At 43.5% G+C, this 140,000-nt stretch overlaps 8 protein-coding genes, 1 long non-coding RNA gene and 1 pseudogene across 19 annotated transcripts in view; 6 read left to right on the forward strand and 4 right to left on the reverse strand.

Moving 5' to 3' along the window:
• LOC109864437 (uncharacterized) overlaps positions 1 to 574 on the reverse strand; it is a 3,408-nt gene extending 2,834 nt beyond the window's left edge. The window contains exons 1-2 of the long non-coding RNA XR_002251449.2: positions 413 to 574; positions 191 to 217 (exon numbers count right to left, since the gene is read on the reverse strand). This is a non-coding gene — a long non-coding RNA (uncharacterized LOC109864437). The remainder of the gene's footprint in view (positions 1 to 190; positions 218 to 412) is intronic.
• Positions 575 to 12,137: 11,563 nt separating this feature from the next.
• LOC109903883 (UBX domain-containing protein 11-like) lies at positions 12,138 to 22,807 on the forward strand (annotated as a pseudogene).
• Positions 22,808 to 22,859: 52 nt separating this feature from the next.
• On the reverse strand, positions 22,860 to 40,095 carry cep85 (centrosomal protein 85). Of its 2 annotated transcripts, XM_020509357.2 has the most exons (13): positions 39,915 to 40,095; positions 37,914 to 38,045; positions 32,323 to 33,125; positions 29,304 to 29,437; positions 28,763 to 28,880; positions 28,437 to 28,622; positions 28,086 to 28,238; positions 27,706 to 27,860; positions 27,397 to 27,514; positions 27,209 to 27,259; positions 25,344 to 25,451; positions 24,804 to 25,047; positions 22,860 to 24,376 (listed from the first exon to the last, which is right to left on the reverse strand). In XM_020509357.2, the coding sequence occupies exons 2-13, from the start codon at positions 38,029 to 38,031 to the stop codon at positions 24,213 to 24,215; spliced, it is 2,352 nt and encodes a 783-aa protein (XP_020364946.1). In that variant the 5' UTR covers positions 38,032 to 38,045; positions 39,915 to 40,095; the 3' UTR covers positions 22,860 to 24,212. The 2 variants fall into 2 exon arrangements, with proteins under 2 accessions (XP_020364946.1, XP_020364952.1); XM_020509363.2 differs by lacking the exons at positions 37,914 to 38,045; positions 39,915 to 40,095 and adding an exon at positions 35,719 to 35,959 and having other exon boundaries at positions 22,862 to 24,376.
• A 251-nt stretch (positions 40,096 to 40,346) lies between these two features.
• LOC109864371 (uncharacterized) lies at positions 40,347 to 42,065 on the reverse strand. 6 transcript variants are annotated; one of them, XM_031791945.1, is made up of 5 exons: positions 41,940 to 42,064; positions 41,427 to 41,550; positions 41,291 to 41,345; positions 40,980 to 41,082; positions 40,347 to 40,892 (listed from the first exon to the last, which is right to left on the reverse strand). In XM_031791945.1, the coding sequence occupies exons 2-5, from the start codon at positions 41,540 to 41,542 to the stop codon at positions 40,516 to 40,518; spliced, it is 651 nt and encodes a 216-aa protein (XP_031647805.1). In that variant the 5' UTR covers positions 41,543 to 41,550; positions 41,940 to 42,064; the 3' UTR covers positions 40,347 to 40,515. The 6 variants fall into 6 exon arrangements, with proteins under 6 accessions (XP_031647805.1, XP_020307705.1, XP_031647809.1 ...); XM_020452116.2 differs by having other exon boundaries at positions 41,427 to 41,553; XM_031791949.1 differs by having other exon boundaries at positions 41,291 to 41,553; positions 41,940 to 42,065.
• Positions 40,714 to 55,671, forward strand: LOC109864429 (WD and tetratricopeptide repeats protein 1). Of its 3 annotated transcripts, none has more exons than XM_031791924.1 (16): positions 40,714 to 40,826; positions 44,169 to 44,304; positions 44,531 to 44,614; positions 44,712 to 44,758; positions 44,860 to 44,971; positions 45,080 to 45,267; positions 46,045 to 46,227; positions 46,559 to 46,653; positions 46,896 to 47,011; positions 47,227 to 47,299; positions 47,695 to 47,788; positions 47,961 to 48,131; positions 48,381 to 48,616; positions 48,883 to 49,051; positions 52,904 to 53,096; positions 53,553 to 55,671. In XM_031791924.1, exons 2-16 carry the CDS (start codon positions 44,239 to 44,241, stop codon positions 53,754 to 53,756), a joined length of 2,031 nt encoding a protein of 676 aa, XP_031647784.1. In that variant the 5' UTR covers positions 40,714 to 40,826; positions 44,169 to 44,238; the 3' UTR covers positions 53,757 to 55,671. The 3 variants fall into 3 exon arrangements, with proteins under 3 accessions (XP_031647784.1, XP_031647788.1, XP_031647779.1); XM_031791928.1 differs by lacking the exon at positions 40,714 to 40,826 and adding an exon at positions 43,274 to 43,692; XM_031791919.1 differs by lacking the exon at positions 40,714 to 40,826 and adding an exon at positions 43,356 to 43,426.
• A 1,164-nt stretch (positions 55,672 to 56,835) lies between these two features.
• On the forward strand, positions 56,836 to 59,658 carry LOC109864413 (transmembrane protein 222-like). Its single transcript, XM_020452194.2, has 6 exons — positions 56,836 to 56,997; positions 57,263 to 57,347; positions 57,468 to 57,499; positions 57,620 to 57,716; positions 57,952 to 58,082; positions 59,465 to 59,658. Exons 1-6 carry the CDS (start codon positions 56,885 to 56,887, stop codon positions 59,550 to 59,552), a joined length of 546 nt encoding a protein of 181 aa, XP_020307783.1. The 5' UTR covers positions 56,836 to 56,884; the 3' UTR covers positions 59,553 to 59,658.
• An 860-nt stretch (positions 59,659 to 60,518) lies between these two features.
• Positions 60,519 to 64,460, forward strand: LOC109903891 (trophoblast glycoprotein). The gene is made up of 2 exons (XM_020500903.2): positions 60,519 to 61,618; positions 62,366 to 64,460. The coding sequence occupies exons 1-2, from the start codon at positions 61,359 to 61,361 to the stop codon at positions 63,378 to 63,380; spliced, it is 1,275 nt and encodes a 424-aa protein (XP_020356492.1). The 5' UTR covers positions 60,519 to 61,358; the 3' UTR covers positions 63,381 to 64,460.
• Positions 64,461 to 76,943: 12,483 nt separating this feature from the next.
• Positions 76,944 to 83,080, forward strand: LOC109910355 (keratinocyte differentiation factor 1-like). Of its 2 annotated transcripts, XM_020509543.2 has the most exons (5): positions 76,944 to 77,255; positions 77,772 to 78,886; positions 79,229 to 79,306; positions 82,044 to 82,083; positions 82,213 to 83,080. In XM_020509543.2, the coding sequence occupies exons 2-4, from the start codon at positions 77,791 to 77,793 to the stop codon at positions 82,046 to 82,048; spliced, it is 1,179 nt and encodes a 392-aa protein (XP_020365132.1). In that variant the 5' UTR covers positions 76,944 to 77,255; positions 77,772 to 77,790; the 3' UTR covers positions 82,049 to 82,083; positions 82,213 to 83,080. The 2 variants fall into 2 exon arrangements, with proteins under 2 accessions (XP_020365132.1, XP_020365123.1); XM_020509534.2 differs by lacking the exon at positions 82,044 to 82,083 and having other exon boundaries at positions 76,947 to 77,255.
• A 6,424-nt stretch (positions 83,081 to 89,504) lies between these two features.
• On the reverse strand, positions 89,505 to 92,047 carry LOC109864325 (nuclear receptor subfamily 0 group B member 2-like). The gene is made up of 2 exons (XM_020452045.2): positions 91,393 to 92,047; positions 89,505 to 91,180 (listed from the first exon to the last, which is right to left on the reverse strand). The coding sequence occupies exons 1-2, from the start codon at positions 91,922 to 91,924 to the stop codon at positions 90,939 to 90,941; spliced, it is 774 nt and encodes a 257-aa protein (XP_020307634.1). The 5' UTR covers positions 91,925 to 92,047; the 3' UTR covers positions 89,505 to 90,938.
• Positions 92,048 to 101,050: 9,003 nt separating this feature from the next.
• Positions 101,051 to 140,000, forward strand: part of LOC109903910 (zinc finger protein 407-like) — a 199,022-nt gene continuing 160,072 nt past the window's right edge. The window contains exons 1-3 of one of the 2 annotated variants that reach the window (XM_031791980.1): positions 101,051 to 101,143; positions 103,914 to 107,715; positions 112,812 to 112,926. In XM_031791980.1, coding sequence (XP_031647840.1) covers positions 103,995 to 107,715; positions 112,812 to 112,926 — 3,836 coding nt within the window. In that variant the 5' untranslated portion in view covers positions 101,051 to 101,143; positions 103,914 to 103,994. The remainder of the gene's footprint in view (positions 101,144 to 103,913; positions 107,716 to 112,811; positions 112,927 to 140,000) is intronic. The other variant, XM_031791983.1, reaches the window with a different exon arrangement.

Below are 140,000 nucleotides of genomic sequence, written 5' to 3' on the forward strand. Positions count from 1 at the left end.
CATTTAATTAAAAAAAATAGAGAAAAATTAAGTTCCTTTTTTTCTCCAAAATGCCACCCCCCAAATACCACCGCAATTCAAGAACAACCCTTATGGTGAGTAGGCCTATAGACACTTTCTTAGTTTACAATTCCCCTCTCTATCTCCAATTCACCGATTAGCTCAGTCAATTTGTAAAAAATGGGAATACCTTGCCTGTGGCGCTGGTTGCATTCACCTGAAAGATGAAAGACAGGACCATTTTAGACATCTCACAACACTTTAGGCTGTTATCTATATGTTAACACAATACCTGGAAACTAATCACCACAAGTTAGTGCTATTGATGATATGTATACAATTGCTGAACTCTACAATTAATATGTTTAATCTCTACTTAATAGTTTACTAATACTGATATTTTGGTTCTTACCTTGCCATTTGGGTTTATAGGATTCCCCTCCATGGCCTCTGTGAACACAGAAAGCACCAGCAAGATGAAGACAGCACAGACCAGAGCTTTGTTCATGTTGAAGAGGGTTGAGTCTCTGAACAGCAAAAATGTATCTGTGTCTATTTCAGCTAGAAGAGGATGGGTCTGAAAGGGGTGTGTGCACCATGACTGCATGTGCACAAGAACAGACGTTTGTTTTACAGTCATGAGCAGTGTAAATTAACTTTAATAAGGGCCTACAAATTATTTGGCACGAATGAAACAGATGGGTATTTTTCTATTCTTCTATTTTTCCATATAGGTCGATAGCCTATTTATTGTATTGTGTTGCATTGCATTGTAGGTTATTGTATTGTATTGTTATGTTTTGTATAGCATGCCTAGTATGTGTTCTGATCTAGGGCTAGGTGTGTGACAACTTTTGAAATAAAAGTAGACTGGTGTTTGGATACATCGTTCATTTTATGTCAAGGTTTGTCGATGGCTGATTACAATGTCATACTGTCACGCCCTGACCTGAGTATTCTTTGTTTTCTTTATATATTTTGGTTAGGTCAGGGTGTGACGAGGGTGGTATGTGTGTTTTTGTCTCACCTAGGGTGTTTGTACTGTCTAGGGGTTTTGTAGATTTATGGGGTTGTTTCCATCTAGGTGTTTATGTAGGTCTATGGTTGCCTAGATTGGTTCTCAATTAGAGGCAGGTGTTTATCGTTGTCTCTGATTGGGAACCATATTTAGGCAGCCATCTTCTTTGGGTATTTCGTGGGTTATTGTCTATGTTATGTTGCACGTTAGCACATTGTTTATAAAGCGGTCAATTGTTGTTTTTGTTTAAGTGTTCTTCGTGTTCTTCATTAATAAAGAAAAATGTATTCTAACCACGCTGCGCTTAGGTCTACTCCTTACGACGATCGTGACACATACTTTGAATTACAATGTATCACTTTGAATTACAACGTATCCCTTTGGCGGGTTCTTCACGGTGGGAAAGAGGGTATATTGAATTCTGGAACCAGCAACGAGCCACTGAAATATCACGATCCACGTTACCAATCGCAATGAACTCCAAACAATAATTTTGTAATAGTATTCCAACCTACAGAATCTAGTGCCAGTCACTTGTAAGTCATTTCTAAATTCATTGCATGGCAAATAAAAGTTACTTTCGTTTATTGAATCTAATTTCTGAACCAAGTCTAGACTTTTCAGGACATTTATTTAGCGTTTTTAGCTGCTATGTGCTTGCATGTCAACCATGTCAATGTCAGCCAGGTGCTCATAACTATTGTGTTTTTTTACATTCATTGTTGAATCACAAAATGACCTCTGTAAACTAGTCTGCTAGCCAATTTGTGCATCCCATCGAACCCTAGTGTTTAATGAATGTGAGGAGATGAGCTCACCACTTTCAATGTTGGGGAAAAACCGACAGCTTCCTCTTCCTGGGCCCATGAATGGGTATGTTCGAGAGAAAACAAAGTGGATCTTTTCCAAGACAAAAAATATTGCAATTAGATGGATGTCCGTGTTTATTTGCGTTACTGATGATTGCTAATTTTGCTCAAATAAGAGATGAGTGCCTTTCAAGGAGAATCCATTTGCAGCTATGGAATTAAGGTATTTAAAAGCAGATTATTTTCTTCCTGTTAGGGTGGCGCTCGGCGGTCGTCGTCACCGGCCTACTAGCTGCCACTGATCCTTTCCCCCCTTTCTGTTGATTGGTTTCACCTGTTTTGTGTTTAGGCTGATTAGTCGGGCTATAATTACCAGGAGGTCCGCCTGCTCTTTGTGCGGGATTGTTTTGTGTGACTTGTGTGCATGAATGAGGTTTACGTGTTTCTCATTTCTTGGGGTTTTGCTGGACTGTTTAAGTCACCGTGTTTGGGGCATTTGGTTTGTGTGCGTCCTGTGTTTCGTGGGGTGGCTTATGTTCGCCGTTAGTGCATTAAATAGCACTCCCCTGAACTCTCTGCTTCCTGCGCCTGACTTCGCACCCACTACACCCAGATCGTTACAGAATCCCGCACCTTTTAATGGAGTCAGCAGGAGCAACTGCCAACCCCCTTCAATCGATGGAGGAACGTGTCCTCCATCATACCACCGTCCTCCATCGGATAGGATCGGCGATGGATCAGATGATGGAGAGAATGGACCGATGGGAGAGGAGTGGTCTCCTCTCTGCACCTCCGGTTCCTCCGACGAGTCCACCTTCTCCTCCCTCCGCATCCGGCTCCGGCGCACTTCGTCTTGCGCTCCCGAGGGAGTATGATGGAGCGGCGGCTGGGTGCCAGGGGGTTTTGCTCCAACTCGAACTGTACCTGGCTACCATGAGACCAACTCCCTCGGGGGAGGAAAGTGTGTGTGACCTCGTCTCCTACCTGACGGGTCGTGCTCTGGAGTGGGCCAACGCGGTCTGGAATGGTCCAGACTCGAAGGAAGCACTACCCAGAATTCACCCGCAGCTTTCGTGCCGTATTTGACCACCCTCCAGAGGGCCGAGAGGCGGATGAGCGACTATTCCATCTTAGGCAGGAGAAGAGGAGCGTGCAGGATTTCGCGCTGGAGTTCCGGACCTTGGCCGCTGGGGCTGGGTGGAACAACAGGGCCCTGATAGACCACTACCGGTGTCGTCTCCGGGAGGACGTCCACAGGGAGCTAGCATGTCCGCATGCCACTCTCTCCCTCAACGGACTAATAGACATGTCTATCCAGCTGGACAATCTGTTGGCTTCCCGCGGGCATTCGGAGAGGGTCCTGTCTGTTCCACCACCTAGCACTCCCGCTCCCCTTCCTATGGAGTAAGGGGGTCCATGCCGAGGGGTACCGGAGGAGGAGGCTCCTCCTGCACCAGCTGTGGTCAGAGAGAACACACGGCCGACCGGTGCTGGGGGAGCCCGTCTGGGAATCGAGAGGGCAGGTGGAACACTTCTCGGTCACCCCAGGTGAGTCTGCACCAAACTCACCCAGAATGAGGTCAGGGAGGCTACAGTTCCACTGGACATGGTAACGCAGGGGAATCATAAGGAGCGGATTAGTCTCTTCATTATCTATTCACCTGCGTTTCCAGTGGTGCTGGGGGTTCCCTGGCTGGCTAGTCACAATTCTAGGATATCGTGGAGACATGGGGTTCTCCAGGGGTGGTCAGAGGAGTGTTCATAGAGTTTCCATCGGTGCCACGTCGGTGGAGAGTCCAGACCAGGTTTCCACTGTGCGCATTCCCCCTGAATATGCCGATTTGGCTATCGCTTTCTGTAAGAAGAGGGCGACTAAATTACCACCTCATCGACAGGGGGATTGTGCGATAAATCTCCAGGTAAACTCTGTGTTTCCCAGGAGTCACGTGTACCCATTGTCACAGGAGGAGACGTTGGCTATGGAGACATACGTCATGAAATCTCTGGGACAGGGGTACATTCGGTCCTCCATTTCACCCGTATCCTCGAGTTGATTTTTTGTGAAGAAAAAGGAGGGAGGTCTGCGTCTGTGCATTGATTATAGAGGTCTAAATGCCATCACGGTAGGGTTTAGTTACCCGCTACAGCGGTGGAATCATTTCACGTAGCACAGTTTTTCACAAAACTGGACCTCAGGAGCATGTATAATCTGGTGTGTATCCGGGATAGAGACGAGTGGAAAATCGCGTTTAGTACCACATCGGGCCATTATGAGTACCTCGTCATGCCGTATGGGTTAAAGAATTCTCCAGCCGTCTTTCAATCCTTTGTAGACAAGATTCTCAGGGACCTGCACGGGCAGGGCGTGTTTGTCTATATCAATGATATTCTGATCTATTCCGCCACCCGCGCCGCGCATGTGTCTCTGGTGCGCAAGGTGCTTGGTAGACTGCTGGAGCATGACCTATACGTCAAGGCTGAGAAGTGTGTGTTCTCCAAACGAGCCGTTATCTTGTTTCCACCTCGGGGGTGGTGATGGAGTATGACCGCGTTAAGGCTGTGCGTAATTGGCCGACTCCAACCACGGTGAAGGAAGTGCAGAGGTTCTTAGGGTTTGCCAATTACTACCGGAGGTTTATCCGGGGTTTTGGCCAGGTAGCGGTCCCCATTACCTCACTGTTGAAGGGGGGACTGGTGCGTTTGAGGTGGTCGGCAGAGGCTGACAGAGCCTTCAATAGGTTGAAGGCGCTGTTCACAGATGCCCCCGTGTTTTGGAGCACCCGGACCACTCTTTAGCATTCATAGTGGAGGTGGACACGTCCGAGGCTGGGGTGGGTGCCGTGCTACCACAGCGCTCGGGTACACCACCGAAACTCCGCCCCTGCGCTTTCTTTTCGAGGAAGCTCAGTCCGGCGGAGCATAACTATGATGTGGGGGACCGGGAGTTGTTAGAGGTGGTAAAGGCCCTGAGGGTGTGGAGACACTGGCTTGAGGGGGCTAGGCACCCTTTTCTCATCTGGACCAACCACCAGAATCTGGAGTGTATCCGGGCAGCTAGGAGACTGAATCCGTGTCAGGCAAGGTGGGCCATGTTCTTCACCCGATTCAGGTTCACCCTGTCTTATAGACCAGGCTGCTTGAACACGAAGGCCGACGCACTGTCTCGTCTCCATGACATGGAGGATCGGCCCACCGATCTTACTTCCATCCTTCCAGCCTCAAGGCTGATGGCATCAGTGGTATGGGAGGTGGACTCGGACATCGAGCGGGCGTTACGGGTGGAACCTGCGTCCGACTGGTCGCAAGTACGTGCCGCTTGGTGTCCGTGATCAACTGATTCGGTGGGCTCACACCCTACCCTCTTCAGGTCATCCTGGTGTGGCGAGGACAGTGCGGGGTCTCAGGGGGAAGTATTGGTGGCCCACCTTGGCTAGGGACGTTAGGTTCTATGTCTCTTCCTGTTCGGTGTGCACCCAGAGTAAGGCTCCTAGGCACCTTCCTAGAGGGAAGTTACAGCCCCTCCCTGTTCCACAAAGGCCATGGTCTCACTTGTCAGTGGATTTCCTGACCGATCTTCCCCCGTCTCAGGGAAACACTACGGTCCTGGTTGTTGTGGATCGGTTTTCTATGTCCTGCTGTCTCCTCCCATTGCCCGGTCTCCCTACAGCCCTACAGACTGCGGAGGCGCTATTTACCCACGTCTTCCGGCATTACGGGGTGCCGGAGGACTTCGTCTCTGATCGAGGTTCCCAGTTCACGTCCCGGGTATGGAGGGCATTTATGGAGCGTCTGGGGGTCTCGGTCAGCCTGACCTCCGGTTATCACCCGAGAGTAATGGGCAGGTGGAGAGAGTGAACCAGGAGGTGGGTAGGTTTCTGCAGTCATATTGCTAGGACCGGCCAGAGGAGTGGTCTAGGTACGTCACATGGGCGGAGTTGGCCAAGAACTCACTCCGTCACTCCGTCACTCTTCTACGAACCTATCACCATTTCAGTGTGTGTTGGGCTACCAGCCGGCCCTGGCACCTGGTCCCCTGCAGGAAGGTGAGGTGTCGGAGGTCCCTCCACCCCCTCTGGACATTGAGGGGTCCCCGGCGTACACGATACGTGCCATTCTGGACTCGAGACGCCGGGTGAGGGGCCTGCAGTACCTCGTGGACCCGTCACTGTTGAGGGATGTCCATCGCCTCCACCCGGAGCGCCCTGCGCCTCGCCCCCCGGGACGCCCTCGAAGCCAGTGTCGGCGAGCTGCTGGAGCCGCTTGTTAGAGGGGGGGGGGGGGGTACTGTCATGACTACTACCCTCCCCTTCCTGTTCTGGTGGCGCACAGCTGTCGTCGTCACCGGCCTACTAGCTGCCGCTGATCCTTTCCCCCCTTTCTGTTGATTGGTTTCACCTGTTTTGTGTTTAGGCTGATTAGTCGGGCTATAATTACCAGGAGGCCCGCCTGCTCTTTGTGCGGGATTGTTTTGTGTGACTCTTGTGCACAAATGAGGTTTACGTGTTTCCCATTTCTTGGGGTTTTGCTGGACTGTTTAAGTCACCGTGTTTGGGGCATTTGGTTTGTGTGCGCCCTGTGTTTCGTGGGGTGGCTTATGTTCGCCGTTAGTGCATTAAATAGCACTCCCCTGAACTCTCTGCTTCCTGCGCCTGACTTCGCACCCACTACAACCAGATCGTTACAATTGACCACAAGAACATATACTATTTTACTAATCATAATCATTTCAAACCGTGCTTACATTTGTATACGATCACTATGGTGCGTGGGAATACTTTGGAATAGATTTCCAAAATGAAAATCACTTGGAGCTGATTTGCTGATGTTTTTAGACGTTTATGACCAACAACAAAAAATTTTAAAAACATTTTAGTATTATTTATTGCTCATAAAACTTGGATGGCCAGATAAAATCACCCACGGGCCGAATTCAGTTGGGGAATCCTGCTGTAGTCTAACTATGAGATATCCAATGATTTGAAACCTATGCTGCCACTGATTATAGTTCTTTAAAAACCTGGTGTTACAAATCCCTTTTGGCCCGACAGTCTAGGGGGGATGGTAATGAGACCCGTAACATAACTCATGCAATTTATAATAGTGACAAAGTAAAAGTGAGAACGAAATAACCACGGCAACTGAAATCTTACCGGCAAACAAAGGAAAAGCAACTCCTTTTGTATGTTTCTTTGATGTCCTTGCAACTTGCCCTGTGCCGAAATATTCACAACCACAACCAACGTCACATCCGTCATGTTCAAAATAAGTGCAGTGAGCACATACAATTGAGATAACACTGGAAATCTCATGCGTGGTTGTTAGATTAGTATGTTGTGTGCATGGACAGCACAAAAAAAAAGTGTCTCGTTTTCCTACTACAGCGCTATGGTCACATGTGGGTTTTAAAAAAAAAGCCAGCTTGAGTTTCTGATAATGTACAGTAACATTGAATCAGAGTGTTCTCAGAATCAGTAACAATGTATGCATCACTGTACCTAAAAAAAAACATCTGCCGAGTGTCGTACAGTAGCCTTTGTTATACAGGTATTACGCTGCCTGATCTGGTGAATTCTGACTGAACCCTCCAGGTGCACCCCTTAGTGATTTTGAGCTAATGCCCTCCATGATACAGAGGCTGACCCTGCTGGAGACCAAGGTGAAGACCCAAGCCCTGGACGTTGACCACAAGGGGAGCCAAGTACGACACACCTTCAGACATAGAAATGACATTGTACATTACATTTGAGTCATTTAGCACACGCTTAATGGGAAAACGATGGGAAAACCTGTAACAACTCTGCATCCAGCTTCTGTGAACACCTCCAGCAAGACGAGGGTTTTGGTTAGATCTGAAATCGACCTCAACCACATCGACCTCTGTTATCCTCCGCAACACCCAATGAAAAGCATGCATTTTAAAGGAAATCTCAACCACAGACTGCTGATGAAGTTGTACATACAGGATGCCTGTCATACAAGTGTTAAGTCTACACATATTCCTGCTACAGTATGTGTGAGCAGTAGCTAAATGGTGCCGGTAAATGTTTTCTACACAAAATCTACCAAATGTGTGAATGTGTGGATGGTGCATCGGTATTCCATAGTTGACCTTTGTTCCTTATAGTTTGCTTGACAAGAGACTCCTTATACTATAGTTTGTATAAGAGACTTCTCATATTTTGAATGACAAGATATTTATTATAGTTTGTATGATGAGGTAATAAGAGACCTCCTCAAACAGCAACATATTTTCCAAAGTTGTGCTGTCGAGTTGAAAACAGACCGTGTTTGGGAGTAGTTCCACTATGTCATTGAAATAGTCATGTACCTACATTTTGCAGTAGCTTGATGGCAGTTTACCGAAAATCAAATCTTCGTAGTCTTTTCAGTAGTTAATGACTTTTTTGCCATGTAGCAGTGTAAGTACCTACTGCAACTACCCATTAAATGTTTCGCCAAAAGAATATACGGTATACAGCGCATTCAGAAAGTATTCAGACCCCTTGACTTTTTCCACATTTTGTTACGTTACAGCCTTATTCTAAAATTGATTAAATTGTTGTTTTTTTGTCATCAATCTACACACAATACCCCATAAAGACAAAGCAAAAACAGGTTTTTCGAAATGTTTGTAGAAAATACTTTATTTACGTAAGTATTCAGACCATTTGCTATGAGACTCGAAGTTGAGCTCAGGTGCATCCAGTTTCCATTGATTATCCTTGAGATGTTTCTACAACTTGATTGGAGTCCACCTGTGGTGAATTCAATTGATTGGACATGATTTGGAAAGGCACACACCTGTCTATATAAGCTCCCACAGTTGACAGTGCATGTCAGAGCAAAACCTAAGTCATGAGGTTGAAGGAATTGTCCGTAGAGCTCCGAGACAGGATTGTGTCGAGGCACAGATCTGGGGAGGGGTATCAAAAAATGTCTGCAGCATTGGAGGTCCCCAAGAACACAGTGGCCTCCATCATTCTTAAATGGAAGAAGTTTGGAACCACCAAGACTCTTCCTAGAGCTGGCTGCCCGGCCAAACGTTGGAGAAGGGCCTTGGTCAGGGAGGTGCCAAGAACCCGATAATCACTCTTGAACTCTTTGGCCTGAAAGTCTAGCATCACGTATGGAGGAAACCTGGCACCATCCCTACGGTGAAGCATGGTGGTGGCAGCATCATACTGTGGGGATGTTTTCAGTGGCAGGGACTGGGAGACTAGTCAGAATCGAGGGAAAGATTAATGGAGCAGAGAGATCCTTGATGAAAACCTGCACCAGAGCGCTCAGGACCTCAGACTGGGGTGAGTGTTCACCTTCCAACAGGACAACAACCCTAAGCACACAGCCAAGACAATGCAGGAGTGGCTTCGGGACAAGTCTCTGAATGTCCTTGAGTGGCCCAGCCAGAGCCCGGACTTAAACCCGATCGAACGTCTCTGGAGAGACCTGAAAACATCTGTGCAGTGACGCTCCCCATCCAACCTGACAGAGCTTCAGAGGATCTGCGGAGAAGAATGGGAGAAACTCCCCAAATACAGGTGTGCCAAGCTTGTAGCGTCATACCCAAGAAGACTCGAGGCTGTAATCGCTGCCAATGGTGCTTCAATAAAGTACTGAGTAAAGGGTCTGAATACTTATGTAAATGTGATATATTTTTTTATACATTTTCTACAATTTCTAAAAACCTGTTTTTGCTTTGTAATTATGCAGTTTTGTGTGTAGATTGATGAGGGGAGAAAAAAAGCCATTTCATCTATTTTAGATTAAGGCTGTAACATAACAAAACGCATATCTCATACAGTTCTAGAACCACAGAGCTCCAGTCACAGCACACGTAGGTCTAGTATTCGTATATTTATAGAATGTAGGCCGATACAGTGTTCTCATCGCCATGGTGATACAACAGAGCAATGTTTTTGTTGCAATGTTTTTTTTCCGGTCCTCAGCTAACAGTTTGGTACATTGCACAGACATGGATGGGCCTCACTGTATTGAAAGCCGTGGAAGTGTGCTTGTCCAATTTAGACTTTAAGTTTTCTACATACAGTATAACATAGTTATATGTTGAGTTGTGGTGGTTGACTCATCTTTAAGTCTGTTCTAAATAGTTTAGTTCACCTCTTTAACCGATGTCACTGAAAAGTTTTTTTTTTTTAACTCACAGTGGGTTTTTTAACCACCCAGTGGTTTCTGAATGACTACGGCATGATCTGTCTCAGCCTCCTGTCTCAGCCTCCAGTATTTATGCTGCAGTAGTTTATGTGTCAGGGGGCTAGGGTCAGTTTGTTATATCTGGAGTACTTCTCCTGTCCTATTCGGTGTCCTATGTGAATCTAAGTGTGCGTTCTCTAATTCTCTCCTTCTCTCTCTCGGAGGACCTGAGCCCTAGGACCATGCCCCAGGATTACCTGACATGATGACTCCTTGCTGTCCCCAGTCCACCTGGCCGTGCTGCTGCTCCAGTTTCAACTGTTCTGCCTTCTTATTATTTGAACATGCTGATCATTTATGAACATTTGAACATCTTGGCCATGTTCTGTTTTAATCTCCACCCGGCACAGCCAGAAGAGGACTGGCCACCCCACATATGCTCTCTCTAATTCTCTTTTTTTTCTCTCTCTCTCGGAGGACCTGAGCCCTAGGACCATGCCCCAGGATTACCTGACATGATGACTCCTTGCTGTCCCCAGTCCACCTGGCCGTGCTGCTGCTCCAGTTTCAACTGTTCTGCCTTCTTATTATTCGAACATGCTGATCATTTATGAACATTTGAACATCTTGGCCATGTTCTGTTATAATCTCCACCCGGCACAGCCAGAAGAGGACTGGCCACCCCACATAGCCTGGTTCCTCTCTAGGTTTCTTCCTAGGTTTTGGCCTTTCAAGGGAGTTTTTCCTAGCCACCGTGCTTCTACACCTGCATTGCTTGCTGTTTGGGGTTTTAGGCTGGGTTTCTGTACAGCACTTTGAGATATCAGCTGATGTACGAAGGGCTATATAAATACATTTGATTTGATTTGATTTGATCTGGGTGGGGTGCGGAGAGGAGCTCAACACAACAGGAAGTAAAGGAAGCTGAGCAGACCCAGAGCTCTGAGGGAGGGGTGTGGCAGCCAGGTAAAGAAACCAGGGCGGTATTAAGTGCTGAACCTTATGGTGCAGATAGAAATTGAACCAGGAAAAGCCCATTGAGACCCAGAGTCTCTTTTTCAAGGGAGACCTGGCCAAGAAGGCAGCAACAATCAATACATTACAGAATTAAAACTTACAACAATACAGTACAACATGATCCAGGCAACCAAAAAAAAAGCATTTACACTCCTCCGTAACAGAGTCTCCCGTCAATATTTGAAATTCATTCAGTGGCACTAACATATCTAGATGAAGCATGGATTGTAGATTAATCCATCCGTCTGGTGCACAAGAAGAGAAGGTAGTCTTGCCTAATACTGTGAGTGTCCTGGGGACTTTAAGTAGCAACCACCTAGCAGACCGGGTATGGTAACTGCTGGTGGAGAAGGAGACCAGACTACAGAGGTAAAGAGGGAGTTCACCCAAAAGGGCTTTGTAGATGAACACATACAGTACACATGTATCTTTCTGCGCATATAAAGTGAGGTTCAACCTACCATTTGGTACAATGTGCAATGAGTGAGTGACTTGGCATTTGTAATAAAGCGCAAGGATGCATGATAAACAGAGTCCAGTCTCTGTAAGACAGAGGAGGCTGTGTGCATATACAACAAGTCACCATAATCAATTACAGAGAGAAAAGTGGCCTGAACAAGCTTCTTTCTAGCCATAAGCGGGAAGCAAGCCTTATTACAAAAATAAAAACCCCATTTCAAAGTAAACTTTGCCACAAGATTATCCACATGATCTTTAAAGGACAACTTGTCATCCAACCAAATACCTAGGTATTTGTAGGATTACACTTTTTCAATGGATAAGCCACCAGATGTGACAACGCTAACATTCTCTGGCAGAGTTCTAGCTCTGGTAAAGGTCATGAATTGAGTTTTTTGTACATTCAAGACCACTTTGAGACCATAAAGGGAAGCCTGCAGTGACTGAAAAGCAGTTAATAGAGCTGCTAAGATTTCCCTATTCTGACAATCATATTCTTTCTACATGATACATTTCTATCTTAACACGCTGCAACAGTACACCCTCCTTAACAGGCAGCCCCCAGTACTCAGTAACCCACTAATCCTCAACTTAGGCCTGACTTTCAATATACACGTGAAGTGAAACCTAATCAAATCACATCTTCAAACTGTCATTTCCAACCGTACGAAGCAGTTGCCAAACAACCCCCGAAGAGTGGTTTCTGTCACGACTTTGATGTTCTTTCAATGCAGCAGTAAAGTTTCACAGAGCTGTGCTCGTGTGATGCCTGGATGGTTTTCAAACAGAACGTCTTCAAGTATACATTCACTTATTATGGTGGCCTGTGTTTTGCAGAGACCTCTGTGGCCAGGAGAAACGTCCAGATGAACTTTGACCTGGTGCTCCAGAACATCCAGCAGGAGAACATACTGGCTGGGGAGGGAGAGTCCTTCGTCAGGGTCACGTCCAGAGGGGCACAGCTGGCCCAGCAGCACCTCCTTCCACTAAGGCTCTACAGCAATGGCATCCTCATGTTCAATGGGCCCTTCCGTTCTTACCAGGAAGCCAGCACACAGGTACAGACAGAGACTGTATAGGGAATGCTCTTTACACTCTAACTGGCTAGTCAGTACATAGTCTCAGCACCCAGAACCAAATCAGCTACTGTTAAGGCTATTACGAGAGAGTACAACATACCTAGACCAGGCACGGAAGCAGACAAGATATTTGAACCAGGCATGGCTTTAGATACATTTTCACTGAAGATTCTTTGATTTAAATGTTTCCATATATTGACTCTCTCTCAGATTGTAGAGGACAGAATAACTAAGTACAGGAAGCTCCGTTTGTATCTCAGTCCAATGTGTCTGACACCCTGCCGCACATGACTTTACAGCAGTGCATGCAAGACGTGATGCACGGATACTTCCCTTCTGACCTACAGGACAGGTTTGCAGATGGGGTGCCGTTTCGGGTGTGTGTGTGTGTGTGCGTGGATTTGAAATGTGCTTACGGTAGGAAAACGGACTACATGGACAATGTATTTCCTGTTTGTTATGTGGTGAGTAGTGGCACGTCGTCTTTTGGTGTACACAGGTTCATGACAGGTGAGAGGAGGAGTTCCAAGAGAGGCGACCGTGGGCGGAGTTCCCTGGGATGGGGCAGGCTGTTGTTGGATGCACAGAGGGGGAGAAATCAACAGACAGACTAGAACACGCGTACTATGCCGTCTCCCAGATACCCGGTTGGTCCCCTCTGTATCGCTTCAATTTGTTCCTGAAAACATGTGCTACACTTTACACTCTAGTTGAACCAACTGCAGGGGTGGAATCTCAATTGTGTTTTTTGGATTCCTCGACTCCTCTCTCCTTGTCGTCTCCTGAAGATGCATGAGATGGGAAGAAACCTTGGATCTTCTTTGAGGAGGCGAGGGGAGGAGACGCAAGGAATCAGTGAAATAATTGAATGTCATACTTGAAGTTGGTTCAACTATATGCATGTCACTTGAGATTCACCCCAAGACTATTTTGCTCTGACTTGAACACTGAATTAGCTACAGGCAGAACACTGACAATGGACCAATTGCAGAACAGGCTGCCCAAAGTGTTGGTGAAGGCTGGTAGAGTGATTGACATCATCAGGGACTCAGTGAAAGCCAGTCTACAGGTGAGACTGAGATCTGTTGCATGTTTCTGCTGATACCTGTAGATGATGAATGTGAGTATACTATACGTTAGTACATGCCTGTGTCTTGTGTTTAGGGCTCTTCTGATGCTCCAAACAGCCATGCGGTGACCCTCATAGACACACCAGTGCTACAGGCCTTGAAAGAGAGGTATGCAGGTGTCTAGAATTATGCACAATACTTTCACTTCCACCACTAGGGGGCCTTGTGGGACCGTGTGACAGAGGAGACCCTGGAAGAGGGACACACATTTGCTAATGTGGGTTATGAACCTGTTGTCTCCTACTCTAACTTAGGTTGGAGTTGCATGAGACTGATCCCCCCCCCAAACTCGGCCCGTGATGTCACCACACTGAGGGTAAAGTCAGAGGATGGCGAGCACACTTACATCATGAAGATGCACTTCTCAGAGACCATAGGTCACCTGCACCAGTATCTGGACAAGCACAGGTGGGTTGGGAGCCATTACCACAAAATGCTGTACCCAGTATTTTGCCCAGGAAGTCCATCGGGTTTACAGTACTTCATCTTAGTCACAGTGACTTTTGGGTCATGTTAATCTCGGACACCCAGAACTAAAATCTTGCATACCGCAAAAATGGAAGAGGCAAATGGAAGGGGGAGAAGGTAAGGAACTTGTCTGTCGACCCTGCATTAACAACCAAAATAGGTTCAAGAAAATTGTGATATATAAAAAGTATACCAGTTTCATTTAAGGACCAAAAAATTGACAGCTGTGCCATACAGATTGCAAAATAGTTGCAAAGAGATTTTCAATGTACCAGGCACATGGTTTATGAACTGATACACAAAACGACACCAGATTCAAAACGTAATAGTTTTTCAATTTAAATTATACAAAATTATTGCAACCAATATAATGTTATATACATGCCTTCTGAAAGTATTCAGACCCCTCGACTTTTCCACATTTTGTTACATTACAGCCTTATTCTAAAATGGAATAATAAATAAAAAATGTACACACAATACCCCATAATGACAAAGTAAAAATAGTTTTTTCTAAAGTTTTGCAAATGTATTAAAAATATAAGTATTCAGACCCTTTGCAAAATAAGACTCAAAGTTGAGCTGAGGTTCATCCTGTTTTAATTGATCGCCGTTGAGATGTTACTACAACTTGATTGGACATGATTTGGAAAGGCACACACCTGTCTATATAAGGTCCCACAGTTGACAGTGCATGTCAGAGCAAAAACCAAGCCATGAGGTGGAAGGAATTGTCCGTAGAGCTCAGAGAAAGGATTGTGTCGATGCACAGATCTGGGGAAGGGCGCCAAAACATTTCTGCAGCATTGAAGGTCCCCAAGAACACAGTGGCCTCCATTCTTAAATGGAAGAAGTTTGGAACCACCAAGACTCTTCCTAGATCTGGCCACTTGGCCAAACTGAGCAATTGTGGGAGAAGGGTCTTGGTCAGGTAGGTGACCAAGAACCCGATGGTCACTGAAGGAGCTCTAGATATCCTCTGTGGAGTTGGGAGAATCTTCCATAAGGACAACCATCTCTGCAGCATTCCATCTATCAGGCATTTATGGTAGAGTGGCCAGGCAGAAGCCACTCCTCAGTAGAATGCACATGACAGCCCGCTTGGAGTTTGCCAAAAGGCACCTAAAGACTACATGAGAAACAAGATCCTTTGGTCTGATGAAACCAAGATTCAACTCTTTGGCATGAATGCCAAGCATCACGTCTGGATGAAACCTGGCACCATCCAAGCATGCTGATGGCAGCATCATTCTGTGGGGGTGTTTTTCAGTGGCGGGGACTGGGAGACTAGTCAGGATCGAGGGAAAGACGAACAATGCAAACTACAGAGAGATCCTTGATGAAAACCTGCTCCAGAGAGCTCAGGACCTCAGACTGGGGCGAAAGTTCACCTTCCAACAGGAAAACGACACTAAGAACACAACCAAGACAATGCAGGAGTGGCTTCGGGACAAATCTCTGAATGTCCTTGAGTGCCCAGCCAGAGCCCGGATTTAAACCTGATCGAACATCCCTGGAGAGACCTGAAAATAGCTGTGCAGCAAGGCTCCCCATCCAGACTGACAGAGTTTGAGAGGATCTGCAGAGAAGAATAGGAGAAACTCCCCAAATACAGGTCATACCCAAGAAGACTCAAGAATGTAATTGCTGCCAAAGCTGCTTCAACAAAGTACTGAGTAAAGGGTCTGAATACTTATGTAAATGTGACATGTTTCTTTTTCATAAATTAGCAAACATTTCGAAACCAGTTTTTGCTTTGTCATTATGGGGTATTGTGTTTGATGAGGGGAAAAAAAACAATTGAATCAATTTTAGAATAAGGCTGTAACGTAATACAATGTGGATAAAGGTCTAGGGGTCCGAAGCCACTGTATATGATGGTTGTATCAACCATCCCAGCTCGTCAGATTTTGCTGCGAAGAGACATAATCATTACATCATTTGTTTTGGTACTGTCCATATGTAGCTTGTTTTTGGTCACAGGTTCAGGAATTTACAGTCGTATGAAAAAGTTTGGGCACCCCTGACAATTTCCATTTATAAATAATTGGGTGTTTGGATCAGCAATTTCATTTTGATCTATCAAATAACTGATGGACACAGTAATATTTCAGTAGTGAAATTGGGTTTATTGGATTAAGAGAAAATGTGCAATATGCATCAAAACAAAATTAGACAGGTGCATAAATGTGGGCACCCCAATAGAAAAATCACATCAATATTTAGTAGAGCCTCCTTTTGCTAAAATAACAGCCTCTAGACACTTCCCATAGCCTCTAATGAGTGTCTGGATTCTGGATGAAGGTATTTTGGACCATTCCTCCTTCCAAACATCTCCAGTTCAGTTAGGTTTGATGGTTGCCGAGCATGGACAGCCCGCTTCAAATCATCCCACAGATTCTCAATGATATTCAGGTCTGGGGACTGGGATGGCCATTCCAGAACATTGTACTTGTTCCTCTGCATAAATGCCTGGGTAGATTTTGAGAAGTGTTTTGGGTCGTTGTCTTGTTGAAATATCCAGCCCTGGTGTAACTTCAACTTCGTGACTGATTCTTCAACATTATTCCCAAGAATCTGCTGATATTGAGTGGAATCCATGCAACCCTCAACTTTAACAAGATTCCCAGTACCGGCACTGGCCACACAACCCCACAGCATGATGGAACCCCCACCATATTTTACTGTGGGTAGCAAGTGTTTTTCTTGGAACGCTGTGGTCTTTTGCATTAACGTTCCTTATGACCAAATAATTCAATCTTTGTTTCATCAGTCCACAGCACCTTATTCCAAAATGAAGCTGGCTTGTCCAAATGTGCGTTTGCATACCTGTTTGTGGCGTGTGTGCAGAAAATGCTTCTTCCGCATCACTCTCCTATACAGCTTCTCCTTCTGCAAAGTGTGCTGAATTGTTGAACGATGCAGTGACACCATCGGCAGCAAGATGATGTTGTAGGTCTTTGGAGGTGGTCTGTGGGCTGTTTTTGACCGTTCTCACCATCCTTCACCTCTCTGAGATTTTACTTGGCCTGCCACTTCTGGCCTTAACAAGAACTGTGCCTGTGGTCTTCCATTTCCTCACCATGTTCCTCACAGTGGACACTGACAATTGTTTACTCCATGTGTAACTCTGTGTTGTCTGTTCGCACTGCTATGCTTGATCTTGGCCAGGTCGCAGTTGCAAATGAGAACTTGTTCTCAACTAGCCTACCTGGTTAAATAAAGGTGAAATAAAAAAATAAAATAAAATAAATAAATCTCTGCGATAGCTTTTTGTAGCCTTCCTCTAATTCATAATGTTAAACAATCTTTGTTTTCAGGTCATTTGAGAGTTGTTTTGAGGCCCCCATGTTGCCACTTTTCAGAGGAGAGTAAAAGAGAACAACTTGCAATTGGCCACCTTAAATACCCTTTCTCATGATTGGATGCACTAGTCTATGAAGTTTAAGGCTTAATGAGCTCACCAAACCAATTGTGTATTCCAATTAATCAGTGCTAAGTAGTTACAGGTATTCAAATCAACAGAATGACAAGGGTGCCCACATTTTTGCAAAGCCTATTTTTCACATCTGATTTAATTTCATACAACTTAATATTGCTACACTAAAAATCTTTGTCTGGACAATACCCCAGTACTCAGCTTTTATTAGAAAATGAATGGCATGCCACGGTGATCATTTTCTGTGACGACAGAGTAAATTATTATGCAGCCTCAGAGGGGTGCCCGAAATGTTCACACGACTGTACCTGGTGTGAACTCTGCAAATAGCACTACTGGGTGATCTGAAAAGTCATTGACAATCGATCATTGTATAAAATAATACTCTTAGCAAAAATGTTTCTCTTTGATTTACAATCTGTAGAAACTATGAGAATAGAAAGGTTCTGAACTTTTTTGAAACGTCACAGCACAGTTGAAAAATATATGGCAAATAGAAATCAAAACTAGATGGTGTTCAAATATTTATATTGGGAGGGGTTGAGGGTAGCTGAATGGTGGGACTAAAAATAACACCAAAAAAACAAGAAAACTAATGTAAAATATACTGTGTCCGTAAAATGTATATAGGTTCAGAATTTTTGTGAAACATAACAGCACAGTTGAAAATATACAGTACCAGTCAAAAGTTTGGACACACCTACAGTTGAAGTCGGAAGTTTACGTACACCTCATCTAAATAGTTTTAAATTCAGTTTTCACAATTCCTGACATTTAATCCTAGTAAAAATCCCCTGTTTTAGGTCAGTTAGGTCAGTTAAGAATGCGAAATGTCAGAATAATAGTAGAGAATGATTTTTTTCAGCTTTTATTTATTTCATCACATTCCAAGTGGGTCAGAAGTTTACATATACTCAATTAGTGTTTGGTAGCATGGCCTTTATATTGTTTAACTTGGGTCAAACGGTTCAGGTAGCCTTCCACAAGCTTCCCACAATAAGTTGGGTGAATTTTGGCCCATTCCTCCTGACAGAGCTGGTGTAACTGAGTCAGGTTTGTAGGCCTCCTTGCTCGCACAAGCTTTTTCAGTTCTGCCCACAAATTTTCTATAGGATTAAGGTCAGTGCTTTGTGATGGCCACTCCAATACCTTGACTTTGTTGTCTTTAAGCCATTTTGCCACAACTTTGGAAGTATGTTAGAGGAATTCTAAATTCCTATATGTTTTATAGCCAAAATCAAATTCGCACTCTCTCTATTTCATTAATGAGTTGTAAATTAATTAATTATGCATGAAATAGATCGAGACCAGTCTTAAAAGTCAGGTAACAGCGTTTATTACAAGAGAGTACTGCCACATACACATTTTTCCACAAGTTATAAACTGAAAATGACGTCAGCGTTTTCTAAATGTTCTATCTCTTAGAGGCCCTATAGTTTCTCGAGCTTTCGCTCCACGCCTGAAGTCAAGGTCAGTCAGTATAAATCAACATTCTAGACAGTCTGGAGATAGTCCGTTCCTGCCACCTGGAGATTGTACAAATGAATGAACTAAGGAACAGACCTTCATTGTTACTAATCTCCTGACTACATTATATACAATTGGGAATGGGAGCAAGAGAGAAAATTCATATATGTACAGTACATTATAGCATTTGGACTAGTTCTGTCAGTTCTGATTGGAATGTATACATAATTAGTCATTTCAACCATAATTTCCTCCAACAAAGTATGCTTGGGGTCATTGTCCATTTGGAAGACCTATTTGCGACCGAGCTTTAACTTCCTGACTGATGTCTTGAGATTTTCGTCAATATATCCACATAATCTTCCTCCCTCATAATGCCATCTATTTTGTGAAGTGCACCAGTCCCTCCTGCAGCAAAGCACCCCCACGACATGTTGCTGCCACGCCTGTGCTTCACGGTTGGGATGGTGTTCTTCGGCTTGCAAGCCTCTCCCCTTTTCCTCCAAACATAACAATTGTCATTATGGCCAAACAATTCTATTTTTGTTTCATCAGACCAGAGGACATTTCTCCTAAAGGTACGATATGTGCAGTTGCAAATCGTAGTCTGGCTTTTTTATGGCGGTTTTGGAGCAGTGGCTTCTTCCTTGCTGAGTGGCCTTTCAGGTTATGTTGATATAGGACTCGTTTTTACTGTGGATATAGATATAATTGTACCTGTTTCTTCCAGCATCTTCACAAGGTCCTTTGCTTTTGTTCTGGGATTGATTTGCACTTTTCACACCAAAGTACGTTCATCTCTAGGAGACAGAACGCGTCTCCTTCCTGAGCGGTAGGACGGCTGCGTAGCCCCATGGTGTTCATACTCGCGTACTATTGTTTGTAGAGATGAATGTGGTACCTTCAGGCATTTGGAAATTGCTCCCAAGGATGAACCAGACTTGTCTACAATTTGTTTTCTGAGGTCTGGGCTGATTTATTTTGATTTTCCCATGATGTCAAGCAAAGAGGCACTGAGTTTGAAGGTAGGCCTTGAAATACAACCACAGGTACACCTCCAATTGACTCAAATTATGTCAATTAGAAGCTCAGAAGCTTCTAAAGCCATGACATCCTTTACTGAAATTTTCCAAGCTTTTTAAAGGCACAGTCAACTTAGTGTATGTAAATGTATGACCCACTTGAATTGTGATACAGTGAATTATGAGTGAAATAATCTATCTGTAAACAATTGTTGGTAAAATTACTTGTGCCATGCACAAAGTAGATGTACTAACCGACTTGCCAAAACTACAGTTTGTTAACAAGAAATGTTGAAAAGCGAGTTTTAAATTACTCCAACTTAAGTGTATGTAAACTTCCAACTTCAACTGCATGTATATATATATATATTTATTATATATATATATATATATATTTTTTTTTAAGGATAACATATACAGTACCAGTCAAATGTTAACAAGGGTTTTTCTATATTTGTACTATTTACTACATTATAGAATAATACTGAAGACAACAAAACTATGAAATGACACATATGGAATCATGTAGTAACCAAAAAGTGTTAAACAAATTAAAATATATTGTAGGTTCTTCAAAGTAGCCACACTTTCCCTTGGTGACATCTTTGCACACTCTTGGCATTCTCTAAACCAGCTTCATGAGGCAGTCACCTGGAATGCATTTCAATTAACAGGTGTGCCTTGTTAAAAGTTCATTTGTGGAATTTCTTTCTTAATGCATTGAGCCAATCAGTTGTGTTGTGACAAGGTAAGGGGCATACTGAAGATAGCCAAGATAACCAAGCCCATATTATGGAAACAGCTCAAATGAGCAAAGAGAAATGACATTGCATCATTACTTTAAGACATGAAGGTCAGTCAATATGAAAATTAAAGAACTTTGAACATTTCTTCAAGTGCAGTCGCAAAAACCATCAAGCGCTATGATGAAACTGGCTCTCATGAGGGCCGCCACATGAAACGAAGTCCCAGCGTTACCTCTGCTGCAGAGATTAAGTTCATTAGAGTTACCAGCCTCAGAAATTGCAGCCCAAATAAATGCTTCAGAGTTCAAGTAAGAGACACATCTCATCAACTATTCAGATGATCAGACCTTCATGGTCAAATTGCTGCAAAGAAACCACTACAAAAAGGACACCAATAATAAGGGATTTGCTTGGGCCAAGAAACACAAGCAATGGACATTACACCAGTGGACATCTGTCCTTTGGTCTCATGAGTCCAATTGAGATTTTTGGTTCAACCGCCATGTCTTTGTGAGACAGAGTAGTTGAACGGATAATCTCTGCATGTGTGGTTACCACCATGAAGCATGGAGGTGGTGGTGTGGGGATGCTTTGCTGGTGACATTGTCAGTGATTTATTTAGAATTCAAGGCACACAACCAGCATAGCTACCACAGCATTCTGCCATCCATTCTCATTCGCGCTTAGTGGGACTATCATTTGTTTTTCAACAGGACAATGACCCAACACACCTCAAGGCCGTGTAAGGGATTTTTGACCAAGAGAGCTGCATCACATGACCTGGCCTCCACAATCACCCGACCTCAACCCAATTGAGATGGTTTGGGATGAGTTAGTCCGCAGAGAGAAGGAAAAGCAGAACAACAAGTGCTCAGCATTTGTGCTTACTCCTTCAATACTGTTGGAATTATTCCAGGTGAAGTTGGTTGAGAGATGCCAAGTGTGTGCAATGCTGTCATCAACACAAAGGGTACTTTGAAGAATATAAAATATATTTTGATTTGTTTAACACTTTTGCGTTATGCGATTCCATAGTTGGTCTTCACTATTATTCTGCAATGTAAAAAATCAAAATAAAGAAACTCTTGAATGAGTAAGTGTCCAAACTTTTGGCTGGTAATATGTATTATATTTTTTTCCCCAAAGTAAATGTAGACAATTACATTGATTGTGGCTTCTATTTGCAATATTAAAGCTGATCCACCTACTACATTGAAAAGAATATATTCTCGGGGTGACGTGCTAGAAAATGTACCAACGAGGCTAGTGAAGATCCACTCTACTAACTGGGGAAATCGCAATTTGTCCAAATGATCAGTGACAATCTGCATACCAGAACTAAGTCACATCCGTCTGTTTGACATGTTATGAAAGCCCAGTCCTGTGCCATCACTATCAACTCTCCCCCTCCTCATAACTTCAGATGGACAGATACCCCAGCATATGACATCATCAATGCGTTCCCACAGCGCTGGTAGTGAGGACTGACACTCCTCTCCTGTGGGCACACTCCCAATGCTGCTCAGGACTAGGCCAGGCCCACCTCAATGACAGAACAACAATCGCCCTGTTGCTCTCCTCGTGGTTATAAAATACTGTATTGACTTTCATAAGCATGTATATTCAGATCTCATAGGGATGCCACACTAGGGGGTGCCAACACGTACATACAGAACTGTCCTTTTCAGGATCATCATGACATGGGAAAAATCCTAATTTCCATAGGAATACTTGCAATAATTATTGATGCTGATAATTCACCTCGAACCATGACTGCTTACAAGGTAGAGATAACAAAATAACGGTGCACGAGCAGCACCGCAGATATTGCAATGAGCAAGATGCAAGACTTTGCTCTCACAGTCACACACACAGTATCTGCATATGGGCATGGGCTCTCTTCACACTCTTTTGTCGTAGCCAAGGGATCAAAACAGCAGACGTTTAGCCTGGAGCACCAATGATCTTAGTTGCTGTGGAAAATTTACCCACTGCAGCTACGTTATAATCGCTGAAAACAAGTAAATTACAATTCACCATGTGGAGATCGCCAATCCAACTTATTGAAAACAAACTTTATTTCAGTGTAAATACAATTAAGGATAAATTCAATATAAAAATATGACATAAGGCAAGTTGTCTAACTTTGTTCAAGCTCAAATGAGAACTCAGTCTCATCTAGACAAGTCTGTCCCAAGTTAGTGTCATGATGTTCGTCAACTGAAGGAAAGCATTTGACGTGACATTCCAGCAATAAATGAACTCTTTTTGCTCTTCGACCACTGAAACAAACTAGAATAAAGTTAGTGGTCAGTCATGTCACATTTTTTTGATGACAAAATTCTGACAACCATTAGTTATGTTATTCATTTGAAACCAAACATTTCTTGCTATTAGATAGCATTCTGCTAGTACAGATGAGGGCACCAAAGTGAACAGTGTATCAGGACAAAGTAGGCACAGGGACTCACCTGTTAGATTACAGTATGTTGCTCTGCAAGAGCAAACAGACCCATAACCAGTCCCACAAATACTGTTGAGTGTGTAAAAATGGCTTCAGTCCACATCGTCCCAGACCATTATCCCCCATAACTAGCTTTGACATATCTTCTTCGAGGACAACCCATGAAGCAATGTTTAAGGAATGTATTGAGTTGAAACACCAAAAATAAGTAAAGTTGAGAGAAAGAAAGCCACTAGAAAATTTGCCTGGGAGTATATTGGCTTGCATGGTGATGGCAGCAAAAGCACACACAGGCACGATTGAACATCAAAGCAAGCCCACTACCTGAGAGAAACATCTGCTAACATTAAAATAAAATCATAATTTACAGACGGGACAGAGGTATCTGAACAGTATCTCTGTTATAAGGCTGACAATGTATTTTCAGTATTAGCCCTACCACTGTTAAAAGCCACCCACATGCCAGAGTCAGATGCTACAAATACGCCATTAAATAAAAAATAAAAATGTGGGTTAGTAACATTTCCTGTTGAATCACTCAAAAACAGATTTAAATATTTTCAGTTGATTGTCAACCACATCCAACATTATTTCCCCAGAGGGAAGATTTAAATAATAAAATAGTGTTATTTATTGAAAAAGACAACAACCCCATCCATGTGTGTCATAAAAAGATGGGAGGGCCTCTGACAACACAAAGAAACAAATGTATCAGTAAAACATTGATAAAAACAAAAAAAAACACACTGGTTTGAGAACAGCTCTTTCACCATAAGCCCTTTGACTGAAATGCATGACCTGATCAAGGATTCTGTCCCCAATGGGCCAACATGAGATTCCATTTCATACTCAATGGAGTATGGAAGAAGCAAGGCCAACATGGAAGCCTTAACCAATTAGCCTGATGGTTCAGTCTGTTTTAGAGACAGGCTAGCAGCTGGGGCTACTGGGTAATGCAGTTCTCTCCCATGTCCTGGGCGTAGCGGTCTGAGACGGTGGTGCGGAGCTCTTCCACATCACGACGCAGCTGCTGGGCTTCTGTCAACTTCCTCTGGAGGACCTCAGGACTCAGCCAATCCTCCACCTGCTCTGCCATGGGCGGGGGAGCTGGGGTGAAGAAGAAACAGTTACTACACACTATGAAAGTTATTATTTTTTTGGAGCCGTGTCGTTTTTTAACTTTAGGCTTTTTGAATGGTCTTCAACGGGCAAAAATGTAGAGCATATGGTTTTCAGCACAAGAACATAAGTCATCTGGCTGAAGTAAATTCATCAACCCCCCCCCCCCAAAAAAAAAACACACACACACCTTAAACCACCAAACACTTTCAGGAAATTGATGATACAATCATCAAGCCCATTCAAAAGATAAGTGACAGACCTGGAAGTATGACGTAGGGCGACAACGCATTACAACGCTGGAAGTATTCTGTGGCGACAACATTCAAGCTACAACTGATCAGCGTTTCAGGATTAAGTGAAAAATAGCGGCAGCCTTTTAATGCTACTAAACCCTGCAGTGACCTTCACTCACATGTAATGCCAAGCAGCAGCGAGAGGTTGGGGTCTCGGCCCTGTGAACGCTGGGTCAGGACGTTGCAGAGGGAGCGCAGGTCGCAGAGGCACGAGGCCATCTCCCCGTGGAGACGCTGGGTGAGGCGGGCCCCGGCCGGCCGCAGCGAGGACGACGTCCTGTCCAGGTTCACCCTCTCCGAGTCCTCCAGACGCTCATGGAGGGTCAGGTTCTGCTCCATTAGTTCCTGGTTCTGGGCCGACAGCTGGGAATAGGCAGAGAAAACACTGTTAAGAATGACAGAAATAGGCAACATATTCAACTCAGTGTTTCTACACCTAAAATTGTTGGGTGCTGGAGAATCGTCATAGATACTCCATGTAAAATACAATGGACAGTTCCAGCACCCCAAAATGTCATGGTTAATGAATAACTATTGAAATTGAACCTACTGTCCAGTTCATCATTTTATGCATTAGGACAGAACATGAACTCTGCGGCTCTCAAGAGGATTCCCCATCAGAACATGGAGCAGAGCATTATTTCCAGTAGCCGTCTCACCTCCTTCATGGCTGTGCGGAGCTGGAGCAGCCCCTGCTCTTTAGAACAAACCTCCTCTCTCATAGCATGGGAGCTGCTCTCCTCCTGAGACACCTGCTCCTCCAGGGTCTACAGACAGGTCAGAGGTTGGACATGGGTTAGGCATGGCTACTAAGTCCATTTGGTTACTCATATTTGTTTTATATATATTTTTATTTTACCTTTATTTAACCAGGCAATTCAGTTAAGAACAAATTCTTATTTACAATGACGGCCTAGGAACAGTGGGTTAACTGCCTGTTCAGGGGCAGAACGACAGATTTGTACCTTGTCAGCTCGGGGGTTTGAACTTGCAACCTTCCGGTTACTAGTCCAACGCTCTAACCACTAGGCTACCCTGCCGCCCCATAGAGATAGTGGGGCAAAAAAGTATTTAGTCAGCCACCAATTGTGCAAGTTCTCCCACTTAAAATGATGAGGCCAGTAATTTTCATCATAGGTACACTTCAACTATGACAGACAAAATGAGGGAAAAAAATCCAGAAAAGCACACTGTAGGATTTTTAATGAATTTATTTGCAAATTATGGTGGAAAAATAAGTATTTGGTCAATAACTAAAGTTTCTCAATACTTTGTTATATACCCTTTGTTGGCAATGACAGAGGTCTATTTTCTATGGGGTTGAGATCTGGAGACTGGCTAGGCCACTCCAGGGCCTTGAAATGCTTCTTACGAAGCCACTCCTTCGTTGCCCGGGCGGTGTGTTTGGGATCATTGTCATGCTGAAAGACCCAGCCACGTTTCATCTTTAATGCCCTTGCTGATAGAAGGAGGTTTTCACTCAAAATCTCACGATACATGGCCCCATTCATTCTTTCCTTTACACGGATCAGACGTCCTGGTCCCTTTGCAGAAAAACAGCCCCAAAGCATGATGTTTCCACCCCCATGCTTCACAGTAGGTATGGTGTTCTTTGGATGCAACTCAGCATTCTTTGTCCTCCAAACACGACGAGTTGAGTTTTAGCAAATATTTATATTTTGGTTTCATCTGACCATATGACATTCTCCCAATCTTCTTCTGGATCAGCCAAATGCTCTCTAGCAAACTTCAGACGGGCCTGGACATGTACTGGCTTAAGCAGGGGGACACGTCTGGCACTGCAGGATTTGAGTCCCTGGCGGCGTATTTGGTCCCAGCTCTCTGCAGTTCATTCACTAGGTCCCCCCGTGTGGTTCTGGGAATTTTGCTCACCGTTCTTGTGATCATTTTGACCCCACGGGGTGAGATCTTGCGTGGAGCCCCAGATCGAGGGAGATTATCAGTGGTCCTGTATGTCTTCCATTTCCTAATATTTGCTCCCACAGTTGATTTCTTCAAACCAAGCTGCTTACCTATTGCAGATTTTGTCTTCCCAGCCTGGTGCAGGTCTACAATTTTGTTTCTGGTGTCCTTTGACAGCTCTTTGGTCTTGGCCACAGTGGAGTTTGGAGTGTGACTGTTTGAGGTTGTGGACAGGTGTCTTTTATACTGATAACAAGTTCAAACAGGTGCCATTAATACAGGTAATGAGTGGAGGACAGAGGAGCCTCTTAAAGAAGAAGTTACAAGTCTGTGAGAGCCAGAAATCTTGCTTGTTTGTAGGTGACCAAATACTTATTTTCCACCATAATTTGCAAATAAATTCATTTTTTTTTAAATCCTACAATGTGATTTTCTGGATTTTCCCCCCCAATTTTGTCTGTCATAGTTGAAGTGTACCTATTATGAAAATTACAGGCCTCATTTTTAAGTGGGAGAACTTGCACAATTGGTGGCTGACTAAATACTGTTTTGCCCCACTGCATCATCCGAGGTGTGAACTGATTGAATTCGTATCACGTACTACGATCTGGGCGCCCAGTTTCTCCATCACCCTCAGCTGCTTCTCTAGGACCTGGACAAGAAGAGAAGAATGGGAACGTTTTAGAACCAGCACGAGACGACAACCACAAAAAGCAGAGAAACATTTCACAATGTAATGTACCGGGTGAAAATGTCAATGTAAGGAAGGAACCAGATGAAAAGACTGACCTTTTTAAGTCTCTGCTGTTCCTCTCTCAGGCTGCTGTTCTCCCCTCTGAGTATTTCCACATCCAGGGAGGGTAACCTTGCCCCGTCCTCCAAGCCCTCCTGCACCCGCTCTTGTAAACTGACACACACAAATGACCAAAACGGGTCATTATCCAAACAGCGTAGGTTATACGAGTAGGCGTGCATGTTAAAATCAGTGTGCATACACACCTGGAATGCAATCATTTCAGAATGAGTGTAAAGCTGTGTGTGTGGTAGTAAAATACTTGGCCCTGGTTGGATAGCTCAGAGAGTTTGCTCTTTTCTAACCTGGTGACAGTGGTGAGCAGCTCCCTCTCCCTGCGTCTCTGCTCCTCCAGCTGGGTGTCCTTCTCCCGGGTGTGTGAGCGACCCTCCTCCAGACACACCTCCAGCTCTCTGACCCGGCCCTGCAGCTGGGACGCCCGCTGCTCCGCCTCCGACAGCTAAAACACACACCACACACATCAGCACTAAAGTCACGGCCCGCTCGCGTGTGGCAAATCAGACAATTTATACATCTTATTAATTTAAAAAAACACCAGATGGCAATAAAAAGACGACTTGGAACGTGACCATAAACACCCAGTCATTTTGATGAGGTAGGACGTAGTTGTGTTGAGTGAGATGAAGGTATGTGTGTGTTTAATGCAGTCTGTGCTGGTTTTGACCTGTTTGCTCTGGCCCTGGTAGTCCTCCATAGTGGGCAGGTCAGCGAGGTAGCGCTCCAGAGTCTCGATGCGCTGCTGCTTCTCTCGGTTCTGCTCTGCCTCCTTCTGGCACTTCTTCTTCAGGCTGTTGATGTGCTTGTCCCGGCTGCGAATCTACACACGCGCAACGTTAAGTATGGAATAACAGTCACTTTTTATAAATAGAAAAATTCCCTGACCGCAACACGACACCTAGTTACTAAGTCACATGAAATAACTGTGACGTTATGCAATTCGAAAAGGGAATCAGTTTATGTAATTAGCAACTGGACTATCAATGTAGCAGTGTGATGTTGTGGCCAGACTTCTCACCCTCTCCTCCTGCTTCTTCAGCTCCTCGGCGTGCCTCTCGCTGGTCTCCCTCAGCGCATCGTTCAGGCGCCGCGTCTCCGCCTCCACGGCACCGAGGCGGCGCTCTGCCTCCGCCTTCTCCTGGGCGGCGCAGTCACCGCGCTCTGCAAACTGGGCCCGCAGGAAGGCATTCTCCCTCTGAGCCTCCTGGAAGGCACACAGGAAAGACTTCGAGGTCATCCGTGGTCATGCAGTTTCAGCTCCATGAAGTGTGTGTGGGGCTCTGGATAAGAGTCTGCTAAATGACAAAATGTAAAAGGATGTGCGAGTGTGCTCCGCTCGCTCACCTGCAGTCGGAGCAGACATATATCGCCGTACGGAGCGCCGCGGCCGAGCAGGGCCCCGTGGACCTGCAGCTCGCTCTCCCGCAGCCGCTGCTCCAGCTGAGACATCTGCTGCTTCTGTCTACAAACAACACAGCCCAGAGTAAAACACCAGTGACATGGTCAGATACCACACACACACACTTCCCCTGACACAGCCCGCTGGAAGTGTATAGAAAATATTTCCAGGTAGGTTATTACATATCCCTTACCCCAGGACACTTTAAAGTAGCGTCTTCATGGATCAGAGATTACTTTCAGCCTACCCAAGGATCTGATAAAGGCGCGCTACGCCAGAACATAAGCCTGTTTGTCACCCCCCCCCGAAAGACAGATCAACGCAGGCACTTTTTCCTTTTTTTCCTGGATAGTCACCAGTTGCAGTGTCCTGGGGTAAGGAAAACCTTCTTGGGATTATCCAGCAGTCGCGCACCTGATTATTTTGTTCAAGCAAGGCCGAAGTGAGTTTGGTTAACCTTTTCAATCTGAAGTAATAGGCGTGTACCTCTCGATGACGAGCTCCTTCTCCTTCAGAATGCTCTCGTTGGCTTTGATCGCCGCCTCCCACTTCCTAGTCTCTGGTGGCATGGAGGTGGTGGAGTAGAGAGCAGGGTACTGGCCCACTCCAGCAGTCATCATCTGCACACACACAATGTATTGGACATGTCCGACTCAACTATAAAGAATACCCAACAGCCTTATAACCAAGGAAGGTTTGAATGTAGCTGAAGGTTGTGACTAACAACAACTAATAGCAAAATAACTCAAATGTAAAACATACTGTGCCTGTAAAACGTATATTAGGTTAAGAACTTTTTGGAAAGAGCAGTTTGAAAGATATGGCAAATAGAAATCAAACCAGATGGACATCAGAACTAGAATGGAGAGGAAGGCCAGGACTAAAAGCAAGCAAAATATGTCCATAAAATATATATAGTATGTATAAGCTGGAAATACAGGGTCTAAGCATTGTTGTTCACTAGTTTGCTCCAGTTGGGGGAGGGGTGGTAGGGTAATAAATACACACAAATGTGGAAAAAGTACACAAGTCACTGTAGTAAAAGTAAAGATTCCTTTATAGAAAATGACTCAAGTAAAAGTCACCCAGTACTACTTGAGTAAAAGTATTAATTTCAATATTCCTTATATTATGTAAACCAAACAGCACAATTATTTTTTTTATGGATAGCCAGGAACACAACACATTAATTTACAAAGAAAACATGTGTTTAGTGAGTCCACCAGATCAGAGGTAGTAAGAATGAACAGGGATGTTCTCTTGATAAGTGCGTGAATTTGACAATTTCCTGTCAAAATGACAAGTACTTTTAGGTGTCAGGGAAAATGTTTGGAGTAAAAAGCACAATTTTCTTTAAGAATGTAGTGAAGTAAAAGTAGAAGTTGTGAAAGACATAAATAGTAAAGTAAAGTACAGAACTACAGATACCCCAAAAAGCTACTTAAGTAGTACTTCAAAGGATTTTTACACCACTGTGTGTGTTATATATATATATATATATACACATACCAGTCAAAAGTTGACACATAATCATTCAAGGGTTTCTCTTTATTTTTTACTAAAGGACACCAATAATAAGAAGAGACTTGCTTGGCCCAAGAAGCACGAGAATTAGACATTAGACCAGTGGAAATCTGTCCTTTGGTCAAAATTGAGATTTTTGGTTCCAACCCCCGTGTCTTTGTGAGATGCAGAGTATGTGAATGGATGATCTCCGCATGGGTGGTTCCCACCGTGAAGCATTAAGGAGGTGTGATGGTGCTTTGCTGGTGACACTGTCAGTGATTTATTCAGAATGCAAGGCACACTTAACCAGCATGGCTGCCACAGCATTCTGCAGCTATATGCCATCCTATCTGGTTTGTGCTTAGTGGGACTATAATTTCATTTTTCAACAAGACAATGGCCCAACACACCTCCAGGCTGTGTAAGGGCTATTTGACCAAGAAGGAGAGTGATGGAGTGCTGCATCAGATGACCTGGCCTCCACAATCACCTGACCTCAACCCAATTGAGATGGTTTGGGATGAGTTGGACCGCAGAGTGAAGGAAAAGTAGCCAACAAGTGCTCAGCATGTGGGAACTTCTTCAAGACTGTTGGAAAAGCATTCCAGGTGAAGCTATTTGAGAGAATGCCAAGGGTGTGCAAAGCTGTCATGAAGGCAAAAGGTGGCTACATTGAAGAAACTCAAATATAAAATATATTTTGATTTGTTTAACAATTTTTTGGTTACTACATGATTGCATGTGTTATTCCATTTTGATGTCATCACTATTATTCTACAATGTAGAAAATAAATAAAAACCCTTGAGTAAGTGTCTCCAAACTTCTAACTGGTAGTGTGTGTGTATTGTCATGACGTTGCCCTCTTTGGGTACAGTGAGCACCATCACCCTCTGTCTCCTACACTCAGGCTGCTGCGACCTCAGGTTGTAAATTTCTGGAGGAGACGATCTCCTCATGGCCACAGTATAGAGAGAGAGTGAGTTCAGAGAGAACAAAGGAATTTCTTCCACCTCACAGAACTGGAGGTCCGAACAGTATTTATGTTCTGGAGAATGTATAAAAGATCGGTGAAGAATCCAGCTACAAACTGGTCCGTTTGGTACAATTTTGTGAAATGTCATTCACACAGAGAGCGAGAGAGGACAGACTCTCCAACAGAAACAAACTTTTCACCAGAGACCCCAACAACTCACTGAGCATAAATATATTGATTGCAATTGTTCCCGAATGAGTGAGTTTTCATGTGCAAAGGATTAGCATTTCAATTGTTATAATTATCACTGTCTAACAAGCCGCCATACCGGTTTAGCCCACTAGGGCACATCCCCCTATCATTTCTTTGTAAAAATATTTTGTTTGTTTGTGTGATGCATTTCTGTGAATTACTTAGTAAATAAATGATTTTAAGACAATTGATGTATGGATGACTCGGTGAAGACTGGGTTCGTGCAGATAACCAACAATTTACGACATTTGGAATGAGACTAACGTGTGGTAAATAATAATTCATTAATCATTCAAGTGATCAGATATCAAAATATTTGAAAGTTATATTAGGAAAAATATAACTTTATAATCTGAATATTTTCCTTGGTGCCCCGACTTCCTAGTTAATTACAGTTACATGATTAATCAGTTTAATCGTGTAATAATAATTACAGAGAGTTATTTGATAAATAAGTCTTCAGTTTTACGGATGCCAATGACACGACAGTATGTATATGCAAAATGCTAAACAATATATGGGGGATTGGAAGTGATGCAGACAATTACACTGATGGAAGCTACAATATTAAAGCTAAAATAAATACAACAATTTAAAAAAGGAAGCCATCTTCTCTAAATTTGGCAACATTCAACCACTTTACTCACTTAAAATGTTTTTGGTTGTCCTAACATGGGAATTGTGATCAGGTCTAATGTTAACTACATGTGTACTCCAGAGTGAAATGGGTCAGTCTTACACTAGCTGTTCTTACGTCTAAATGCTCAGCTCACCTGCATCTGCTCCACTTGAACACGGAGACTCTCCAGCTGCTGCTTGTGCTGCTGTTGCTGCTGCCAGCTGAGCAGCTCGCTGCATCTCTCCTGCAGCATGGGTTCATAGGCCTTGGCCTCCCTCAACAGAGCCTGGGTCTGCAGATACAGAGAGCTGGGGTACACACCTGCTGACCCAGCCACAGTTCCACCGGGCTGGCTGCTTCTCTGGCTGTAGGGGTCTGGAGCTCCGGGGACCCCTGGCCTTGTCTCGGGGAGAGCCTTGTACGAGTGCTCCATGGCACCCCTGTAGGCTTCTCCGCTGCACTCGGGAGTCACCCCCAGGCTGGTCATCTGGAGCCTGAGTCGGACGTCGGGGCAGTAGCCCGCCAGCAGGGCAGATTGGTTCATTGTGGGCTCCATGGCAGGCATGTCGAACCTCTGGCCCTCTTCCATGCAAGAGTGGTCCCCCGAGGGGAACAAAGAGTGGTCTAGTCCGTTCACGAGGCTGCGATAGCGGCTCAAGCAGTCTGGCTTGGGTCCGGCGGGGTCGGCTCCCCCCATGCCGTCTTGTGTCATGTCCAGGTTGGGGGAAGAGGCTGATTTGGAGAGGGAGGACGACTTCGAGCTGGAGGTTCCACTGGAGGTTCGGGAGCCTGAGGAGGGCCTGTGTGCCTCGGCAGAAGCCTGGGAATCTTCTTGGGAACAGGGCTGGGGCTTGGAGGCCGGTGGTCCGGCCGTGGAAGGCATGACATGGGCAGTGGGGATGGGAATCTGGCTGCGGATGGGCTGGAACGAGGGGCTGCTGCTGGAACTGCAGAAATCTGGAGGGGTAAAAGAAAGGAACCGTTGGATTTGGTTACGAATTTGAAGCAGCATTCATTCAGTAACAATACAAGTTACATTGCTTTCACTGGGAAGTGGTGAATTTTGAATTCCATGAATGGCCTTAGACTACAACTCTTCCTTTCGCCAAACAATCTCTGGCTTAAGACTCCTTTACAGAGAGCTGGTATGATGTACCTACCCAATACCAGCCACACTATTTTCAGATGGTGATGTAAAGCATACTACACACCGTGCCTGGGGTCAGTGGGTGGCCGACATTGCCTGTCAGGTGACACCGCTAGTGCTGACAGACCTAGTAAGTAGACCTTAGCCAACTCAACTTTATTTGATTTATTTCACCTTTATTTAACCAGGTAGGCTAGTTGAGAACAAGTTCTCATTTGCAACTGCGACCTGGCCAAGATAAAGCATAGCAATTCGACACATACAACACCAGAGTTACATATGGAATAAACAAAACAGTCAATAACACAGTAGAACAAAAGAAAAGTCTATATACAGTGAGTGCAAATGAGGTAAGATAAGGGAGTTAAGGCAATAAATAGGCCATGGTGGCGAAGTAATTACAATATAGCAATTACACACTGGAATGGTAGATGTGCAGAAGATGAATGTGCAAGTAGAGATACTGGGGTGCAAAACAGAAAGATAAATAAATACAGTATGGGGATGAGGTAGGTAGATAGCCTATCTGTAAACAGCCCATCTATGTACAGGTGCAGTGGTCTGTGAGCTGGTCTGACAGCTGGCGCTTAAAGCTAGTGAGGGAGATGTGTCTCCGGCTTCAGAGATTTTTGCAGTTCGTTCCAGTCATTGGAGGCAGAGAACTGGAAGGAAAGACGACCTAAGGAGGAATTGGCTTTGGGGGTGACCAGTGAGATATACCTGCTGGAGCGCATGCTACGAGTGGGTGCTGCTATGGTGACCAGTGAGCTGAGATAAGGCAGGGCTTTACCGAGCAGAGACTTGTAGATAACCTGTAGCCAGTGGGTTTGGCGACGAGTATGAAGCGAGGGCCAACCAACGAGAGCGTACAGGTCGCAATGGTGGGTAGCGTATGGGGCTTTGGTGACAAAACGGATGGCACTGTGATAAACGGCATCCAATTTGTTGAGTAGAGTGTTGGAGGCTGTTTTATAGATGGCACCACCGAAGCCGAGGATCGGTAAGATGGTCAGTTTTACGAGCGTATGTTTGGCAGCATGAGTGAAGGATGCTTTGTTGCGATATAGGAAGCCGATTCTAGATATCATTTTGGATTGGAGATGCTTAATGTGAGTCTGGAAGGAGTTTAAAGTCTAGCCAGACACCTAGGTATTTGTAGTTGTCCACGTATTCTAAGTCAGAGCCGTCCAGTAGTGATGCTGGACAGGCGAGCAGGTGCGGGCAGTGATTGGTTGAATAGCATGTATTTAGTTTTACTTGCATTTAAGAGCAGTTGGAGGCCACAGAAGGAGAGTTGTATGGCATTGAAGCTTGTCTGGAGGTTAGTTAACACAGTGTCCAGAGAGGGGTATACAGAAGTATACAGAATGGTGTTGTCTGCGTAAAGGTATCAGAAAATCACCAGCAGCAAGAGCAACATCATTGATGTACACAGAGAAGAGTCGGCCCGAGGATTGAACCCTGTGGCAACCCCATAGAGACTGTCAGAGGTCTGGACAACAGGCCCTCCGATTTGACACACTGAACTCTGTCTGAGAAGTAGTTGATAAACCAAGGCTGTAGAGTCTGCCAATAAGAATGTGGTGATTGACAGTCAAAAGCCTTGGCCAGGTCGATGAATACGGCTGCACAGTAATGTCTCTTATCGACGGCGGTTATGATGTCATTTAGAACCTTTATCGTGGCTGAGGTGCACCCATGACCAGCTCTGAAACCAGATTGCATAGTGGAGAAGGTACGGTGGGAATCGAAATGGTCGGTAATCTGTTTGTTAACTTGGCTTTCGAAGACCTTAGAAAGACAGATATAGGTCTGTAGCAGTTTGGGTCTAGAGTGTTACCCCCTTTGAAGAGGGGGATGACCTCAGCAGCTTTCCAATCTTTGGGAATCTCAGACGATACAAAAGAGGTTGAACAGGCTAGTAATAGGGGTTGCAACAATTTTAAAACAAACTTAAAAGTAACAGGTCTAGAATATGTGTCTTAGGGGTCATCCCTGGTCCATCCCAATGCATTTAAAAAGGGCAGCGACTAATTCAAATAAACCTTAGAGACAGTCGTGTTTGATTTTATTTCATTGCCAACAGAAAGACCATTCATTCACAAACCGAGAAACCCATTGCAGACTCCTTACCACATACAAGAACAGACAGGCAAATAGCCTAACCTCAGATCATGAGACTACACACCAAAGAAGCACCTCATTTTGATTGTGTGATAATGGCTACAGAGCAATATTTTGAAATGGAAACCGTTAGACAAATTGGTTCTCAAATGAAGAAACATCAGCGTTTAAAGCACTGGTAAACTAGTAAAAAACAACTGGGCCTGTGTGACAGCAGACCCCACACACAAGCCCCATTTCTTTACAGCTATTTCAAGAGAAACAGACAGCACTGCTCACCTGGCACTCACTCCGACACTGGGAGAAACATCTTATTAACTGTGATATTTAACAGCCCAGTGGAAGGGGTGAGCTGCAGCAGCAAGATGTTTAATGCGGTTGCCTAATTCCTTCCAATGCATTTTTCTGGAGGCTCGAAGGTTCTAGGCTGACAGCAGTGTAGTGTCGCAGGCAGGAAGGCCTTGTACAGCAGGGAGTATTGTCCTAGAGAATAACCAAGCCAGGCTGCCCTGTACAGCGCTCAGAGCAACCACACACAAACAGACACAGGCAGGAAAGGTTAGGGGTATTTATAGCCCCACTCTCAGGTTACAGAGCGATCCGTGCTGGCTGCTTATTTAAGCACCTAGCCCTCTCCCACCTTCCCGCGTACGTCACATTCGTACACCCCAAAAGCGAGACTAGAAACAGTGAGGGAGGCTAAAAAAAACTTCCCCAAAAAACACGGCTCATTTTGAACAGAGACGTGCTTAGCAATGGCAGGGGGAAAATAACAATTAGTGAGCACACAACGGGAAGGAACTGGCAAAGACAGAGGCTCTTCCAGTGAAAACATTCTTCAAATTAAACGTTCAGGTGCCCTCAAGGCTCGACTGATTCATGAGTCTGTCTGGCTAGGACAAGTCCAAACTGCTCCGACGCTTTGAGGGAGAACAAACTAGGCCTATGTGGAATTGAAGTTGAGAGTTAATTCTCCAGCAGGTAATGGTTTGTAAACTCACTCAAAACCTAATTCGGCAAAGATATAATATAAAATGCTACTCCAGCAGTACCGGAATAACTGTGACCAAAACATACATCTATCACAAATAGAAATAGACAATTGGATAGTAGGATACAATCAGGGGCGTTCAAAGACCAAACAACTTCATCCAGAGCCCCCAAAACAACGCATAAGTGCCGATGAAGGATGACCTGTCAGACTGACCTTTGAGCTCTCTGACACGACACTATGTCCACACTGACCCCTTCCTTTGACAGTTTAGACTGGAGTCAAGACTCATGTTGCTAAGCACTGTTATCAGTTACAGCACGGGGGGGAAAAAAAAAAATCAGCTGCACTAGCTTGCTTGACAATTGCAATGTCTCGTTAAAAGCCATTCTCCTTTTAGGTGTTCAATTGTGAATGCAGATGGCATGGCGTGATTACAATAGTTTAATGGACTCACGCCCAATTATTAGGAAATGTACTATAGAATCACAAGTAGGCTTACCACAGGCACACACACTACTACTAAAGCACACCAGTCCCACCTTCAATAGGGCATACAGACAGTACATTAACTTCCAGTCTTAGTACTTCCCAAATTATGTTCTTATTTAAACCCTGTCGGGTGCAGCTAATCTGTGAGCATTACATGTATCACTCAGCAAAGGGGGGCAAGGGTTCAGTGTTTCCATTTAGCTGTCCAGTCCTGACATTCCATCCCCCCTATCCCTCAATTAGGTTGGCAGAGCCACCTGGTAAGGAATATAATCTACCCCTTGTAAATCTCCTGAACACATCACCCTGCTTATAAATAGGCTGTACTCAACAACAGAGGATGCTGACCCCCGACCCCTTGTTCCAAACATAACAGTCGCAGAGAGAAACAGCAACCTCCTGTGGGTTTCTCCTTTTCATTCCCATCGACTGCTCTCAAGTTGATATGGTAGGTAGGGCGGTAGGTAGGGCAGCAGGTAGACTAGCAGTTAAGAGTGTTGGACCAGTCACTGAAAGGCCACTGGTTCGAATCCCCCCCCAGCCAAATTGTTCCTGTAAGTCGCTCTGGATAAGAGCATCTGCAAAATGACTTAAATGTAAGTCCAGCGAGTAACACGTACCTTGATCTGTGCTGATCTGACAACAGCTTTGTGATAAGCCAATAAACCTGACAATCACCTCATACACCTGATAATCGTTTTCCAACTCTATGAATGTCTGGCATCTCTGGAACTAAGGCATTTCAAATTGACATTCACAGAGGTCGATCTGAACAAAAAGCTAACTTTTATAAGACATTAAAATTGTGAGCTAGTCAGCACTCAGCAGTGTAACTAACATTACGCACCACGGTGAACATAGAGAACAGTGTGTACCGTGTACAGCTGTGTGGGGGGTGTAACAGAACTGAGCTATACCACGTGCTGCATAATAAGCATGGGTGTTATGGTAGTACACGGCAGGAAGTCAGAGCAAGAGTGAACGTTCTCACCTTCTGTGCTGTCAGATGGGGTGACGCCTAGCCCCGTGTCCCCACTGTCCGCTGTCCCAGGCCGGCGGCCAAAGCGGCTCTGGAACTTCTCAGACACAGCTGGCGTCTGCCACTCCATGTCAGGAAACCCAGCTGAAAGTCATACATGTGGGAAAAATACAACCATCATTCACAAGGTGACACTAATAGCATTTCACGACAAGCAGGTATCCCCCCTCTTCATTTTGATGGAGTCTAAAGGCATCCTCATAGCTAAATAGGTTCCGTTTGCTCCTAGCAGAACTTGGTTAAGCGAAGTGAGTGTGTTCTCATACTCCCTAAAGACCCCTGCTTAAGAAACAAGGCAATATTGTTGTTTGTCCCACTTGAGCCACCGTAGCAACAACATTGCCAGAAACACTCAAAATAGTCTTTATTAATCTAAGGTAAATCAAGAAAACTGTCATTCATTTTGATGATTTTTCAGAGGACATCTTAGATATATTTTTTTGTGGTTTGACAAACATTTCATGTTCCTACTAGGAGTAGTAATGTTGACCGATCAACGAATGGGCGTAGACTTCGGCTACAAAACTTGAAATTGCTACAGAAATAATAATAATAATAAATTAAATATATATATATATATAGTGTGCACAAACAGCCGGGGAAAAAAACCTGCCAAAGACCAAAATGTCATAATATAGGCGCAAACTGTTTAGACTGGGAAGCATACGGTAAGCTTTACCTGTCAGCTTAGACTACAGGTATGTCTGTGAGGTAGTCATTCCACTCACGTCAGGCAGGTAGTCTAGTGGTTAGAGTGTTGGGGCAGTAACCGAAAGGTTGCTAAATCAAATCTCAGAGTTGCCAAGGTAAAAATCTGTTGTTCTGTCCTTGAACAAGGCAGTTAACCCACTGTTCCTAGGCAGTCATTGTAAATAAGAATGTTCTTAACTGGCTTGCCTAGTTTAAAAAAAAAAAAAATGTCACCTGTCAAGAAAGGAGAGTGATATTAGGAACATCTGTGAAATTCTGGGCCACTTTCAGTTGCAGATAGAAATGCCATAATATGTTCTACATACTATATTTACATCTGAGCGTTTCAAAATGTTGTGTCCTGCTGAATGTGCTCCTTGAGTGGACAAATAGCACAGATTGTTCTAAAGCAATGTGAACTGCAGAACAGTATAGGAAGATATAAAACACCAGCCTTCCCTCCCCCTTGTTATATAATAACCCAGCAATTGCTCAAGAGACCACAAAGTAGAGCCACATGAACAGTATTTCTGGGCAAACACAGACCAACTGTGCTGGCAAGAACAAACACCTCGAAATTACATAACAGGAGCTCGAGTGGTTTAATGGAGGGGTGTGAGAGAGTCTAAACTGAATTTAAGAGCCAAGGGGGCGAGGGGAATGTTACACGGTTGTATCAGAAACACTCAATAGCATCTGCTGAAGATCCCATATTTCAGTTGAAGTTAGCCCACATGACTGGAAAACAGACGATTCTCGCTCTGATTGCGTTAGAAAGCGAGATCTGTGTAGCTAACCATCTACCTAGATATAGCTTATGCCAGTTAGCTATTGGTCAGCTAAATAACGTTACCAATCGAACACGGTCAGTGCTATCCGGGATTCTTGGGACGTGTTTTCACTAAACCCTACCCTAACCATTTAAAATGTTACTTCAATGCGGGGGGAAAGAATAGCCACGGACCCCAACTTGAACTAACGAGATAGTTAGGTAACAGTAGGTAGCTAGCTAACGCAACTGTAATATAAAGTCGATGGCTAACTTACATGTCAATTGTGTTTGTTAGTTATCTAGCTTGTTTGTTTAATAAAAAGCTAAACGTTAGTCGGCTGCATAGCCTAGCAAATTAGCTAGCTAAAGTTAGCTCAATACAAATAACGCAAGCTAGCTAACAAAGTTGCGTTAATGACATAACATTAGCTATCAGTAACGCTAGCAACCCATGGCGACAGCGTAACAGAACTTCCGTCACCTAAACCTACCTTTTCTGCAATACTTGAAAATGAACGGTTTGAGTGTGCCGAGATTAGCACATGTGTAATTTCGGTCGCTCTCAAGAAATCGTTCTCCTTTGCCAGAGCTGCTGTTCTAGAGTTTAGCTAGCTAACCGTCTCTGATTTGACTCAAACAACACCACAAGCTGCTAGCAACTTCAGAGTCCCGCCCATTTTAAAATAGAATGGAGACATGGGAACGTTCCATTTGTCTAGATCTGATTATAATAGAATTGGTAGATTATGCAGTAGAATTATTGAACATAGAGCAAACCGATTAAATTTGTTGTCTTGAGACTCAAGTAAATTACAACAGAAGTCATTGATGTGTCTTTGCAGCATTGTGGGCCTGGGAAACAACATAAGAAACGCATATGAACATTTCAGAAAGTACAAAACAACTTGATGAATTAGGCTCTGTGAGTGAGTGATACTTTTTACTCCTCTTGTCTATTAGATTACACTTGTCATCCGTTTACATGAATCAGATTGGCATTTGAAGCATTTATCTCAAATAAGCTTTTGGCGTAAAACATAGTAGAGTATTTAGCATTTGGAGGACATTTCAAGTCACAGTGTTAACTTAATATCAGTCACTGCAGAACAGTAGTTCCGATTTCACAGTCCGGGAGCTAGTCTTGTTCACTTTGGCATACAGTGGTGAACGTCTTGATGAGTTCGAGCAAATTTTGGTTTTGTTGACTTTGGCATAGACAGGGAACGGAATTTCCCCCTTTTCATCTTCCTCCTCCAGGTGGTTGCTGCAGTCTACTGTATGTTGTTGAGAAGCCTGGCTGTCTGTAGTGGGCCATAGATTACAGACCTCTGTGGCCACAACGTCGTACACTACGGACCCAGTGTAGCTGCTGTGTCGTCGGACACTGCTCTTCTCCAGCTCAGGTAAGGGAGGCAACTGCCTCAAAGCCTTCTTCACCGGCCTTGGGGTATCCTGCCCTGGGAAAGACCCTGCACAGAGTGAAACATAAACAGTGAGCTGAGTGTGATGTGGGGAAACATGTCCAACTGCAAGTGTGATGAACAACTGACTCTGACCTCTGTGTTCTCTTTGGGACTGGGTTGACTTTCTTTTTGAGGATGCTGGTCCAATGATGTTCTTCCTTAGTTCTGAGGTCGTGACCTCAATTGAATCTGGAGGCTGCAATGAGTAATCATATAAGTACCAGCAGAGGGAGCCCTTGGTTTCAGTTCAGTTTGATTATTCCATACATTTGAATTCCAGCTTTACATTAAGTTTTTATTGATTTACTATTTTCTGGAGCAGGACATCCACAAACAACAGCAAATGGTCATGTAAATGAATTGGTAAGGTGAATGGGACATTCCCAGTTATTTTGTACACTGACCCTTTCACCAGAGATCGGTCCCATTTCAGCCAATGACAACCTGGATGTCTTTCTACTAATGGAAAATGCAGACAGGATGTCAGCAATACCAAAAAAAAATGCTCATAAAGGGTCATAATACAGGAAGAAGTATTACCTTTTTGAACGGATCGCACATAATAACATTGATACTATGAGAAGCAGGAGAAGGGATAAAAGACACAGACTCCACTGCACTGGTGACAATAGTCTCCACACAATCTCCAGAACCATGGCATTGACTTCTTGACATGCACAGAAGAAGAAGAAAAAAAGAAGTTTCATTTTATGGCACGACAAATCGATCATTGAATTAGAGGCAGAGGGTGCTGCCTGGGTGAAAACAGGTGTACAAACATTTGGAAGGTGGTCTTTGGATTATTCATGATCAAATGTTCATATTTGAAGAAATACTATGTCACTCTTCATCATTTTTTGGTGCAAGTTAATGGCTTTATGATCTTGTCATGTCCACAAGCATAATTAAAACCACATACGTACGTGTTTTGGCTACTATGCCTTCTTCAGAGTGTGTAGAAGAAGCCTCTGTACCAAGCTTTGCCAAGGGTTAAATAACACATTCAGAATTTCTCTAAGAAAGAAGTTGAACATTCATAGAATGGGCGCTTACCCTTAGATGCCTGTCTCCAGCTTGTGAACTGAACACTTTGCCTGACCAAGACAGACCACCAGCTGTAATAAATAGAAGCTGCAAAGAAGTTTGGGGAAATCCATCACTACCTCTTTGGTTGTTATGTTAATTGCACAAGCAGCAAGGTTCGCCTGTGACTTCCACAAAGCCGAGTTCTTTGCTTCTCTATTTCAAAAAGTCAATACTCGAAAGCAGCTTCCTCTCCTCATCTGCACTGATCTGATATCATAATGTAGATACAACAGTGAGCACTAGTGAATGTCTACAGGTGCTTTCCACTTTCGAGACAATTGTCCATTTATTTATTTTTTAATATTTTTATATCACCTTTATTTAACCAGGTAGGCCAGTTGAGAACAAGTTCTCATTTACAACTGCGACCTGGCCAAGATAAAGCAAAGCAGCGCGACACAATCAACACAGAGTTACACATGGGATAAACAAACGTACAGTCAATAACCACTGGATCAATCCATGCCACTGGACAAGTCTCACTGACATGCAGTAATATCATGATTGAGAGTAATGAAAGACCATGTACATATGTATCAGGATTTTCTATTATTTATTAATTATTTCAGGATTCATTTATTATTAATTCATTATTTTGTCCCACAGGCCCCACTCCTTCATACATCTCACCAGGAAAACAGTGCTGAATGTCACTGGTGATCTCATATTAGGTTAATAAATCGAAAAATACAGACGTGGAAAAAAGTATAAAATTTTCATACTTGAGTAAAAGTATACCTTAATAGAAAATCACTCATGTAAAAAGTAAAAGTCACACAGTAAAATACTACTTGAGTAAAAATCAAGAGTATTTGGTTTTAAATATACTTAAGTATCAAAAGTAAATGCATTTGCTAAAATATACTTAAGTTTCAAATGTATAAATAATGTCAAATTCCTTATATTAACCAAACCAGATGTACAATGTTCATGATTTCTTTAATTTATGGATAGACAGGGGCACTCACACGCTTAAGACATAATTTACAAATTAAGCATTTGTGTTTAGCAAGTCCACCAGATTCGAGGCAGTCGGGATAATCAAGGATGTTTTTCAGTCCTGCTAAGCATTTAAAATGTAACGTAAATGTATGGAGTAAAAATTATATAATTTTCTTTAGAAATGTAGTGAAGTAAAAGTTGTCAAAAATATAAATAGTAAAGTACAGATATCCCCCAAAATACTTAAGTAGTACTTTAAAGTATGTTTTACTTAAATACTTTACACCACTGGAAAAAACTAAAAAAACATTCTAAGGAACTTTGCAACTTTTTCATTTGTCTAATTGACCTGTCACTCAACAGTACAGTCGCGCAACGGAAGAAAAACAGCAGTGCAATTCACAGAGCGATGTACTCATAATTCTCTTCCTAAAATTAATATCCAAAGGTTAGTTCACGTCAGCTAGTTCACGTAAGGGTAGTGGGAGGGTTCAGTCAGTTGATAAACCCATGTAAGTAAGCAGTGACAGTCAACACTTGTACATTTTTACCAAAAATATTTCATATGAAGCGCTCTTGTTACAGTTTGACTTTCATTGGTAAGGAGTAGCTAAAGTGCTAGATAGAGAACTAGAGCATTGAGAATTCCCTGTTTCTTGAATAAATCATCTCACGTTAGCTCAGCTAGCTAGCTACTGTAGCTGAGCAGGCGCTGTCGTTATCTGGAAACTTGGGCAAAGACTGGGAACGATTTCGAGTTGAATGCCAGACGACACAGGTACAACGCTTTTTTTAGGGAATGTCAGAAATATCTGCGGTGACGGAGCTGTATGTCTGTCTTTTTGGGAGGCCAACCCAGCCTGCTGTCACTACGTATACGGCTTGTTATTATTGGTAGCTAGCATCCCAGCAGCTAATCCAGCTAGCTACGGTTAACGTTATTTGGCTAATGTAAACATCACCAGTCGCAATGGCTAGTATTAGGAAGGAATTGTGTGTACATGGTTATCTGAAGACCACCACTTGGCTAGCAGAGATATAACCAGTTGTTGTTCTAGTTAGCTAACAGTTATGTTTCAGTATTTAAACCTCAAACACTTGGGAACCCCTCTTCAATTTAGGTGTACATTACTCCAGTGTCCATTGACTGATGTACCTAGTAGAGAAACAAACATCTCTGTTTACATATTAATCCTATCTAAGTAAGCTTGTTCTTTGTGTGATGTCAGTTCTATTCTATTTCTCAAATTGCAGCCCATTCCTAGAGACTGCAGATGCTATCTGACCTTTGACCCTCGGACCCTGCACCTCTAGTCCGTGCTCTATGACTTGCTGTGAGGCCATGTCTGCTGTGAACATCACCAGAGACATCTTGCACAGGCAGATCAGGGTGGGTCCAACGTTTTAAGACCTTGTTTTTATGAAATACTGTACTCTTTTACCCAAACAAACTGCCCTTGCTAACAACCCTGAAATGCAATCTGCATTGCAATCTGGATTGAAATCTATTCAACAATGAACACTACTATTCACCAAAAATGCTTTATTTATGTTGGACAGAGTGAGACAGGAGATTTTGGAGAGAGACAGGTGATGTTTTGCCTTAATGTCTGTAGGACAAGAGAGCATTGGGCTTCCAACGGCAGTATCATGTCACAGACCCCTTCATCAATAGACTTGGACTGGAGGCAGAGTTGCAGGTGATGTGTGTGTGTGTGTGAGAGAGAGAGTGTTTCTGCGCACATACAACATTAATGTCTTTGCCAATCTGACAGCCCATATCTGTTGTGTCAACAGGGCCACACTGGGTGTGTGAACTGCCTGGAATGGAACGAACGGGGAGAGTAAGTCCTGAGCTGAAAGCAGGGTTCTATTTAATGACCGTATTTACCACTTCTACATTTTATGTTGGCCTATCTGTAATATTTATTCTTGTTCTATTCAGTCTGCTGGCATCGGGCTCAGATGACCAACATTGCATCATCTGGGACCCCTTCAAACACAAGAAGCTCACCACTATGCACACAGGGCATGCAGCAAACATCTTCTCTGTGAAGGTAAAAACAGAAACTGCTTGATGGGAAAGTCTATGTGTGGAGAAATGAAGCTTCTTTCTTATAGTTTCTTATTTTATCCTCTTGTTTTTCCCGTTCCCCCTCTTGCAGTTTCTCCCTCACTCAGGTGACCGTATCCTTGTGACGGGTGCAGCGGACACCAAGGTTCACGTGCATGACGTGTCTGTCAAGGAGACCATCCACATGTTCTCCGACCACACCAACCGCGTCAAGCGCATCGCTACAGCCCCCATGTGGCCTAACATCTTCTGGAGTGCTGCGGAGGACGGAATCATCAGGTCAGAGCCCCAGTAGCTAGCTAACCATTGGAGCATCCTTGTCGCATCCAAAGATGTTCATTGGTTAAGGTGACACTGTGTCAGATACATTGTCAGATGCATCATGTTATTTCTACTGGCTTGTAGTAGAATATCGAAGGTGAAAAGATGACGTGAAACTAAGGTTGAAATGGAAGTGTTATGCCATGAGCCCCTTTCTTACCTCAAGCTGTATTCCCTCTCCCAGGGACATCGTCCCTGGGTCTCTGTGGCCACATGCCTCCAGCAGCACTTTCATCACACACCCTGTCTTGGGGGTTATTGTATCTCCAGAGAATACCCTTTAACTACCCTTCGAAGCTCAGGTGTGCAGTGGGCATTGTGGACTACTGCAGATGCATGGTTGGCTTCAGGCGATGGTTCCCATAGCTCAGCTCAGACCCAGAAAGTTAGTATCCTACTCTCGCTATAGTACGTCACTGCCTGACTGCCGCCGCTGCTTATGATTCAAAGGGCCAATGTTTCAATAGTGGCTTGTGTTTTTGTTTTTTGACTAACCCAACCAGTCGTCTACAACCTCAAAATATGGCTCCCACGTACAGAGTATAGTAGTTAGTTGTTTATTTTGGAGCAAGCTGGCTATGGACACAAATTGCAGTTTTAATTCAACCTTGCAATTAAACCTTACCAAAAAGTCTAGTATTTGATTAGAATTCAAAACAATATTTTAAAGAGCTACGTTCTGACTCTTTGGAGATGATTGATGTCCTCATGATGTGCTTTCTTCTACTATTTTAGGCAATATGACCTGAGGGAGAGCAGTAAGCGTTCAGAAGTGCTCATCGATCTGACGGAATACTGTGGTCAGCTGGTGGAGGCCAAGTGTTTGGCTGTCAACCCGCAAAATAATAACTACCTAGCAGTGGGGGCCAACGGGCCCTTTGTACGTCTCTACGACATGCGCATGATCCACAACCACAGGTGTGTAGTAGTCGGGCTCGAATCCTAACTTGAGATTGACGCTTGTGGCTCATGTTTCCATTGGCATCAATACATAATTTACCTGAAAGTCCAAGACATCTCAAATCTGAAGTTAGGATTTCGTTCTCACTGCTTGACTGTCAAATTTCAGTTTTTAATTGAATAGTTTTAAATTTTGTATCACATAAGGAATATGCACGACTGCTGGATAGAACGTCCAATATGTCTCCCTACTACTCTGGGCTATCATAAGTCATACCAATGTTATTTTCTCAGCTTTGAGTGTTTTTTGGTAATGATTTATGTTTCTCTCCTCCACTCCCTTTCACAGGAAGTCTGCGAGTCAGAGCACATCGGCAGGAGTACACACATTCTGCGACAGGCAGAAGCCCATCCCAGATGGAGCGGGGCAGTATTATGTCGCAGGTGTGTGTGTGATCGTATGGTTTGGCTTATTGCACAAAATGTATTAATAAGAAACAGCTGTGAACATTTTCTATGAAGCCCATACAGTATCTACAATGTATTATCAACAGTAAAAACACACATGGACAATATATGTGTTATAACGCAGTCATTTACAATATATGGAACTAAACTAGTGGGACAGGTAAGGTGATTCTGTATGCCTCTCACCCAACTTCTTCTCCTTGTTTCCGTTGCCTCAGGGCACCTGCCAGTGAAGCTCCCTGACTACAATAACCGCCTGAGGGTCCTAGTGGCCACCTATGTCACCTTCAGCCCCGACGGCACCGAGCTGCTAGTTAACATGGGAGGGGAACAGGTAAAGGAGGCTTTAGAAGTTAAACTCTTATTTTAGGTCAAACCTCCAGGTCAGCCCACTAGGCAAAAAAAAATCCATCTCTTTCTCAGATTGTCAGGTTTGAATTCCAACAAGCATACTACTTTAACTCTCAAACCAAATCATTAAAGTTGATGATTACCTGTGGTTGGTTCAAAGGGTAACTTTGCCAGGAATGTGTTTTCTCTTGTCTGCAGGTGTATCTATTTGACTTGACGTTCAAACAGAAGCCGTACACCTATCTGCTTCCCAAAAAGTGTCAATCAACAGGTATTATGATTATGGAAATCGCCCAAAGCTTACTACAGTATTTTGTCATTAAAATGACATTTACAGTATGTATTATTTATGACCAATGAGTTATATGGAGGAGTGTAGTTGCTTGCTAAAAGTCTGCCCATAGTTTATATACAGATCTGGGCATTAAATATTGCAGCAGCAATGTACATCAAGGTACATTGTCTATGTGACAAATTACTCTCTCAGAGGGTGACATCAACCACCAAGGTCATTATCAATCACTTGACAATAACCAATGTGATGAAATGCATTTTTGAAAAATGTTCCTGACAGTGCAGTTACATCCACTTTTCAGCAAACGTTCTTTACTGTGCTGCAGTACAACTTTGTAATGCCCAGAACTGTATGGGGTGATATCCCAACAGATGTTCAGAATGGAAAGACAACCAACGGTGTGTCAAATGGAATTCACTTGCCAGCCAGCCGACTTCGATTCGCAGAAAGCAAAGTCTTCTCTGGGTAACTTTTTTTCTCATGTTTGATTTTAATCGTTCATTTTCACCCACATATTACATTTGGCAACAGCCTAGCCCTAGTGTATTTCTAGAAACACTACGCTATGGGGAGTGACATCCCTAGTTTCTCTCTCATCACTCTCTCATCGTGTCGTCCTCTCATCTTTCTTCCCTAGTTCTGGTGAGCTGCCGCCTCACTTGGAGCGGATAAAGCAGCAGGCAAACGATGCGTTTGCGCGGCAGCAGTGGACTCAGGCCATCCAGTTCTACAGTCTGGGCATCCACGAGGCCAGCCACAATGCCATGCTGTACGGGAACCGCGCCGCCGCCTACATGAAGCGCAAGTGGTAGGCAGCTAGTTAACCCCTAGCCTCATTTACTCTCCTTCTGTGTTTCTCCTATTACAGAAAATGGTCATGTTCAGTAGGGCATACTGTAGCAAAATGTTTTGCAGCTAAAAAGAAAACATTGGAGTTCAGGTATAACGTCCTTGTTTCATCGCGTTTAAAACAGTTTACCACTATGCTGGTACACGTGTGTGTGACTGTGTGGTATATACGGTTGTGTGTGTGTGATGTGTTCTCTCTCTCCCCCAGGGACGGTGACCACTATGATGCGCTGAGGGATTGTCTGAAGGCCCTGTCCCTCAACCCTGGGCACCTGAAGGCCCACTTCCGGCTGGCGCGTTGCCTCTTTGAGCTGAAGTACGTGGCCGAGGCTCTGGAGTGCCTGGATGACTTCAAGGGCAAGTTCCCCGAGCAAGCCCACAGCAGCGCCTGCGACGCACTGGATAAGGATATCAAGGCCGCCCTCTTTTCCAAGATGGACTCTGGTGAGAAGGATTTAATGGTGATGTTGGGTAATCGTCTGTTTCCCCCCCCAAAAAAATAAAGTGTGGTTTTTGGCTGACTTTTCCATCACCTTTCCACGTTGACTTACAATGTGTTTTTTTTTACATGTTGATTCAATTCAAAACACCTTATATATTCCACAAGGGCGATTATGCAAATTAATACCGTGTTAATTAGTGTATGGATTTGATATCATTCATTGTTTAATTATTATTATTTTTTATTTCCATGTCATGTCTGTTTGTAGCTGAGGACAAAAAGGGCAACAGCTCAATCCGCTTCCACACGTTCAACAGGAAGGAGTCCATCCCGGAAGACGAGGTCGTCTTAAGAGAGCGCAGCTACGACTACAAACACCGCTACTGTGGTCATTGCAACACTACAACAGACATCAAGGAGGCCAACTTCTTTGGCAGGTCAGTGGAGCATTTTAGACACGGATAACTTATACATTCTAAAAACACTGTTAATATTAGTTGTTGACCTGTAAGGGGAAAGTAAAAAGCATGAGCTGACATACACATTTCTTTTTTGTTGAGGTGCTGACTAAACGTATAGTCAACACTGAAGAAGACACTGCATTCTGAAACGTTGGTTATGTTTCCCCGTTCCATTTTTGGGAGAGTACAGTGCGTTCAGGAAAGTATTCAGACGCCTTTACTTTTTCACATTTTGTTACGTTACAGCCTTATTCTAAAATGAATTAAATTGTTTGTTTTTTCAGCAATCTACACACAATACCCCATAATGACAAAGCAAAAACAGGTTATTGGAAATGTTCTTCTTTCTCATGGTCTAAGGGCTTTTAGATGCCTTTTGGCAAGCGGGCTGTCATGTGCCTTTTACTGAAGAGTGGCTTCCATCTAGCCACTCTACCATAAAGGCCTGATTGGTGGAGTGCTGCAGAGATGGTTGTCCTTCTTGAAGGTTCTCCCACCTCCACAGATGAACTCTGGAGCTCTGTCACAGTGACCATCGGGTTCTTGGTCACCTCCCTGACCAAGGCCCTTCTCCCCTGATTGCTCAGTTTGGCCGGGCGGCCAGCTCTAGGAAGAGTCTTGGTGGTTCCAAACTTCTTCCATTTAAGAATGATAGAGGGCACTGTGTTCTTGGACCTTCAATGCTGCACAAATGTTTTGGTACCCTTCCACAGATCTGTGCCTCGACACAATCCTTTCTCGGATCTCTACGGATAATTTCTTTGACTTCATGGCTTGGTTTTTGCTCTGACATGCACTGTCAACTGTGGGACCTTATATAGACGTGTGTTCCTTTCCAAATCATGTTCAATCAATTGAATGTACCACAGGTGTACTCCAAGTTGTAGAAGCATCTAAATGATGATCAATGGAAACAGGATGCACCTAAGTCTCATAGCAAAGGGTCTGAATACTTATGTAAATAAGGTATTTCGCTTTGTCTTAATGGGGTATTGTGTGTAGATTGAGGATTATTTATTTAATCAATTTTAGAATAAGGCTGTAACGTAACAAAATGTGGGAAAAGGAAAGGGGTCTGAATACTTTCGAATGCACTGTATATACACCACTGTTCAAAAGTTTGGGGTCACTTAGAAATGTCTTGTTTTTGAAAGAAAAGCACTTTTTGTTGTCCAATTAAAATAACATAAAATTGATCAGAAATACAGTGTAGACATTGTTAATGTTGAAAATGACTATTGTAGCTGGAAACGGCTGATTTTTTATGGAATATCTACATAGGCGTACAGAGGCCCATTATCAGCAACCATCGCTCCTGTTTTCCAATGGCACTTTGTGTTAGCTAATCCAAGTTTATAATTTTAAAAGGCTAATTGATCATTAGAAAACCCTTTTGCAATTGTTAGCACAGCTGAAAAAAGTTGTGTTGATTAAAGAAGGAATAAAACTGGCCTTCTTTAGACTTGTTGAGTATCTGGAGAATCGGCATTTGTGGGTTTGATTACATGCTCAAAATGGCCAGAAACAATAACTTTCATCTGAAACTGGCTAACTAGAATAGAAAGAGGAGTGGGAGGCCCGGTGCATAACTGGGCAAGAGGACAAGTACATTAGTGCCTAGTTTGAGAAATAGACGCCTCACAAGTCCTCAACTGGCAGCTTCATTAAATAGTACCCACAAAACACCAGTCTCAATGTCAACAGTGAAGAGGTGACTCCGGGATGCTGGCCTTCTAGGCAGAGTCGCAAAGAAAAATCCATATCTCAGACTGGCCCGTAAAAATATTTATTGGCCAGATGGGCAAAAGAACAGACACTGGACAGTGGAAGATTGGACAGAAGAATCTAAGTTTGAGGTGTTCGGATTACAAAGAAGAATATTCATGAGACGCAGAAAAATTAAAAGATGCTGGACTATGACAACAGGACTATGACCCAAACCGCAGCTCCAAACTATGCAAGAACGATTTAGGTAAGAAGCAGTCAGCTGGTATTCTGTCTAATGGAGTGGCCTGCACAGTCACCGGATCTCAACCCTATTGGCCTGTTGTGGGAGCAGCTTGCCCATCAAGCCAATCCAACTTGTGGGAGGTGCTTCAGGAAGCATGGGGTGAAATCTCTTCAGATTACCTCAACAAATTGACAACTAGAATGCCAAAGGTCTGCAAGGCTGTAACTACTGCAAATGGATTCTTTGACGAAAAGCTCAATATGAAGGACACAATTATTATTTCATTTAAAAATCATTATTTATAACCTTGTCACCGTCTTGACTATATTTCCTATTCATTTTGGAACTCATTTCATGTGTTTTTGTGGAAAATAAGGACATTTTGAAGTGACCCCAAACTTCTTTTTATAAGCGTGCAGTAATTTTCTTTTAGATGTTTGAAGAAAAAACATGATGATGTTCTATAGAAACGTCGGTGCCTCCTGAACTTCATAAGCCATGAGCAGTTCATAAGGTGTCAAATGGGGGTAGTTGACATAAGAATGAAAGAATACTCATGTACTGCTTATGTTTTGATTATGAATGCGTTATGACGTCCTTATTTAAGTACCCTTCAAATGAAATGTTACGGAAATGTCTCTGCCACCTGTGTGCAGTATCAAACAAGGTCTAATAGTTGCTTCTCTCATTCTCTCTGTCTCACAAAAATATAAACGCAACATGTAGAGTGTTGGTCATATGTTTCATGAGCTGAAATGAAAGATCCCAGAAATGTTCCATACGCACAAAAAGCGTATTTCTCAACAACCAAAAATTGCACAAATGTATTTACATCCCTGAGTGAGCATTTCTGCTTTGCCAAGAAAGTCCATCCATCTGACAGGTGTGGCATATCAAGAAGCTGATTAAACCGCATGATCATTACACAAGTGCACCTTGTGCTGGGGACAACAAAAGACCACTCTAAAATGTGAAGTTTTGTCACTCAACACAATGCCACAGATGTCAAACGTTGAGGGAGCGTGCAATTGGCATGCTGACTGCAGGAATGTTCACCAGAGCTGTTGCCAAAGAATTTAAATGTTAATTTCTCTACCATAAGCCACCTCCATTTTTTATAATTTGGCAGTACGTCCAACTGGCCTCACAACTGCAGACCATGTGTATGGTGTCATGTGGGCAAGCGGTTTGCTGATGTCAACGTTGTGAACAAAGTTCCCCATAGGGGCGGCAGGGTCATGGTATGGGCAGGCTTAAGCAACGGATAATGAATACAGTTGCATTTTATCTATGGCAATTTGAATGCACAGATCTTGATGAGATCTTGAGGCTCATTGTCGTGCCATTCATCCTCCGCCATCACCTCATGTTTCAGCATGATAACGCACGGCCACACGTCGCAAGGATCTGTACACAATTACTGAAAATGTCCCAGTTCTTCCATGGCCTGCATACTCACCAGACATGTCACCCATTGAGCATGTTTGGGATGCTCTGGATCGACGTGTACAACAGTGTTTCAGTTCCTACCAATATTCAGCAACTTCTCAAAGCCATTGAAGAGGAGTGGGACAATATTCCACAGGCCACAATCAACAGCCTGATCAACTCCACATGAAGGAGATGTCGCGCTGCATGAGGCATCCGGTCACACCAGATACGGACTGGTTTTCTGATCCTCGCCCCTACTTACATTTTTTTTTTTTTTTTTTAAAGTTGTGACCAACGGATATGTATTCCCAGTCATGTGAAATCTATAGATTAGGGCCTAATTAATTTATTTTAATTGACTGATTTTCCTTATGTGAACTTTAACATCTTTGAAATTGTTGCGTTTTATATTTTTGTTCAGTGTATATATAATCCCCCACCCACAGTAAAGGCCAGTACATTGTGAGCGGCTCCGACGACGGCTCCTTTTTCATCTGGGAGAAGGAGACTGCTAACCTGGTGCGGATCCTCCAGGGGGACGAGTCCATAGTAAACTGCCTGCAGCCTCACCCCAGTTACTGCTTCCTGGCTACCAGCGGCATCGACCCTGTGGTGCGGCTCTGGAACCCCAGGCCAGAGGTCATTAACAACATTATTCAAATGTCTTTTTTCCCCACGAGCAAACTTCTTTTGTGTGGAATAGTAGGCTAGATACAGCAAGAAACAGGATGTAAAAACACACCTCAGCACCAAGGACACTATACATAGAGTTGATGCATTTTAAAAAGCAATCCATTCAATCACCGACATGATTGATTCTTTGATTGAATGTTTGATTGATGATTAAAAAATGTTTACTGCCAATACATGCATTAAAAACTATCAAGGATTACGCAATAAATAAACAATTGTACATCTGATTATTGGATTGTCACAATTGAGGCTGCACTATGACCTATCCTTTCCAATGGCCTCCTTTGTAATAGTCAGATGTAAAAAATAATAATAATAATAAGTCTGACTTTACAAAACACCAGAAGTTAACCCTTTTTTTTACCTTTCTTTCTCCCTATCCTTTTCCCCTCTGTCATCCAGACGGAGAGTGAGAGTGGGAACGGTCGCGTGGTGGAGGACATGGAGGGCGCCGCTGCAGCCAACCAGCGGCGTATGAATGCCGACCCCCTGGAGGTCATGCTGCTCAACATGGGCTACCGCATCACGGGCCTCAGTGGCCGTGGGCCAGAGGGCTCAGACGATGAGGACAGCTCAGATGGCCAGGTGCAGTGCCGGCCCAGCTAGACTAGCAGGTCCAACACCACATACAGTATGGAGGCAGCAGGATGCAAGGCACTCCTCCCCTACCCCCTCCCAAACCCTGAGGCTGTCTGTGTGTGTGTGTGTACGTCTGTGTGTGTGTCTGTGAGGAGGGGGAAAAAGCACCATAGATATTCCGTTTGTCAATGTTTCATTCGCCCCTCTAAAACGAAAGCAACATCGAGTGAATGTCATGTCACAGCTCTGCACTATGCACTGCCCTCCTCCACCACATCCCGAGGCAGGATTGGAGGAAACCAGTTTGGCGAGGGGATTCCACGGGGGTGACGACAACGACCTTTCACCCCTTTTAAAAACACCAACAACATCACCTTGGCCGCTCCCTCCGTTGCTCCAAGGCTGGAGGTATTGGGCCTATACGGTAAAGAAGAGAGTACTCCATCACTCCCTAATCTCTCACTATGAGCTAAGAGTCAACCACTTCTAAACCCTCCCCAAGAGGAAGTGCGTTGGAGGGAAACACTACAAGCAGAAGCCCCAGGCCTCTGGTAGTGTAGCCTGCAGACGGCTCAGAGGTTAGAGGTCAAAGCGAGGCCCCAATAGTCAGTGTCCTCATTGGAGGATGAGACTTGAGGCCACAGGAAGTTGCTTTGTTTCATCTCTAGTGGGCTTTTCAATTGGAGTATAAGAGGTCACTCTCAGCCCCTCTCCAGCTCTGAAAGTCTCTACCTAAAGTTTTTGATTTACAGTCCTTTTTTTAAAGTTGTTGGAATATTGGTCAACAGGAACAGAGCAGAAGAAGTCTTGACTTTAAGTGTTAACAAGTCTAGAAGTGTTTCTCCAACTCAACTTAAATGCGTTGTTAGGATTGTGCACCTTGTTTCTTTTAAACTCGGTCTGGCAACAACAAAAAAAGGTTCTCCATTTGTTCAAAGTTTTAAGAGTAAATAATGGCCAAGGATCCATGTTGCATTTGCTTTCTCTGTTGAAGTTCTTCTTGTCGCTCTATATGCCTATTTTATTGACAGGTATGCAAAATGTTTCCCTTTTACTTTTATTATGTAGGTTAAGACAAAGCTGTCAAACTGAAGCAGTAGCTCCGCACATTTTCTCCAACACTTAGACATTTGCTCCTGTCATTCGTTGATAACGATGTAGAGCCGGAAGGGTTGTGGGGTTTAGTTTAAGGGGTTTGATTTAATTGATAGTCAGGTGTTGATTGGTCAGAATCTGTCGAACTTTGTTGTACTAAGGTTGCAAAATTCTGGTAATTTCCACAAAATTCCCAGTTTTTACGAGATATCCCGGTTGGCAGATAACCAGGATCCGGATGGAATAAGCATGAAATCATGAATCTTCCAACCAGTATTTCTGGAAAACCAGGGAATTATGGGAAAGTGATGCTCTGAACAGAGAGAGGGAAAGTGATGAAGAGAGAAGGGTATTTCACTATCCTAGGGCAATACCACCAGTCCTAATATCAGTCATGCATGGCATAGAGACAATTTCGTAGACGCAATCCATTTGGTGGCTTTTGGGGTTCAGGATCCCTATACAAGCACTTTCAGCTTTCCCCAGAACATTTTGGGGCAAAGAATGGAATAGGGATTTTTCCCTTCCTGTAGCTTTGGACCCAGCATGAGTCCTCTGCTGCAGTTGGAGTTTTACTTATGAGATTTTGTCTAAAGTTAACATTGTAAATGGCAAATTTAGACAATGAGCCTCTTGGTCCTCTAGCCGACCAGCAAACCACCAGCTCACTGATGACGTGGGTTCAAAGAAAACCTAAGGATGGAGTCCTCTAACACTAGGCTTCCATGTGTAATTTCTTTTGTTAAAAAATAATTTAAGAAATGTTTTATGTTTATTTTTCTTTGGGGAAAATCCCACGACAAAGTTTGCTGCAAGAGAAAAATAAAAGAGGTCTAATGTTGTTGAACCACTTGTCTTGAGTTTGTTTCACTTCCGACGTGTATTTAACCAGGGTAATGATGATTTGGATTGTATTACTAATGTTTTCCACCTGCACACTGTTCCAGGTGCAGAAATAGGCTACACACAGGTCCACAACTACCCATTCCGCAGTGGTGTAAAAATACTTTAAAGTACTAATTAAGTAGTTGTTTGGGTTATCTGTACTTTACTATTTTGCCAATTTTTACTTCACTACATTCATAAAAATAATGTACTTTTTACTCCAAACATTTTCCCTGATCCCCAAAACTAGTATTTTCATTTTGACAGGAAAATGGTCCAATTCACTTAAAGTGAGCATCTCTGGTCATCCCTACTGCCTCTGATCTGGCGGGCTCACTAAACACAAATGCTTTATTTGTAAATTATGTCTGAGTGTTGAAGTGTGCCCCTAGCTATCTGTCAATAAAAAAATTACATGGTTCCGTCTGGTTTGCTTAAAATAAGAAATGTTAAATGGTTTATACTTTTACTTTTGATACTTAAGTACATTTTTAGATATTCCATTGACTTTCAATACCTAAGTATATTTAAAACCAAATACTTTGACTTTTACTGAAGTAGTATTGTACTGGGTGACTTTCACTTGTAATTTTATATTAAGGAATATTTCCTTTTACTCAAGTATGACAAGATGCACCTTGTGCTGGGGACAATAAAAGGCCACTCTAAAATGTGCAGTTTTGTCACAACACAATGCCACAAATATCAAAAATGTTAAGGGAGTGTGCAATTGGCATGCAGACTAAAGGAATATCCACCAGAGCTGTTGCCATGGAATTGAATCTTAATTTCGCTACCATAAATTACCTCCAACGTCGTTTTAGAAAATTTGGCAGGATGTCGAACCGGCCTCAACCGCAGACCACGTTTAACCATGCCAGCCCAGGACCACCACATTCGGCTTCTTAACATTGGACCTTTGAGAAGTCGTTTTTTGCAACAAAAAAAAAGTAAAAGCTATTTTCCCATTTTAATGGAAATCTAATTTACTTAATTTTTGCAGCTAAATTATTTGATATTGATTTAAAAACTTCTGCATTTGGCATTTAATTCATATCCAGGCTGGCTTTGTGATATTTGTTGCGTGACTGCTTTGCAGACGGCCTGGAACGGGGCCGCCATTTTTGAGCTGTGCGTTTAGTAGTCATAGGCTACGTCAGAGTGCCAAATTACTGATGGCGCAGGAGGCGGACATAATGATTAATTATCACGGCGGATTCGAAAAATTAGACCGGAAAAACAGCCGTTATCCTTATTGTATCGTTTGGACACCTATTCCAATACTGTCGTGAGTAGCCACTTTTCCGGTTGTTTTCTTTTGCTCTCACCATCTGAAATGGAGACACTATTTACGTGACAGATTATGTTGATAGCCTACATGACCATTGATGTTTATCACATCGTTTTAGCTTGCATTATAGCTAGTAAATTTCCAAATACTATGTGGGCTGGAATTAAAACGCCCATACTGTTAGATGCCTTATAATATACGCGCACTATTTATTCCCAGGACCCCCCCCCCCAATACAGTGCTGTACCTCTGTTTTGTTCAGGTGGTTGCTCCCCTTCATTGGTCACATGGGGATCTGTACTTCTGCAGGCGTGATAAGAGACTTCGCTGGATCGTACTTAGTGTCTGTGAGTATATGCAGATCATGCATTATGACAGTAGGCCTACAGCTTTATGTGCATAAGCCTAATATTATTGGACCATCTGTTTCGTGATAGTTCCTCAACATTTCCCATCTTTCCTTTCAGGAAGATAATATGGCCTTTGGAAGACCAACAAAGTAAGTTGGCTTTGTTCGTTCAATGCTTGGAGCTAGGCCTGGTGTATTGTGCTCAAAATTGACATGCAGGCATTGCGGTTATGTGGTAAGGTATCTGCAGCATTGCTTGTCTCTTAACAGGTACTGGAAGCTTGATGTTGATAAGGTGTGTGGCACTGGCTCAGCTGCCTGGGACAAAGCAGTGCACGATGCATCGGAGGAGTACAAATGCAGGCCGGTATGAACATCGACAGTGTCATAATAAGACAGACGACAGACAGGAAGGTCTAGTAGTGGAATTATATTTATTTCCTAGGTTCTAATGAACATCTTCAGGTTCATATTCATAAGGAATATTGCAAAGGGTAAATATGTACATGTTTTGTACAGTGATTGTAAAGGCCCATTGGAGCGATAGTGACAAAAATGCCTAGAGTTAGACTTGACTAGCCTTCTTCCTCTGTCTCTTGTAGCACAACCTCTGCTGTGATAACTGCCACTCCCACGTGGCCCGGGCCCTCAACCTCATGCGCTACGACAACAGAACGTCCTGGAACATGGTCAACCTATGCCTGCAGACCCTTATCCATGGCAGGCATGTCAGGTGAGGTACTAGGTACTCTACTTTATGTAACAGAGTATGCTCATTCCTGTCCTAACCAAGGCGCGAACACAGAACCTTCTGTACAACAATACTTGCCACTCACAAAGCATCATTCTGACTGACCAATCACTCTGTGTGTGTGAGTTTCCTCTGGATCATTTGACTAACTGGTGTGGAAGTAGAATCAGACATGCTTCTGAAATGGGCAGAATTAAACTATGCAACACCAGTCTGTATTGAAAAACAGCATCACCGAGTCTGAACAAGCAAGCATGCAGCAGGCAACACTCTGCAGGAGGGACAGAGGAGCTCTAGACACGGGGAAACATATGCGGTTGAGAAACCCCCCCATTATTCTCCCCCGACCCACATAGGGAGCTGGCGTCACTGCTTTGTGCAGCCTGCACATTATCGTCCGAGGGCGTCACGTCCTTCAACAGTGGGGCAGCGTGTAATTCATCATTGCCAGATGTGGCCCCTGCATCACCACATCAACTCTCTGCTGGGGCTCCCACTGCTGGATCGGGAGGACAGGGTAGGAGGACGGGGAGGAAGGGAGTGGGGTAAACCTCTGGGAGATAAGAGAGTTGGTCTGCCCTCAGTGCCCTGTGTAAATTACCCTGGCTTCGGGGAAATTGAACTGACTGCACATCCTTACCTGTCCCTGTATACTGCCCTACAAAAGGCAAAGGCGACCCTCAAGCATTTTTCCCGCCATAAAGTAAGGACTGTTTCATCACATTGAATGTTTATATCTAAATAAAAAAATATTTGACTGTGTAGATTCTACAATCTAAATTGTGTTTATCCAACACTCTTTGTTGTTTTTCTGTTTGACTTTGAATGGTTATTTATTTGACTTAGGGTGTCATAGGTCAAATCAGGGGTCATGGTTGAATGCATAAAAAATTACGTCAGAATAAGATACTACATCAGTGCATTATCACTTATCTACCTACAACATATTTGTCTGGACAACAAATAAAAGTTTAAAAGAGATTTTTCTCAGTTTCACTGCTCTTTGTATGGCAGAGTGGGTAACTACAGTCAAAACATGGTGGAACAAAGCCCAAGTGCAGTAATTTCAGTTACTGCTTATTTTACTTGGATTTTGTAGTTACTGCAAACTTCTAACTTTCTATGAAACAGGACATAATTGGTCCAGGTCACTTTGTCACAAGATAAAACAGATACTACAAAGCCTGATTTCAGTCTTAACTAAATTTTGACCAAAAAAAAGTGTAGTTCCTGTGTTTTGCCTTTTGTAGGGCAGTATAGATTACAAATGTCTTGGAGTATGTGTTTTTGACCGACGGCTGAAGATTTAATGACTGTCATTACTACTCTCACTGTGCTTTCTCTCTCTCTCTGTCCTTCCCTAGCTGTGTGTCGTTCCTCAAGACCTGGCTGCCCTTCCTCATGCTGACTGGAGCTCTCGTCACCTTCATCCTAACACTCAACCTGCACTGACCACACGAGGGAGATGGAGGAGGGGAGAGATAATACAAGGGATTTTCCTGCTCAGTTGTAATCATGAAAGTGAATGAAGAAGAGGAATGTTCCGATGGGACACTTCTTTGTGCAGTACTAATATCCACACTCTCCGACATCCATCAGAAAGGTGTCTCACGATGGCAGTTCTGTCCAGCTGTTCTGGCTTGTTTTGAAGTACCTTTTGCTCGAGAACAGAAAGGAATGTCGTATAAATGAATGTTTGGCTTGGGATAGTCATAACCATAAATATAGAACTGATATAGCATCTGCTAAATGACAAGAATTTGAATGTAGATATATTGTCTATGGTCATAAATTCATACTGGTCTCTTTTACTGAGCCCCATTTAACCAGTATAATAACAGCTCAACATCATTTTACTTTAGTTGTTTACTGTATTTTATCAGACAGTATTTGTTCATGCAATACTGTAAGTTCTCTGAAGCAACATGCTCAGGAATGTTAACATTACAGTATTGCATGAACAAATACTGTCTGATAAAATACAGTAAACAATAATCATGACCAAACATTTGATAGAATTACAGTAATTATGGGCAATAGGCTATAGCATATAGGCTAGTAAAGTTCAAACAAATTGTATTTGTCATGCTTCGTAAACAACACGTGTAGACTAACAGTGAAGTGCTTCCCATCAATGCAGAGAGAAAGAAAATAAAGGTAAGAATAAATACACAGAGTAACGCTAACCTTTCTATATATACATGGGGTAGCAGTACAGAGTCGATGTGCAGGGGTACGAGGTAATAGAGGTAGATATGTACATATAACTAGGAATAAAGTGACTAGGCAACAGGCTAGATAAACAGTTGTAGCAGCATATGTGATGAGGCAAAAAGGGTCAATGCAGATGGTTAAACAAATAACTACCCAGACTATTTAGCTAAACTATTAAACAGTCTTATGGCTTGGGGGTAGAAGCTGTTCAGGGTCCTGTTGGTTCCAGACTTGATGCATCGGTACCGCTTGCCTTATGGTAGCAGAGAGAACAGTCTGACTTGGATGGCTGGAGTCTTTAACTGCCTGTTATTGAGGGCGGCACGTAGCCTCGAGGTCAGAGCGTTGGGTTTCGAATACCGGATCCCACAAGGTGAAAAACAAATCTGTCGCTGTGCCTTTGAGCAAGTCACTTAACCCTAATTGCTCCAGGGGCGCTGGACAATGGCGACCCTGTCCGTGACCCCAACTCACTGCGGGTGTCTCAGGGGAGTTAACATATGCCCCCCCCCCACCCCATTTATATTACACACTTGTGTGTAGCAGGACAAATATATGCACCGCCCAAATTATTATATGTAACGGGCAATGCGCACTACTCTCTGTTGTGTGTTGTTATTTATTGGAACAAATATAAATACATGTACATAATATGCTTAGACTACTTGTTCATTGTTTATAAACTGTTAAATCATATCACACAAAGACACCACAGAGGTCGACTTCTGTGTAGTATAATATTATTAGCGTCTGTGCCTTTAAAAGACGTTCACTGTTATTCCTCTCCTTGATTCTGCGCTGGTATTTAAACTCAAGCTAACAATTCGCCGGTCCTGTTGATCAGCAGATGAAACATCCTTCTCACTCAATGCAGACAGAAACCATTGGGCTATCATTCGGCACCATCTAAAGAAAGGCTAACACCTCATACCGGAATCGGAGTTTTTTTTTTACGCCTTGATGTGCATGATACGGCGTAATATGGCTCACCATCACCTTCTGCATATTCTGGTATTTATCAGTTTATAACTTTTCTGTTGAGTTATGCATCATTTGGTGATTATTGTACTTTTTGGTGCGCTACTCTGTGCGCCCCACCAGTGCTTGGAATGCCCATCAGGCTGCGGATGCTTTGCTGACACGCGCACAGTGAAATGCGTCTCCAAGGACCTTCGCGCCATACCACAAGATATTCCAGGATACACAAGGAATGTGATCATCACAGGAAATAATATATTCAGAATTGGATCCGAGACGTTTCAAGAACTGAAAAATGTCACCACCATCATTTTGAGCAACAATGGGTGAGTAAATATTCTCATCAAAGATAATTGTTTTCTGAGGCGTCACTACAGACCCGGGTTCAATCCCGGGCTGTGTCACAGCCAGCCGTGACCGGGAGTACCATGAGGCGGCGCACAATTGGCCCAGCGTCATCTGGGGTAGGGGAGGGTTTGGCCCGGCTGGGATGTCCTTGTCCCATCGCACTCTAGTGACTGCTTGTGGCAGGTCTGGCGTCAGCAAGCTGACTCTGGTCGCCAGTTGTACAGTGTTTCCGCCGACACATTGGTGTGGCTGGTTTCCGGGTTAAGCGAGCAGTGTGTCAAGAAGCAGTGTGGCTTAGCAGGGTTGTGTTTTGGAGGACGCATGGCTCTCGACCTTCGCCTCTCCTGAGTCCGTACGGGAGTTGCAGCGATGGGACAAGACTGTAACTACCAATTGGATATCACAAAATTGGGGAGAAAAAGCGGTAGAAAAAAATACATGTAAATAAAATAAAGAGTATTGGATTCTTGCCGTTGCAGAGATTCAACATTTTCAACCATTGAGACATATGCATTTGTATTTACTTGCCTATACATTTCTGAAGCTTTGAGTTAAGGTTCTAAACTACAACAAAATTATTATTCCATGTTCTCCTGAATGTCATCACACCAATTTATGAAATATTTAGATACCTCTATTTGAGCATGACAATAATTCCGCAAACATTACTTCTAAGTCCAATAATCGGTTTGGGGACTGTAAACATGGACCATCTGTCTTCCCAGGATCACAGAGGTTGCGTCCCACAGCTTCTCTACCCTTTCTTACCTGCGCTACCTGGACATGAGCTGCAACCATCTGGCTCTCATCCACCCTGAAGCCCTCAACATCCCAGGGAGTCCTCTAAAGGAGCTCAACCTCAGCCGCTCCCTGTATAACTACACCTCACTGACTGATCTCACCACCGCACTGCGCTGGGGAGGCCTAGGAGGGCTGCTCAGCCTAGACCTCTCCGGGAACTGCCTGGTCTTCCTACCCCCAGGGATGTTCTCCCACCTCCCCAGCCTGCAGCACCTCCTCCTGGGTAACAACTCCCTAGCATCAGTCTACAACGGCACCTTCTTTGGCCTGCGCCGCCTGGAGCTGCTCGACCTGACCCGCAACTCTTTCAGGGTGTTCGGAAGCGATGCTCTGGGGGAGCTGGAGAGTCTGGTGCAAGCCCCCCGCATCCTGCTGAGCCACAACCCCTATGTCTGCACATGTGAGATCCAAGACTTTGCCGTGTGGCTCAAGAGCTCCCGGGCTCAGGTGGGGGATGCAGAAGCCCTGACCTGCTCCTCACCCTGGGAGTTTCAGGACAGGCCCCTGCAAGGGCTCGGGGTCCAAGTTATCGGATGCCATGTCACTTCACCACCTCTGGTCGGAATCAGAGACGAGATGGGCGACCTCTCCCTGCAGACCTCCTACGTCCTCCTGGGTCTGGTGCTGGGCTTTGTGGGCATGGTCTTCCTATTTGTGCTCTACCTCAACCGGCAAGGTATTAATAAGTGGGTGGTGGAGACGCGAGATGCCTGCCATGACGTGTTGGAGGGGTATCAACACCGCTATGAGATCGACACTGACCCACGCCGGGAATACCTCTCAAAAGACGTCAGAGTCGAAGAGAAGCCACCGACAAACGGTAGTTTTGGACAGGCTCACTCAGATAACCGCTTATCACAGCTACCCACTGACACCTGTTTAGTTCAGATCTCCTCAGACACACAGGTCAAGCCAGGCTCCATCTCGGTGGATTTGTGATTCCACATTCCCTGGAATGGAACTGGACTGGAGTGAACTTGCATTCAGGGTTGGGTAGGTTACTTTCTAAAGGTAATATGTTACAGTTTAGTTACCTGTCCAAAATTGTAATCAGTCATGTAACTTTTGGATTACCCAAACTCAGTAATGTAATCGGATTACTTTCCCCTTATTAGAAGTAGACAAAAAAGGATCAACACACACATGTGGTCTCTGACTTGTGGTCACACTCGCTCAGGTGGAACAAACTTAAACCTGTGCTTTTATCAATGCTGAATTAAATGTAATTGAGAAAACAGAAAACATCCTTTCTGAATTTGAAAGTAATCCAAGACGTAATCATCTAGTTTTTTTTCTGTAATCTGATTACAATATTTGTTTGCTGGTAACATCACTGATTACAAGTACATTTTTGAAAAATCAGATGACATATAATCAGTTTCTGCCCAACCCTGCTCACATTTGTGAGGGACTTATCTGTATCATGCATTTCTGTACAATGTGTTGAATATAATTACATCACTAATGTAAGCATAAAACTGCAGAACAGTTATGCTATTTAATGGAGAGCCTATTTTAAGTGTGAACAGCCGGGCTCGTTGTACCTGCATAGCCTTGATACCTCTTTTACTGTGGCCACATTTTTACTGACTTGCATAGATTTAACCAAGTTGCCATCTGTCTTTGGTGTTGTATGTATTATTTTATTATGCTTTGTGGGTCTTATTGACATATCTAGATGGAACCAAAGCAATATTGCCTATCTGAAGGGTCTTGACTTCAAAACTAACCTTGAATGTCTACTCTTTTGGGAAGATTGAATGATTCCACACTGCACTAAGTCATCTTTTCGTCCTTAACTGACTTTGTAACCAGACGTGACAGGGCAAGAAAGAAAGGGCACATATTTCCAGAGTGCAGAAGTGACATGGTATTGAAGCGATGAAGCAGGATCTCGTGTGGTGTATAAACTCATGTGTATAATTTACCCGTGTTATGCAAGATAATTTAAATGAAACAATTGTAAAAACCCTTTGTGCTGCCCAATAAACCATTTTTTCCAAAATGTTGTCCAAATCACATTTGCAGTAAGTTTCCATTTACTCTTAAATTAACATTACAAATCTACAGGAAACTCTTGGGAATGACACTTCTCCCGTTGCCCCCCTTCTGTTACTAAGTGTAGTGCTAGTGTGATTCTCCTGCTTATCGCAGATGGGGGGAAAGGGAGGTGATTAAGTGTGTCTGTAGGGGGAAAGTGGAACAAGATGAAGGATGCTAGACAGAGTTGCACCTGCTGGCTCTGCAGGCAGCGGTGCATCTCTCTATCCTGTGTGCGAGTTTATTTGCAGGACTTTCTACCTAATGATCGCTATTGATCAAAGCAGCACTGACAGTAGATATTCATCCCCACCACAATGCAACTGGCTCTGGTCTTGTGAGTTTATTCAGTAAGCTTATTTGAGTGATCTTATGATATAGCACTAAATGATGTCTGATATGTTGTTGTAGTAACGTAAAGTGCAAATCGTTTTACAGATCGATCAGATTTTTTTTTTCAAGGATGTCAAGTCCATCTTTTAATTAGTCATTTATTAAGTGGTATCTTCAGCTAAAAGTACACATGTGCAGTCATCCCAAGGCAGGTGACGTATTGCACTGATACACTAGTGACACAGGCCTCAGCCGCTGTCAAAATGATGGAGGTGTACGGAGGACGTGGTGCGCACAGGCAGAATTGATAAAACACCTGGAAACGCTGGCTATCATCAATAACCCCAGCATGGTCTACATGCACTCTACTGAAGACAGTAAATGGGCTGGGATTCACCATGCACTGAGTAAGGTTAAAGCCAGTCCTCTGATTACATGCTCATGGAGCAGAAGAGGCAGCGCATTCCTCCCGGCTCACTCATTATTTGTTGGAAGAGAGGGGCATAACCTACAGAAAGTCAGCACATAACAAAGGAGAGGAGATAAGGTTCGTATGCTCGAAACAAACGTGACCTGGAAGCGTTTCAATGGTTTTAAGTGACTGATGAGCCCATGTTTTGCTCTATGCTTTTTGAATTGAAAACAGAAATCTATGACATAGACACTAAATGTGATAGAAACAGTTCCTTTTCACCCTTTTACCAAGGAATAAGATCGCCTCACCACACCAACAACATTTGCCAGGCAGCTGTTTGACAGCAGCAAGCTCCACTCTCATCAGTTATTTAATGCAGTAAAGTGAAAAGTATACCAAAGTGAATGCTACTTTTAGGCTGAGGCATTGCTATTATTGTGTGACTCGCTCCTATAGTGGGTTTAGGCCAGGGTTTAAAAAAAAAGGTACTCTTCAGGAAACCAACCCATTTGGGTCAAATGTATGAGGGTGCCCTCTACTGGTATGAGTCTACTGTGTCTCTGTTGGACATGACCATAGAATTAGATCACTAATTCTATGGACATATCTAACAAAGGGATGACATGTTGCCTTGTCACACAATAGGCCACTTAATGGCAGCACCACAACAACCCAACTCCAAGAGTCCAATCAAACAAGAGGAACATCACAAATCACCTGAGGGGGGTTGCTTTTTCAATGTGTACTTCGCTATTGACAAAGGACTTTGACGTTTGCCTCCGAAATGAAGTTTGTCAGTATTGTTATCTGGATGGGTGTTTTTTTTATTTACAGATTTCTAGGCAGTTTGTGATACCCTGGTGCCCCACTTGATCCTGAAGCAATGGGCCAGCACCCCTCCTATCAACATAGACACACAGCCAGCTCTGAGAAATATCTACAAACACTGGACAATGACACAGGCCACCATCGGATAAAGATCTCACCATACCATCAGAGATGCTTATACACCCAGGTTTGGAGCCATGTTTGGAGAACCTCTTACCCGACTAACTGAGCTTGAGAGTGGGGAGAGTGCAGGATCGAGCAGACCTGTCTGGAGGAAGGTTGGAGAGGCCCATGGGAGTGCTGAAAGAAGGAAGGAGGCTGAAAGATGTGTATTTTGGGCCTCTCTGCTCATACATTTGGACAGATCTTCTGCGTGTTGGGTGGCATAGGCCTGACCAGCTTCAGATGGCTTCTACAGGTACAGAGGAAGTCTTTGAAAGGCTATAAGATAGCACAATACTTAGGTAGCAACCCACTGGGAACACACTGGTTGAATCAACATTGTTTCTACTTCATTTCAATTCAATTATGTTGAACCAACATTGAATTGACGTCTGAGCCCAGTGGAAAGGCAACAAGATGAATGAAAAACTGCACTTTGTATATAGTTTTGTTTCCAACCAAGACTTAAGCCATGCGTTTTTCTTCACTTCCTCAGATATCGGACGTGTCAGAGTTTGATGGACAGGAGAAGCAGAATAGAGTTGAGTGGGAAGTCAAACCAGCATCAACCTCCCATTGCTCCATAAAGAAGAGGGGCCCCACAAATAAGGGGAGTCACTCACCAACCTACTGATGATTGAAAACCCTTAGATATTGAGGGTCAGAATTTCAAGTCCTTTTATACTAGATAGTATTTTATCCAGATTACCAATATGGAGCATCATTCATTCTGATTTGACATTTTTTAATACGACTTTTGATAATAAAATATACTTTTTGTTTGCACTAAATTGTGTGCTAAATTTTAGGTTTTAAATTACTTCTAAAAAATCAGTTTGAGGCATTAAGGATTAGAATAGTATAACGAAAACCTTCAATAAAATAAAGGAAATTAATAAAATTATTGAACAGTCTATTTCCATGTATAATCCTCATTATATCTATCTATTTATTAATTTGTGTATTTCTTTTCTATTTCAGCATTTCTTTCCCAATTGATCAGTCTAGGATATTTATTTATTTTTGTGTTGCATCTTCTATTTATCTATCTCATTTCCACGTTTAATTATGTCTCGACTGATATGTATTTATTTCAAGTGACACTGGGTGTTCCATATCTCTGATGCTACTCATATCAGCAGATCTCTGGTCAGATACTTTGCAAATTGCGCCGACTACTGGATGATAAATCCGCCTGGTGGCCAACACACGGAGGAAACGGACGTGGAGCTTGAATACGAGGGCGGTGAAATAAAGGATGAGTGGACATAATGTGATCTTAATTACCGGTGCCCCCGCACATTGACTCTGTACCGGTTCCCCCCTGTATATAGCCTCGCTATTGTTATTTTACTGCTGCTCTTTTGTTATTATTATATATATATATTTTTTTTTAAACTTATCTATTTTTACTTATTTTTCTTAAAACTGCATTGTTGGTTAAGGGCTTGTAAGTAAGCATTTCACTGTTGTATTCGACACGTGACTAATAAGATATGATTTGAGACTGCAAATTGACAGCAAGAACATCATGATTTCAATCCTAGCTTACATTTGTAGACAATCCCGTGACTTCAAATGTTAAAATCACTTGGAGCTGATTTCCTGGTGGTTTTACAGTCTGTTATGTTCAACAATGAAAATTCCACACACATTTTTGAAATGTTATTTTGCTCAGAATACATGAGGGGGGCCAAAGAATGCCAGAAAACAGGGAAAGGGTTCCAATCATTTTTCCACATAATTTTTTTCTAATAGGGGATTTTAGAAATGCTCAAAAGGAGTGCTGTGTTTCGTGAAGGCTTACCCTGGCGTGACGTTTTGATTACCGTACAAATCTCCCTTGGACAAGGTGACTTATCAATATTTTCAGCTTTCTGTACTCTCAGACTCAAATGCCAATTTGCGTCAAAGTACACATCATGCAAAAGTACACATCCTTGCAAGCTCCTGCACGTCATTTCTAACTGACACCTTTGCAAACAGGTATTGTGTCAATCAATAACTTGCACAAGACAGTTCACAGAATTGTAAAATTTTTAAGAAATGTTGCCAATTTATTCTTTACTACATTAAAGCTAAAACTGCTTCTCTAATAGAAATCCCTGATCACACTTGTAGGCGATGTTGGCTAGCTAAACTCATGCATAGAATCACATCATCAGGTCTATACTGTTGTCTGGCAACGAACTGCGCATGTGCAGGTCGTCAAAAATCAAAGACACTCCTTCGATATAAAGTCGTTTTTGACAAAAATGGCAACGTGTCAGTTTTCTACTTTCACGAGGTTGGAGTAATAACATGTCCAACTACTACAGACGTTGGCTCAAATCTAGTTTGTGCCATTAGATTTCAATAAAATGAACAACTAAGGAAGAATGTTTCACTTCTCTCATTGACTTCACAATGTTGCACCGCTGGGTTTAGAAACTCCGTGATGAACATCATGGCAACAAAACGAGCCAGAGACCATCCATATTTAGACTTCCGGTTTTCTGGTTTTGCCTTCAAAATAACAGTCCATGGTAAAAAGCTATGTGTATGATAAGAAATCAATATTTTTTGCAGCTTTGCATAGTGCATAATGTAAAATTATAACTACATGGAGGAAAATATAAACTAAAGAGAATTACTACTTTATATAAGATAAAGAAAACTATAAGGTGGAGCACATTGAGAAATGGTTGGAGCTTAAGTAAATTAATATCAAGAACATAATAATAGCCTACTAGTCAATAAATCTACAATTACAATTTTAAAAATATCATTATTTTTATAGTATTATTCTAGGTTATTTACTGGTAATATCGTTGAAGAATGCAATTTTAAAATGTGATGTTTAAGAAAAGTAACAGTATTTTTTTTGTATTGTACAAACAAATTGCAATGTACAGAACAAACTATTGATTGGTCCAGTCTACTTACCAAGTAAAGTCCCTAGATTACAAATCAGATGAGTCTGAACAAACAGGTAGGTTATAGGAAGTGTTGCTGGACTTTTACTATGGTCAGCTTAAAATGGTGTGCCTGGACACTATATGGTACATATAAAGCACTGTAAAGGAAAAACGATTATTTGTGCCGATGTAAAAGTGAGGACGGGAGTACTCGGTAGGGACTTTAGAATCTATATATGGTGTTATTTCATGGGCCTCTGAATAATACGGAGTGTTAATGACCTTTTACTCCACCCATTCCATTGGCCACAATGTGAATCACTGTATATGGAATACATATTGGCCTATAGAGCAAAGAATATTCTTGGTGCCACAGGAAAGGTACTGTAGGAAATAATCAGTAGGGTCTGTTGAAAGTATATACAGTTGAAGTCGGAAGTTTACATACACATTAGCCACCTTAGTTTACATACACCTTAGTTTTTCACAATTCCTGACATTTAATCCTAGTAAAAATTCCCTTTCTTAGGTCAGATAGCATCACCACTTTATTTTAAGAATGTGAAATGTCTGAATAATAGTAGAGAGAATGATTTACTTCAGCTTTAATTTCTTTCATCACATACCCAGTGAGTCAGAAGTTTACATACACTCAATTAGTGTTTGGTAGCATTGCCTTTAAATTGTTTTACTTTAGTCAAATGTTTCAGGTAGCCTTCCACAAACTTCTCACAATAAGTTGGGGGAATTTTGGCCCATTCCTCCTGACAGAGCTGGTGTAACTGAGTCAGGTTTGTAGGTCTCCTTGCTTGCACACACATTTTCAGTTCTGCCCACAAATGTTCTATAGGATTGAAGTCAGGGCTTTATGATGGCCACTCCAATACCTTGACTTTGTTCTCCTTAAGCCATTTTGCCACAACTTTGGAAGTATATTTGGGGTCATTGTCCATTTGGAAGACCAATTTGCGACCAAGCTTTAACTACCTGACTGATGTCTTGAGATGTTGCTTCAATATATCCACATACTTTTCCAACCTCATGATGCCATCTATTTGTGAAGTACACCAGTCCCTCCTGCAGCAAAGCACCCCCACAACATAATGTTGCCACTCCCGTGCTTTACTGTTGGGATGGTGTTCTTCGACTTGCAAGCATCCCCCCTTTTCCTCCAAACACAACGATGGTCATTATGGCCAAACAGTTCTATTTTTGTTTCATCAGACCAGAGGACATTTCTCCAAGAAGTATCATCTTTGTCCCCATGTGCAGTTGTAAACCGTAGTCTGGCTTTTTTATGGCGGTTTTGGAGCAGTGGCTTCTTCCATGCTTAGCGGCCTTTCAGGTTATGTTGATATAGGACTTGTTTTACTGTGGATATAGATACTTTTGTACCTGTTTCCTTCAGCATCTTCACAAGGTCTTTTGCTGTTGTTCTGGGATTGATGGGATTGAGATTGCACTTTTCGCACCAAAGTACGTTCATCTCTAGGAGACAGAACGTGTCTCCTTCCTGAGCGGTATGATGGCTGCGTGGTCCCATTGTGTTAATACTTGGGTACTATTGTTTGTACAGATGAACATGATACCTTCAGGCGTTTGGAAATTGCTCCCAAGAATGAGCCAGACTTGTGGAGGTCTACAATATTTTTCTGAGGTCTTGGCTGTTTTATTTAGACTTTCCCATGATGTCAAGCAAAGAGCCACTGAGTTTGAAGGTAGGCCTTGAAATACATCCACAGGTACACCTCCAATCGACTCAAATGATGTCAATTAGCCTATCAGAATCTTCTAAAGCCATGACATCATTTTCTGGAATTTTCCAAGCTGTTTAAAGACACAGCCAACTGAGTGTATGTAAACTTCTGACCCACTGGAATTGTGATACAGTGAATTATGAATGAAATAATCTGTCTGTAAACAATTGTTGGAAAAATGACTTGTGTCATGCACAAAGTAGATGTCATAACAAACTTGCCAAAACTATAGTTTGTTAACAAGATATTTGTGGAGTGGTTGAAAAACGAGTTCTAATGACTCCAACCTAAGTGTATGTAAACTTCAGACTTCAACTGTATGGAGTCATTTCATGGGGCACTGAATAATACGGAGTATTGCTGGACTTTTCCTCCACCCATTCCATTGACCACAATGCAAATCACTGTATATGGAGTACATATTGGCTTACAGAGCAAAAACCTTTCTAGGTGCCGCAGTAAAAGTACTGTAGGGAATACTTAGCAGGCTCAGTAGAATCTATAGGGTGTCATTTCATGGGCTCTGAATAATACGGAGTGTTGCTGGACTTTTACTGTGGTCAAACAGCTTAAAGTGGTTTGCCTGGACACTGTACTGTACAAATATAGCCCTCTACAATGATTGATCAAACCAGGGTCCAGTCTACTCACTACAGTCCTTAAAGGAAGCTTTAGGAAGCTTTATGTTGACATTTGAACAGTGCGACATATATCAGCACCATGGACAGCTACATTTTTAGCATGTTATGTTGTCACTGTCAGCCATCTATGTGGCCCAAAAGCATATTAATGTGATTTCATATTTTAGTCATTGCTAGACCACACACTGGTAAGGAGAAAATGTTATTACCTGTCTCAGATAAACTTGGGTGGTAGATACCCAGTTGGGGTTCTACTAACCAAATATGTTCCGTTTTCAGGGGGCTGTGTCGAACAGCCTGCTGGTTATTGTTGTAATGCCTGCATGTTAAATTAATCCCAAAACAATAAATGAATTTACGTTTTTTGTGTTGAATATCAGTTGGGAAAACAAAACCCGTGAAATAAAACGCCATTCCATACACGACTTTAATGCACTCTTGCGCTAATGGTGGTGCCAAATACTGATTATTAGCAGGCGATTTGTTAAGAAGACAACTGCTTCAAAGACTGCAACAATGACGGGCTGTCACATCTGTATGACTGTGACACATGTATACATTCTATTGCTAGTGACAACAAGGTGAGATTGAACAAAATAGTACAAACAGAGAATGTAAATGAGGCTCAGGTTCAAAACCTATTGCCTGTGGAGAGTTTAAATGAGGCGAATGTCAACTGCTCAGAGAAGACCCTCAGACTGCCAACTAAATATGCAAAGTGTACAGACTTTTGAGGGTAATGAACTTGCTTCTGATTTTCATCCAAGAGCCAAGAGTTCATATAAGGACGTGTTAGTGGTGCAGCTCAATCAAATCTCAGACACCCAAGATATTGGGAATGAATAGTACCACTCAGAGACAGAGGATGGGTTGCACCAACATGGTTTACAGTGTCTTGCGAAAGTGTTCACCCCCTTGGCATTTTACTTATTTTGTTGCCTTTACAACCTGGAATTAAAATAGATTTTTGGGGGGTTTGTATCATTTTATTTACACAACATGAAGATGCAAAATATTTTTTTATTGTGAAACAAACAAGAAATAAGACAAAAAAACTGAACTTGTGCGTGCATAACTATGCTAAGGGTCATTGTTCTGCAGGAAGGTGAACCTCTGTCCCAGTCTCAAATCTCTGGAAGACTGAAACAGGTTTCCCTCAAGACTTTCCCTGTATTTAGCACCATCCATCATTCCTTCAAATCTGACCAGTTTCCCAGTCCCTGCCGATGAAAAACATGATGTTCTGGGGGTGATGAGAGGTTTTGTGTTTATGCCAGACATAGTATTTTCCTTGATTCCCCAAGAGCTCAATTTTAGTCTCATCTGACCAGAGTACCTTCTTCCATATGTTTGGGGAGTCTCCCACATGCCTTTTGGCAAACACCAAACGTGTTTGCTTATTTTTTTCTATAATCAGGAAGTGCATCCTGATCTCTCCTTTAACCTCTCACTATGCAATGCACTAGAGTGTAAGGTCCTGTAGCTTACACGGAACCCAAACCGGCTGCACGCGTGCGCCATCGTGCGCTATAGTGTGTACATTTATTTTCTCCAATTACATTAATTTGGGGACAGGTCGAAAGGTATTAAACATGTATGGCAATTTAGATAGTTATCTTGCACTTGCTAGCTAAATTATTTAGCTAGCTTGCTGTTGCTAGCTAATTTGTCCTGGGATATAAACATTGAGTTGTTATTTTACCTGAAATGCACGCGGTCCTCTACTCCGACAATTAATCCACACATAAAAATGCCAACCGAATCGTTTCTAGTCATCTCTCCTCCTTCCAGGCCTTTTCATCTTTGAACTTATATGGTGATCGCATCCTCACTTTCATAGTATTACCACGACGACCGGCAAAACAGTTCATCTTTCAATCACCCACGTGGGTATAACCAATGAGGGAATCTGCTTCTAAAAACCAATGACGAGATGGGAGAGGCAGGACTTGCAGCACGACCTGCGCCAGAAATAGAAAGGAGTTTTATTTTAGCCCTTGGCATCGCAGACGCTCGTTGGCGCGCCGAGCAGTGTGGGTGCAATAATTGAATAACTTGGATTTCTACATTTATTTTGCGACACTCGCGCACGTGACGTGTCCAGTCTGGTCAGCATGTTAGACCTGTGTAGTTTGACGGCCCTCCATTATTACATGGCCTACACCTGATCTTTATCTTTCTTTTATCTTTTATGCCCTTAATCAGGTATATAAAGCCCATTTCAGTGTTGTTTGCACCTTGGTTATCAATCAATGCGTTACACTTTTCTTGTATTCTCATCACCATTCTTAAATTGTGGGGTCCTGTGTTCTGAACCCTTTCACTATTGTGGCCTCTTGCATGTGCCTCTTATCCAAACTCCCTTACTGCTCAGCCTTCCTGACCTTGGGTAAACCACTTGTATTATTCTGTGGTGCCCTGGCCACTTAATCTTGTTGACAGGATTTCTTGCCCGCTATAATCACCATCTCTTGATGGCAAGGCCCTGTGACCTGGACCTTATCTGCGTATTGGCCTTCTGACCTTCCGTCTCCTTTACTTTGGGGTTACCTGCTAACGGGTGAATCTCATGGTAGGGGTTAGAAGAGCCCTTCAACTAGGCTACAGTCCTCAACTGTTGAGGTGCTCGATAGTAGATAAAGGGAAGTGTGTGTATAACGTTGGCCCGTGTAAATATTGTGAATAGTTCGGTGAACAATGAAACATAAGAGGGAACAAGGTCCCGATGTGAGCGAAGTCATGCAGGATGCACTTCCTATTTATGGAAAAATACAAATGAAAGAAAAAAAGGTGCCACCAGTGGGTTGGGAAGCAATGGCTTTTTTTCTGGCCACTCTTCTGTAAACCCAGCTCTGTGTAGTGTACGGCTTAAAGTGGTCCTATGGACAGATACTCCAATCTCCGCTGTGGAGCTTTGCAGCTCCTTCAGGGATATCTTTGGTCTCTTTGTTGCCTCTCTGATTAATGCACTCCTTGCCTGGTGGGGGGCCCTCTCTTGGCAGGTTTGTTGTGGTGCCATATTCTTTCCATTTTTGAAATAATGGATTTAATGGTGCTCCGTGGGACGTTCAAAGTTTTTAATATTTTTTTAAACCCAACCCTGATCTGTACTTCTCCACAACTTTGTCCCTGACCTGTTTGGAGATCTCCTTGGTCTTCATGGTGCCGCTTGCTTGGTGGTGCGCCTTGCTTAGTGGTGTTGCAGACTCTGGGGCCTTTCAGAACAGGCGTATATATACTGAGATCATGTGACAGATCATGTGACACTTAGGTTTCACACAGGTGGACTTTATTTAACTAATTATGCGACTTCTGAAGGTAATTGGTTGCACCAGATTTTATTTAGTGGCTTCATAGCAAAGGGATGAATACATATGCATATGCTTTTCCGTTTTTAAATTTTAAATTGTGAAATAAGTTTTAAAATAAAATTTTGTGTATGCCCATTACATGAAATCCAAATCCAAATCTATTTAAATTACAGGTTGCAATGCAACAAAATAGGAAAAACACTAAGGGGGATGAATATTTTTGCAAGGCACTGTAAATGTTTATCAACACCGGCCAGTGTAGTGCAGTGTTAACTTTTTGTTGAATGAACACTAGAAATGTAACACTTTTTTCAGTGTACTTTTTACTCTGTGTAGAGTGGGACCATATGTACTCACTGACAGTGTTACATTTAACACTTAACATGTTGATTTAACAATTTCAAATGTACTGTGTATAATGCACGTTATAACTAACATTAATGCTACTTCACTACAATCTTACCGTTATCAGGCCCATTACAGCCTGTTGCATAAAATCATCATTCATACCAAGGTTGGGCATATCATGAACTCCAATTCAATTGTTATACAAAATGGACATAAATAGGAACTCTCCACTGTAGATATGCTGCCATTTTATCAGTTAAACCACCTCAAGTGGCAGTTTAGAATTAATCTCCAATCTAAGTTTATATACTGTATATTTTTTGATTAATTGAGCAACAGGCTTAAAATAAATCTAGGTTTAAAGTGAAAACTAAATTTAGATTAGAGGAAGGATTTACTTTAACTAGGATTAATTTAAAACTAGGTTTAACATTTGGTGCAACAAGATGAATAGATAAACCTTGATTTAACCCAGTTTAAGAGTTAATCCATGTTGGTGCAACCCACCCAGAATGTTGTGGTAGAGGTTTATCAGATGAGGAAATATTAAGCTCTATGACAAAATGTAATTAGATGAGCAGCATGTCACGTGAGAGGTTGACGTCGAAATAAGCGAGGATACACTGAAATGTTTTGTCATATGGAGGGTTCAGGCATACCACTCCAGATAATGGTGTGTTTACATTGACTCGTGATGAATGGGAGAGGGTCCATTCGGAGGGAAATGGTAGGCATTTCAAAACGTTCTCATGGGTAGGCCTATTTGCAGGAAAGATTAAAGAGTAGAATCCTTACTGTGTAGTACATTTTTGACATCATACATATAAATCTATATATATTAGCTCTATAGAGGGAGACATTTGCATTGTAATTTCATAATACTGCTGCATTTAAGGTGCACACCTCCGCTGTTTGGCCACTCAGGTAGATACACCAGTGTTGAGAAACATATTATCTGAACAACGCACAAATAACATTTGGGCTTCTGGTGAAATCCGGTCACTACAATTACTGAAATAAAAAATAAAAAATGAAACATCGGCACAAATAATAGTTTTTCCTGTACAGCGCTATATTTGTACCGTATAGCGTTCAGGCAACCCATTTTACAATGTTTGACCACAGTAAATGTCCAGCAACACTGCATATTATTCAGTTACCCATGAAATGATACCACATATAGATGCTACAGACCCTACTGAGTATTCTCTATATGACTTTTATTGCGACGTCTAGAAATAGTTTTTGCTCTGGTGTTCTGTTCTACCTGATAATTAATTGCACTCATCTGTTGTTACCAGGTCTAAATCGTTCCCTGATTAGAGGGGGGACAATGAAAACAAGCAGTGGAACTGGCTTCGAGGTCCAGAGTTGAGTTTGAGGGCAGAGTGATTCTTATTGTGGGCAATGGAATGGCTGGAGCAAAGACCAGCAACATTCTATATTATCTAGCGCCCCATGAAAAGACACCGTATATAGCCTACCTTCTACAGACCCTACAGAGTATTCCCTACAATATTTTTTTCCTCTGGCACATTGAATAGTTTGTTTTATACTCCAATAATATTTAATGTACTCTACATTGGGGTTATTTATTTGACATTGGAACATGTTTTAAAACACGCATGTATTACAAATGTAATTTAAATATGAACCAATATGAATATTTTTCATGTTTAGACAATTATTTTTTATATATTATGAAGAAATACAGGTTATTGACACTTTTCTACTATTACGTGGGGGACTTTTATTATGAACATTTCTGATCGTCACGTCTTCCCTGTGGGTGGGTGTTGTAGAATTTGGATTTACCTGTAGCCGCAGGTAATAACCTACACGGGAAGACGAAGGAGCAGAACACTGTGGAATTGACCAAAATGAGTTTAGTCTTCAGTGGTTAGGGTTGGTAGTTAGCTATTTGTCTTGAAATCGGTTGACTTTGTTGTGAAGAAAACACAGTTGGAGAGTTGAGAAACCGATACACACAAACTCGATCCGAAGAAAGAACGTTTTCCGTACGGACTTCCGTAATTTTATCGGCGTCAAGAGTTAACAAAAGTAACCCAAGCGATTTATGCGGTAAGTTGACTAATGAAATGTTCACCATACGAAGAAGCGTATCCTAATTTCGAACAAGCTCAACTCAAGCCTGACAGAGTGATCTTAGAGATGACATGTTAGTTGTGTTTTGAAAAGTCATATTTAGAACTTCCCAATTTCTTTACCCTACAAAGGTAGCCTACCCGATCAAAATAGACCGAATGCACGCACGGAAAATGTATCCATAACAAAGTCGTTGTGATAGTTCCGCACGCCAAATTTAGATTTAGATTGACTTGAAATATATCAGAATTTGACTTTTTCCTATGGCATTCTCTCCAGTTGAATTATTGTTAAAGCATGTAGCCTACAAGTAGCCTATCTCAAAATGCAGTATTAGTTCAATGTTTGGCGTCAATAGTCTACTTGTTGCAACAGGAAATGATTAATGTGACTGTGACTGGCAAAGAGCTGATTAGTAAGCATAATAATTACTGTGTTTAGATATGACTATTATAAAGTGCCCATATTCCATTGTTCCTATCACATTGAAAGGTCCCGGGAGCTTTGAGCCATGCCTGGCCACAGCACAGGGGCTCCTCAGAAGTCCCGCCATGACAAACAGCACAGGGGACACCGCACCAGGGCTGACGGCTACAAGCAGGGCCACACCATCTCTAGAGACCGCACCGCCAGCCAAGAGTCCTACAAGGACGCCCATGCCGACCACAACACACGGGAACAGTACAATGGCGACCACACCCGTCACTCTGAAGGGCAGCAAGGCCGCAGAGGAGCCCCCTCGACACGACACGTCAACGGGCGGGGGTCAGAGACACTGGGTTTCATCCCTGGCTCAGCAGACTCCCCCCAGAGCACAAATGCATGTGGCTCGTGTGCCTCTATGGGCTGGAGTGGCTGCAAGGCGCTCCTTTGCTGTGTCCTCACCTGTGGCTTCTGTGGCAGCCGGGATCTCTGTCTGCCTGCCAACAACGAGAGCTCCACGGAACACCCCAGCAAGGCCGACCCTGAGCAGCCCCACCCCCCCAACGGCATGTCCGTGTCCAAGCCCACCTGCGGCATCCCTCTGGAGTCCAGCATCAAGCCTTCCAAGCAGCCCTCCAAGCTGCCTCCCAGTGACAGCTTCCGCTACAAGGACGTCCGAATCGGGGGCCAGACGGTGGTCTATCCCACATCATCGTCGGGCCCCAAGCGGACGCGTACGGGTGGCAAGGGCGACAGCCAGCGTCCCGTCAGCAACACCAGCACCATCTACTCCCGGGAGGACCTGGATCTGGACGACCTGAGCGACAGCGGCACGGACATTGACTCGCTCATCACTAAGAAACTTCTAGAGCTCTACGCGCTGCACCAGATAGACCAACTGGCCAAGTGCACGTCTGACTCGTCGTTCTCAAGGAAGACCAATGAGATCAGCGAGCTGATCTGCAGCATTGCTCAGGACTACAACCTGGAGCAGCAGGAGGCAGAGTGCAGGCTGGTGCACGGCGTCATCCGCATCAGCACGCGCAAAGGCAAGAGGAACAAAAACTCCAACTCCCAGGAGCCAGTGCACCAGCAGCCGCGAGCATACGGGGGGAACGACCGAGGGACCCTCCTTCCTGACAGTGGCAATGAAACAATGACGTACACCTTTAACAGCAGTGAGAGTAAGAGAGGGTTACTACATTTATGTATCCATTCAAAATAACTAGTGCATTTCAGGTATTGAGGGTCTTGAGAGAATAAGGGTGACAAAGTTTTGTCTTTCAATTTAAGTCAGAAAATCCAACAATGAATTCTATTCCACATTACTTTCCCATTTAACCTCCCAGTTTTCCCCTATTCTTACTTCATGTTTATGTTGCATACCGAAACCATAGATCACTCTGCTGAAATGCTTTTGGTGCGCTAGTGTTTGTTGTCTCACCTCTTCGGTATCATTGAGTCTCCATTTTCTATTCATTCATATACATCTATGTTTGAGTAACTCTGTTGTGTTTTTACCACAGTGGAGCCTGAGGTGAAAGTGTCAGAGCTGACACAGTCGGACGAACTAGCCAGGAAGATGAGGTACTACAGTGGAAGAAGTAAGTACTTCTGGGCTTGAATTCACTGTCTCACAGTATGAGTGCTGATATAAGATCAGTTTAGTATTTTATATAATACTGAATTAGATTATATGGACATGGCGTACCTGATCCTAGATCAGCACTCGTCTGAGATGCTTTTTGAAAACGTGCCCAAGTCTAGGCCAAACCTGCCACTACAGTAACATTGTTTGCCACTTATTTTAGTGTTTAGACTACTACTGTATCAAGACCCTGTAGTTCCCCATACCATAGCTGTTGTACTGTATAAGATGCAGTGCATTTTCTCCACATTTTGTTACCTTACAGCCTTATTCTAAAATTGATTAAATGCAATGTTTTCCTCATCAATCTACACACAATACGACATAATGACGAAGCAAAAACATGTTTTTAGACATTTTTGCAAATGTATTAAAACAAAAAAACATACCTTATTTACGCAAGTATTCAGACCGTTTGCTATTTGACTCAAAATTGAGCTCGGGTGCATCCTGTCTCCATTGATCATCCCTGAGATGTTTCTTCAACTTGATTGGAGTCCACCTGTGGACATGATTTGGAAAGGCTCACACCTCTATATAAGGTCACACAGTTGAAATGTGCATGTCAGAGCATAAACCAAGCCATGAGGTGGAAGGAATTGTCTGTAGAGCTCAGAGAAAGGATTGTGTCGATGCACAGATCTGGGGAAGGGTACCAAAAATATTTCTGCAGCATTGAAGGTCCCCAAGAACACAGTGGCCTCCATCATTCCTAAATGGAAGAAGTTTGGAATCACCAAGACTCTTCCTAGATCTTGCCGCTCAGCCAAACTGAGCAATCAGGGGAGAAGGGCCTTGCTCAGGAAGGTGTCCAAGAACCTGATGGTCACTCTGAGAGCTCCACAGTTCCTCTGTGGAGATAGGAGAACCTTCCAGAAGGACAATCATCTCTGCAGCACTCCACCTATCAGGCCTTTATGGTAGAGTGGCCAGACAGAAGCTACTCCTCAGTAAAAGGCACATGAGAAACGAGATTCTCTGGTCTGATGAATCCAAGATTGAACTCTGGCCTGAATGCCAAGAGTCACATCTGGAAGAAACCTGGCACCATCCCTACGGTGAAGCATGGTGGTCCCAGCATCATGCTGTGGGGATGTTTTTCAGCTGCGGGACTGGGAGACTATTCAGGCTTGAGGGAAAGATGAATGGAGCGAAGTTCAGAGAGATCCTTGATGAAAACTTGCTCCAGAGCGCTTAGGACCTCAGACTTAGGCAACGGTTCACCTTCCAACAGGACAACAACCCTAAGCACACAGCCAAGACATTACAGGAGTGGCTTTGAGACAAGTCTCTGAATGTCCTTGAGTGGCCCAGCCAGAGCCCAGACTTCAACCCGATCGAACAACTCTGGAGAGACCTGAAAATAGCTGTGCAGTGACGCTCCCCGTCCAACCTGACAAAGCTTGAGAGGATCTGCGGAGAAGAATGGGATTTATTCTCCAAATACAGGTGTGCCAATCTTTCAGCGTCATACCCTAGAAGACTCGAGGCTGTAATCGCTGCCAATGGTGCTTCAACAAAGTACTGAGTAAAGGGTCTGAATACTTATGTGATTTTATTTTTTATAAATTAGCAAACATTTCAAAAAACTGTTGTGTGTGTAGATTGAAGGGGGGGGGGGGCAATCGGATCGATTTTAGAATACGGCTGCAACGTAACAAATGTGGAAAGTTAAGGGGTCTGAATATTTTCTGAATGCACTGTATATCTTGAATCTGAGCCAGCATCTATTTATAGTTTGGTGGGTTCTGTAGCATCTGTGCCATTTTATTTCTACACTGGAAATACTCTCCCATATCTGATCCGATACATGTTTTCAGAACAATAACACATTGTTTCCTTGTTGTGGCTCATGGAATGGCTCTTTACATGTCCTGGGCAGTCTTCATTTAGGCACCAAACAGCAGAAAAGTGACTGGAACAGGGAAGGACTAGCTAGACTTGTCCAATTAGAAACGCTCATTTTCCGTCGCAAAACGCTTTTATCTGCGTGGCCTAATGAACACAATCCTTGGTTCCATGCGGCAGCAGAGGTAGTAGGCCTAACCTCTGGCCTAACTGACTGTTCCAGTAAGTCATGGTAGCTGAGGGGCTCTGTTCAACGCAGCTGTAGTGCCCAGTGCAGCTGTAGGCGTTTTCTAACCTTCTCTCTGATCACCAGTGGCACACTGTGCTTTGATGCGACTCCTGGAGAAGGAAAGCCTTCGCATTCCTCCTTTTTCCGTGTGCTGTTTTCTCCTGGCTATTATACCACCTCTCCCTCTCTGCCACCCTATACACCCCTTGCATCCCATCTCAGTTTCCCTATATGCTCTTGGTAGGTGGTAGTGGCGGTGCATATCGCCCCCCCCTCCGGCAGCGTATCAGGTGACCGTAAATACCTGCCACATAATGGTCGAAGGTTTATGGAATTTGGGGAGTAACCCTGATTACAGCTTTTTGTTGTTGTACGATGGTGAGAACGGAAGGTGGTGGGGGGAGGGAGGGGGGGGGGGTCTTGTTACAGTGCCGTTTGAATGGAGGAACATTGCGGTGTTTTCACACCATATGCATCTGTGGGAGTGTGCCAGGATATCAGCTGTCAGAATGTCATTTCTCTGTCTTTATTTGATGGACAGTTTACCGGGCACAAATTTAAGCCTAGTCCTGTAAATAAAAAGACTCAATGGAGAATCTGTAACTTTTACATCCAGGATGAAGCTTAACCAGTGTTCAGGAAACCTGTTCCATAAGGTATTGTGTGGTTCGGTAACCATTTTAAAGTGGTAACTTCAAATATTTCTATACCTTTTTTTTTTAATAGTCTCTGTCCATTTTCAAATACTGACTGGTGAATGTCTCTCTCTCTTCTGGCCCTCTTAGCTGACTCCTCCAGCTCAGCTACAGCCTACTCTCCCTACCAGCATGACACAGAGACGGACTCGTCAGGGGTCCCACTGCTGCACATTTTCTGAACGTCATGACAAGGCCAGCGTCCAGGGCACGACATTCTCAAGGGCCTCAATCGAACTGGGGCCGGCTGTTGTGTGATAGTGGGACATGTTGCTCCTCCAACACCGTCATTTTGCCTCCCTGGAACTAATAGGACATCCTAGAATGACAGCGAGGCTCTTAAGTGTGGGACTATTGAAGCCATCTCTTCTCTCTGGTGTGGAATCAGCATGTCCTTCCAAACCATGGAACCGTCTGTGAGGGAGGCCTGCTTGGAAGGGCGAGATGGTGGCACCAGTCTACAGGTGCCCAATTGGCACATATCTGAACATTGGAAAAAAACCAAGGGGATTTTAATTTTTTTTTTACGGGAAGATAACTATGGACTCTTGTTGTGTATTTGCATGCTATATTGTACGTTTTTTTTATACCAGTTATGTTGTTGCCCTGCCACTCCTAGCAGACACCAAAATCACTCCATGCATTTTTAACTCCGTTCTCAGTCAAGTGACTGAACCCTAATGCATAAACGTCCCTGTTTTAGTGTGTGTGACAGTGTGTTAGGGCAAATTGACACCCTACCATTTGGACCCAGGAGCAGGTTTAGCTTCATACTTTACTTTCAGTGTCAAAGGAGTTACTTTGTACTAAACCTTTTTCCAAGTGTACGTGGCTTTTTTGGTTTGTCTAAACATCTCTTTTGAAATTGGAATAGGGGCATTTTTGAAACTTTTTTTAATTTTATTTTTTGTCAATGTATAGGTACATTTTTATACAAATAAAAAAAGCTATGAATACCCTTGCCTTTATGCCAACTTGCTACTGTTTTAATTCAACTCTGTTGATCTAAAATATATGATAATATAGTTAAATCTAATAGAGTATGGGATTCGGTATGCACATTGCATGCACAGATCAAGTTAAAGATGCAATTCAATCTCCATTGACACCAACGCTTGAGTTAAACACAGATCTCAAGGATGGATTCAGTCCGTTGGGTCTTCAATTACTTTGTGCTGCTTTTATGTTTACACGTGTTATTGAGGAACACTAGGGATGGTGTGTTTGTTGGGTTCATCTCTAATTTGTCAGTTGATCATATGTTAATGGTCAGCTATGCAGCAAGAAGGTTAAAGATCTAATGTAGTCTACTACATTTAAAAAAAAAAGCCTGTGCTGGTAATTTATTGTCAAGCTTTCAATCTTTCCTTCCCATGTAATGTGCTAACGGGCATCGCTGTTTATTCCTTCAACACCAACTACTCCTAAACTCTAGTTTTGCCTGCTCTCCCTGTCACAGCAACATGTTTGTGCAATGTTGTTGGGCTACTTTATCAGCCCCTCTCTCTTTCTCCCCGTCTCTCTCATGACTGTTGTCAGCCCCCACCCCGGGTCAGTGTGTCGTCAGTCTATTTCCGCCCTCAGCGAAAAAAAGGAGGAACTCGTTTGACTGGTCTTGACAAAAGAAAGGATATCAAATCCTGCCGTCTGTCCTGAGTAGTTCATTGCAGAGGGGAGCACTACGAAAACCTGCTTTTGAGAATTTCTCTGTGTCCCGAAGCCTCTGAGATTCATTTCTGTTTTCCCTGGCTCTCTGCCCCCCTCTCTGCATTCCAGTTCTACCTGTGAGGCATCGTGAAATAATGGTTTCACAATTAACACCTCACACCCGGTCACATGACATTATTACGTACCTTCTCTAAACCGAATGGCACAGAGAATGTCTCTTCTCTTGGATGTTGACATATTTCAATAGACTTACGTGGTAACATGTTTCACAAAGTGTACACAGAGCCTATGTTTGCAGTGGATAACAGATTTGATTTGTCATGGAGTTTTATCTCGATTCATGTGCGCATGATTGTTTGGAAAAATTGAATTGTGTTTAAAAACATGAACCTAATGCAGGTGACAGCCGAACCCTTCTTGCCCTGGTGTCAGTTTAAATGACCACCACAGGAGGGAGCAGCGTACCACAAATAACTGAAAATTGTTGCCCTGCTCCAGCTGAAAGAGGAAATGCACCTGCTGATCCGGCCTTGTTTTTGGCTTAGCTCCTGAAGAGGTGGTGGCGGGCCATGACTCAAGCCAAACGCGAGTTGGTACGGGTGTTTCTCGGGTCTGTCCTTGCTACACCGAGACACACCTACCTGTCAGAACCTTGCCCGTAGCCGTTCTCACCACGCAATCGCAAACAAACCTCCTGCAGGTTGAGTTTAATAAATACAGCCATATGTATGGTGAGGTGCCGGAGGAATCTTTGGATAGGTCAGTAGCTTACAGGGTAATATGAGAAGAATGCAATTGCTGAATTTAGGTGGATATTCTAAACTAAGTGTTTTGATAACTTTCAACTGTGTTAAAACAGGCCCATGTAGAATAACACCGCTTTACCTAATACCGTAGAAGCAGTGTTCTGCTAATATAAGTGTGCATCTTTTGTTGTCATTCCCAGCCAATACAGGTACTGTGCCTATTGACAATTTTGTCAGGTGGTAATGGGGCTACCTTGACAAGCCTGTCGGAGTGGTCATGCCTTCCTGTGTGGTATTCCGTATACAACAGGAGTTACCTGATCCTGGTGCAGAACGCACAGGGTTTCTCCCTTCCCATAATTGACTGATACCATTACATTCCATAATATATTTAAAAAAAAAGACAATACAATTCAAAGTTGTGTCTAGTAAAATGTTTATGCCAGGTCTCGCCCGTACAATGCATGTCAGTCAAATCCTCTTGGAAGTCTCCATGTGCTGGCTCCGTACACGTTTCTGTGAACACACACACACACACAGTCACTTCTATTACCAATGCGTTGTGAAATGAACTGTTTTGAATTGTGTATAACAGCCTTCATTTTGATGGGACCCCAGAAAGTGTAGCTGCTGCTTTGGCATCCATAATAAATATAAATACAAAATGACACTTAGGTCATATCTTGGCAACGCAGTGCAAAGCAATATTAAGGTGTTCCTAATGTTTGGTACTGTATACTCAGTGTATATATGATTATCATTATTTGTATTATTGTGTTGTTCACTTCTCTTTTTGACCTGCGTAGTTGCAATTACATCTGCCACCCTGTGCATGTGACTAATAAACACATCTAATCTATAAAAACATTGTTTATAAAGAGGTGAAGTCTTTATCAGAGGTCCTGGGTTCGAGCTTCGGTTTGAGCCAAATCAGGAGGAAGTGGTACTCGCTAAGCAGGAAGCATGACGTCCTTTCTTTTGACGCTAAACCCACCACTGGTGTGCGTGGCCAACGAGCTCTACTTTCAGGTAAAACAACAAATGGTAATGCCTGGAGTTTGCTAAACGACAATTGGAACCTGTGCTATGCTCAGATTACATGACAATAGAGCTCCGTAGTCACGCACACCAGTTGTGGATTTGGCATTGAAAGAAAGATGCATATGCAGAAGATAACCCCATATCTACTGTAAAATATGGTGGTGGATCTTCACTGTTTTTTTTGGCTATTTTGCTTCCACTGGTCCTGGGTCTCTTTTTAAGGCCAACGGCATCACAAACTTGACTTAGTACCAGGAAATTTCTGCTTCAACCAAGCTGGTTGCCTCTTCCAGGAGACTGGAACTTGGCAGCAAGTGGATCTTCAAGCAAGAAAATAACGCCAAGCACACGTCAAAATCCACAAAGAAATGGTTAATTGACCACAAAATCAACATTTGGCAATGGCCATCTCAGTGTCCGGACTTGAACCCCATTGAAAACCCGTGTTTAGAATTGAAGAGGGCAGTCCATAAGCGCGGGCGAGGATATCAAGGATCTGGAAAGATTCTGTATGGGGGAATGGGCTATTTCAAGCTTTCTGTTTTTCAGAAATCTGAATTTGAGCTCCACAAGTGGGATTGCATGGAAATACCACTGACCCAGTGAAGCTAAGGTCTTTTCTGAGTCTAAGGTGATTTTACGTCTGGGGCTCAGGAAGCTACATGAACTTAACATTGTATAAAAAATCATACATTGATGTCAATGAAAGAGTTGATTTTGTCCCATAGGATTTGGGCCTCAGTGTGTAAAATTACACTGAACAAAAATAAAAAGGCAACATTTAAAGTGTTGGTCCCATGTTTCATGAGCTGAAATAGATGATCTCATATGTTCCATACTGACAAAAAGCTTATTTATCTCAAAATTTGTGCAGAAATTTGGTTACATCCCTGTTAGGGAGCATTTGTCCTTTGCCGAGATAATCCATCCACCTGACAGGTGTGGCATGTCAAGAAGCTGATTAAACAGCATTACACAGGTGCACCTTGTGCTGGGGATAATAAAAAGCCACCCTAAAACGTGCAGTTTTGCCAGACAACACTATGTCACAGGTGTCTCAAGTTTGGAGGGATTGTGCAATTGGCATGCTGACTGCAGGAATGTCCACCATAGCTGTTGCCACAGAAACAAATGCTAATTTATCTACCATTTGATAGAATTTAGCAGTAAGTCCAACTGGATTCACAACCGCAGACCACATGTAACCACGCCAGCCCAGGACCTCCACATCCCGCTTCTTCACTTGTGGGATGATCTGAGACCAGCCACCCGGACACCTGATACAACTGTGGGTTTGGACAACTGAAGAATTTCTGCACAAACACTCAGAAACCGTCTCAGGGAAGCTCATCTGCATGCTCGTCGTCCTCACCATGGTCTTGACATGACTGCAGTTTGGCGTCGTAACCGACTTCAGTGGGCAAATGCTCACCTTCGATGGCAGCTGGCACACTAGAGAAATGTGCTCTTCACGGATGAATCCCGGTTTGAACTTTACCGGGCAGATGGCAGATAGTGTGTATGATATTGTGTGGGCGAGCAGTTTGCTGGTGTCAACGTTGTGAACAGAGTGCCCCATGGTGGCGGTGGGGTTATGGTACGGGAAGGCATAAGCTACGGACATCGAACACAATTGCATTTTATTCGATGGCAATTTGAATGTACAGCGATACCGTTACGGGATCCTGAGGCCCATTGTTGTGCCATTCATCTGCCACCATCACCTCATGTTTCAGCATACAATATTAAGCAACCTCACACAGCCATTGAAGAGGAGAGGGACAACATTCCACAGGCCACAATCAACAGCCTGATCAACTCCACATGAAGGAGATGTCGCGCTGCATGAGGCATCTGGTCACACCAGATACGGACTGGTTTTCAAATCAACACCCCTACCTTTTTTTAAGGTATCTGTGACCAACAGATGTATATCTATATTCCCAGTCATGTGAAATCCATACATTAGGGCCTAATGAATTTATTTCAATTGACTAATTTCCTTATATGAACTGTGACTCAGTCAAATCTTTGAAATTGTTGCATGTATATTTTTGTTCAGTTTATATTGTAGTACCTCATAACCTCAATATTGCTCAGGTTTTAATAGTCAAAAGTTACCTTGAGCCCATACTATTTGTTTAATAGATCCCTCTATTGTATCAGGAGAAATCTGCAGGCCTAAATCCAAAACAAATGAGTGATGGTGCCAATCTTTCCCATTCATTTGGAAATGTGGCCTCCGAACGCATTCAAGCAGGATCCACACAATGGATGGCATGAACATCAGACTTAAATAAGTAAGGTTTGAAATATGTCACTGCCCACCAGCCAAGTGTTACATCTGCTCCTGCCACGCCCTCTACTTCTCGTCCTGTCTCCCTGACCTGCCGCCACTCCCCCAGTGCTCTCTCCCTCTCTCTCTCTCTCTCTGTGTGTATGTGATTGTGTGAGTGGAGACAGGTGTGCTGGAGGCAGAGCAGATCCCCACCAGCTGCAAACAGTTCCATAATCAAGGACTCTACGAATACTCAACCCTGCCACTTCCACGCTGCCGGTTTGTAGGCTCTGTTCAGTCAGTCTGTGTTTGTTCCTGCATAGAGCATGTTATCCTGTTGTGCCTGTCTCTCCCTAGCCGGACTCTGCTTTTCCCTCTGCTACAGTTCTGTCCGCTCTGACTCTGGTCCCTGTCCCTCGTCTCGTCAGTCCTGCTTCATTGCCCTGGACCCCTGGATCCCCCCCCCCCCCCCCTGCTTTCAATAAACACCCTAGTTATCTTATCCTTGTCTCCTTGCCCGAGATTGCACTTGGGTTCACCTGCTCCGCCCTGCGTAACACCAAGAGCTGTCAAAATTACAGCTGTGGTAAGTCCATGTAGCACAATGCGTTTATGTGGTTTGTGTTTAGCCAGTTGAGTTCGCATTGGGTCAAAGCAAAAGAGTAATCTCACGTGCCAACCTTTAATTACATGACATCAGGGGGCTGTATTTAGAGACTTGTGGTGCAACTACACTCACAGAGCACAGAAAGATCATGGCCCGGGGATACATTTCACATACTGTGCTTCTGATGGAGCTACCGCTCTTCTTTGGACTGATCCTACATGGGACTGTGGGTATTGTGGAACACCCAATATCGCTCCAGTGTGGGAGGTAAGGTCAGTCTGCCATGTGCCACTTTTCATCCTAAAACTGATTGTTCCTCAACTAAGTGGCTGTTCCACAGAGCTGGATCTCAGGGTGTTATTGAAGTGGACTCCTACGGGAAGCTCAATGTTGCAAATACAGAGAGAGAGACTGAGTAGGGCCTGGCTGTGCTCTGGTTGTTCATAATATCAAAGCTGAGGATGCTGGATGCTACACCGGTCAACATTACCCTACGGAATATGGCCCAAAATATGGGGAGGGTCTGGTTTATCTGTCGTTTCGATCGCTTCATCGACACCAGCGCCGATCTCCAGGCTCTCCCGACCTTCCTTGACTTCACCCCAACATTCTCAGACCAAAGTCGCCTCTCTGTGATGTCAATCAGTTGCATAGGGCTCTGTGTGGCACTGCCCTTAAAGGTTGTCATAGTCGGTGTTCACACCAAAATGAGGGACCTCCTAAAAGCAGAGGTTTCTTCAGGCACGGAGGCTACAGAGCACCAAGTCTTGGGCTGATGTCCTGCTCCTCCTCCTCACTCTGTTCTCTCTTAAAGATGCCATGTTTCCACTGTCAATGTATTGATTGTGATTGTGTTAAGTCCTTTACTGATTGTAATTACTTTTACTGTTCGCTACATTAAATGATGTTCGGAAGATTTGAACATGCATGTATTATAAATATTCTGGAGACGTATCCCCAGGCTCCAAAAGCTTTTGTGAATTGCTCTGTAAAAATGTCTGTACTAATTTGTGAAGGGAAAGTAATAAAACCATGTAGAATGTATCTTTTGAGATCTGATAGATCTGTCTTTATTGCAGCATAAATAAATACTCTGTACTGTGTATTCAAAGAGCAGTAAGAGACTTATTTTTCAGTAACACTGTACTTAAACACACAAAAAAAGTCTGAATAGAAAATATTTGTTGTTGTTGCCAATAGTTGTTCACGTGTCCAGTCTACGGAAACTAAATGACAACCTAATGTTAAGATGGTGTGACGCTCTACATACTGTATGTAGAGATTTGTATTCTTTATTTAGATGTTTAGAACACTGTGACATTTCGTTCAAGCCCGACCTTGGCTCCTTTAGACTGAAAATGTTATTCCTCGTATCTTATTGGTATGATAAGGGGAGCTTAGTGACTGCTATCGACTGTTGAGACAGCCTCAACGGAACTGCATAGTGACTGTCTCTCGTTGCTGCGGTGAGCCACTCGAGAGGAGAGAGGCAGCAAGGTGACGGTACAGGGTAACCCAGCTGGTAAACCACCTTCCAAAGTGCCCTCTGTACGGGTGAGGTAATACAGATAAAGCTTACTGTTCAAACACATTACGAATCAACAGGAACTGGAGCAGGAAGTTGTAAACTTGAGGAGCACTCTCACACTACTGTGATAGCCTTGTCTATGTATGAAAACATCACTGATGAGCCACTCATTCCCAAATCCCAACACAGATTCACTCTAACCCAATGGTTAGGGGGGAGAATGTGGGCTTTTAAATTCTACACATATTTTTCCAGTGCTTAAGAAGAGATATGTTTAAATTGAGCTTGAAGAGGTCCTTGAATGGCAATGCCTGCTGTAATATAGACCTCTTGAACAGGGACGTTTAATCTACTTTGGCTTGGCTAATTCTGTTCCTATTCCTATCTCGCAAACCATATTCCAAATTGTAAAGACATAACACAGTAATTGTATAAAAATATATTTAGAATATTCTGGGGGCAGTCCCAGAAATGATTTACATTACTCATGCAAACATTACACAAAACAAACAATGTATCTAAACAGTATTCTGCACAATATCCATGGTTTTAAGGAATGTGTATTGTAGACTGGAGTGTGTCCTGTCTGATCTAACCAGTAAAATGTCTGTTATAACTACCCGCCATTGTGACCTCAATTTTCTACCAAAAATGTTGCTAATATACAGTAAATGTTGCTCATTCATAGTTGGATGTAAACAATAGCAAACTGTTGTCATATTTTTGAGAAAAAAAAATATTTTCCTATTTGGTCAGACATGAAAACCTATCAGCGATAGTGTTACTGTGAATAAAGAATACAAGTGTATTTTGTTTCCCCTTATGACGAGCACTTATTTGCCAAACTCTTCACCACATGACCAGGCACTCCAACTCAGTCCTGGGGGGCTCAATATCCCTCACGGCGGGAAACTATATCAGGTCTCTGTACATCAGCTCTACAGTAAGCTACCTACTGAAGAGCATATCGACCAGGAAGTCCAGTAGATCTGCTTGGCCAATGACAGGACGGAAGAAGAGCTCGGTGATGAGGTTGGGTGTGATGGTCTTGAGCATGGAGGCCGCGAGCAGGATGCCAGCGAAGCGGCCTCGGTCCGCGGGGTGGAGCGGTTGGACCACCTCCCTCAGAGCATGCTGGGCCTCCTGCTGTAAGTCCTCCACGAATAGAGCTGCCGTCAGGTCTTTCACATCTGTTGAGGAGGACAGAAATGTATCATGAGTGGACAAGCTATGTTTTATGCACCGTTGTACTTTTCAGTTGTATACGACATTGCAATAGACCTTTTGTAAACCTACTGATCAGCTGGATTCGCTGAAGTTATTTGATGTTTGAATTCTGTATCTACCGAACATGCATTTCCATTGACTGGTTGAAATATTGAAGCTTTAAGGCAAACCTCACCTGGGTTAAATATCATGGTGCCCTTGAGGTATGCGTACTCCTTTGGACTTAAATCCAGACGCCAGAACTTTTTGAGGCATGCCTTGAGTTTGTTCACACCGGCCAAGGTGGGCTGCTCTCTTTCCATCTCTGAGCTCTCTTGAGAATTCAAGAGGATTCTTTTCAGCATGCTATCGGCAGGGGTGTCGACGACGTCAAAGTTCATGCCTTCCTGGGCCAGACCCAAAATATAGAGTGGCCCCCAGCAACTTTGGAGGAGCGACAGTTGATCGTTCAGTGGGAGTTGGTTGAAAGCAGGTAAGTTCCTCATAAAGTGAATTGTTTTCACCAGCACTCCCGACGCCTCTTGGCAAATGTCTGCTGGACTTTTCAAGCACACTGTCCGTCGCATCTCACAGTTGCATCTACGAGGCATAAAGTTGTAGTTCGTGTTGTTGTGGCTTGACTTGTAATTTTCTCGATTGAGGATGTTGTAAAGGATAGCATTTGACTGCCTATCATTGGAATCTGTACATTGACATACATTATCCATTTTTGATGAGATACAGAACAAACTCTCAAAAACAAAATGCAAAGCTGAAATACATTCAAATGCTCTTGTCCTACCAAGACAGGCTCTTGTTGAGGTGGTGTGTGATTGTGCAGATGCCTTGCACCATGCTTCTATTTATAAGGCCATCCCACTGAGCTAAACTTGTGCACCTTGACCTGTCAATACTCCCTCGGTAAAAAACAAAGTGCCCCTAAAGAACAGACAACTCGACTGACGGCGTCCCCTAAAGAGCAGATAAGGTTTTCTCAATGGAAACCAAAGGAAAGAGCATATGCATATTGGGCGGGGTGAGCCTAATCTGTGTGACATTACCACAGGCTGTACCAAGCTACCAAGGACTGTGGGAGTACTCAAGCACACTGTATATAGCTCCGTTCATTGCAAGCTCACACCTAAGTTGAACACGGGCCAACGTAAACAGGGAAGGGAGCACTGACCTATCAGTTAAGTCCTTGATCGATGTACCCAACCAGAACTTTTTATTTTTTTACTAAGTTTAGTCCAAACTTACAAGGGCTAAATATTCCTAAACCAATAGGCCTGCATAACCGAATGGATTTCTAGGATAGAAATGTTACATTACGTCTTACATTGAACAAAAGCTTAAACATGTGTTTTGTACAATGCCAGGAATGACAGACGGAATTAGTGAAGAAAAATAATAGTGAAACATATTGTAATTCAGTGAGGATTTGGAAGCTACAGCCCTTCTGCCCTAAACTCGGATCCCAGCCATGTGTCCCCACCATATATTCCACACTGACTCAGAAGCTTGTCTCATCAATGTGAGTTTTCTGGGCAAATCTGGCCGGCAGACTTCTCGATACCCAGACCCAAATTAATACCAGACCCCGACCAAACCAATATACAACCTTTTGAGACACACACACACCATGAACCAAACTCTTGAGACTGAAACCCAGACCAAGTGTATCGAGAGCCTGACAAGCCCAAGACCAGTTCAAATGTGGGGAAAAAAACAAGATCCAGAACGAGACCCAGAGCAAGACCACAAAACGAGACCCAGCTCCCACAAAAAGCAAGGTACCCTGACACGTTTGTGTTGTGTCACTACATTTAGTCACATACTGTAACTTTGACAGGAGATATCTTGACCACATGAGTCGAGAAACAAACTACGGTCTGGGACCATGAACTGAGATCCCGACCTAGACCTGAACATTGATGCTGGGATCCAGACCCAGTGAAAAGACCATGACCACATTTACCATACATGGCATTGTGTGATCTCAAGACCAAGACAACAAGATCCCGTCTCTGGTTCCAACTAACCCAACCATTTAAGGTATGTAAATATATTTAAAGACCTTTGCAAAAAAAACAGGATTAGCGGGAAATGTATCTCTCTGAACTTAAACAATCAAGCGATCGATTTTATACGTCTGTCATTGAACAACTCCATGCCATGATTTAATTAGTGAAAAAACACAAATGTGAAAAAATTGGTGGATATGGTTTGTTATCTTTGCAGTGCCTAGTACAGAGGTTTGAACCAGATAAGCTGATGACTTTATTAGTCTGATAAATTGACAGGATGTGAGCATGCGTCATACATTCACACCCCTTGAATTGTTCCACATTTTGTTACGTTACACCCTTGTTCTAAAATGGATTCATTTGTTTCTTCCTCGTCAATCTACACACAATACCCCACAATGACAAAGAAAAAACAGGTTTTTAGACATATGCATAAAAAAAATCAAAACCCTTTACTCAGTACTTTGTTGAAGAATCTTTGGTAGCGATTAGAGCCACAAGTTTTATTGGGTATGACGCTACAAGCTTGGCACACCTGTATTTGGGGAGTTTCTCCCATTCTTCTCTACAGATCCTCTCAAGCTCTGTCAGGTTGGATGGGGAGCTTCGCTGCACATCTATTTTCAGGTCTCTCCAGAGATGTTCGATCGGGTTGAAGTCCGGGCTCTGGCTGAACACTCAAGGACATTCAGATACTTGTCCCGAAGCCACTCCTGCATTGTCTTGGCTGTGTGCTTAGGGTTGTTGTCCTGTTGGAAGGTGAGCCGTCGCCCCAGTCTCAGGTTTTGAGAGCTCTGGAGCAGGTTTCATAAAGGATCTCTCTGTACATTGCTCTGTTCATCTTTCCCTCGATCCTGACGAGTCTCCCAGTCCCTGCAGCTGAAAAACATCCCCACAGCATGATGCTGCCACCGCCGTGATTCACCGTAGGGATGGTGCCAGATTTCCTCCATACGTGATGCAGTGCTTAAGTTCCAAACTTCTTCCATTTAAGAATGATGGAGGACACTGTGTTCTTGAGGACCTTCGATGCTGCAGACATTTTTTTGGTACCCTTCCCCAGATCTGGGCCTCGACACAATCCTGTCTCGGAGCTCTACGGAAAATTCCTTCGACCTCGTGGCTTGGTTTTTGCTCAGACACGCACTGTCAACTGTGGGACCTTATATATCAAATCACGTCCAATCAATTGAATTTACCACAGGTAGACTCCAGTCAAGTTGTAGAAACATCTCAGGTATGATAAACGAAAACAGGATGCACTTGAGCTCAAATTTTGAGTCTCATAGCAAAGGGTCTGAACACTTATGTAAATAAGGTATTTCTGGTTTTTTATAAATAAGCATCCATTTCTAAGAAACTTTTTTCGCTTTGTCATTATGGGGTATTGTGGGTAGGTAAAAAATGTAATCCATTTTAGAATAAGGCTGTAATGTAAACCTTTTTTGGAAAAAGTCAAGGGGTCTGAGTACTTTCCGAATGCACTGCATGTGTTTGGGTAAGGAGGCGTAGTAGGGGGACCCTGGTTACCACAACACTATTGCTTCAATATCTTTTATGCTTTTTATAATATTTTATCAAGCTAGAGTCTCTGAGACACTTTTTCAGCTGTCAAATACAGTTTCCTAGCTATCAAAATGTCTAAATCAGAAATTTCCTGCTAAAAGTTGTCAAGGTCATGAGCTGAACGACTGCAATAAAGAGATTGCAGGTGCAGGTCGCCGATTGGCATCACCAGTCCCCTGAATGCTTGCATGACTTCCACTTTTAGTCACACAATTCTGACATGAGACGGTGCCCATTGGTGTATTTTGAGTAGTTTCTCCTAACAGATGGAAAAACATCAACATGCTACATCTGTGGGATATGAGGGTTATGAAGAACTATTCTACCGGTGTGCTGTTTTTTTTTTGCATCACTGATTATTTGGATGAATTCCGATTTTGTCGGGGTACACCTAGACCTGAATTTCAGAAGGGGAGGGGATTTGGCCCCGTAACGGTTTTCTTCTGGTGAAGGAGAGGCGGACCAAAATGCAGCGTGGTTATAATTCATGGTTCTTTAATAATGAAGCCATACATGAATAAACTACAAAAACAAGAAACGTGAAAACCCGAAACAGTCCCGTGTGGTACAAACACTGACACAGGAGACAACCACCCACAAAACCCAACACAAACCAGGCTACCTAAATATGGTTCCCAATCAGAGACAATGGCTAACACCTGCCTCTGATTGAGAACCATATCAGGCCAAACATAGAAATAGACAAACTAGACATATAACATAGAATGCCCACTCAGATCACACCCTGACCAAACAAAACATAGAAACATGCAAAGCAAACTATGGTCAGGGTGTGACAAGCCCATGGACTTGTCTGGGAGGATTTTAGAGGAAGGTGTGGAAATAGGATCCGCCCTGGTTCAGCCACTCGCACTAGGCCAAACACCTCAACCTCTCCCCCATAACAAATTGAGTAGCTCACAGGAGGCCAGCGCTCACGCAACATGTGGTTGATGCAAGATGTGGTTTGCCAAAATACATTGGTGGAGTGGTGTGCATAATTGGTGTGCGTCTGACTTGAAATCCATAATTTCAGATATAAAGCCCTTATTGAGTAAGGACGAAGAGGCAAACTGGCTAAAAAGGCAACTGAATTTAAGACAGACAACATTTCTCTGGCAATAACCTGTTACGGTCTGCACAGGGAGGTGAGATCCGTATTGCGTCGTCTCCTAGGGCTCTTTTGTAATGTATCTGTATTCTCAAGGGCGTAACTAGCTAGTTTAACGGAAACATGGGGATATTTTGCCAGATACATTCTCTACAGGGATATAGTCAGACATACAGGTCTCCACTTCCCAGGGCAAGCATCCAGGTATTGTAAGTCGTGAGGCATGCTGGCAGTTGTAAAGGCCTTTGATAAGGCTGGTTTTTTATTGAGGTGAGGAGCAGTCTGAGACGGGCACGGAGGACAGACGCTTATCACCGTAGAGATAGTAAAATAAAAATAAAAAAAGCAAACACTGTCCTTCATTCTGGAAGAATGTGTAAGGGCTGCATTCTTTGATCTTTGGAGAACAAGACCCCTAAAGTCCTACATTTGCTCTGAGGCGTATGACGCAATGGCCATCGCTGTCACCTGCGGTGATGTCCTTGCAACAAGTTGTTGTCACGAACCGGCTCAAAGCCCGTAACAAAGGGAGACAACGTGGAGATAAGGAGTAACAAAATATATATTTATTAACTAAAGCAACTAAGGAAAATATACAATGGTGTGTGTAATCAGTAATCAGTAGTGTAAGTGAATGTTTTGCATGCATGAATGTGATAATGCAGGGTGTTGAAAGGTGCCAAAGCAAACAAACAAAAGGCCACCAAGAACCACAACACAATCTACAAAGGTGTCTGCATGGAGAGAGTCTCTTCCATGAATGTGGAAGAGGTATATTTATCCTGGGAGACACATGGCCCAGGTGTTTCCCATGAAGCTGACGACCCTCCCAACTCCACCCACCGGCATCCTGATAAGGAAACAAGAACAAAGACAGAATACGGCAGACAGAGTGGGAGGGTCGTCACATTGTTGACATGCTTTATTGCTTTCACACTGCTTTTAATACACCCCAGCCAATGTCTAATGCCTCTACTTTCAGCTTGTTACACTGTTTATACTGTGTTGGAAAAACAGAAACATTTGATAGTAACAGCAATCATTACTGGAACGTTTTCCCGTGAGGAAGTTTATTGCGCAGTTCCACCAAGAATTTAATTAGTGCCATGAACTTACTATACAACTGTAATTATTGTGGTATATTTCTTTCTCATATTCAATTCCCCTGAACAATATCACTTACTAAGCACAGGAATAGATAGTAAACTGCAGCATCTCTCCTCTCTGCTACCACGGTCATTGAGTTCTAGAGCGGGGAATACCATCCTGTCTAACTCGGTGTGTGTACGGGCACAACTCTTATTGGCCTTGATCTACTATACATGTCACAAAGGTTCACGAGTCAACGTTCTTGTGGGCACCAGACCCAGTCGGTGACGTTGCCTCCTCGTGACAGCATGTCGAACTCCCAACTGGACGTGGAGCTCCCTCAAACATGTACAGTAGGCCAATATCAAATCAAATCAAATTTTATTTGTCACATGCGTTGAATACAACAGGTAGACCTTACCAACAATACAGTTCTAAGACAATAGAGTTAAAGAAAATATTTACAAAATAATAATAATAATAATAACAATAATTAGGATATATACAGGGGGGGGGGGTAGAAGCTGTTAAGGAACCTATTGGACCTAGACTTGTCGCTCTGGTACCGCTTGTCATGCGGTAGCAGAGAGTACTGTCTATGACTTGGGTGACTGGAGTCTTTTGGTAGTTTTTGGCCTTCCTCTGACACCGTCTAGTATGTGTATATCAAGACGCTTACAAAAGGATGTGATTTTCATTGCTTCACTGATTGGATGACTAGTCTTTTTTGTGTGCTTTTTCTTAATTTCACTATTAATTCAGTTTTATGGGAAAATACAAATATTTGTTTCAATTCCTCAAGAGTTTGCTGTAGTTTTGGAGACTTATACGTTGCCACCATTTTATTTCTCCAACTCTATTTTAATTTGACCTGTATCCTAAACTCTTACTGAAGGGTTCTGAATTCAAATTTGAGAGAACCTTGTGAAAGCGCATTTCATCAGCCCCATTATCTAGACTTTTCAGGCTGAAGTGGATTTGTGTCACTTGGTGTGTCAGCACCCAGAAGCCACCTATATTTCTCATTTTATTGTCTCCAATTCAAAAATACTGCCATAAAAGCAGAGTTCAAGGCCAAGGAGAGGCCTTCCTCATCTCCAGGTTGCTGAACTGTGATAACCTACAGGTATTCTACAATAGTTGTGTCGAGGGCAAGACAGTAGTAACAAAGGAACTCAGAAAGAGATTGATTTTCACAGCATTGCATGACATATGTTGTTACGTTTTACACAGAGCGTCCTTGTGGACAATAAGGTTGTTATTCATGGATTCAAATAAGTAAATAACCTGTTGTTCCAAAGTCTACGTTGGAGGGACAAAACCTGTCAAATATGACCATCTCATCAAGACTGCTCAGGGTTCTGGGTAGGGAATTTGGGATGCAGCCTAAAAGCCTAAGTGGGGTCCTCTTCTCATCTCAATTTCTGCACTGCCCCTTCAGTATAAAGGAATGAGAAATGACGAGACAACACAACCCTGGTAGCAATACTGCGCACCATCCATTCTGTGTCTAATCCAGGCAAATACCTAAAAGAAGATATTATGGGTTCTGTGTTATTACATGTATTACTAACCCTGGGAACATTTTAGCGCCCTCTAGTGTTTTTCTAGGAGAAACATGGTCAGCCTTTCAAGCAGTGTTTTTAATTGTTTTAAATATTTACAATGGGTTTACATTAAATTGTATATCAAGCCTTCGTTAAAAATCAATAACCATTTGCATTTCTACTTGCAATTATGTCATGCTTCTTTGAGATAACTAATCAAAAGGACCAAAGAGCAAATGCTGGTTTGTTGCGTGAAATCTATTTATTGATGACGAGGCATCCTGCAAGGAAGACGGGCAGAGTTTCAATCAGTGTCCAACATAGCCAACCCATCCTCTCTTAGTAAAGACCGCTAGGTACAAATGACTAATGAACGTTATGAAAAATTGGAGACGGGGGCTGCGTTTCTAACCATCCATGTCATATTATTTTGACTGTGATGAATTAAGCAAAATTACTGGGAAAGTAAACAGTGTACTCAATGCACGGGCATCATTTATCATCTCCTGACCTGATAGACTACCATATCAATTAAGGCACATGCATTAGTCAATTTTCAAAACTTCACCAACGAACAGGGATGTCACACGGCTACGGTGATTAATCACTGACCAATGTTAATTGATACATTGTGTGTCTGTCTGGAGTGATGCTCCCACTTGTGGGCTGTATACAATTGCCAATGAAACAGAGCAGTGGAATACAGGGACAGTGCAAAAGAGGCCTAGGGTCGAAGGTGAATTACAGTGAGAAATAGTGCATGTTTGAGATCAACAACATTGCAGTCAGACCGTGCAGAATCACTGATCTACAAATCACCTTGCGTCCCAAATCTACTCACTATGAGATTGTGATTCTGCCTTCCTTGCCTTGCTGGAACTGAGCCCCTGGTCACAGGTGAGATCATTTGATACCTGTTGTTGAGCATCTCAATTGTCTAAAAACTAGGCTAGTTTCCTTTCTGCCATCTAATTTCTTTCATCTGCAATTATGTGTAAGAACATAGGCCTACAAGTGAAAGCCTGGTTATCAGCCTCCATATTTCACCCAGGCTATCATGTCTTTGAGGGCAGATTTTCGAGCTCCCAGTTGTTTTGAATCTTGGTCAGTGCCATCTGTGATCCTTGGGATGTCCCCACCATAATGCCGCGTTCACGTACTAGTCGGAACTAGGAAACTCTGAAATAGTTATACAATTTCAAGTTATACAGGTGCTGCGTTCAACGACTCAGCAAGTCAGACATTTCTGAATTTCCTAGTTCCGACTAGCATATGAACGCGGTATTAAACCCCAATCCATAATCATTCTTCTTTTTTTTTTATCGAAAAAAACCCAGGATAAATACAAACGGACAATGATAACACATGCTAGGCTAGGGGGTACAACAAATTACACAAAGATGAAAATATACAAACCTATTGATTGTTTTAACAGCTTTCTTATTAGAATAATGTAGAATGGTCTTAATGTACTGCTTGAATTCCTTATAGAAAACAAGGAAGTGTGTTTTTTTATTCGTGAATTTACATTTATGAATGTGACATTTTTCCATTAGCACAATTAGATTGAGGTACAATTGTTTTTCTTTATCCTTATTATAGTTAAGGAAACCGAGCAGCACATTCTCCTATAAAGTAAGAATATTAACAATTATAAAACTATGAATATCTTTCCATAATTGTTTTACATGTAGACAATGGCAAAATAAATGCTAAACTGTTTCTGGATGCGCAACACAAAAAGTACAATCAATGTTAAAGTCTTTTTTGAGTTTCTTCAGGTAATGATTCGCAGGGTAATACTTATGGATCATTCTGAGACCTCTGACCTTGTTTACAAGGAAATATTTGTGTGGTAATAATCCAACTTTTTTCCCAACATATATTAGCGACCAATGTATTCCAGTAATTTGTGACATAAGGAATGGATACAATATCCCTTTGAAATAAAGCACGTATAGATCTGTTCTTCTGAGGGAGCAAAGAGAAACATATTTTCCCTATTGGAGAGTCAACTGGATTAAGCGAGGGTAGGTCAAGAAGGTGAGGTCTGGCTACACCTCTAAATAACATGAGAGTTCCAGATGGAATAGCATCAAAGACTATGGCAAACTCTGTAGGTGTAGCCGGGATATTGTAAGGAGATAAATAAATAAAAATAGTCATAATTGAGTAACAATCCTTCTGCATTAAAAAGTTGACTCGCACGCAGGATATGATTATTAAACCAGTTCTTAAAAAAGAAAGACTGGTTTCTATACAAAATATCCTTATGGTTCCAAATTAAATACATACGTGGGTAAAAAAAATGTTTATATATTAACGAACACGCTAAGAATTGTCTATGAACAGCAGATCATTTTGTAGGAATCTTATCAATGTTATTGTTACAAAGTAACATAAAATTGAAGCCACCAAAACGGGAGAAGATAAAATGACGGATGAAATTCCAAAATGAAGTGTCCATCATCCATCTAAATCGGAACTTTCCGAATTTTCCTGAACACGGCATCAGCTTGCTAGAGTGACGTATAGTACGTGCTACGGTACGCCACTTGTGACCAAGGGAGAAAAGCGCGGACATTGAGAATACTGGGGAAATTGTAGGTAAGCTATTAAAACTACCATCATATGGATTACTTAAATACGGGTCTGTAATCCTAAAGCATTATGGATATTTCCAATTTATGTACAGCAACTGTTTAGCTTACAAACACCTGTATTTCAAAGGTCAACATTAGCTTCCTTTTTGGGCCTCTGTGCTGCCGTCGTTTTTAGAGCAAAAGCGCAAACAAGTCCCACCTCTATGCCGCACTCATTGGACGACAGTGAAAATATTGTTATTTGATAGGGCTGGCTTCACGTAACTTAAATCACTGTCTCTTCTGTATTTTCATGAATATTTTGAACATATCGGAATCGGATTGATGGTTGACACAAATAGGAACCAGTCGAAATCAAATAGCTACATCCGAACCGAGTTTGACGCTAATTTCCCAAAAGTCGATTATTACTTGATACCCTTGTTCTCAAATTATTTGAAATACGTTTGGAAGGATGACCCATAAATTGAGAAGTTTTGCCGCACCTAAGGTTACTTGAGCTACTTTTGGTAGCAACTAGCCAGTGTGATAGCCGACCAGCAGTGTCTTCAAATTAGCTGACGTTAGTCATTTTGCTGCCAATTTATATGCATACCGTCGACATTAACTATCTCGTACATGCATAACCACCGGACCAACCATGATAGCTAGCTAGTTAAACCCGCGTGGCTGTAACTGGCTAAGCTAGTTAGCTAAGGAGCTACTAGGTAGGAAAGCTGGACTCCCAGTTGCAAGAGCCTAGCTCTGCTTAACATTCTGCTGTCCAGCGTAGCCTGGAGAAAGGGACTGAAAAAACGAGTCTTCAGCAGGAAAAGTTTGAATTCGTGTAGTAATATGTGAAATGTACCTGGTTGGCTGTCAAGTGATAAAAACAGCTCGTCAGATAATTGTACTCCCTGACTGATTAAACATGCCCTTAATGATTCTACTTTAGTACGGTGTTTACGGTATTTTCTCACTCCAGTAGCCACCTGACTTCAAATCTTTAAATTACACGGAACAAAAATATAAACACAATGTTAATGGCTGGTCCCATGTTTCATGAGCTGAAATAAAAGATCCCATATGCACAAAAAGCTTATTTCTCTCAAATTTTGTGGACAAATATGTTTACGTCCCTGTTAGTGAGCATTTTATCCTTAGTCAAGATAATCCATCCATCTGACAAGTGTGGCATATCACAAGCTGATTAAACTGCATGATCATTACATAGGTGCACCCTGTGCTGGGGACAATAACCGGCCACTCTAAATTGAGCAGTTTTGTCACAACACAATGCCACAGATGTCTCCAGTTTTGAGGGAGTGCAATTGGCATTTGGAAACTATCTTGAGATAAATCAATACTTTGACGACGTGTCCTGGCAAGGCATGTGAGAGGGTGGCTAGACTGGCTACTGGAACAGGTGGGAAGAGGTTCAGGTCAGGTTTAGTTAATTTAGATTTTTTTTTGTATAAATCATTGCCTACTTTTAAACCAAACTTGACCACGCATATAATTCATTTGACGTAGTATCTAAAAGTTTGAGGAGAGTAGTCATAAAATTTGATGGGGAACAAAAATTAGTTAATGTAATGTCAAGGTGGGGCGAAGTCCCATGTAATTGGGAATTATATTTTTGGCATCAGGTTGAAAAAGATATTGCATAGCAATGAGGTTTTGATCAAAATTCTCACAAGTGTTTGGCACCACATCCAGAGAGATGGTGCCTAAATGTAGACTGCAGTGTTGTTGGATGAATTTAGTTCTTATGTGTTCATTAACCAATTCAATTAAAACACTCTGTCCGTTTCTAAGAATTTGTAAGGTTCTTATTTACATAAAATGGACAGAGACCAGCCACCAAAATTAGCCAATAGCGTTTATTCTCGAGAGCTCTGGTCATAATACCATGTACATTGGTTTATATACCTCACATTCCGTCATAAATGTCCCTCCTCCTCTCAGATACCATGGCAATATAGTTCACAAGCCTTCTCACATTGTCTGCCACCTGTTAAACAATCTACTACAAGTCCAAGGTCTCTCCCCTCCCTGGGTGGGGACAGAATGTCCTGTAAGGAACACAGTATTCCAGCTGGTCTGACGATAGCTCCATTCGTTTCTAACAAGGAACAGAACGTCCTTGTTCTAATTCTTGACTAAAACTACACACATTATATTCAGTATTATGATTATAATAAGATTCATACATTCATACAGTAACATAGTAGTATTCTGTTTAGTTATGGTTCTAAGTTAAATGTATACATAATTGAGTCATTATTCATAAAAATCCCATAACAAGTAGATAGGTCACTAGAAGGGAGAGTGAAATATTTTTAGGAGACTCGTCTGTGTCAACCATCAGCTGTACGAAGTCTATTGTAAAATATTTTGAAGTTAAATATATTTAAAAGGGAGAGGTAAATCGAATCTAGGCCTAATTAATTGTAACCTACTTCAATCTATGCTACTGACCACTCACTGTCTTTCCCTGGGGTTTAGCTTCTTTTTATCTAGATTTAGTTATTTGATCACATGCAAATATCCAACATCAACCACCTTATCATTGAACAGTTTCGTTCTAAAAGCACTAGATGGCGACCAATAGCTACATTTGTCTTACTTCATTTTGTACATGCAGAATGATCTCTAAGTAGCCTACTCCATCTATACAATTTGAAACACAGTTTTGTTATATGAAACAGTATTGTTATGTGATTATTATTTTGTTCACAGTCAATTATATGAGGATTATATGAGGATTGCCCATCTTAAATGTTACTTTACAGGAACAGGATCATAACTTAATTGATTGCTGGAACAGAGTCCAATTTCCTCTTCTCATGTAAAGGCATCAGGAGGTGTCTAACATGGACGGAGAATTAAGGTCAGGGAAGGAAATTAACGAGGACAAGGTGCCTCATCATGGTGACACAGGAAATGTCTCCACAGAGGAAATGGAGAGTGGAGGAAGTCCTTCCCTAGCAAAGAGGCCCAGGCCTGATGATGTCACAGCTGACAGCACAGGAGAGATTGAGGAGGACACCGGCGGTGAGGTGGCTGATGGGAAGGAGTCAGACCAGCCCCCTCGGGCTGAGATGAACATTACCCCGGAGACATGTTACGGCTGTGCCTGTCCCATCTGTGGCTTCGTGGCCAAAACGCCAACTTCCTTGAAGATTCACTCCAAGAGGAAGCACACCGGTAGAGGAAAGACCAGGGGTGTGAGCTCAGCTGAGGTACTTGTTGAAATAGATGGCTCCACAACCGTTGCAACAGCACGGAGTTCAAATTACAAGACAGGTGGAGACACTGAGTGGAAAGTGAGCAGCAGAGAGAGACCGCAGGATGCCACAGAGAGTCAGGGCACAGAGGCAGGAGGTTCTGAGGGGGAGGTGACTACAATAATAGCCAAAGAGGAAATAGCTGAGATACAAGGGACAGGGAGAGAAGCTTTTGACAGGAAGGTGACTCCAATAGCTACAGAGGAGATTGCAGAGGAGGAGCAAGAAAAGTCCCCCGGTAAGAAGATGGTAGGTAAACGGGGCACCAAGCCAAAGACTATACATGCTTGCAGCTACTGTGGTCACGAGTTTAAGGACAAGCCGAGCCTAGATACACACATCAAGAGACGCCACACCAAGGAGATGAATTACTTCTGTGAATTCTGCTTGTACGCCTGTGTGGCAAAGTGCGACTACGAAAAGCACTGTCTTAGTAACAAGCACAACAAACGAGTCGTGGAAAGCAGGGAATCCTCTGGCCTCGCGTCACCCACGGACAAGAAGACAGCCGAACAGGCTCAAATCTTTGCCTCCACGACGACTCAGACCCGGGCGTCCAAGCGTGCGCTCGGTGCCAGGTTCCAGCTACAGTGCGGGAGTTGCGAATTCAGGGTCAGCAACTCTGCTTTGCTGGAGAGCCACGCTCGGCTAAAGCACCATGGCGAGCATCGCTTCCTCTGCAACGTCTGCCACTACTACACCGCTACATCTGAGTGGATGGACACACACGTGTCCTCGGAGAGCCACCAGCGTGTGGCTGAGGAGAAAAACGCAGGGTCCTCCTTCGAGGACTGCGTTGAGAAGGTGAGCATAGATGCGGTCGGTGACGACATGCTGACAGATGACGTGGCAGTAGGGGTCATCGGACATGATGGAGAACTGCACCCTGATGTTAATGAGGAAGCTGTTGAGGCTGCGAAGGCCGTGTTGGAGAACATGGAAGAGCACATGGACGAGAGAATCCCTCCCAAGAGGAGGAGAGGCAGGCCAAAGGGGCCCGCTGCAACTACATGTGAATACTGTGGCCTTCTCGCCTCCAATAGTACCAATCTAAACGTGCATATTCGTCGTAAGCACAGCCGGCAGTACAGCTTCACCTGCAGGCTTTGTTCTTACAACTGTGTGACGAAAGGCGACATGGACCGACACTGTGTCACAAAGAAGCACCTTAAACGCGCGGAGGATGCTAGCAGCGCTGGCCAAGTGGACCTGGATACATCAGTGCAGGTCTTGAGTACAGAGTCAGGCTCTCAGGCCAGCGAGGGTGAGGCTATACATCAGAATAGTCCAGTCAGAGGAGGGCCCAAAGGAGAGGGGGGGGCCACGGACAAAGAAGGGGAGCTGTCGCAAGACGACGACAAAGCACAAGTGAGCAGCCCGAAAAAGAGCAAGTACGACTTGGTCAACTCCTGCAGCCATTGCAAGTTCGTAGCTCATTCGATTCCCTCCCTCGACCTCCACGTGAAGAGGAGACACACCCGGGACTTTGAGTTTGTGTGCCTGGCATGCAGCTACTATGCGGTCACGCGTCGAGAGATGTCTCGCCACGCCTCCACGGACAAGCATAAGCAGAAGAGCGAGGTCTACCTAGAGAACCTGGAGAGCTTCGTGGCGAAAGACATGGCGCAGCCGGAGGAGGAGGCCACGGAGCTGGGGAACAGAGCTGACCCTGATGCTGACAACAATGCTCGCACTGATGATCCTTCCCCTTCAGTGCCCCCTGACACAGACATGGAGCAGCCCACTAACACAGACACAACTACAGACCAGCCTAACATTATAGACACAGACCAACCCACAGACACAGATACAGACCAACCCATAGACACAGACCAGCCCAACAACACAGACACAGACCAGCTCCCTATCATCGATGCAGAGAAACCCACAGACACAGATGCAGACCAACCTACAGACACAGACCAGACCAACAACACAGACACAGACCAGCTTCCTATCATCGATGCAGAGAAACCCACAGACACAGATGCAGACCAACCCATAGACACAGACCAGCCCAACAACACAGACACAGACCAGCTCCCTATCATCGATGCAGAGAAACCCACAGACACAGATGCAGACCAACCTACAGACACAGACCAGCCCAACGATACAGACAAGGACCAGCCCCCTTGCACTGATACAGACCAACCCACTAACACAGATACAGACCAATCCAAAGACATAGACCAGCCCAACATCACTGACATAGACCAGCCCAACATCACTGACATAGACCAGCCCAACATCACAGACACAGACCAGCCCCCTATCACCAATACAGAGCAACCCACAGACACAGCTACAGACCAGCCCACAGACACCGAACACCCCACACAGACTTCTGACGTTTTGAGCAACGAGCATGCAGCCCTAATAGTGGAAGTTAGTGGCATTGTTGTTGAGGAAAACACGGAGATGCAGGTGGCTGGTGAGGCATCCGGTGGTGGCGCGGAACAAACCAGCAACGAAGCCCCAGGTACAATTGATCCTCAGGTAGCACCAGCAGAAATCACCATAACACCGCCTGAGGAAGGCCAGAAGGAAGGGGCCGAGGCAGAGGCAGAGCCAGTCTGTTCCGACGACGATGTTGAGATGGCAGATGAGAAACCTGACATCTCTTCCCCAGAGAAACAGCTCACCAGGGCACTGCCATTCGACGCTTGCATCGTACCTCTCAAGTCCTTGACTGAAGCCGAGCTGGCTCTGCATGAAGAACGAATGGCTCACTCTGTTGAGGACCATTCTGGCCCGGCTGTAAGTGGCCTGACCGGGGCGGGCAGTTTTCAGAAGATCAAAAGAACCAAACCTGTAGGGGCTTCAGGTCTGTCCAAGCGGTTAACTCCCAACCCCCGCATCCGCTGCGAGGACTGTGGCTTCGTGGCGGACGGCATGAGCGGCCTCAATGTGCACATCTCCATGAAGCACCCGTCCAAGGAGAAGCACTTCCACTGCATGCTGTGTGGCAAGTCCTTCTACACGGAGAGCAACCTGCACCAGCACCTGACCAGCGCCTCCCACCTGCGCAACGAGCAGGCCAGCATCGAGGAGCTTCCGGAGGGCGGCGCCACCTTCAAGTGCGTGAAGTGCACGGACCCGTTCGAGACGGAGCAGGAGCTCTTCGTGCACATCAAGGAGAAGCACGAGGAGTTGTTGCGCGAGGTCAACAAGTACGTCCTGGAGGACACGGAGCAGATCAACCGCGAGCGCGAGGAGAACCAGGGCAGCGTGTGCAAGCACTGCGGCAAGGTGTGCAAGAGCAGCAACTCCATGGCCTTCCTGGCTCACATCCGCACACACACAGGTACGTCGTCTTCCAACACGCTTATTTGAAAACCTTCACTGATATAGTTTTTTATTTTTATGATACATACTTCATTTTTTTACAAGTTATTATAAAGTCAATGGTAACTGCGTCAGTCATATTCATCGGTGTTATTATACAGTGTATTCCCCACTTAGAATTTACTAGCCATGTCAATCATTGCATGCGTTTGGACATCAGGTTTTGAGATACTGGGGTCGAGCCTATATTAGGGGCTGGCCAGGTATCAGAGGAGAGACGTGGTTTGTGTAGTGGTGTGAGCTTAGGCCACGCGTTGGAGAAAAGGAGAAGGTAAAGACTGAGCTGCAGGAGGAGAGATGCTAATGGACCACGGATTAGGATTCCCTGTGCACCGCCTGGTCAAAGACATGTGCGACTCATAATTGATGTGTCCATTACCAAGACTCAGTTGTAATTATAGTCAATAAGTCTCTGTAAATGTGTTAAAGCTTAGGCTAAAAGCATTGGAGACCCAAAGAGAGGTGGGCTAATAATTTAAAATAATCAATGCAGGCGTATTCAAAGCCCTTAATTTCCCTTGTGTGTGTGTGTGTGTGTGTGTGTGTAATTTGTGTGTGTATGTGTTTGTATGTGTAATTTGTGTGTGTGTGTGTGTCAGCCTACATGGTGAGCTGATTATCCTCAATCCATTAAGATTTATCTTGTCATTTATAATGCAAATCAGGGTTCGGCTGGTCAGGTCTATGACTGGGGAATGTCTGGCGGGTTAAGAATAGAGGGCGCTCCATTACTCTTCCTTGACCATGTGTATTAATTGCTTTTAAAATCAACTTAATGTAGGAATGAGAAGTGAGGGCGCCATCAATAAATGCCCTTCTCTGCTTCCTCCGGTCCGTCCCCCTTACAGCCCAAACTTTAATGGGACTTTAATTGGAGTACAGGCAGAGCTCTATGGCCGGGTCTGGGTGGATTATGTGTCTCTGTGTGTGTGTGTCTGTGTCTGTGTCTCTCTCTGTGTGTGTGGAGTGACTGACTAATGGCCGCGGAGTGTTAAGATGTGTGGACCGTCTCGGAGAGTTGACGGAGAGGTTGCCAGTAGCAAAGTCAATGAGAGTGCTACCACGACGCACTATGGTAGTCTGGTCATGTGGGTCAGAATCCTCACCTACTCAGGCTGCTGCTTCTTTCTCTAAGTGTGTGCCCTCACCCATCACTGAGACGACATGATGAGGCCTACTTCTGTTTGTGATGACCTCTCAACTTCTAATATGGGGGAAGAGTCACCGTGGTTTCACCTTTGCGAACCGGTTCAGGTTGGCAAACGGTCTGTTTTGCTGGGGTACGTCCTACTATTGATTAATTCCGCAAAATAAAAGCATACGAGCAGAGCAACTAACTGTCTTTACTTTGGCATTCCCCTCATGTCTCTAATGGCTCAACAAAACCACTCTTTGTGGTTATGGGGAGACACATATTACTGTACAATAAGACTGAATTGCAATTATGTTTGTTGTACAGTCGAGTAGTCAGAAAGGACGGACAACATGAATAAGAGAAAGCTTGTGAGGCCCAATGATCAACATTTTGATGTATCCTTTGTGTGATGTTTTGTTGAATCTGTAATATCCGTTTATGAGCCTACTACAGCATTTCATATTGCCGTGTAAACAACGCCATTACTCTGGGTCCAGCTGAGGAAAAGTGTTACTTAAGCAAATGAAAACAGTGACACTTTAAGAAGATGTGTTTATCAAAGTCAAGGGCACATTTGGAGGTCTCGACTGAGTATTGTCGTTATTTTTTTTCTTTAGGTGGCTTTTTCGATTGAATTATCTCTTTTATTTATGAGTTTGCTCTTTCTTTTTTTTGTTTGCCTATTTGTAGAATGCACCTATTTCTTAGCATTTTGACAGCTTATGCTAGTTATTATTATTGCTAAGTTCCCTCATAACATTGAGTTATTCTCGATTTGTATGTGGTCATTTATCGTGTACACTTCTTCCAGTGCTGTGGAACAGGACTGTGGGCTCCGCCAGTGTTTGGACTGGGAGCACGTCCAGATGGTTTTAATTAAACCAAGATTTTATTTACCTGATTAATCAGTGAAATCAGGAGATGGTGGGAGGCTGCACGCATATTTGTCAATTTGTCCCCTGGAGAAAAAAAAAGACTTCCATTTTCGCCAATGAGGATGCAACTGGATTTGCATTTTGAGCTAAATTGGTCACTTTTTCACTTGAGAGAGCTGTCTGACCTCCTGAAGGCCCGGGGTGGGTTGAAGTAATGGGCACACACACATAATCACCACACACACTTGCTAAACATGCGTGCACACACACACACTTCTTCTCTCTAACACATACACCACGGACACAGTGAGTTTCTGAAGGTGTATAAAAGCTAGTTACAGAAGCTCGGTTTGTATGTGTTGGTCTGGCTGTATGATGTCTGATCGGGCCTCTCTTGATTAAAAAAAACGTTTATCTTGGGGTGGTAGACAGACATGGATATTATGTTCCCACGATATTTGATTGAAGATTCAACCCTGGGAAAAAAATATGTCCATTTTGAATATGTTTTAAAACTGGGTTTTCCGTTTTCAAAGTGGTATTTCTGGATTTTTTGGCAACGATGCCCTTTATCTACTTCCCCAGAGTCAGATGAACTCGTGGATACCATTTTTATGTCTCAGTGTCCACTATGAAGGAAGTTCGAGGTAGTTGTGCAAGCTAATGCTAACTAGTGTTAACGCAATGACTGGAAGTCTATGGGTATCTGCTAGCATTGCCAAAATCCTGAAGTATCCCTCAGGCTTTAGATATGGGAGAGATGAGGGTGGATAGAGCGAGCGAGAGAGAGAGAGAGGGTTAAACATTGGGGGAGGGTTCTCAAGGAAATTAATTAGTCATTACCCATCTCATCTGGGATGTGAGGGAGCCACATTGTGGTTGGCAATATTAATTTAACATGACACTGCATTGATGGTCAATTTCAGTTTCATGTAGGCTGTTTAAGTGGAGTGGTGGTGTATTAACATGATGAGACGTGGGAAGGGAGGAATACTACATCTCTCTCCTCCTGCCATGTCTCATACTCACTCACACAGCCATCTGGCCAGATTCTCTCCCTCTGCGCCTGTCTCTCGCTTTCACCTCGGCTTGAGCGCGTGTCCGTGTGTCTGTGCGTGTGTATTTGTATGTTTGTTTTGGATGCGCATCATAGGGGTGTGTGTGTCGAGGCTAAATGAAGAAGCCCGATTCACCGGCGCTCATGTGCTAACGCCCCTCCCTCGTCTGTTTGCAGGCCTTGTTAGCACGCGCTTGCCTTTCAATCTTCGTTACAAGTTTAACATTCAACGCGTCGTACTTCCAGCTCGCGGCAAGTGAACCGTGTATGAACGAATTAGTAATCTACACAAGGTGCTTAATCAAATCAGCGGCTGCCCCTGAAATAAATATTGCAATGCGTCTTGGGATATTCACTGGGAGAAAGGATTGTAAAAAATGCATAGCGAGTATTTTATAGGAGGTTCCCAGACAGAATGGTTTGTCATACTGGAGAACTGCTGCCCTAGTCTGTCTGCATGGGACATGGCCCTAGTCTGTCTGCATGGGACATGGCCCTAGTCTGTCTGCATGGGACATGGCCCTAGTCTGTCTGCATGGGACCTGGCCCTAGTCTGTCTGCATGGGACCTGGCCCTAGTCTGTCTGCATGGGACCTGGCCCTAGTCTGTCTGCATGGGACCTGGCCCTAGTTTGTCTGCATGGGACCTGGCCCTAGTTTGTCTGCATGGGACCTGGCCCTAGTCTGTCTGCATGCTGTCTGCATGGGACCTGGCCCATCCACATGAATGGCCCTTACTTGTAGTTGCATACACATCTTGTGTATATTCTATCTACACAAAGAAATAACAATGGCTGGGGTTCAATTAATTTAGGAAAAATAGCACTGTTGTTGCAATCATGAATTGACTTATGCATAAATGTTATCGCTAGTCAAACTGCAACCGCATTGGACTGTTATTTTGTGGCATATTTACAATGCTACAGTACTATTCTGCAGCATGCTGCAGCGCTTGTTTGATTGAATAGGCCTTCCCCAGTAGGTGTGTTCTATTAGCCTAGGGTGTGGTGTCCCTTCTAGCCATCATTGGGCGCTGATGATCCATAGCAGCCCCCCCCCCCCCCCTCTCTCTCTCTGCTGCTCTTAAATGACAAATGGCAGGCAGAGACTGTGCCCCTCTCTCAAACGCCAGCGCCACCCCCCCCCCCCCTCCCCATTTATTAATGACAATGATTAGAAGGAAACCTCCCTGCAAAGCCAGGCAGAGTGATTAGCGCTTTTAATGATGGAACGTGGTAGTGAGTGCACACAAAATTGATTTACGTATTCTGCCTGACCTTTGGTATCCAATTTATGCATCCAGAAGCAAAGGAAGGAAGAGTAGGTAAGAGAGATGGAGAGAGTGACGAGGAAAGATAGAGAGGAGATTGAAGGAGAGAAAATCCATGTACTCACTGTAGGAGCTTGTGTTTTTTTTTTTTTTTACAGTACCAGTCAAAAGTTTGGACACATTCAAAGGTTTTTCTTTATTTGTACTATTTTCTACATTGTAGAATAATAGTGAAGACATAAAAACTATGAAATAACGCATATGGAATCAGGTCTTAACCAAATAAATATTTTAGATTTTAGATTCTTCAAAGTAGCCAACCTTTGCCTTGATGACAGCTTTGCACACTTTTGGCATTCACTCAACCATCTTATTTCATCGTTTTGATGTATGTCCTGGACTCAGGCCGTCTGGTTGTTTTACAGTCAATCTTGGGTAGTAAATAGTTATAGCTCTCCTCTACCTTCACCCCTACGTCTACAACCACTCCTTTCTTTTTTATTATACTATATTATACTTTTTTATTGTACTATATTATACTTTTTTATTATATTATATTATACTTTTTTATTATACTATATTATACTTTTTTATTATATTATATTATACTTTTTTATTATATTATATTATACTTTTTTATTATACTGTTCATAATCATTTGTGTATTTTTTCCCCAATACATAAAGTAGGATAAATTGACACCACTTATTGTTTTGTAGGATCGAAGCCGTTTAAGTGCAAAATCTGCAACTTTGCCACCGCCCAGCTGGGTGACGCCAGGAACCACGTGAAGAGACATCTGGGCATGAGAGAGTACAAGTGCCACATCTGTGGGTGAGTACCACAGTCAGTGACTAGTCACTACCTTTTCAACTGGGGATGCCCGGGTTGTGTTCATTAAGTTCCAAACGGAAGAAAAAAGGTCCTAAACGGAAGGAAACGGCAAGGTACTATCTGAACTTAAGAACAAACGCTTGTTTTCCTTTTTACGTTGCTACGGTCTTATTGAGTTTTTAAGTCATTTTTTGCCATTTAAGTTGGATCACAAGAAAAAGACACTCTTGCTCTGCAAACCATTATTTCCTCTTATTGTGATATATTTCAATACAATCTGTCATATCTCACCGTAGTCAACATTAAAGCCCATAAACTCAACGTAAAAAGCTTCTGCGTCTCTTTCCTACGGCCACAGAAGCACTGCGTTTAGGCCAAGTTCAGTTCAGTCGGTTCTGTTCCCATGCTTGATCTTCCTACCATCTTACTGTGTTCAAATGGACCCGTGGGAGTGTTTCTGTGTCATTTGGAAATGGACCAAATAACAGGATCTTCAGCTTGTACCACGTTCTCTGTGGCTATGTGGTACATAGACCAGGACGTGTGCTTATTTAGTCCCCCTCGATGCTTCTGTGTAAACTGCTTGTTTCAATGTGTTCCGTTTCAGTTCGGTCACTATGTCTTTCTCCCTCTTCTTTCTGCCACGTTCGAGTGGAATGAGCGTGTTTATTTGTCGCCGCCGTTCGCAAATGTTTTACAGAAAGGCAAACAGATTTTGTTAAACACAGCTACCTCTAATGAGGAGAAAGGCTCATGTTTCACAAGCCCTCCAGCTACAGCCTTATCCCCTTGTGCTATAAATGTGTTTGGGCTTTGACCAAGAGAATATAGACAGACAGAGAGACCGACAGACAGAGAGACCGACAGACAGAGAGACAGACAGACAGACAGACAGACAGACAGACAGAGAGAACGCAGTTCTCCAATGTGCCTGACTGCCTTTAAATGAGTGTACTAAATACAGCTTCTGGTTTCACAAATCACTGCGGATGGAGGAGCTATCTCCCGCCTGAGCCAGACACTGGTGACAAATCGGCCCTGTGAGTGTGTGTGTGTGTGTGTGTATGTGCGCGCGCTCACTACTGACTGATCACTGGGGCAACTTTTCTCTTGACTAAAGAGCAGCAAACAAAGAACAGACCAGAAACACCCTCATTAAGGCCAAAGTAGACATACTCTCTCTTCCTAAAGTATTCAGATTAGATAATATAGGCCTACGTATTGGTGGTTAATCTGAATGCAGAGATGTTGCTAATGGTTGTTCATGTCTCAGTTAATGCAATTTCCCTTTTTCGGGTTTGGGCTGACCTAGAAAGTGAGATTAGAATGTAGGCTGGCCATTAGGCATTCTGTTGCACCCACTGGGTGAGGTGATATTTTGCGAAACAAAACCCTCTTTATCTAATGAAATCGTTTCTCGTTATTACGATTTATCATCTTGATTACTATAGCTGAAGCGTTCGTTTTAAGTTCACTCGACCGACGTTTCTGGCACTACAAAATTGAAATTCATACGTTTAAGCAAAATGGGGTGGTTTTACACGCAGAGATACAATTACTGGAACGCACAAAGCCCCTCAGACCATGGCAATTTGACTGGAACATTCATCAGTAATTCTATTTCTATGGTTCTACATGGCTTCCCTGCTTTGCGAGACAAGCCAATGTAACGTTAACCAGTAGTCTGTTCATTCATTTCCCATTGCTGTCACAGAGTGAGCTCATCCTGCTCTCGTTAGAATGTTGAGGAGGAGCAGCGTTTGTTTAACTCAATCTAAATACGCGTGTGGTCCTTCTCCCTGCGCCATCGATTGGCGCTCCCCCCCGGTGAACTCTGTGGCTGCGAATATTACCCGCTTTTGACACTGTGCGCTAACGATTGAGACGCCCCCAAATGGATGTGGTGCACCTCTGCTGTCCACCTCACTTTAGCTGAGCCGAGAGCCACGGAGGGCTGCTCGTCTCCGCAGAGGACTCTGGGAAGTTGTTGATAGTTAAAGATCATATTGTTGTGGCATTTAATTAACAAATGCAAATCAAGGCCAGGACAGATAGGCACCTCTGACCCAGCTGCCAATCAAACATGAGAAGGCTGTGAGAGGGCTGTTCAGTATAGGTAGGCTGTGTCGTGTGTACACCATGCCTTTACACTCTCCCTCTCTCTCTCTCTCTCCCCCTTCTTTTAGCTAACAGTTACTCTCTCTTCTTTTCTGTTTCGGTTCCTCTCTCTTTCGTTGTGTCTTTCTTGTCCTTCAGATTGACACATCTTTTAGCTGATATCCTCTTCTTTTTACAGCAAGTTTTTACATTTTTAAAATTGATTTTGTACCCCCTTTTCTCCCCAATTTCGTGATATCCAATTGGTAGTAGTCTTGTCCCATCACTGGGACAAGTTCGGACTCGGGAGAGGCGAAGGTCGAGAGTCATGCGTCCTTCAAAAACACGACCCTGCCAAGCCACACTGCTTCTTGACACACTGCTCGCTTAACCCGGAAGCCAGCCGCATCATGTGTTGGAGGAAACACTGTACAACTGGCGACCAGAGTCAGCGTGCACTGCGCCTGGCCCGCCATAAGGAGTCGCTAGAGCACGGTGGGACAAGGACATCCCGGCCGGCCAAACCCTCCACTAACTCGGACGATGTTGGGCCAATTGTGCGCCGCCTCATGGGTCTCCCGGTCACGGCCGGCTGAGACACAACCCGGGATCAAACTCGGGTCTGTAGTGACGCCTCAAACACTCTGATGCAGTGCTTTAGACTGCTGCGACTGTCTTTTTTGCCATTTATAAAAGTGTTATTCAATGCATTTCTATGGGCTATAGTAGTAAAGACCAAATTCAATATTTTCAAATAATTTTTTACATATATTTTTTTGATACCTAAAGGCCCTCTGCCCCCCCCACCGGCTTAGACTTTTAAGAATTAAAATACTGAATCTTGCAGCAATGACATCTCCTAACTGATTCATGTAGTCCGAAGTTGGCCATAAAAACATAACCTGCAAAACCAGCAGAAAAACACAAATTGCCTCCCTAGCACATACAGTACGGCAAGATTCCTCATACTGTATTTAATTGGTTAAAAAAATCATTTTAAACACAAGGCTGTTTCTTGTCTTTTCTCTGTGTGTGGTGTGTGTCGGTCCACAGTGGGCCATTTAATGAGCACTCCCTTTCCTTTCCTCCATCATGTGCTCTCCTCCCAAAAGACCCTGGATTCAGCATTTCAGCATCCCTTACCCGTACCCCCCCCCCCCCCCCCCCCCCCCCCCCCCCCATAGCCCCACCGCTCTCGCCTCACCCTCCCCAAAGATGCCATGGCCAGCCAGTGCTGTTTGTACGTGTTAAATTATGCATCAGGAGTCTAAACGCTGTGAAGCATTGGTTTAATATCTGGGGGCCAAGTCGTAGGAAGTATTAACAGCATCCTGGATGGTCCTCCCATTGGACCTGGTTCTATGATATCATATCGGCCAGACGGCCACTATAGTTGGATCTATCCGTCAACTAGCTCCAGTTTCAACTTTAACGGTTTCTCTCTTCATCTCCCCAAAAAAGTTGTCCGTCTTTTCGGTATCTGAGAGGTCTTTTTCCCGCCTCTCCCTCCATTGACTTAGTAGCCGAGTCCGGAGTGAGTATATTTAGTCATCGTTTCATGTTGGTGTCATGTGATTTGAATGGAACAGGATAGGGCTGGCTCTTGTCAGGCTTTTGTGTCTCCCCGTCTGTGAGTGTGTCTTCTGCTGGTCCCAGAATAGCCCCATCAGTTCAGTTCCGCCCTCCCCTCCCTTCCCCAGCTCATCCTCTGTAATATGTCTTAATGCCCAGGCCTCTGTGTGTGTGTGTGTGTGTGTGTGTGTGTGTGTGAGTCCGGGCCTTGACAGGAGAGGAGCATCTTAGCGCTCTGCTTATCCAGAGAAAGCCGTCACTTATCTCAGCCCTTCCATTGTGTCCCCCACCACCACCACTCCCACCCCTCTTCCTCCCTGACGTGATACTCTTTAATCCTCAAACAGAATCTGGTTTTAACTCAGACTATTTTTTCGGTGTTAATGGTTGGGATCCCGATGAGGAGGGTTACAACGTCACTCCTCCCTGATCTCTCCGCCGCCCCCCAAAATAATTGTACATCATCGCTTCATAACGTGTCAGAGGGGTGTTGGTGGCGTGCAATTAAAACCGGCGAATATAATACAGGAAATTACGGCCTGTCAGGTCGGTGAACAACACAGTCGGTATTTGAGTTACACTTAATCATCATGTGCATTAGCGACTTCATCGCATTTCTACTCTGGTGTGAAGCAGTCTCTCTCTCTCTCACTGTTTAGGCTTTGGATTGTGTCTGAAAGTACAACACCCAGGCTATAGCTCTGTACTTATGTGAGGAGACGACATTTGAAAGCTCATTGCCTCAGTAAATTATATAGGTTCGTGTGAACGAAAAGGATCACCCACCCATGTGCATGCGGAACGAAATGGTATGCAAAAATACTGAATTCATTATCACACAACAGATGAAAACATTTAATATTTACTCTCAACAAGCCAGAAACCACGAGCCGCGTTATGTTTGCATAATTAATTTGCAACCGTCCTGAAAAAGTTCTAAATGAGCTTGTATCTTGATTGAATAGACATTTCTCCTCGCCTATACCAAACTCAGGCTTTTTTTGTATGCCTTTTTTTAGGTCATGTTGTCCTTTTTAAATGAAAAATAATTCCCCCCTCCCCCCAATCAGAAACACACATGGCGTTTATCCACATTAAAAGAAGTATCAATGTTTACCGTTTTGCTACCCATCCTCACTATCACGTCAGCGCGCACGATCCTTATCGACCAAAACAAACACATTTGGCTTTGATTCGCTTAACTTTATTTAGTGCGGCATTATCCGGAAATGAAATAAGTAGCCCTAAAGGTCATATGGAAAAGAATGCAGAAAGGCTGGTCTAGAAAGGTTAGATATGTGACAGAGCTGTTTGGATGATAACGAGGAGGGGTCGGTCTGCTCGGAGAGCTCGGGCTTCTGTTTCTGACTTCACTTTGTGCGCCGCGATCGCTCTTTATGACCGGGACAGCTTTACAGCCCGTTAGCCCGCTATAACATGATGAAGCACACCCTAATAGATTGGATGTGTTTAGTAGCCTTGGGCTGATGTTTGTAAAATTAATGTTTTCGCAGAAAGGAACACACACACACACACACACACACTAAAGCCACGACAGGGCAGTATCTTTAACAGTCATATACAATGTGCAACACAGTTCGTAAATATTTCACAGTCAGTTTGCGTTAGATTCTACAGTATATTCCACTGACCTATATGCTGGTATTAGGCATGCAGTAATTGAGGAAATATTCAATAATTTAATGAGCATCTTTGTTCTGTGAGCTGGGATCAGTCTAGACCTGTTCATCAAAAATGTTACTCTTAGTAATGTGACCCCAAACCTCTTTTATAATATCAGATGCATGCTTCAAATGACACTTTAGGTGGAAATATTTGTGAGTATGTTTTTGTATTGGCTGAATGGGCCCAACTGAGCGTCTCTTTTGCATCTAGCGTACGTACTCTCTCTTTCTGAACTTATCCATCCTATTAGGCCTACCTTTTAGTAAGATCTTCAGGCACTTAACGGTCAAGGTCGAGGTCCTGCTTGCTCTTTAGTGGCCTTGAAATGGGGGCTGAGGGGCTTTAAAAACAAAACATTCCCCTTTAATCAAACAAAAACAAACAAAAGCCAGGCTCCATAAACGGCAAGATCAGTGTTTTAGCTAAAGCAGCGAACTCAGCACATACACTCTGGAGGGCTGGCTTGGTCATCACATCAGCAAAAAAGGCTGCATTGTCACTGGCTGAGTTTGGGTGGGCCTGTTGGAGTCAATTGGCCTTGCTACACTGTACCGTGTGGTACAATGAAAACTTACGTAGAAAGCTGCAATGGGTTATGATTATGATAGTGATTTATGGAAGGGTTTGTCTGATCGCAGCCTTGTTTTACGGTAAGCGCAAAATGCTCCCCTTTGAAATGGCTTTATTGGTTCACTTAGACATTTTGGATAAGTCAGTTCAAGATATCCTTTAAATATCCAGACGATCCATGATTGTCATTCTCTTCTGGCCTTCGCTCTGAGTGAAAGGGAGACTTGGCTAGTTCCCAAAGGCTCAATGCCCTTGTGAGTACGTCCCCTCCCACCCCCCCACCCCCCCTGCTTGGTGCCCGTCTGGCACACGTCACTCCCAATCACGACACACAGAGACCTCCATCTCACCAGAAGAGACGAGTGGACCTGATGTCTCGACGTAGTTTTATACACAACAAAACAGCTCCCATGGCGATGTCTGGGGTGAGAATGGTGACAAAATAGAGCGAGAGAGGGAGAGAGGAAGCAAGGAAGGAGGGAAGATGAAGAGTGTCGAGAGCGAGAGAGATGGAGAGAGAGATAGAGGGAGGAATATGAGGAGAGGGAGAGAAAGTACGTAAGATAGATATCACCCGTGCATTGCTCTCTTTGTGTGTTGGTATCAGGGGACCGCAAATGGCACACAATAACACATGCCCTTAGGCATTATGGGGATGTCTGTAAGTTGAACGAAGGTGTGTTTAATTGCAACTCCATCAATGATTTCAAATGCAGTTAATGCAAAGGAAGAACAAACATCTCTGCTGTGGCTCAGAAACACATCTCCTCGTTTAAAAAGGAAGAAATCCCTTGTTCGAGAGATAAAAGCCAAGCGGTTGATTCCATTGATCCTGTCGTAGGTAGATGTAGGAGTTGCACACCAACCGGGGAGGAGAAGTTAATGAGTGATTAACAACAGCAATTAAAAGATGAGGGAGAGAGAGAGAGAGGGAGAGAGAGAGGGAGAGAGAATGGAGAGAAAAAAAAGTGTATAATTAAAATATCAGTCCCTCTCTTTGTCAAAAGTGCGTGTGTCATCCATTGTGCACTTATTAAAAGCCGGCAGGGGAAGGAGAGAACAGTGCTTAATTCCAGCACTCCTGAAGTGTCTGGTAATATGCCCGCGGATGGAAGCTGAGGAAGGCTGTAACTCATGTTTAAGTGTGCGGCCGTGTCATTGCAGGTTCACATTCATGCCTTTCTGTGTTGACACCCATTGGGGCAGCGGATATTTGGCAGTCAGGAGTAATTTAACTTAATTAATGGGATGCATATTTGATGGAGGAATAAAATATCCCGGCTCAGCAAAGTGGAAAAGGGGAAAGATTTAGTGGGAGTTAAAGGTGGAGGGGAGAGTCATTTGTGCATTCAGTTACCGCTGCTTGAGAGACGGAGAGACGGAGAGGGAGTGGGGGGGGGGGGGGGGGGGCGAGAGAGAGAGAGAGGGAGCGGTGGGAGTGAGGGGAAAGAGGGCAAGAAGGAGATGGGTTGATAAAGATAGAGGGAGTGAGAGTCGGTAGGAGGGAGGCCAGGGGGAGAGGAGGGGAGGATGAGTGGAAGTGTGAGAGATGGGTGGCACTGTGTGGGTTGACGCAAAGCTGAGTTGAAGTGTAGAGGGGAATGGGCTGTCCCTCCATTCAGAGTGACAGCGTTTGAGTTAATTGATATCCGGAGTGAGCCCCCCTCTCAGTACAAACAGGCACATTACGCTGGTTTGCAAACTTGTGTCGGAGCTGCCCGGCTACTGAGGGCCTTTTAAATATGCATGAGGGGGCTTTTAAAAGGGGGTTCAGTGATGCTGGAGAGCGGTTGGTCCCCCCACCATGCGCACACACACAAGTGTATATACACACACGCACACCATGGTGCCACCAGGTGAACCCGTGTCCCAGTGAAAAGCTTGTCATGCTGCTTTTAATCTCCCCTGACACTTTTTAATTGACTTCCTGTAGGTATAGATTATTTCATGGCGAGTTCATTGTGGAGATGTTTGATACCATCCAGGAGGCATCTGGGATGCTGTTAGCCGGCTAGAGATGAGCCACCCATCCATCGACTGTCTCTTCCTCCCTTTCCTATCTCTCTCTTCTTCTCACTTTCTCCCTATGTCTTTATCTTTCACCTTCTCTCTCTCTCTCTCTTTTTTAAATTATAAAAACATTTATTTCACCTTTATTTGACCAGGTAGGCCAGTTGAGAACAATTTCTCATTCACAACTGCAACCTGGCCAAGATAAAGCAAAGCACTGCAACAAAAAACAACACAGAGTTACACATAAATAAACGTACAGTCAACAACACAATAGAAAAATCTATATACTGTACAGTGTGGGGAAATGGAGTGAGGAGGTACGGCAATAAATAGGCCATAGTAGCGAAGTAACTACAATTTAGCAATTGAACACTGCAGATGATGATGTGCAAGTAGAAATACTGGTTTGCAAAAGAGCAAAAAAGTAAATAAAAACAATGTGGGGATGAGGTAGGTAGTTGGATGGGCTATTTACAGATGGGCTATGTACAGCTGCAGCGATCGGTAAGCTGCTCAGATAGCTGATGCTTAAAGTTAGTGAGGGAGATATAAGTCTCCATCTTCAGCAATTTTTGCAATTCGTTCCAGTCATTGGCAGCAGAGAACTGGAAGGAAAGGCGGCCAAATGAGGTGTTGGCTTTGGGAATGACCAGTGAGATATACCTAGAGGAGTGAGTGCTACGGGTGGGTGTTGTTATGGTGACCAGTGAGTTGAGATAAGGTGGAGCTTTACATAGCTAAGGCTTATAGATGAGCTGGAGCCAGTGGGTCTGGTGATGAATATGTAGCAAGGGCTAGCCAACGAGAGCATAGAAGTCGCAGCAGTGGTGGGTAGTATATGAGGCTTTGGTGACAACACAGATGGCACTGTGATAGACTGCATCCAGTTTACTGAGTAGAGTGTTTAAGAACATTTGGAGGCCATGGAAGGAGTGTTGTATGGCATTGAAGCTTGTTTGAAGGTTTGTTAACACAGTGTCCAAAGAAGGACCAGATGTATACAGAATGGTGTCGTCTGCATAGAGGTGGATCAAGGAATCACCCACAGCAAGAACGACATCATTGATATATACAGCGAAGAGAGTCGGCCCGAGAATTGAACCCTGTGGCACCCCCATAGAGACTGCCAGGGGTCCAGACAACAGGCCTTCCGATTTGACACACTGAACTATATCTGAGAAGTAGTTGGTGAACCAGGCGAGGCAGTCATTTGAGAAACCAAGGCTGTTGAGTCTGCCGATGAGAATACGATGATTGACAGAGTCGAAATCCTTGGCCAGGTCGATGAAGACGGCTGCATAGTCCTGTCTTTTATCGATGGCGGTTATGATATCGTTTAGAACCTTGAGCGTGGCTGAGGTGCACCTGTGACCAGCTCGGAAATCAGATTGCACAGTGGAGAAGATACGGTGAGATTCGAAATGGTCAGTGATCTGTTTGTTAACTTGGCTTTCGAAGACTTTAGAAAGGCAGGGCAGGATGGATATAGGTCTGTAACAGTTTGGGTCTAGAGTGTCACCCCCTTTGAAGAGGGGTGACCGCGGCAGCTTTCCAATCTTTAAGCATCTTGGACGATACGAAAGAGAGGTTGAACAGACCAATAATATGGGTTGCAACAATGGCGGAGGATCCAGATTGTCTAGCCCAGCTGATTTGTACGGGGTCCAGGTTTTGCAGCTCTTTCAGAACACCAGCTGTCTGGATTTGGGTGAAGGAGAAGCTAGGGAGGCTTGGGAAAGTTGCTGCGGGGGGTGCGGAGCTGTTGGCCGGGGTTGGGGTAGCCAGGAGGAAAGCATGGCCAGCCGTAGAGAAATACTCATTGAAATTCCCGATTATCGTAGATTTATCGGTGGTGACAGTGTTTCCTATCCTCAGTGCAGTGGGCAGCTGGGAGGAGGTGCTCTTATTCTCCATGGACTTTCATCATTCTCTGTCCTTTTCTCTCTCTCCTTCCCTCCCTCCATCTGTGATGGCCCAGACTTATTAAAATGGGTGAGAGACTAAATGCAATCACTCATTGCCATCATCATAATTGAGCTGATGTACCTGCTCTGTGGTGGCCCTACTCTGACAGGGGAGAGGAGTGGATGGGACGTGTGTGTGTGTGGAGCGCTTTGTGTCTGAGAGTAGTCCTGGTTAGGATGTCTGATCCCCTCTCACTCTGTCACACACACTCTGGCCCCGCGTCTGTCACACTCGGGAACGGACATCCGTTTTACTAAATCGACTCATATCCTCCCTCACAGAAAGTACACCTGCAGTGTTTTTATTTGACTGGGGGAAGGTGAACTGTCTCGTCAGGAATCATAATGTCAGTTTTGTTGTCTGTGAGGAGAGACCAACGTTCAGTGAGTTTGTCGTTTACGTGAGCCGGTCTGGTGCTTTGTTGACTAACCATCCAGTAGTTCCCACTGGGTACAAACTGGTTGATTCATTGTTTTCACGCCATTTCAACAACAAAAATGAATTTGTGGAATTTTTCTACTTAAATCTAATGTCGTGGTTCAAATGTATGTTGATTTTACATTGAATTCACGTTATTGACAACTTCATCAAATGTAAATCAGAACTAGATGTTGAACTGATGTCTTTGCCCAGGTTTTGTGTCCTAACTTGAGGACCTTGCATAAAGTCAAGAGTTATGTGTGCTATTCTCAAGTTAGGATTCGGCTGGTATTGCTTAGGAGAGTGTGTGAATCAGGACTTAACCAAAGTTAGTTGGTCAGACAGTCCAGTAGACCACATTAGGCCCTAGTTCTCTTTTAACATTCATGTTTTGAGGAATTCTTTAGGTCAGGGGTGTCAAACTCATTCCATGGAGGGCCGAGTGTCTGCGTACATTTTTCCCCCCTTTAAATTAAGACCTAGACAACCAGGTGAGGGGAGTTTTGTACCGTGCCCGTAAATCATCAATCAAGTACAAGGGATGAACGAAAACCCGCAGACGCTTGGCCCTCCGTGGAATGAGTTTGACACGTGCTTTAGGTCATATTTTACATTCAAGAAATCCAGCCGATCCCTCAGGTTTGTTTGGCAATATGCACCATTTTCTTTGAAAAAGCCGTTAATATTCAATAATGATAAATGGGATCGATATTAGAAATGAGATTACACACCCGCTCAAACAACCAATCAGAGAGACATTTTCTCCACCAGCCAGGTCACCTGTGATACAAGGCAGGATTGGACCTCAATGTCTGAAGATGTTGGTATATAATTTAGGAACTGGCCACTAGGGGCAGCAGTGAGTGCTGTTATCTTCAAGTAGATTTCAGTTGTGGATGGGCATCTGCCTCTGATTCCAAAGGTTGCAAGTTCAAATCCAGTATTAAAACGTTGTTTTTTTGTTTTTTAAAAATATATTTTTGTTTTAAGCCTATCCCAAACCTTAACCATTCAGAGTTAATCCCTAACCTTAACCATTCAGAGTTAATGCTTGAACTTAACCTTGAAACACTTAGAAATTCGACGTTTGGAACAACTTTGACATTTTGACGTTTGAGACAAAGGGATTAACGTCTAATTCTGACCTGTGACTGTGAGAGCTCGTAGACTACACAACCATCTTAGCCCCGTGCTTTCCATTGCCCGCTTAATTGATTCATTAAAGTCTTAGATTTATTCTATTTCTACTGTACCTACAGTAAATGATTGAAAGTCAACCGTAAACACGATCAGTAGACACCGTGGCCCTCGAGGCTCGTATCCCTGCCCTTCTCCTTAAGGCGATTCCTTATCCATCTCTGACAGCAAAAATATTCCGCCATAAAACCTGGCAACGCCGTGCCTGACATAGAAAGCCCTCCGTCACTCCCACCGCCCAGCTCTCCTTTAACTCTCTCAACACACCCTCAGAGCCTGAAATCACCGGGCCTCCCTGCCAGCCGCCGCTCCCTGGACGGGTATATATGGCCCCCCCAGGTAGCCCCACAGCCTTCCGTCTTTTAAATACGAGGAAGTATTGGCGGGTGAGGGATGTTGTTTGTGTCCTTGACTGGGATCCTCTGTGAGCTATAGCTACAGCCCCCTCGCTCCAGGTCCCTCAGAAGACCTCAAATGCCCCCAGGAAAACTCCACCAAGGCTTGTAGATGTGGATGCAGCAGTACAATGTCTGTTTTTGTACTGTGTGTGTATTTGTATAGCCTATGTGTCTGTGCTTGTGTGCGCGATGTGTGTACTCTGTGCACGCTCGTATATGCGTCACTACTATCTCACACACATTGTTTCCCTATGTGCCTGTGTGTGTTTTTGTATGTTTTGTGGTAAAGGCATAATCTAGTCCTATACATGCGCTTGCCTTCCTGTTGTCCGGCTGTATCCCCTCTAGCCTAAAGGCTGATGTGGGAGTTTAGCGGGTTGGAGGACCCTGGTCACTGAGAGGTTACAACAGGCTCTGTCTACGGCTCCCTCTAAAATCTCCCCGTCATCACAACTGCCACCAGATTGCCCTCCGGCTCCTTACAAGGGGCGAGGGGGCTAAATTTGGGACATGGGGAAGTGTCAAGACTGAGGGTGCTGGTCAGCGACAGTGGCCGAGACGCACGTTCCCCCTCGGACATCCACTAGTGTCGGACCCGGTTGGCTTCTCGTAGGGGAGAGGCAGACACGGGTCAGAGGGAGGTGGCGCGTTCTGCCAGAGTTCCGCCACAGCGAGAGTCTGCCATACTGTCTTCCTCATTCCCTGCCGCATTAACCCTTACCAAGCGGGCTACGGCCTGAACCCTGCAGCCGTCCGTGAAAACGCTGCCACATCGATTACCAGAACTGGAACGCAGCAGCACGGGGTTGGCGACGAGGGGGGGATCACGCTCTCTGTGAGGAACCATTTATTTATTAATTCAGTTTATTCAGTCAACTAACATAGGTCAGTGTTACAGTGCACCACTATTTGTCTCTCCAAATTAAGTTCCACGTGGCCAAACTCCCTCATTTCACCAGCCCCCAATATTTATTTTCACCGATGATGAAAGACGGCATGTACACATTTTTTCTTTGAGAGTTTTATGTTCTCAAATATCCTTTTCTTGGGAGTCAGTAGGAGAGAGAAAACTGTCGATGAGTTGTGTGTAGTCGGTAATGGACAGTAGATGGCGCCATTTTACTTTTTAGAATGTCAAGAGAGCCTCTAATGTTATGTCTGAGTTGTGCTAAATGCATAATGTGTCGTACGTGTAGGTCTTATGGTACACATGTGATGTATCCTCTAAAAGTTCAAGAAGTAGCGTACCGGCGTTGCTTCATTTTATGAATACTAAAATAGCGATCTATATATTTTTTAAATTTTTTGCATTCAAGTGAAGTAAAATAGCGGTACAATTTAGCATTATAATTAGCATAAGGGTACAGTTGAATGGTTTACGTGCAATTTCATTTATATATATTTTATTTTTCACCAAAATTACGATACCATTTTATATCACGCCCACATGAAAATATCAGTATGCTTTCATACACAATTGAATTCAGCAAAAAAACATCAACCAAGAAAATGAAATGCAAAAGCATATAAATAAATGCATAAAAAACCCACATTAATACTTAACAGGGGGCCTAGTTTCAATATGGTACATTTTTCATGGACTCAATCCCTGGACTTTTCTGATACACAGAAACAGAAGTGAGTGTAGGTGGAGAGAGCGGGAGAGAGGCTGGGCACAGGCAGGCAGTGGTATCTGTCTCAGTCTGGGTGTCCCTCCTGGTACTGCTTTAACTAGGACACGCTCCTCTACGCTGGCGGACCTCGGGGGCCGATCAGCCGGTCTCAGGAGAGCCCCCCCCCACTAGAGCGCTGCGCCGGGCTGTCACGAGGGGGCTGACGTTGGGTGGGTGGTGGGGTTGCATGGTGGTGGAGGGGTGGTGGGAGGCGACATACCGAGAGGGCAATTACAGCAAGGACAAAGACTACACAGTGATAAGTCCCCACAGGGGCACCCTAATGAAGAGAGCAGGTTAGCCAACTACAAGGAGTGGGGAAATGAGCATTGGTCAGTTGTGTGTGCGTGCGTGTGTGTGTATGTGTGTGTAACCCTCCCAGGGATCATTTTTCTGAGGTCATATTGTTACTATTCAGGCCTACCTCACTGACTGTTGCCTCCTTAACCTGATCTGTGCCCTATAATACAGGGAAGCCAAACACTGCCCGGTGTTCAACTCAAAACCTGCTCATCGTTAGGGACTCATTTGACCATGACCGTCTCCGGGGAAAGAAATCTCCATCCAAGATAATAAAAAAAACTGGTACCATGGATTACATATGCCAATATATGTGGCTCATTATCGCACCTTAAAATACATGCATTTTATGTGTGAACACATTTAATTAACAAGGATTTTATATTCATCTCTCCCTTAAAATCTAACAAGTCATGTCTAAATGTTTCTGATCTAAATTATAAATGTAACATATTGCACATATTGCCTCATACATTTTTGTTGTTGTTGAATGTGATGAACAAATCATTGTAAAAAAGTAAAGTGAATCATTTTCAGAGAGAGGCATTGCATCCTTTTCTCTGTTTCTTGGGTCACTTTGCATTTCCAGCCTGTTTCTGATTGATGCTCGGATTCTGTTATCAGGGCAACAGATCCCAGATGCACTTGATACTGCTGTGTTTGCACACAGGTCTGTGATCAGATAAGCGAGCTGCTGGTGCAGTGCTTATTCAAATCAGTGCATGTTCAGAGTGAATAGGACCAGGTAAAGGCAATAAGATACGATGCGATAACCTTTCTGGGAGAGGAGAAGAGAATAGTTTACAATCTGATTCAGTGGGATTCACAGTGGGTGCATTGTGCAATACATGAACAGTTTTCACAGCCCCTAACATATTTCTTCTCTTTAGATTAAAAAAAAACTTTTGCTGAGAATTACCACGTTGACCACGGGGGAGGGGGGGGGGGGTGTCATGTATTAGATGGTTGATATTGTTTGTTTTCCTGTATGCATCACTGTCTGAGACATGCTGGTGATTTTTTAAATTTGCTTTGTAAATAGTTTATTCCTTACCATCCTTGTTAACCAGGTTTGGCTGGCCACTCCTTTCTCTCGTGTGTGTGTGTGTGTGTGTATGTGTGTGTGTATGTGTATGTGTATGTGTATGTGTATGTGTATGTGTATGTGTGTGTGTGTGTATGTGTGTGTGTGTGTGTGTGTATGTGTATGTGTATGTGTATGTGTATGTGTATGTGTATGTGTATGTGTATGTGTATGTGTGTGTGTGTGTGTGTATGTGTATGTGGGCATGCATGTTGGCTTGCATCTGTATCACAACTGAAATTGCACCTTAATACAGTAGCTAGGATATTTTATCCATAATTGTTTTGCCATTTAGTTTTGTTATTGCATTTTTCATTCACCGTGTTGAAGATATGCATGATTTCGGAAAACATTGGTAAGTGTGAGCATGGAGAGAGGGAGAGAGTGGTATGCCAGCATTCTCAGGGGCAGAGGGGGTTGAAACATATGTTGCGTGCACTCAGTCGCAAGGCTCAGCAGTGATAGTTAAACATTAGGGTGAAGTGTACCCTCTAAGGGGCTGTGTGTTAATGTGTTGGGCTTGTTTTAAACTCAGCCACTGCGGTCCTCACCAGTTAAAACACGAATGCCCTATGTATAACACAGGGTCAAATGGTGCTGAATGGCACACATATTGTGGACAGATTAGAATAATACTACTAATAATGATGATAATTATCATTCATAATAATAATAATAATAATAATAATACAAAATAGTGTTGGTGCTGTTTATGTTAATTTGTTTACCCATGCATTTGAATAACATAGTAATATTTATGCTGGCAGTATTAAATGTCAACTTATTGTAATTGGTTTAACATGTTAACTTGTTAACAAATAAGGCTGTTTTGTCTTAGCGGTTATACATCCAGAACTAGATGTACATAATGAATGTAAATGTGTGTCTATACACAAGACATCTTGACAACGAGAACAATGTGATATGGACATCCAGACAGATACCATATATTTTAGATTTTATTTTAAATCAATCGCTATATATGCGTTTTGAAAAGTCCAACCAATACTGATATGTTCAAATTGTATCATCTATATACTGTATCATTTGGAGATGTGTACTTATTCAATATATTTTAATTCATGCAGAGGAGAGGAGCAATATGATATGTTGTTAATTCTATTGATAGCCTGTTTGCTGAACTATCGGACACATCATAAATCTGCAATGTACAGTAGACGATTGCAGTCTTTAGATAAATTATCTCTTCATTTATTTTTATGTCGACTGACACAGTATGCAGCCTCACAACTGAAAAGATAATAAAATATACCCCCCTCTGCAACCGAACGCGACTCATGTAATATATTAGTCACCCGCGTTTGTACACGAGTGAGAAATGATTCTAAAAAGTTTCCACCGCGTGCAGGGGTGACAAAGGGAATATGCGCGAGGACCCGCTCCGGCTGCGCGAGGACGTTGGACACGTTTGACGGCTGCTTCATGACGCTGATGGGCCAAAACTTTTAATCATCTGGACCATGATGGCTTTTTATAAGAGCACACAACGACCATGGGAACTCTAATAAGCAGATGTGACAGAGAAAGTTGTATGTTACCGGCATAACAGAGGGGGAAGGTGTTCTTGTTTTTTGAGCAGGGAGATTAATTTCAGGAATCTGAGATTGGATTTGTCGTGAAAGAATGTCAGCATTAATCAAGGGGTTTGGGGACATGGTCGCACGGGTCCTTCTGCAGCAGACCATCCCTTGTCCTCTACCTGGTCTGTTTCTGGGTTTCTAGACTGGCAAACATGAGAACTTGTCTTCATACACACACGTAACTGACTAGGCCTATATGTTTGGCCCATCAATGTCTGAGACTTCACTGCAATTATTATTATTTTTTTGCCTTTTTCAGGACAATCCTTGTTTGAAAAAAATAAAAAGGAATGATGCTTTGAGGATATAATTAAAGATATCGTTCAAAGAACAACTTTTTGCATATTTGAATTATTACTGTCATTAAAACCACACAAAATATGGAAATATGATTGCCAGAAGCACATAAATCAATGATCAGCAAGGCCTCAGAGCCCAATAAATATGGGGAGTTAAATACTTTAAAATGCAAATCACGTCTCAAAATTTGCATATGGGTGAATTTAAAGGAAGTGTGCTTCCCAAGACACTCTGAGGTAGAACGGGGTTGGTGGGAAATCAGGCAGTTATTTTCATTTTAAAGACTCATCCCTGGTCAAGTAGGATTGTTATAAATGATCGCTAGACGAAGTAGGTTGACAGACACAGCTGCATCCGCTTTTGTGGATCCAGAAAGTGCCTTAAGTGATCTGAATAATTAGCAGTTAATTATTCTTCATCCATCTAAATCAGAAAAGAGCAGATTATGGGGGACAGAATTTATAATTTTTAGCCTGGCGTCCTGTCTTGTCCTAATGTGGTAAACTAAAGTGACTGTGAATAATACCTAGTGACCTTACAGTAATTACGCTTTGCCTAGAAATTTGGTTGCAGTTGCTAATTGAGGGTATTGATTCAGGGAGATTCATATTAAAAATACATATGTTTTATGGCTGGGATTTTGTCCCCCCCTTGTCTTTAATGTATTATTCATTATTGTTATTTTTACAATAATTAGCACACAGGCTATGCAACACCAGAGGGTGAAGTGGTTTCTTTATCCTATCCCTCTGTTGCAGGCAGGTGCATTTGCAAACTTTGTGCTGAATCTCAAATACGGTTTGTTGTTAAACATGTATGAGAGTCTCAAGGCAGATCAACACAGTAAATCATTTTTCATAAAGTTATTGTAAGATGAGGATGATAATAGTAGTAATTGTAGATCAATTGATCAGATATGAATCTAATTGAACCGTATTTAATATGCAAGCGGGCTAATAGAAGTTTCCGTGTCATATCCATGTATTTCTATCCACAGAGGCAGCGACCGGTCCAGAAACATAAAAACCCCAGTGTTGTGTGTTGTTGTCTTTTCAACTGAGCCTAGATCAGATCAGTGAACAGTCACATTATCTTATAAAACGAGGGATTTCTCGACGTAAGTGTCCTCTTGAGCAGCGTGTGAAGTTCAACTGGGAATAAATGCTAAATCGGGGTTTGCATATTCGAGACAGGGCGTGTGTCTGTACGACAAGAAGCAACAGGCACCAGTTGATCGATGGACATGATGTCTCTTTGAACATTAACACGCGGGTTAGAGTGTTGGGTTAAAAACCTGCCGAGGAGCACATCCTTGGGAAAAAATAAAATGTTTTTGTTTTATCTGTGGAGTTTACCTGTGCTCTCTCTGTGTGTGTGTGTGTGTGTGGGGGGGGTGTCTGACACTGTGTGTTTGGGGTCAGTGCTCTTCTCGTGGCGCCAGATATTGACCAGCAGAGAAGATGAAGTGGCTTACTCTGCTTTTGTATTTTTAGCATTTCTGTAACTGAGATACACTGGCAGCTTGCCGTTGCGTTGCGTACTGCACCGTATATCCCTGATTGAAACGGACAGTGCTTCTTGTCGTACAGACACACGCCCTGTCTCGAATATGCAAACCCCGATTTAGCATTTATTCCCAGTTGAACTTCACACGCTGCTCAAGAGGACACTTACGTCGAGAAATCCCTCGTTTTATAAGATAATGTGACTGTTCACTGATCTGATCTAGGCTCAGTTGAAAAGACACGGATTTAGCTCTCTGCATAGGTTTTCCCTTTACATGTTTTGACGGAGTCCGACTCCTCTATTTTATTACTGCCAGGCCGATTAGCTCGTAGTGGAATGGCAGTCTTGGCCCTACCCCCTCCGCAATGGACAGAGCCTGGTTGTGGGCATGTGTGTGTGATTGTGTTAAACATACCAGCGCTCAATTAGATGTGCCGGTTGTTGATGGGCCTCTCTGTTCTCTATGTTAAAGCCTGCTTGGATGCTTCAGAGCAAATCCATGGTGAAGGACTCAATGGCTGCCGTGTAATCCCATTTACTGTACAGCTAATGGCATAAGGCTGCACTGGGAGAGAACACTCCTTAGAGCGAAAAGGCTTCATTCGGGTTTAATTCAGACTGACCAGTTAGTCTATACGCTTACACAGCACATATGCGTACTGTATGTGATGTCCAGCACCCCATGTGTAGACCGAGACACACACATTGGCCGGAGTGGCCACACACAGGACCGTGAAGCACTGTACTTTCAATCACCAAACACACGTATCAGTGTAGGATATATTTTTAATTGTTTTTTATTTAACATTTATTTAACTGGGCAAGTCAGTTAAGAACAAATTCTTATTTACAATGACGGCCTACCAAAAGGCAAAAGACCTCCTGCGGGGACGGGGGCTGGGATTATAGATGTGCTTTGTCTAGGGAAACTTTGACGATGTCACATTAACGGAAATATTTTCTTTCGGATAAAAATGTGTAGTAATTTTTTTATCCAGGTAGGCCAGTTGAGAACAAGTTCTCATTTACAACTGTGACCTGGCCAAGATAAAGCAAAGCAGTGCGATTAAAAACAACACAGAGTTACACATAAACAAACGTACATAAACAAACGTCAATAACACAATAGAAAAATCTATGTACAGTGTGTGCAAATGTAGAAGAGTAGGGAGGTAGGCAATAAATAGGCCATAGAGGCGAAATAATTACAATTAACATTAACACTGGAGTGATAGATGTGCAGATGATGATGTTTCTTAGTAGAGATACTGGGGTGCAAAAGAGCAAGAGCGTAAGTAATAATATGGGGATGAGGGAGTTGGGTGTGCTATTTACAGATGGGCTGTGTACAGGTACAGTCATCGGTAAGCTGCTCTGACAGATGATGCTTAAAGTTAGAGAGGGAGATATAAGACTCCAGCTTCAGTGTTTTTTGCAATTCGTTCCAGTCATTGGTAGCAGAGAACTGGAAGGAAAGGCTAATATGTAGCGAGGGCCAGCCGACTAGAGCGTACAGGTCGCAGTTGTGGGTGGTATAAGGGGCTTTGGTGACAAAACGGATGGCACTGTGATAGACTACATCAACTTTGCTGAGTAAAGTGTTGGAGGCTATTTTATAAATGACATCGCCGAAGTCAAGGATCGGTAGGATAGTCAGTTTTACGAGTGTATGTTTGGCAGTGTGAGTGAAGGAGGCTTTGTTGCGAAACAGGAAGCCGATTCTAGATTTAATTTTGGATTGGAGATGCTTGGTGTGAGTCTGGAAGGAGAGTTTACAGTCTAACCAGACACCTAGGTATTTGAAGTTGTCCACAAATGCTAGGTCAGAACTGTCCAGAGTAGTGATGCTAGTCGGGCAGGAGGGTGTGGGCAGAAATCGGTTGAAGAGCATGCACTTACAGTGCCTTGCGAAAGTATTCGGCCCCCTTGAACTTTGCGACCTTTTGCCACATTTCAGGCTTCAAACATAAAGATATAAAACCGTATTTTTTTGTGAAGAATCAACAACAAGTGGGACACAATCATGAAGTGGAACGACATTTATTGGATAATTCAAACTTTTTTAACAAATCAAAAACTGAAAAATTGGGCGTGCAAAATTATTCAGCCCCCTTAAGTTAATACTTTGTAGCGCCACCTTTTGCTGTGATTACAGCTGTAAGTCGCTTGGGGTATGTCTCTATCAGTTTTGCACATCGAGAGACTGAAATGTTTTTCCATTCCTCCTTGCAAAACAGCTCGAGCTCGTTTGTTTGTCGCGTTATGTTCAGAAATCCACAGGAAAGAGCGGTCACGAAAACGCAGACGTCTTCATAATGTCCACAGAAACATGTCAACCGTTTTTTATAATCATTCCTCAGGTAGTTTTTAAAATATATATTCGATAATATATCAACCGAGTGTGTAGCTTTTTCCATAACAGCGGGAGGAACAATGGCGGCTTTACTCAATTGCGCACAAACTCACTCTGAGAGCCCCCAACTCTCCACTTACGCAATGTTCACGCTCATTTTTCAAAATAAAAGCCTGAAACTATGTCTAAAGACTGTTGACACCTTAGGGAAGCCACAGAAAAAGGAATCTGGTTGATATCCCTTTAAATGAAGGATTAGGCATGCATAGGAACACAGAGGTTTCAAAATAAGAGGCACTTCCTGATTGGATTTTCCTCAGGGTTTCGCCTGCAATATCAGTTCTGTTATACTCACAGACAATATTGTTACAGTTTTGGAAACTTTAGAGTGTTTTCTATCCTAATCTGTCCTGAGAAATAGGCCTTTACTTTGGGAACGTTATTTTTCCAAACATAAAAATAGTGCCCCCTAGCTTCAAGAGGTTAACTTAGCTTTCAAAGACTTTAGAAAGTCAGGGCAGCATGGATATAGGTGTGTAACAGTTTGGGTCTAGAGTGTCACCCCCTTTGAAGAGGGGATGACCACGGGAACGTTCCAATCTTTAGGAATCTTGGACGATACGAAAGAGAGGTTGAACAGACCAATAATAGGGGTTGCAACAATGGCAGTGGATAATTTTAGAAAGAGAGGATCCAGATTGTCTAGCCCAGCTGATTTGTAGGGATCCAGATTTTTCAGCTCTTTCAGAACACCAGCTGTCTGGACTTCCCAAGCAGGGGGTGGGGCTTGGGAAAGTTGCTGCAGGGGGTGCTGAGATGTTGGCCAGGGTAGGGGTAGCCAGGTGGAAAGCATGGCCAGCCGTAGAGAAATGCTTATTGAAATTCTCAATTATCGTAGATTTATCGGAGGTGACAGTGTTTCCTAACCTCAGTGCAGTGGGCAGCTGGGAGGACGTGATCCTATTCTCCATGGACTTTACAGTGTCCCAGAACTTTTTGGAATTAGTGCTACAGGAAAAAAAATCAGTTTAAAAAGCTAGCCTTAGCTTTCCTAACTGACTGAGTTTATTGGTTCCTGACTTCCCTGAAAAGTTGCATATCGCGGAGGCTATTCGATGCTAATGCAGAACAACACCACAGGATGTTTTTGTGCTCGTCAAGGGCAGTCAAGTCTGGGGTAAACCAAGGGCTATATCTGTTCTTAGTTGAGGCATGCTTATTTAAGATGGTGAGGAAAGCACTTTTGATGAGCATCCAGCCATCCTCTACTGACGGGAGGAGGTCAATATCCTTCCAGGACACCCGGGGCATGTTGATTAGAAAGGCCTGCTCGCTGAAGTGTTTTAGGGAGCGTTTGACAGTGATGAGGGGTGGTCGTTTGACCGCGGACCCATTACGCACACAGGCAATGAGGCAGGGATCGCTGAGATCCTGGTTGAAGACAGCAGAGGTGTATTTAGAGAGCAAGTTGGTCAGGATGATATCTAAGAGGGTGCCCATGGTTACGGATTTAGGGTTGTACTTGGTACGTTCATTGATAATTTGTGTGAGATTGAGGGCATCTAGCTTAGATTGTAGAATGGCTGGGGTGTTAAGCATGTCCCAGTTTAGGTTACCTAACAGTACGAACTCTGATGATAGATAGGGGGTGATCAATTCACATATGGTGTCCAGGGCACAGCTGGGACTGAAGGGGGTCTACAGCAAGCGGAAACGGTGAGAGACTTGTTTCTGGAAAGGTGGATTTTTAAAAGTAGAAGTTCGAATTGTTTGGGCACAGACCTGGATAGTATGACAGAACTCTGTAGGCTATCTCTGTCGTAGATTGCAACTCCGCCACCTTTGTCAGTTTTATCTTGTCGAAAAATGTTATAGTTAGGGATGGAAATTTCAGGATTTTTGGTGGCCTTCCTAAGCCAAGACTCAGACACGGCTAGGACATCCGGGTTGGCGGAGTATACTAAATCAGTGAATAAAACAAACTTAGGGAGGAGGCTTCTAATGTTAACATGCATGAAGTCAAGTCTTTTACGGTTACAGAAGTCAACAAATGAGAGCGCCAGGGGAATGGGAGTGATGCCGGGAGCTGCAGGTTCTGGGTTAACCTCTACATCGCTAGAGGAACAGAGGAGGAGTAGGATAAGGGTACGGCTAAAGGCTATAAGAACTGGTTGTCTAGTGCGTTCGGAACAGAGAGTGAAATGAGCAGGTTTCTGGGAGCGGAAGAATAGATTCAAGGCATAATGTACAGACAAGGGTATGGCAGGATGTGTGTACAGTGGAGGTAAGCCTAGGCATTGAGTGACGATGAGAGAGGTTTTGTCTCTGGAGGCACCATTTAAGCCAGGTGAGGTCACCGCATGTGTGGGGGGTGGAACAAAAGGGCTAGCTAAGGCATGTTGAGCAGAGCTGAAGGCTCTACAGTGAAATAAGACAATAATCACTAACCAAAACAGCAATAGACAAGGCATATTGACACTAGGGAGAGGCATGTGTAGCCGAGTGATCATAGGGTCCAGTGAGTAGCTAGGCGAGCTGGAGACACGGCGATTCAGACAGCTAGCAGGCCGGGGCTAGCAGGCTAGCAGATGGGCCTCAGGGGGACGTCGCAACGGTAGAGCCTGTTGAAACCCCCTCGAACGACTACGTCGGCAGACCAGTCGTGATGGATCGACGGGGCTCCGTGTCGGCAGCAAAGGGTCCTGGCCAATTGGCAAGAGGTATTGAAGCCCAGGAAATGTCTGATGGGTGGGTTTTATGTCTCCATGTTGTTGTTTTTTACCGCCTACCCCTTTACCCCTTTCAGATATACAACAAAGCAGGCAAAAATAATCCAAGCATGGTACATTTGTGGGATTTCGGTCAGTGCTTGAAAGGAATAAGAGACTGGGTGAAAGAGAGAGCAAAATACACTTCCTAACCTCCTGCCAAATGTATGACCACATTGGAGACACATATTTCCCTCAGATCACACAGACCCACAAAGAATTTGAAAACAAATCAAACATTGATAAAAATCCCATATCTGTTAGGCGAAATACATCAGTGTGCCGTCACAGCGGCAAGATGTGTGGCCCGTTGCCATGAGAAAAGGGCAACCAGTGGAGAACAAACAACTTAGTAAATACAACCTATATTTATCTTTCTGTTTATTTCTTTTCCCTTTCATTCTACAGCTACTTGCACATTGTTACAACACTGTACATAGCCAATAATATAACATTTGAAATGTCTATATTCTTTTAAAACCTTTGTGAGTGTAATGTTTACTAATGTTTCACTTGTTTATTTCATTTTGTTTATTGTCTATTCCATTTTCTTTGGCAATGTAAACATATGTTTCCCATGCCAATAAAGCCCTTTGAATTGAATTGAGTTGAGAGATTGACACAGGGAGAAAGAGAGAGTGGGAGAGAGAAAGAGAGAGAGAGACAGGGAGAGAGAGAGCAGGAGGACAAGAGAGAGAGAGAGAGACAGGGAGAGAGAGAGCAGGAGGACAGGAGAGAGAGATAGGGAGAGAGAGAGCAGGAGGACAAGAGAGAGAGAGAGCTGTGCTTTCGTCACCGGGTGATGTTTGGTGGTGGGCTGGTAAGTAGGCGTCAGGACACTTAGGCCCAGAGTCTTGCGCAGCGCCCAATTCTCCCTGACGCCACCCGAGACGTGTGAGCTATTTTGCTCTGCAGTTCCTTCTGCTCAGCTGGTCATCTGTCTTCTCCAGGCCCCATCAGCCAGTAGTGCAGCCTCTCGTCTGACCCAAGCCCTGAGGGGCAGAGGGGAGGGGGGGGGTCAATACTCAGACCCCTTCTTACTAACTGGACAGACAATAAAGATCAATAGATGTAAAGGCACATATATTTGACTAATTATTCCAATAATTAAAACTGTCTTTTGCAATTGAAAAAAATCAGTACGGGGTAATTTTTCCCAAATGGGGTTGGACACAGTGGACTAATCCTGTTTAGGCCTTGTTGCTCCCTTGTCATAAAATCAGTTAAGAAAACAACATTAGCAAATGGGGGTGTGCAGTTTGACCATATAGGCTCACTTAGTGTGTTGTGGTGTAGTCAGTCGCAACATACTGCCATTGTGATCCATTGGAGTGCCCTATTCTGATTATTGGGCTAATAGCCTTCAAAACAATCATTATGAGGCTAAAGAGACATTTTGTTGAGATCTCACTTTATAACCAATTGTGAACTGAAGGGAAACAAATGCATTGAAAGACTGAATGAAGCTGTTTGAGTATCATTTTTTTAATTCAGGAGTACTAGGCCTAGTCAATGTAATTTCACAAAGTGACAATTGGTCAAGGGAGGATGTGCATGTGTGTATTACTTGTATGTCCTGTATTCTACAGTATGTGTGGCTGCCTTATTAACAAATACAATAATCCTATACAACAAAAGATTTGATACAATATGAGAAAAGGCTTTGGGAGGATGTGAGGGAGAAATGTGCTGCGCCAGAGGATTCTGAGGGAGGGAGAGAGAGAAAGAGAGAGAGAGAGAGCGAGAGAGAAAGAGAGACTTTTATGTCCGAAGGCATGTTCACGTCCCACTAAAGAGTATTCTTTTTTTTTTTTACACAGGTAGGCAGTTTGGGGACTAGGCTCTGTAAGGAAAACAAGACATAAGAAGAATCAAAGGATGCCTCCCCCCGTTAATAATGGAACCAATATTCTAATTTCTAAAAATAAAACCACTTCATCCTTCCTGCTAATCTGAGCTATAATTTAGTCCCACCCAGGGCCATATTAGTATGCTCGCCTTGGGCAAAGTGATTGTGACAAGACCAAGTTCCCTCAAAACTTAAACACATCTCAAAAGAAAGAACGAGAAATAACTCGGTTAGTATTTGGTGAGAAGTATTTAGCGTTATTTTGTTTTGCACAGATGCGCACACACACACACACACATAAGCATACAAGCATACGCTTGCACATATGCTTGCTCACACACACATGCACACACACACTCTAATTTGGTTAGGCCAGGGTGTGACTAGGGTGGGCATTCTAGGTTCTTTATTTCCTTGTTTTCTATTTCTTTGTTTTTGGCCGAGTGTGGTTCCCAATCAGATGCAGCTGTCTATCGTTGTCTCTGATTGGGAATCATACTTAGGCAGCCTTTTCCCACCTGTGTTTTGTGGGTAGTTAGTTTTTCTTTAGTCTCAGCACCTGACAGAACTGTTTCGTTTTTTTCACTTAATTTTGTTTGAGTGTTTTTTGAGTAATAAAATATCATGAACACTTACCACGCTGCGCTTTGGTCCGATCCTCATGCCCACGAGAGCCCCGACACATACAGTACGTACAGTTGAAGTCAGAAGTTTACATACACCTTAGCCAAATACATTTAAACTCAGTTTTTGACAATTTCTGACATTTAATCCTAGTAAAAATTCCCTGTCTTAGGTCAGTTAGGATCACCACTTTATTTTAAGAATGTGAAATGTCAGAATAATAGTAGAGAAAATTATTTATTTCAGCTTTTATTTCTTTCATCACATTGCCAGTGGGTCAGAAGTTTACATACACTCAATTGGTATTTGGTAGCATTGCCTTTAAATGATTTAACTTGGGTCAAATGTTTTGGGAAGTCTTGCACAAGCTTCCCACAATAAGTTGGGTGAATTTTGGCCCATTCCTCCTAACAGAGCTGGTGTAACTGAGTCAGGTTTGTAAGGCCTTCTTGCTCGCACACGCTTTTTCAGTTCTGCCCACACATTTTCTATAGGATTGAGGTCAGGGCTTTGTGATGGCCACTCAAATACCTTGACTTTGTTGTCCTTAAGCCATTTTGCCACAACTTTGGAAGTTGTCCATTTGGAAGACCCATTTGCGACAAGCCTTAACTTCCTGACTGATGTCTTGAGATGTTGCTTCAATATATCCACATAATTTTCCTCCCTCATGAAGCCATCTATTTTGTGAAGTGCACCAGTCCCTCCTGCAGCAAAGCACCCCCACAACATGATGCTGCCACCCCCGTGCTTCACAGTTGGGATGGTGTTCTTCGGCTTGCAAGCCTCCCCCCTTTTCCTCCAAACATAACGATGGTCATTATGGCCAAACAGTTGTATTTTTGTTTCATCAGACCAGAGGACATGTCTCCAAAAAGTATGATCTTTGTCCCCATGTGCAGTTGCAAACCGTACTCTGGCTTTTTTTATGGCGGTTTTGGAGCAGTTGATTCTTCCTTGCTGAGCGGCCTTTCAGGTTATGTCGTTATGCACCTGTTTCCTCCAGCATCTTCACAAGGTCCTTTGCTGTTGTTCTGGGATTGATTTGCACTTTTCGCACCAAAGTACGTTCATCTCTAGGAGACAGAACGTGTCTCC

This window comes from Oncorhynchus kisutch, linkage group LG2 (assembly GCF_002021735.2).
Source record: "Oncorhynchus kisutch isolate 150728-3 linkage group LG2, Okis_V2, whole genome shotgun sequence".
Classification (NCBI taxonomy): Eukaryota; Metazoa; Chordata; class Actinopteri; order Salmoniformes; family Salmonidae; genus Oncorhynchus; species Oncorhynchus kisutch.

What these genes read in the sequence shown, in the direction of transcription:
- LOC109864325 (XM_020452045.2), bottom strand. Translation starts at nt 91,924, where the DNA reads ATGGATAATGTATGTCAATGTACAGATTCCAATGATAGGCAGTCAAAT. An exon ending in CACCATGATATTTAACCCAG is followed by an intron (nt 91,181 to 91,392) that starts GTGAGGTTTGCC and finishes CCTCCTCAACAG; the next exon opens with ATGTGAAAGACCTGACGGCA.
- LOC109910355 (XM_020509534.2), top strand. Translation starts at nt 77,791, where the DNA reads ATGCCTGGCCACAGCACAGGGGCTCCTCAGAAGTCCCGCCATGACAAA. An exon ending in CACCTTTAACAGCAGTGAGA is followed by an intron (nt 78,887 to 79,228) that starts GTAAGAGAGGGT and finishes TTTTTACCACAG; the next exon opens with TGGAGCCTGAGGTGAAAGTG. An exon ending in GAGGTACTACAGTGGAAGAA is followed by an intron (nt 79,307 to 82,212) that starts GTAAGTACTTCT and finishes TGGCCCTCTTAG; the next exon opens with CTGACTCCTCCAGCTCAGCT.
- LOC109864413 (XM_020452194.2), top strand. Translation starts at nt 56,885, where the DNA reads ATGGCGCAGGAGGCGGACATAATGATTAATTATCACGGCGGATTCGAA. An exon ending in ACACCTATTCCAATACTGTC is followed by an intron (nt 56,998 to 57,262) that starts GTGAGTAGCCAC and finishes TGTTTTGTTCAG; the next exon opens with GTGGTTGCTCCCCTTCATTG. An exon ending in CTGGATCGTACTTAGTGTCT is followed by an intron (nt 57,348 to 57,467) that starts GTGAGTATATGC and finishes CTTTCCTTTCAG; the next exon opens with GAAGATAATATGGCCTTTGG.
- LOC109864429 (XM_031791924.1), top strand. Translation starts at nt 44,239, where the DNA reads ATGACTTGCTGTGAGGCCATGTCTGCTGTGAACATCACCAGAGACATC. An exon ending in CGCATGATCCACAACCACAG is followed by an intron (nt 46,228 to 46,558) that starts GTGTGTAGTAGT and finishes TCCCTTTCACAG; the next exon opens with GAAGTCTGCGAGTCAGAGCA. An exon ending in CAAAAAGTGTCAATCAACAG is followed by an intron (nt 47,300 to 47,694) that starts GTATTATGATTA and finishes ATATCCCAACAG; the next exon opens with ATGTTCAGAATGGAAAGACA.
- LOC109864371 (XM_031791933.1), bottom strand. Translation starts at nt 41,617, where the DNA reads ATGATCGATTTGTCGTGCCATAAAATGAAACTTCTTTTTTTCTTCTTC. An exon ending in TGTGCGATCCGTTCAAAAAG is followed by an intron (nt 41,346 to 41,426) that starts GTAATACTTCTT and finishes ATTTTCCATTAG; the next exon opens with TAGAAAGACATCCAGGTTGT. An exon ending in GTCCCAAAGAGAACACAGAG is followed by an intron (nt 40,893 to 40,979) that starts GTCAGAGTCAGT and finishes CACTCTGTGCAG; the next exon opens with GGTCTTTCCCAGGGCAGGAT.
- cep85 (XM_020509357.2), bottom strand. Translation starts at nt 38,031, where the DNA reads ATGGAGTGGCAGACGCCAGCTGTGTCTGAGAAGTTCCAGAGCCGCTTT. An exon ending in AAGGAGCTCGTCATCGAGAG is followed by an intron (nt 28,881 to 29,303) that starts GTACACGCCTAT and finishes TGTTGTTTGTAG; the next exon opens with ACAGAAGCAGCAGATGTCTC. An exon ending in ACCAGGGCCAGAGCAAACAG is followed by an intron (nt 27,861 to 28,085) that starts GTCAAAACCAGC and finishes TGTGTGTTTTAG; the next exon opens with CTGTCGGAGGCGGAGCAGCG.
- LOC109903891 (XM_020500903.2), top strand. Translation starts at nt 61,359, where the DNA reads ATGCATCATTTGGTGATTATTGTACTTTTTGGTGCGCTACTCTGTGCG. An exon ending in ATCATTTTGAGCAACAATGG is followed by an intron (nt 61,619 to 62,365) that starts GTGAGTAAATAT and finishes CTGTCTTCCCAG; the next exon opens with GATCACAGAGGTTGCGTCCC.